General features: G+C 42.8%; 6 protein-coding genes across 10 annotated transcripts in view; 3 read left to right on the forward strand and 3 right to left on the reverse strand.

Annotated features, from left to right (window-relative positions):
- LOC308119177 (kalirin-like) overlaps window positions 1-7,838 on the forward strand; it is a 150,739-nt gene extending 142,901 nt beyond the window's left edge. For both annotated transcript variants that reach the window (XM_080479027.1, XM_080479028.1), the window contains 9 exons: window positions 231-300; window positions 569-655; window positions 1,466-1,558; window positions 2,259-2,309; window positions 2,398-2,475; window positions 2,587-2,772; window positions 4,689-4,860; window positions 5,519-5,793; window positions 6,658-7,838. In XM_080479027.1, the coding sequence (XP_080335153.1) occupies window positions 231-300; window positions 569-655; window positions 1,466-1,558; window positions 2,259-2,309; window positions 2,398-2,475; window positions 2,587-2,772; window positions 4,689-4,860; window positions 5,519-5,793; window positions 6,658-6,948 (1,303 nt within the window). In that variant the 3' untranslated portion in view covers window positions 6,949-7,838. The remainder of the gene's footprint in view (window positions 1-230; window positions 301-568; window positions 656-1,465; window positions 1,559-2,258; window positions 2,310-2,397; window positions 2,476-2,586; window positions 2,773-4,688; window positions 4,861-5,518; window positions 5,794-6,657) is intronic.
- A 21,043-nt stretch (window positions 7,839-28,881) lies between these two features.
- On the forward strand, window positions 28,882-57,170 carry mphosph8 (M-phase phosphoprotein 8). Of its 2 annotated transcripts, XM_080478664.1 has the most exons (14): window positions 28,882-29,100; window positions 31,956-32,117; window positions 32,938-33,999; window positions 34,110-34,203; window positions 36,931-37,176; window positions 37,256-37,378; window positions 38,140-38,228; window positions 49,768-49,908; window positions 50,114-50,200; window positions 52,199-52,353; window positions 52,763-52,914; window positions 53,238-53,362; window positions 54,026-54,109; window positions 54,871-57,170. In XM_080478664.1, the coding sequence occupies exons 1-14, from the start codon at window positions 28,999-29,001 to the stop codon at window positions 54,910-54,912; spliced, it is 2,664 nt and encodes an 887-aa protein (XP_080334790.1). In that variant the 5' UTR covers window positions 28,882-28,998; the 3' UTR covers window positions 54,913-57,170. The 2 variants fall into 2 exon arrangements, with proteins under 2 accessions (XP_080334790.1, XP_080334789.1); XM_080478663.1 differs by lacking the exon at window positions 54,871-57,170 and having other exon boundaries at window positions 54,026-54,253.
- Window positions 57,171-62,759: 5,589 nt separating this feature from the next.
- On the forward strand, window positions 62,760-99,327 carry zmym2 (zinc finger, MYM-type 2). 3 transcript variants are annotated; one of them, XM_080478761.1, is made up of 25 exons: window positions 62,760-62,860; window positions 74,152-74,850; window positions 75,274-75,442; window positions 77,316-77,470; window positions 78,450-78,598; window positions 78,700-78,862; window positions 82,524-82,736; window positions 82,875-83,025; window positions 84,658-84,773; window positions 85,759-85,884; window positions 86,178-86,328; window positions 86,547-86,719; window positions 86,810-86,975; window positions 87,106-87,134; window positions 87,982-88,123; window positions 88,252-88,373; window positions 89,467-89,617; window positions 89,729-89,947; window positions 91,807-91,931; window positions 92,011-92,203; window positions 92,303-92,445; window positions 94,059-94,173; window positions 95,549-95,791; window positions 96,409-96,547; window positions 96,877-99,327. In XM_080478761.1, exons 2-25 carry the CDS (start codon window positions 74,167-74,169, stop codon window positions 97,106-97,108), a joined length of 4,269 nt encoding a protein of 1,422 aa, XP_080334887.1. In that variant the 5' UTR covers window positions 62,760-62,860; window positions 74,152-74,166; the 3' UTR covers window positions 97,109-99,327. The 3 variants fall into 3 exon arrangements, with proteins under 3 accessions (XP_080334887.1, XP_080334885.1, XP_080334886.1); XM_080478759.1 differs by having other exon boundaries at window positions 82,524-83,025; XM_080478760.1 differs by lacking the exon at window positions 62,760-62,860 and adding an exon at window positions 63,797-63,881 and having other exon boundaries at window positions 82,524-83,025.
- A 21,359-nt stretch (window positions 99,328-120,686) lies between these two features.
- Window positions 120,687-122,193, reverse strand: gja3 (gap junction protein, alpha 3; the record flags this gene model as incomplete). Its single annotated transcript, XM_080478280.1, is given in 2 exon segments — window positions 120,687-122,057; window positions 122,059-122,193. Coding segments are annotated over 2 exon segments (1,416 nt in total). The 3' UTR covers window positions 120,687-120,776.
- Window positions 122,194-126,817: 4,624 nt separating this feature from the next.
- Window positions 126,818-131,461, reverse strand: gjb8 (gap junction protein beta 8). Its single transcript, XM_080478132.1, has 2 exons — window positions 131,310-131,461; window positions 126,818-128,960 (listed from the first exon to the last, which is right to left on the reverse strand). Exon 2 carries the CDS (start codon window positions 128,934-128,936, stop codon window positions 128,148-128,150), a length of 789 nt encoding a protein of 262 aa, XP_080334258.1. The 5' UTR covers window positions 128,937-128,960; window positions 131,310-131,461; the 3' UTR covers window positions 126,818-128,147.
- A 2,694-nt stretch (window positions 131,462-134,155) lies between these two features.
- cryl1 (crystallin, lambda 1) overlaps window positions 134,156-144,179 on the reverse strand; it is a 25,937-nt gene continuing 15,913 nt past the window's right edge. Inside the window, exons 7-9 of the mRNA XM_080478133.1 lie at window positions 141,770-141,878; window positions 136,609-136,715; window positions 134,156-135,501 (exon numbers count right to left, since the gene is read on the reverse strand). Of these exons, the coding sequence (XP_080334259.1) occupies window positions 135,394-135,501; window positions 136,609-136,715; window positions 141,770-141,878 (324 nt within the window). The 3' untranslated portion in view covers window positions 134,156-135,393. The remainder of the gene's footprint in view (window positions 135,502-136,608; window positions 136,716-141,769; window positions 141,879-144,179) is intronic.

A 144,179-nucleotide genomic window follows, 5' to 3' on the forward strand; every position in this document is an offset into this window, starting at 1 on the left:
CAGCTTCGGTTCGGGCGTGGTGTGACGTGGCGTGGTGTTGCGTGGCGTGACGTGGCGTGATGTGGCGTGACGTGACGTGGCGTGGTGTTGCGTGGCGTAGTGTGACGTGGCGTGGTGTGGTGTGGCGTAGTGTGACGTGGCGAGATGTGGTGTGACGTGACGTGGTGCGATGTGACGTGGCGGTCTGTCCGGGTGTTCACTGACCATGACTCTCATCTCTTCCCTCTCAGTTTCTTTGTAGGCGAACTCGGGAAGTGTCTGGACGACCACGAACTCCTTCCTGAGCTCTTCATCAAGCATGTGAGTGAGGATGATGACGATGAATGTCTCTGCTCTTTAGATGATACATGATGTCTGACGTGTGTGTGTGTGTGTGTGTGTGTGTGTGTGTGTGTGTGTGTGTGTGTGTGTGTGTGTGTGTGTGTGTGTGTGTGTGTGTGTGTGTGTGTGTGTGTGTGTGTGTGTGTGTGTGTGTGTGTGTGTGTGTGTGTGTGTGTGTGTGTGTGTGTGTGTGTGTGTGTGTGTGTGTGTGTGTGTGTGTGTGTGTGTGTGTGTGTGTGTGTGTCAGGAGAGGCGGCTGCACATGTACGTGATCTACTGTCAGAATAAACCCAAGTCTGAGTTCATCGTAGCAGAATACGACAACTACTTCGAAGTAAGTGAAGCTTTGCGTCTCCGTGTTGTGAAATCCTGCGTAGAAAAGTATTTTATCAGATAAATCAAGAAGAAAGATCATTTCAAGAGATTTTTGTGGGGTCGTTATCATGAATTCAATATTTTCATCCTGAATCGTGACTAAACTCACTTTAATATTCTGTATAGAAACTTCTTCACAGTTTCATCAGCATTCATACTTAGTTACTGTACTTTGGTAGATTTTTCAAGCTTCTCCACTTCAGTATTTTTTTCCAAATCTGTGCACTTTTTCCATCTCACACTCTGAAACTGGCTTGTTTGTTTTAATCTGTGAGGAAGATTCAGTGTTTCAATGAAAGAAAGTAATCAGGATACATTAATAATGATATCAGATTCCACTGAGACTGGAAGTTCATTGGTTTTTAATACAGAATTTATTGAATTAACTGCATTTTTATAAACAAAAGAAACTTTGTGACTCATAAATATCACACAAGTGTAATCTTGATCTGTGTCATGGCGAAATACAACGTAATACTTCACATTGAGTTTCCACAGTATGTTCAAACGACCCCACATCACCAAAAACATGTATTTAAAAGTCATCATGGAAAGTTTGAATAAATATTGAATAAATAGAATAATAATCTATTAATAAATAAAAATAATTCAAGTTAAAGCAAATGTTTACTTTTGTAAAGATGTACACATGTACAATTATGTTTGCAACATAACGAACATGTTTATTCTGTACTTGCATTACAGTAATATTGTAAATCTTTTAAAAGTTTAGCTGAGTAGAACTAAAGAGAGGCTGTTTGTTTTCCAGGCGATCCAGCAGGACATCCAGTCCAGACTGACCATCAGTGACTTTCTCATCAAACCCATTCAGAGAATCACTAAATACCAGCTTCTACTGAAGGTGACGCAGAACCGTTACTCGATCGGACCAATCAAGGGTTTGGTGGATAAGCAGAGAATTTAGGTTTGATTTAGATTCTATTTGAATCAAGGGTGTTGAAACGGAACCGGCCCACCAAAGAGTCCATCGGGGCCACGAGATTAAATCTACCAGCTGGGAGAAATTATAACATTAACTGCAATATATTTTTTTGACCACTAGAGGGAGCATTTTACTCAGTATTACTGTAAGTAGTGACTCCGTCCAGGTGGTCAGGAGTACTACACAGAAGTAGTAATGTGTTGACTTTAAAGATGAAGTTATTCTGATGATCATATGAACTAGTTAACTATATTTTTGAGTTCCAGCTACATGTGGCCAGATGTTTTTGAGTTGTAAAGCTCACGGTGGACTGAGACGTCGTTTTTTAACATGTTCAGGTTTGCCATTAAGGATATTTCATCAAATGAGAACTTGTCAATGATTTATCAATACTTTGTTGCACTAAAACAAAGACGGATAATTAGAGTTGTAGTCATTTATATATTCTAATAGTATCGTCTACCCGTCCAGCCAACTTCAGATGAAATAGTTTTGGATGTGGCCAAAATGAGTTTGATGGTTTAAATAATCGATTCAGGTAATAATCCCAAAAGGAAAGAGTGTTTTGATCAGGAGAAATGAAAAACCTCTCCAGCTGAGCTCGTTTTCTCCTCCTCAGGACTTCCTGAAGTTCAGCTCGAAGGCGGGACTGGACTGTGAGCAGATCGAGGTGAAACTCTCCTCCTCCATGCTGATGCAGCGGGACGTTTTGTCCCACACGTTGTGTTTATGTCCTTCTGTCTCGGCGTCTCTTGCAGAAAGCCGTGGACTTGATGTCCCAGGTGCCCAAACTGTGTAACGACATGATGAACCTGGGCCGGCTGCAGGGATACGAGGTGCGTGGCGTCCGTCTGGTGACCGCAGCCAGCCCGCTGGCCGCCATCCGGCCGGCCGCTCACCCAGCCGCTCGCCCGGCGTCCTGACGAGTCCGTCTGGTTTGTCCTCAGGGGAAGCTGACCAGTCAGGGCAAGCTGCTGCAGCAGGAGACCTTCTTTGTGACGGAGCAGGACACCGGCGTCCTGTCGCGCTCCAAGGAGCGCCGCGTTTTCCTCTTCGAGCAGATCGTCATCTTCAGTGAGCTGCTGAGGAAAGGCTCGTCCACGCCGGGGTACCAGTTCAAGAAGAGCATCAAGGTAGAGGGACGACGGACACGCCTACACATCCTGATGATAACCCTCCTCCAAACCCCAGAGCCTCAGAGCCCAGGAGCTGGAACACAAGAGTTAAATCAATGGATGGATGAATGGATGGATGGATGGGTGGATGAATGGATGGGTGGATGGATGGATGGATGAATGGATGAATGGATGAATGGATGAAAGGATGAATGGATGGGTGGATGAATGGATGAATGAATGGGTGGATGGATGAATGGATGGGTGGATGGATGAATGGATGGATGGATGAATGGATGGGTGGATGGATGAATGGATGGGTGGATGGATGGATGAATGAATGAATGAATGAATGGATGGGTTGATGGATGAATGAATGAATGAATGGATGGGTGGATGGATGGATGGATGAATGAATGAATGAATGAATGAATGGATGAATGAATGGATGGATGGATGGATGGATGGATGGATGAATGGATGGGTGGATGGATGAATGAATGAATGAATGAATGAATGAATGAATGAATGAATGAATGAATGAATGAATGAATGAATGAATGAATGGATGGGTGGATGGATGGATGGATGAATGGATGAATGCTTTATCCCAGCTGGTCAAACGATCAGAAGAACTTACAGATGTAATGAAATGGTGAACGACCTTCACATCATTCATCACATTCACACATTCACTCACACATTCACACACCAACGGAGGCTGCGGCCGGCCATGTCGTCACTCCAATGGGAGCAGTTTGGGGTTCAGTGTCTTGCCCAAGGACACTTTGGCATGTAGACAGGTGGAGATGGGAATCAAACCTCCAACCTTCCGATTGAGAGACGACCGCTCTACCAGCAGAGCCATGCCTCATCAAGTTCAAAGAAATAACACAATATCTATTCCTACCAGTACTCCTAGTACTACTACTAGTAGTACTACTACCAGTGCTCCTAGAACCACTACTACTGGTGATACTATTGCTACTGCTACCAGTACTCCAATTAGTAGCTACTCCTACCAGTACTCCTAGTACTACTACTATTAGTACTACTATTAGTAGTGCTATTACTACTACTACTACCTACTCCAACTACTAGTACTACTACCAGTGCTCCTACTACCACTACTACTGGTGATACTATTGCTACTGCTACCAGTACTCCTAGTAGTAGCTGCTCCTACCAGTACTCCTAGTGCTACTACTACTAGTAGTACTATTATTGCTACTACTACCTATTACTACTAGCTACTCCTACCACTACTCTTACTACCACTACTACTGGTGGTGGTACTGTTACTACTAGTACTACTATTACCAATTTGTTTCCTCTTTTTTCTTTAGGTTTTTTTTCTGCTCCAACTAATTTTTATTTTCTTGTTTCGGCTCCTTCATCTCTTCTTCCTCCTTTTTCTTCATCTCCTCTTCCTCCTTTTTCTTCTGTGTCCTCTTATTCTTCATCATCTCCTCCTTCATCTTCTCCTCTTCTTTTATCATTGCTGCTGTTATGTTTATTGTCATTGTCACTCATCCTGTTTGTTTTTCGTTCCACCTCTGATTCATTTGTTCATATTTCTCCCTGGGTATTTTCTTGTCTCTACTTTCCTCCTCTTGCTTTTTGCTTTCCTGATTGTTGTTTTAGTTTTTTCATTGCTTTGCATATTTTTCATTAAACGTTAAAGTTACTGCAGTAAAAGCTCAGTAGAGTAGAAGGTGTTTCTGACACAGCTCAGCAGAGTTGCTTTGTTTTATCACTTCACCAACGTCCACCCTGTTCAAATACTGTGAGTATTTTTCCATGAAAGTTGTTTTTCAACTTGAAGCCTTTGATGGAGCTCGCTCCCTCCGAGGTTTTGGGCCGTTTTCATTGGATTGTTCTTGTTTTTCATTCATTCACAATCAGACGTTTTTCCTTCCCCTCCGGTCCGGCAGGTCTCCTATCTGGGTCTGGAGGACAGCGTGGACAACGATCCCTGCAAGTTCTTGTTGGCGTGCCGCGGATCGTCGGACCGCTTCACGCTGCAGGCCGCCAACGTCGACATCAAGCAGGTGTGGGTCCGACACATCCAGGAAGTCCTGGACGCGCAGAGCAACTTCCTGTCAGGTGAGGAAACCGATTTTAGACGAGAAGGTGAAACGATGCATGTTGCTGTCGGTTCACAACCGGGACACAAAGTATAAAAAGACAAATGCAACAATGGGTTTGAAAAAAATGGTGTCATATTACTTCTTTTTGTTGTTGTTGTTGTTGTGATGATGCTTCTTGGCAGGCCATTCCATATTCCTAGGAAGTGTGTACAGTTTATTTTATCTTCTGAAACAAGCGCACCATGGCCGTAGTATATAAACTAAACAGCCAACAGCACCCACTGGTGGTACAACATGCTAACTACATCATTTTTGGTATTTCTGCCATTTCTGTGTAAATGGGCATCATTTTCAAAACTCTGTAATACTGTGTAAACGCCAAACTCTCAAATATGATATATCTGCATATAAAAACTGCATTTTCAGGGGCTTGAGGACGACACAGGTTAAAATAGAATAAAACCTCAGCTCACTGAACGACACTGCAGTTGTTTTAAAAATAAAGTACTAAGGATAATAAAGTTGTTTTAACCACATGATGGTCCACACCTGTCAGCAGAAGCCGTCTCTTCTTTTATCTCTGGGCCACTATTTGATTTCCTGGATGAGATTCTGTGCAGGAAAACCCCAACAAAGTAAAAGCATGTCCTTAACGTCTGCTCTGTGTGCTGCAGCGCTGCAGTCTCCCATCGAGTATCAGAAGGAGCGGGGCGGCGGTGGCGGTGGCGGTGGCGGCGGCGGCGGCGGCGGCGGCGGCGGCGGCGGCGGCGGCGGCGGCGGCTCCTCCTCGCTCACCAGAAACCGCTCGTTGTCGGGGACCCGGCCCGCCGTCTCCTCCCACAGCCGGCCGTCGTCGGCCGTTGGACTCGGTAACAAGGAGGCGGAGAGGGGGAGGAGCCAGATGAAAATGTCTACCTCCAACGGCGGCTCGTCGTGTTTCCAGTCCAGAGTGAGTCCAGGAACTGGAAAAAACATTTAAAAAGATTTATTTGATGTTTTTTTACAATTCCCCCCAAAAAACTCAATGATGTAGTTATTTTTTTCCTTCGGCCGTTTCATTTTAACCTCGATGAGCAACTTTCCAGAAACAGTTAAGAGCTTACAGACACACAGCTTTCAATATTGGAATTTGACACCAGCATCGTACCATTGCTCCTATAGTGGACCGCCGTGGAAACGGCTGGAAGGAACTTTACACCAAACTGATTAAGATTTAATTACAGTCTGAAGTTTAAAGTGTTTTGTGGGACTTTGGGGCGACACTTTCATCTAAACTATACGACACTGAAACTGTCCAATGGAATCCAACAAAAGTGAAATCCACATCTAAACCAAAAGTAGTATTTAAAAATCTATAATTAATAAAAGAAAATTTCAAACGCAACTAAATGTGAAGGATCAATAATGTTCTATCCTATATTATAATACCAGTCAGTAAATGATGGTGGACGTTCTCCCTGTATACAGATGATTAAATGTATTAATGTTATAAATGTAGATTTTATTAGAGAAACGCAGTTAAATTCAGTGGAGCAGCTCAAACACTTTGCATCCCTCCAGTGTTACTGTTGTTGATCTACTTGACGCACAAGTGTAGTACTGCACACTTTGGTTGTTTTTTGTTTGTTTCAAAACCCCGTCTCAACAAAGAAAACACAAAGTTCTTACTTTTCCTTGGGTACCGTTCCTCACTGCGTGGTGAAAACTCACTCTGTAAACTGCTGCTCCTCCTCTGATCTGTGTACTTGTGCGTTACAAGTTTAAAAAGCTCAGTACTTGTCGTCACCGGTGCACACCGTCTCTCCTCCTGCAGGATGACGGAGGCTGCAACGGCACCTCCTCCACCATGGTGGTCGCTCAGGACTACTCTGCGCTGAAGGAGCACGAGGTGTGTGTGAGCCAGGGGGAGACGGTGCAGGTCCTGGCCACCAACCAGCAGAACATGTACCTGGTGTACCGGCCGGCCAACAGCCAGTCGCCGGCCGCCGAGGGCTGGGTGCCGGGCCACGTCCTGGCCCCGCCCACCGCCACCAAGCCCCTCAAAGACTCCTCCTCCGCGTCGTCCTTCTCAGCGGCGGTGGCCGACGCAAACAACATCAAGTAAGTCCTCGTCCTCATCCTCGTCCTCGTCCCTCGTCCTCTGGCACTCGGATTGGATTTTTGTCGTTTTTTTTCTCCTCCCTCACCTCCTAACTCCTCCCCCTCTAAAACAAACCCCTCGGACTCACAGGAGCCTTTTTTTTGTTTGTTTGTTTTTTAAAAACCGGGTACTGACCTGCAGTCGTTCAGTGACTTTTTGTTTTCTGAGCCGTCATCACAAACTGGAGCACTGAGGAGTGAAACCTAGAAACTATTGTAGCTAAAACTGTGGAGCTAAAACCGGACTCTTATTTCAGTTCCTAACACCCTACTTTTTTATCTTTTATTTTTTTATTTTTTTTTATTTTGGCCTGTTTTTCTTGAAAAGGAAAAAAAAAAAAAAAAAAAGCAAAAGAAACTCTCATCCTGGTTCTCCACTCCGGAGAAGATTTATTTTGTTGTCTGTGGCAATCTACACACACGTTTGTGTTCCTCCCTTCTTATGCTGTCATTTTGTTTCTTCTAATTATTATTTTATTTCACAAAACACAGTTGGATTTTCTTTCTCCCTCCTTTGTTTTGATCCTCGTCACTGTACAAACGTTGATTTTGCTGTTTTGACTGAAGCTCGAGAACATTCCTGTTTTTAAAAAGAAATCCTTTTTGCACTATTTATGATGAAGAAAAGAATCTGAATGAAGTCAGGCTGTGCAATATGTCTCATTTAATGGCAACTGTTGGTCGTCTAATGATGATTTTTAAATGTATTTTATGTAAAATAAAGGTTTTTTGGAGTTGAGCATGAGTTAGCAGAGACAACGTGACGGTGACGGTGTTTTGTTGTGCGTTAGTTCGCAGATGATCCACAAGTTTGTAGTTTTTAATATTTGTAAATAAATTGCGACAGTGAAGCTGAGCGGTCTGTGTGCGGCCATCAGGTTTTATTTATTCATTTCTGTCTTTGAGTCCGTTTTTCCCCTGTCCTGGTTCAGTTCAGCATTTTGTTCCTGTATTGACCTTTAATTTCTCTGTGTGGATTTCAGTTTTTACTAACATGGACGGTTTGACCCTCCACAGAAGGTATGACGTCTGAACACAAAGGACAAACCAAACCTCCTGGAGGCGGGAAAGATGCTTCTGTGGCAGAATAAAGCAGCTCTGCTCCACAATTTCAGAATGAAGCGTAAATTTACTGACAAAGAAACATTTCTTTAAACAAATGATAAAATTACCAACCATATTTTTCAAAATGTAAAGTTAAGTCAAATTAAAAAGTACCTAGAGTATCTATATAATTTAATATTTTTTTAAGGTGGTTGGGAATTTTATCCTAGTTTTTTTAGTTACTTCGTTTACTTAGTTTTTCAGGCTGAATTATTTTCATTAATTTATTGCATTTAAAAAAATATTAAGACTGAAGGAGTTAACATTCAAATTATTAATGTATAATGTCAATATTTGGTTAATTAAATTTTTCAGGATTTTGAAATACTATCTTTGATTTATTTAATTATTTTCCTGAATTTTGGCCAAAGTTTTCATTTAATCTTAAATTTGGACATTTAAAAAGAATTAAAATAAAATTGTTAATTTAAGTTTTTGTGCTTTGAATCTTTTTTGGTGATTTTTTTATTTAAATTTTTTTGTCAAAATAAAGTTAATATTCAGGGGAAGCATGTAGATATGAAGACATTTAAAAATAGAATTGTAGGGGAAAAGGATAAAGTTTGAACCTAAAGTACTTTTTCTGATCAGGATCAAGTTTAGGGGAAAATATCTGGATAGAATCCATTTAGTTTTAGAAACGTTAAAATGAAGTGATGAAATTAGTCGGTTTGTTTCTGATCCTGGTTTTTCTTCTTTTGAAGCTGAAAATTCAGCTTTTTATGAGGAAAACCAACCGAAGGTTTAATAAGTTTAATTTCCAAGCAGTTCAACTTGTGAATGTGTTTGGAGGGTAAAAATAAACCCTGAAGGATTCAGATTTTTTGTTGTTGAATGTCAGATTTCATGTGTTTTATTAATTTCTCTCTCTGCATCACTTTCAGTCTAATATGTTTTGTGCCTCAGTAAAAGTCGGAGCTCAGTCTCCTCCTCTCTCCTGTCTTCGCGGACCAGAACGAAGCGGCTGCAGATTCAGGAAACAACCCCAGTTATTCAGGTTTAAACCACAAACAGACCAGAAAACCAAAACACACACGCAGCAGGACCCGGATCAGCATTATCAGAGGGAAATTAAACTGTCATAGTTCAAGTTAAAACTGATATAAATGATATTCAGGAGCAAATAGAATAAAGTTCACATTTTGGGAAAGTCAAAATTGAAACTTGAAAACTTCAGAAATCCTTCAAAGGAAAAAAAAATGCAAATATAATTCCAACATACAAAAAAAGCTGATAATGTTGAGCAACAAGCAAGTTAAAAATCTGATCAAATTTTATTTTGGGGAAAAAAACATAAAATATTGAAAGTATTTAGTAGATTTTTTTAATTTAAACAGATTTTGTGAACGAGATCAGAGTATGAATTTGAAGTTTGAAGCTGTAATTCATGGAGGATAGATTTATTAACAAAGCTGCATGTTGCTCGATGGCTGACTGACACCATTTAGTGAGACATGGAAATTATTATAATTTTTCGTCTTGGGTTTTTCTTTTTGCTTGGACACCGAGGGGGGGGTCCAAGCTCGGTCCTGGAGGGCCGGCGTCCTGCAGGGTCGAGCTCTCTCCCAGTTGCAGCACACCTGATTACAATGAAGAGCTCGTTATTGAGCTTTATCACAGCCTTGTGATGACATCATCATTAGATTCAGGTAAGCTGAAGCAGGGAGGACACCGGCCCTCCAGGACCCAGTCTGGACACCCCTGCTGTAAGATGTCATTTTGTTTGTGAAGAGCATGATTTGGTGAGAAAAGTTGCGTGTCCCTCCCCTCCGAGTTCCACTTCTGGCCACCAGGGGGCCGCAGTGAGCGGTCCCGCCATGCCACGCCACCACTGACCTGCTCTCTGATTGGCCAGTGGATGTTTCCTGTGCTGTACACAGGAAGTCCCTGTCCTGGAACACGCTGCGTGCCAGGAAGCGCGCTGAAGCCAAGGACAGCATGTTGGCGGGGGTCAGAGGTCAGGAGAACGGCCTCCTTCGCAAGCCCAAAGACACCGCCACACCCCCTCCCCCACCCCTCGCCTCGCCCGCTCCCGGGTCGAAGGCTAAAGTGAGTAACGCCGGTCGACAGTGGCGCCCCCCCCCACCCCCACCCCCACATGTTTTTATGTTGACTTCTTTAGTGTGTGTGTGTGTGTGTGTGTGTGTGTGTGTGTGTGTGTGTGTGTGTGTGTGTGTGTGTGTGTGTGTGTGTGTGTGTGTGTGTGTGTGTGTGTGTGTGTGTTTACATTCATACGTGAAACTTTGCGTTCTGGGCGTCCGATTAAACAACTACTTTATGAAAACACTCCGTCTCCATGGAAACTTCACTGCACATGCTCAGTAGATATTCTGCTGGACTTGGTAGTTTAATGCGAACGTCTCAGCATGCATGTTTGTCCATTACAAAAACGAACGGCACCCTCTAGTGGCTTGGCATGCTGACTACGTCGTTTTCACCGTTTCCCTGTAAACGGACATCAAACATTGCCGTGTCAACGCGAAGCAAAAAACACAAATGATGTTTTTATTTTGAAACGTTCGCCTAAGAGTATGTTTGTTTTTTTTTAAGTCAAAGCTAAAGCTACTTATTTATTTTATGTATATAAAAATAAAAATCTAAACGGCAGCTTAAACCATGAAACAAACTTCTTTCTATTTCCATTCATGACAAATGATTGTCAGATGTGAAAGTGTTGATACTTCTGACACCGGATGTGCGTCTTTGAGCATCGATTTTCATGTTAAAAGAGCAATCTTGAAACAATATTTACGATTATACACTTGTGAGTTTGCGTTGCGTGTTCTGCTGTGTGTGATTGGGTTTACTGGTGAACCATTTCTGTATTTTCATTTAAACTTGACACCCACAAAGCCAGGTGAGCCGGTTGAGAACCACTATGAGCAGCACCGCTTTTTATTTTCACGTTTTTCTAACCCCCGATTGCACAAATTGTGAAATAAAGTTTGAGTTCTTTTGTGTGGGGTTTTTTTTTTCTAGTGTTTATTCCTCCCTCCCTCTGCATGGATGGAAGTAGAACCGCTTACAGTAGAACCTGCTGTGTTTTCTAACCTCCAGTTCAACGTCATAATAAAGTCTGAGACGTCGTGACGTCACAGAAACATCTGAAGGAGTTTTTTTAGTAACTATTCCAAAGAAGTTGGGAAGATGTGCAAATACTCGTATTTTACTCACAATTTACCAGCATCCTAACAATTATACTGTGAAAATACTGAAATATGCAATCTTGTCCTGAATGCGGTGTTCTGTGGCGGGTTGGAGATGTTACAGTCAGAATAATAATGAAGAGCCAGAACTGAATTATATTGGCAACAACATGGGTTTGATATATCGGTGCTGCAGTTTACAGATGTCCCTGAATGCCTCATGCGGCTGTTAAATCACTCTAAACTAGAAGCTAATTAGCATTAGCATCGAAGTTACACCGTCAGGGTTAGTTTGTCAAAAATGTGAAGTTTCAAGAAATGTTTTGTTCTGTTGAATCGTCGTTGAGGATTTTTCATTGGTCGTTTATCAGTCGACGCCAGAGAATCAAACCAAACTGGTCTTTTATTCATGTAAAGTTCTTCAGTTTCTTCACTTCTCATCTCAATGGGATTCACTGGCGGCGGCGTCGAGATCGCCCAACGTCAAGACCAGATCGTCTCAAGATGAGACCCAGACTTTAGGGTGCTGAGAGTCACAACCTCATTGCAACAAGAACACAACTGCAGAGACGGTACACTATTTTTGTAGTTTTCCTGAGTAGAAAGATATAGTATATAAGATATTGGCAGGAAGCCCCGCCCTTTTTTTAAAAATCAAGCAATAAAATATTTGCGGGGGTTAAAAGGTCGCTTAGAGCAGGCAGTGCAAATAATTAAATAGATAGTACAACTACATCACCAGGTAAATAAATACCCGAAAAAGTAAAAATCTGATGATAAAACCGTGAGTCAGATATAAATACAACAAAAAGTAGGTCAGAGTTAAAATATGTATCAGCCGCTGCAGGAGGTCAGTGGAGCGTGTCGGCAGCTGCTGAAAGTAACTGAAAGGTTACTTGTAATCTAACTTAGTTACTTTTAAAAACAAATAATCAGTAGCTCAGTTATTTTTTAAAGAAGTAACTAGAACTCAGTAGTCATATTACTTTTTCAAGGTAACTCGGTATCTGACCTCGTCTCTTCATGTGGAGAACTGGCAGCTTTTAGCGGCTCCACATGGTGGCATGTTGGTAAAAGACGTACTTTGTCCACGTACTCATGTTGGAGGAGACGGAGACAAGAGGAAGGGACCAGTTTTCTTTCTCTTTAATAATCCAAACTGCTCACAGGTGAGTATTAACTGGTTTTAGTCTCCGACCGTCAACAGAAACTTCTGTCTTTATTTCCTCCTCATCCTCCTATTTGCTCCTGCTCTCCTCTCCTCTGCGTCCTGTGCTCCTTTGTCTATTTCCACCTGTTTCTAAAAGCTGCACCTCTTCCTTTCACTGGTTCTCCATCAGGACGTCCACACATCCGACGAGTCCGACTGCGACGACGACCTCGATCCGAAGACGGGCATGGAGGTAGAGCTCTTCGCTTCCTCCCTGAGAACAGGAGAGAATAAAGAAATTCAAAATGGGACGTCCTGGTGTGGACGGAAAACATCAAGATGAAAACTGAACTTGGTGTTTTATTTGTCTTCCAGCTTCTCAACCCAAACTTCATTCAGGAAGGTGAGACACACTTTCTTTAGTGTTTCATGTTTGGATAAAGTCAGTGGAAGTGTTGAGTCATTAGATTCAGCCTGATCTGGTGCAGACGACCACGAACTCTTCCAACATTTCTTCGTCTGACCACCGTCTCCAGCGAATGCCTTCAAACCTAGTTTCACCTGTCTGGATTTACTTAAAGATAGATACTTTATTTTATTTAAGTACTTTATTCATCCCCAATTGGGGAAATTCAGATGTGCAGCATCATCCAGTGTGTGCTATACAAACTAAACACCCACATCAGTACAGATTTAAAAATAAAATGAATTAGTGAGTTAAAAAGCTTCTGTCAATATCGGTATAAGATGTACATCACAGGGGTTTGTTGTCCAGCGGTATGGCCGCCGGGACAAACGACCTCCTGAACCTCTCGGTGCTGCAGCACATGGAGAGGAGTCGCTCACTGCAGCGGCTTCTCTGAGCACCCAGTGTTGTGAAGGGGGGGGGGGCTACTGTTCTTGAGAATGGCCTGCATCATGCTCATCATCCTCTTCCTCACCAGACAGTGTCGCCCCCCCATCACTGACACACTTCCTGACCAGCTTGTCCAGCCGGTTCTTCTCTCTGGTCATTGAGCAGCTGCCCCACCGCATAACATCAAAACACACTGCACTTGCCACAACAGATTGATAAAACATGTAAAGCATTCCATTGCAGACTTCAAAAGAGTTTAACTTCCTGAGGAAGAAAGGTCTGCTCTGTCCTTTCTTGTACGCTGCATTTGCATGTCCAGTTTATGGTCCAGATGAACCCCCAGATATTTTTGAGTCTGGACCACCTCAATGCCCACACCTTCAATCATCACAGGACGGTGACGTGGTCTCCGCCTCCTACAGTCCACCTCCTACAGACCACCTCCTGCAGTCCACCTCCTGCAGTCCACCTCCTACAGTCCACCTCCTGCAGCCCACCTCCTGCAGTCCACCTCCTGCAGTCCACCTCCTACAGTCCACCTCCTGCAGTCCACCTCCTGCAGCCCACCTCCTGCAGTCCACCTCCTACAGTCCACCTCCTACAGTCCACCTCCTGCAGTCCACCTCCTGCAGCCCACCTCCTGCAGTCCACCTCCTACAGTCCACCTCCTACAGTTCACCTCCTACAGTCCACCTCCTGCAGTCCACCTCCTACAGTCCACCTCCTGCAGTACACCTCCTACAGTCCACCTCCTACAGTCCACCTCCTACAGTCCACCTCCTACAGTCCACCTCCTGCAGTACACCTCCTACAGTCCACCTCCTGCAGTCCACCTCCTACAGTCCACCTCCTGCAGTACACCTCCTACAGTCCACCTCCTACAGTCCACCTCCTACAGTCCACCTCCTACAGTCCACCTCCTGCAGTACACCTCCTACAGTCCACCTCCTGCAGTCCACTATCATCTCCCTGGTTTTTGACACATTGAGTATGAGTTCATTGTCCTTGCTCCAGTTGGTAAAGTCTGAGATGACCCTCCTGTCCTCCCCCTCGTCCCCTCCCTTCACACAAGCCACCACAGAAATGTCGTCGGAATACTTCTCTATATGGCGTGACGTTGATCTGTAGCTGAAGTCTGATGTGTACCGAGTGAAGAGAAAAGGGGATAAAGAAAAATCTTTAGAATAGGCATCAGAAAACAAAGTGAGCATCAGAGAAACATCCTCGTATCACATTTTGACAGATGTGATGTATAATCTGTAAAATCCAATAATAATGATGTTGGTCAATGGATAAACGAGTTACTTCTGTCACAGGTCAATTCCAAAGATTCCCCCAATGTTTAGTGACAAAGCAGCATGAAAAGCTCGTCTGCTGACTCGAGTCTGTTCAGTGGTTTTTGTTCTGGTCTGCGTGCAGTGGCTCCAGAGTTCCTGGTCCCTCTCTCAGACGTGGTCTGCGCCTTCGGGGAGACGGTGGTCCTCTGCTGTAAAGTCTGCGGACGACCCAAACCCTCGGTCACCCTGAAGGGTCCCGACCAGAACCCGCTGACCAGCAACAGCCGCTTCACCATCGACATCAGGTGAAACCCCAACAGTGGACGGATCGCCGCTTTTAGTTTGTCTCTTATCAGATTAATCGTCTTTATCCAAGCAAGTTTCAGTTTCGTGGATTTATTGGACCAGAAATTGGAAATGTTCCTTCCCGCAGGGATACGGGCGACATCGTGCTGAAGATCTGTAACCTGATGCCTCAGGATACGGGGATCTACACCTGTGTCGCCGTGAACGACCACGGTTCCGCCTCCTCCTCTGCCTCCATCAAAGTTCAAGGTCACCCAGAATCTTCCTCTCAACGTTTTTAAACTTTTCATCAAGTTATGAGCTGATGAAGAAAAATCTATTTTGTTCAGTACCATGACTAGTCTTTTGGACAGTTGAGAGAAATTTTTTCTTTTTTTGGTTTGTTTTTGTTGATTTGTCTCGCTGGCTCCAGCACTCATTGCCATCATTTTCCTGGAAAAAAAACTGCAGTAATGGAGGTTTTTGGATGGTGCTGTATGTAGCAGCATTCTGTTGTCATATAGTGCCATCTAGTGGTAGTATCAGAATAATTTGATAAAGTTGCTTCTTAATATTAAAAAAAAAGTGACTTGTAGTTTGGAAATTGCGGTAGCGATTATTTAACTTGAACTTTTCCTGCCGAGTCAGCATTACACTTCTGTAAACTGATTCTCATTGAAAAACACAAAAAAACCTATAATTTAGATGTTCACAGTTTTTCTACAGATATCAAGTGCAGAAAATAAGGTGCTTCAAGGCTCCATTAACTCATTCAACAGTATTTTCCATACAGCCGAGATCTGACGGATTGTATCATTTGAGTCTGTTTTTGGTTTGTTGTTTTGTTGTTGTTTGCTCACAGGTATCCCAGCAGCTCCTGGGAGGCCGGTGGCTCAGGAGGCCAGCAGCGCGGCGGTGATGGTCCACTGGCCGCCTCCGGCCTCATCGGCTCACTGCGCCGTGAGCAGCTACACGGTGGAGTACAGGCAAGAAGGTCAGTGACGCTTCTGAAGCCAAGACGTGGGGAGATGCTTCTCTGAATAGACATTTGAGTGTCTTTTAAATGTTTAAAGCAAAAAAAGAAAAAAAATCCTCAAATTTGAAGTGACATTAAAGTAGACTAATCGGCTATCCAGTTTGATCTGTGTTGTAGTACCACTCTGTACCACAAGTGGTGCATTGAGTCACTTCACTGTTCTGACAGATGGTGACACACTGCTGCCACCAAGTGGACAAAGGTAGTATCATTAAAGCTTGTGCTGACTCTTGGTCCCCTTCTAAACGTGGTTGCGTCCCGTCAGACTCGCTGCTGTGGCAGCGGGCGGCCAGCAGCAGGGAGGAGTGCGTCCAGATCGACGCTCTGATCCCGGGGGGACACTATCAGTTCAGGGTCCGAGCCTCCAACCGCTGGGGCGTCGGACCGCCGTCCGAGCCCTCCAACATGGTCACACTGGCCAGCAGCAGTAAGCATCACACTTTTAAAAACACATTAACAAGATTTATAATTGTCTAAGTTGTTTTTGTTCTTCACTCTTTCAGACTCTGGATTTGATGGAACGACGATACAGTGGAAAGAAAACTTTGACTCGAGCTTCGCTGAGGTCTCTGAGATTGGAAGGTAAGTTTTGCTCTTTTTAAACCTTGTGTCCCAATGTTCCTTCTGTTCTTTGTGTTTTTTATTTACTCTGACGCCTCTTCATCTCCTCCTCCAGGGGGCGCTTCTCAGTGGTGAGAAAATGTGTCAACAAGTCCACAAAGAAAGAAGTAAGTCCTCACTGACGAGAGGATTTCAACTTGGAAATATCACTCCTCTAAATACAAACGTACACTGGACCTCAGCTTTATATTTCTATTTGAAATGATTTGTAACTTTAGCTGCTTTTATAGGATCATTTATTTTTATGATCAACTCAAATGTTTTCAGAGTTAACTTCTACTTGTTTGCACAAACTTTTATCAACATTTAACTTTGGCGAGGTCCTTGCTTTAGCGAAGCCCCAACAAATCCAACACAGTACTCTTCAGTTCGCAGTGAAATTTGTCAGTAAGAAGATGCAGAAGAAGGAGCAGGTGGCTCATGAAGCCGACATCCTGCAACACGTACAGAACCACCAGATGGTGGCGCTGCTGGACACATACGAGTCTCCCACCACCCTGATGCTCGTCCTGGAGCTGTGAGTCCGAATACAACTTCTACTCATGACTTTGACTTCTCCAGCTCACGTTCAGTGTTTTTACATGTTACTCTGATTGTCTCTGATGAACTTTGAATTTGAGTTTCAAGTTTTCTGAAGCTTCACCTCTTCCTCGGTGCGTCCTTCACACCACATGTTCAATGTCCACAGGAAAAACATCTTTGGGCTTCGATGTTTGACGGATAGTTTACGTAACCGTTCTCCTGAAGAAACCCAGCATGTGTAGAAATGTACGCTCAGGTTAAATGCTTTACAATATCAGTTAGCTGCAAAGAACCGAATCGTTTTCTGCCATTTCTTAATGTGACGTGTTCAATCACGTAACCATTTGCCAATAAAGAGAATCTAGTTCGAACAAAATTACCTTAAATTACCTGCCTTAACTCGAGAGTGATCGAGAGGCAGGGTCACATGATTGTGAGTGTTTAGAGCGCCCTCTGTTGGATCATTAGAGGAACTACATGAAATCGTAGCGAGTCTCATCCACACACCTCAGCCACGCTCTAAGAATTAACAACATATAAATGTTTATTTTGTGTTGCTAAATAAGGTCGTCAGGCTCCATCGAACATGATGCACAGTGACGGTAATAAAATACTTTCCAAAAGAATTACAACCATGACTGGGAGAGTGCTGTGTTGTATGTATCCTCAATGAATGAACATGTCGCCCACTAAACCTATTTATGATGAGCAAACTGCAGAAATCCTGCAGAAATGAAGTCTTTTTTTTTTGTATCATTACATTATTGGCTGCTGATAATACTTTCAAAAGACGTGTGACATTATTGGCCGTATTACATTTAAAATGCTCAGAATTATTACATCATCTGTTGCTCGGTCTCGTGCGGTGACTCTTTCACATGTGTTTGTGTGTCAGACTGGAGGACGGTCGCTTGCTGGATTATCTGGTTGCTCACGACGAGCTGATGGAGGAGAAGGTGGCCTTCTTCCTCCGGGAGACGCTGGAGGCTCTGCAGCACCTGCACACGTGCAGGGTGGTGCACCTGGACCTGAAGGTGGGTGTCTGCAGGATGTGCATTGGGTGTCCGTTTACACAAAACTTTCTGAGAAGGCTCTGCCTCTGTGTGGTAAGAATGCTGCTGCTGTGCCTGCGCACCACGGCCGAGGTAAATAGTTCTTCTCTACACAACATCGATGGCGGCCTCCAGACCGTCATGACTCCCAGTCATATATTCCTGTGAGCGACACACACCTGACAGCACTTCAAGCTCAAAACAAGAGTGAGCATCGACAGAGGAATACTGCAGGGCATTATGGCACATTGTTTTGAGGCGCGGCATACACACTTTGCTGCGTTGCTTATTGTACAAAAGCATGATCATTACAAGTTCTACCTCGTTGTCAAGGCGACTAATATGTAAAACTAGACCAATTAGTACTGAGTGATTAGTTGAGTCACATAATAACAATTCAACTTGGTCGTCTGTCCACTAGAATGTCCGTGTTCTCCCAGTGTAAATGTTTATAGAGTATTATTGTCTGCGCACGTGAGCAACAACAGCACCAACTCATGGTCTGACGGGGTAACTACACCATTTTCAGTGTTTCTGCTGTTTCCGTGTAAACTTGCATTGTTTTCAAAACGTTGCCGTGGAAACGTCAAACTTTTCTGAAATGAAATGCGTTTTCAGTTGAAACGTCGTGGTGTGAACGCGGTGTGATGCGCTGTGTCCCTCTCCTGCAGCCAGAGAACATCATGGTGGACCTCCACTCGCCCTCCCCCTGCATTAAGCTCATCGACATGGGGGACGCCGTGCAGCTGTCCACCCACCGCCGCTACGTCCACCTCCTGCTCGGCAACCCAGAGTTCGCCGCGCCCGAGCTCATCCGCGGGACGCCGGTGTCCGTGGCGACAGACGTGTGGAGCGTGGGGGTCCTGGCCTACGTCATGCTCAGCGGCGTCTCCCCCTTCCTGGATGAGTCGCCCGAGGAGACGTGCGTCAACATCTGCCGCCTGGACTTCTGCTTCCCGGACGAGTACTTCCGCGACGTGAGCCAGGCGGCGCGGGACTTCGTGTCGTCGGCGCTGCAGCAGGATCCCCGGAAGAGGCCGAGCGCCACGTGCTGCCTGCAGCACCCGTGGGTGGGCCGCGGGGGGGTGCACGGCGGCGAGCACTCCAAGACGCCCCTGGACACCACCCGGCTGGCCACGTTCATCGACCGGCGGCGGCAGCTGCACGACGTCCGGCCCATCACCAACATCAAGGGGCTGCTGGGCAGCAGCATGGGCAACACGCTGTGAGGACGGGGGGAGGGGTGGGGGTTGGGGGGGGGGGGGGGGGAACCACTGAACACTCAGAGGGTGAAAATGCTGTAAAAATTAATTTATTCTACTAACGTTTCATTTTCATTCGCCTAGTTTCATACATAGATCGGTTCAGTGAACATCCCATCATAACCACCAGAAGATCAGTCAGACTGTGTGCCGGGTTTCATTCACAGGAAGAGAAAGATTCCACTGCATTAAACACAAAGACACTGAACTGTGTTTACAAGCTTTCAGCTGATTAAAACTCGCCTGTGGAGCATCTGGAAGGAAATCAGACTGCGAGAGTTCAACTCTGTTGAGTCGACTCACTTTAATTCATCTATGTCTGCGGGAACCCATCCTGCAGTCGCAGCCAATGACTGAACTATTTCCCACATTTTAAATCTAATCAAGCCAATAATAAACATTTTGCCAATAATTTAAGAAGTTATTACATCACTGAAAGTACCATTAAAAACCTTTTAAACATAATAAATGCAGCCAGTATTGATATTCACACATAAATTAGACTGCATTTACTGGAAATAAGAGTTTTTCGAGCGGTTTTCTACTGACCGATGACGCATTGTTGTTGCTGTGAGGTCGTGTTGCACCAACATGAGTAAATCAAAGAAGATTCAAATGAATTTAATTAAGCGAAGCTCTCTGATAAAGTTAAAGTACAAACCCCAGCCCAGGGAGAACATGCAGACCCTGGCACCACTGTGAGAAAGACTAAAGTCCAGGATTTGATGATTTCATGAAATTCAAAGAGAAATCCATGTTGGTGCAACTTAGTTTAGTTCTTTTAAACCTCTGCTACACACCGTAGAATTTAATTCAAGGCCTCTAAATGTCGAATGGTGAAAGTCCTCTAGTAGCAGGAAAGACTAAACCTGGAATCAGCAGAGTCAGAAGACACGTCAAGGACCTGGTTTTCTGTGAGTTCTGATCTTCTGCTCATCCTTTCTTCTGCTTTCTCATGACTGATTATTTATTTTTATTTTTTTCAAAAGCTGTAAATTCTTCTTTTTGCTCAGAAATGTGAATCTGAGGAAACGTCCTGGCGGTTTGACTCGTGTGTCTCGTCCATTTGGAAGAAACTGCCTGTTTGAAAACCCGCCTGTGGACAAAGAAGACAAACTGACTGAGACGTTTCCTGTGATTTAAGTTATTGATCGTGTATTTGTGTGACCAGAAGCAGCCGAGCTGAAGTGAAGTTGTTGGACACATGAAGGTGGAGCTTCACCAAACCGTAATGAACTCCAGCGACGTGGAGAGACGTGGACGGCGACGTGGAGGGACGTAGACGGCGGCGTCTGTGGAACTGAAATCTTTGCAGGACTCGGTGTTTGTTCGTACCACTGTTTACAAGTACTTTGTCCAAATGAACTATCAAAAAAAAAGAATAAAAAACTGGGTAGGTAGTTTACAGACGAGTAGAATAATCAGGGAAAACCTGCATGTAAAGTCTGTTTCTACGCCCCCCCCCCCCCCCCACCCCCACCCCCACCCCCACCCCCACCCCTTGAGACTCCTCTGGCTGGATTCCTCCTGTAGTGATCAGACCACATCGTCACTCCTTCATCTCATAAATGAGTGAGTGTTGCTTTCTGTCCGATGAATGTACTCTTCTCATAGAATGTGTGTCCGTCCAACCAAACGCCTCTGTAAGCATTTAGAGCAGCACCGCAGCAAGCATTTATTTTTACACGAGGAGGCAGAACAATTCACAACACACACAGAAAAAAAATCTTTTTCTAAAAAGTTCAGGGTGTGAGACAAAATGTCTCCACCTCATATTGGAGCGTAAAGACCTGTACGCACTGGAGACCGGTCAGTGAAGAGAAATCTCTACAAATGTTTAAGGGGGGAAAATTCTTGTCATTTTGTGAAACAAGATCATAAACTGTGCTTAACCTTTACAGAGTTGACTAATAAATAATGGTTTGACTGCAAATCAAATACTTTATTAGTACAAAACTGTCCCAGATGTCCCGAGTATCCCAGATTCTGTTTTTAGAAATGCCAATAAATCTGATCAGGTTTCAGCTAAAGATAAACTTCTAGTCGTTGGCCTGGACGTTTTGGTCGCCTTTAATCCTTCTGCTGAAGGTTTGGTTCTTTTCAAATGAGAGTCGCGAAACTCGTCCTGCTTTCGATCCGGAGACGATCTTCTACTCAAGACGTGAAGATCGGTGTTGAGATCACATTCTGGGCTCAGTTTTCCAGTTTCCTCATGCTCACTTTAGAAAAACAAGAGAAGAACCAAAAAAGACAAATCATTCATGTCTTCATGTGTCTGCTGGTTTAGCTCTCAGGGTCTTCATGAGGTAAGAGGTGGAGCCTTAAAATCACCATGTTTCTGCAGTTCTGAGCGTTTCAGCTGCATTTTGGTTCCACCGTTCTTCTTCTTCACCTCATAGCTTCTTTAAAACTGAACATCTTAGTGCAGTTCACCATCAGTGGAGGACACGCCCACTCTCACCAATATACTAAAGCAGCAGCCGTCAGCATGGAAGGGTCAATCAAGATTTTCTGTTTTGTGCAAATCTAGTTTTGAGAGGCTCAGACCCTTTTAAAGGGTCTCAGACCTCATGTAGGGAACCATTCTTGTAGAGTTTGGAAAGTAAGAATTCAAGTCCATCCATCCTCCCGTCAGTCTCCAGCACAGGTTTGGACTGAACTCTCTGAGGGACCGAACTGAGCTGAAACTCCAAATGGGTGAAATCGTTCCTACCAATAATACTGAAACAGATAAAAGCTAAATCGTCACATGACGTCTATTTTCTCCTGGGACTTGGTCGTTTTATAGCCGAGTCACTTTTCTGAAACAAGAACACAAAAACGATGCGTTTTCACTGGAAAACATCAACGTAGCGTCGTCTGTTCAGCCTCTTCAACAGGAGGTGGACAGTAAATAGGTTTGTTTACATGTCCCTGGTGAAACCTGGTGAAACACGTCTAACAGACAATATCAGATATTGATTTGATTTTGTTGGAAACCAAAATGTTGTCGGAGCATGAAAGAATGAAGCCATGAAATCTGACGTGGTTCGTGGACCTATGTTTTGAAAATACTTCTTAGCATAGATCAATTTCCATATTTGTATAACAGTTCCATATTTGTGCATGAAATTAAAATGCAGCTTATAGATTGTAAAAAGGAATATTTCCCTCTACATTCCTATTTGCTAGTCATTTTAGCACTTTGCCATTAAGCTGGATTGTTGTAGCTACTGTTTTAAGTATTCACATTACTTGATGGTGTCCTCTGACTTACGTCATTCAAAATATCTGGTACAGACATTTGTTTTTAGAATGGATCAGTTAAATGAAAAGTGGAGTTCCTCAGGGATCAATACCGGGCCCACTTCTATTTTGATAAATTGTTGACCATTAAACGGCCCGTAGCTTAAAGAAATCCACTGGCCTTATTCACATTATTCAATATGCTGTTTCTCACATGAAAACCTAAAACAAATCTTTAACTAAAATAAAGTAACAGTTTGGCTTTAATGTCACAACTATTTAAAAAAAAAAGTTTTTTAATCAAAAACATGAAAAACACTTTCTTTTGTGACAAATCAATAACGTGCTTTCTTTGGTTCATTAATTTGCCAAGAATCATTGTTTTATGAGGGAAAGCACCTTTCTTTTGATTAAAAAAGAAACTTTGCCTCCTGTCTGCATGCCATCATAACTCTGGCCACCAGAGGTCACTAATAATCTTACTGTCGACCTCAGCTAGTGAGCTTCTGTCCTTGATATCTGAAGAAATGCTGTCAACACCTTTTTTTTTTTGTCATGTTACTGAGTTTTTAAATGACAACCAGACAGTTTATAGACGCTTAATGCTGACTCAGCAAAATAAAGATTTAAATCACATGTGACCACATTTCACGACCCGGTTTCAAACCAAATTATTACTTGAAATGAAATATTATATTGGTAACGTAATATTTTTACCAATGAATTAAAAAAAACTCTGCAGCTATTTAGCTGGGAAGAACAAAAAGGAAATTCCATCAATCCAAATTTAATATAAGTGTCATTAACAAAGAATTTATTATATTTCACTGTTGGAGATGCGCCTCAGTTCTTCTTCGGAGAGTTTAGCCACTCAAAGTCTCTGTTCTTGTTTTTCTGAGCCACGTGGCTCCACCACCTGGTGGCCCGGTGGCTCCACCACCTGGTACCTGGTGGCTCGGTGGCTCCACCACCTGGTGGCTCGGTGGCTCCACCACCTGGTGGCCCGGTGGCTCCACCACCTGGTACCTGGTGGCCCGGTGGCTCCACCACCTGGTACCTGGTGGCTCGGTGGCTCGGTGGCTCCACCACCTGGTGGCTCGGTGGCTCCACCACCTGGTGGCCCGGTGGCTCCACCACCTGGTGGCTCGGTGGCTCCACCACCTGGTGGCCCGGTGGCTCCACCACCTGGTACCTGGTGGCTCGGTGGCTCCACCACCTGGTGGCTCCTCCTGATCCCGTTCACGCTGAATATTTGTCTGTAGATGAACGTTACGCTGATGCTTGGTGTCGCTGGGTGGAGCAGCGCACGTCTGTACAGGCCGCCTCTTCTTACGCCATCCAACCTGCTGGTTTGTTACTGTTTACTAATAAACAACCTGCTTGTTTCTATTCACCTTCTTTACTGGCTGTGTGTGTGTGTGTGTGTGTGTGTGTGTGTGTGTGTGTGTGTGTGTGTGTGTGTGTGTGTGTGTGTGTGTGTGTGTGTGTGTGTGTGTGTGTGTGTGTGTGTGTGTGTGTGTGTGTGTGTGTGTGTGTGTGTGTGTGTGTGTGTGTGTGTGTGTGTGTGTGTGTGTGTGTGTGTGTGTGTGTGTGTGTGTGTGTGTGTTTACTTTTGTCTTGCGAGAACCAAAGTGAATTTTCTGGTAGTGTGTCCCAGCTGTAAACCCTGAGCCTTGTGTAGCCAGTGATGAGCTGCTGGTGCCACTGAGGGGTCACTGCACTCGTCATTTAATTAGCGTTTAGTGGTCTCTATGAAAAATATTCCAAATTTAATGAAAAATACTGTAATTTTGCTCAATAGCTGCCAGGTTACATCCCTTACTGACTCCAAATCAGTGTTGGATTGTAGCTATAACTACTTATGATTGTTGAGACGCGTGTTTATTTAGCGTTTGATGGTCTTTATGAAAAATAGTGACATTTTTATGGAAATTACTGTAATTTTGCTCAATAGCTCCTTGGTCATGTGACCCACTGACTTTAAAATCAGTGTTGGATTATAAATAACTACTCAATTGTCAAGACACATGTACATGTTTAATTAGCGTTTAATTGTCTTTATGAAAAATATTCTAAATTGAATGAAAAATACAATCATTGTGACCAATAGCTACCAGGTCATGTGACCCATTGACTCCAGATCTGTGTTGGATCCCATAAGTACATAAGCTGAGGAAAGGTACGGCTCTTTATATGAACGTTTAAAGGTCGTTTTTAATAATATCCACATATTTATGCAGTGCAGAGCAGAGTAGGAAGTAGGAGCACAGGTGAGCTGCATACTGCTTAATGAGGGTGGCAGGAGCTGCAGTCAGAGAGCACGCAGCCGACAGCACGCAGCCGACGCAGCAGACGCAGCCGACACTATCGGTCAGTATGTTTGATTTATCAAATCTATCATTTTAAACTAAGCAGACGTAACTTTACATGCATGCATTGATTTATTTCAGTTAAAAGTTGCATGTTTAATCACTTTCATTGTTTAGAAAATTAGGTTAAGCATGATTTCATATGAAGTAAAAATATTTAGATTTGGTTTAATTTCAATTGGCAATGATTAAAAATAAAAGCGGGGCCAGTGGTTAAGAAAGTTAAGTTAAAGACTTTAACGCTGAAAAACACTAATTATCAAAGCATTTCATTCAAATCAGCTGCGAACTGAACACTTATGTAAAGTATTTTCAAAGATAAATTATAATTTGATTTAATCTAAATAAAGTTATTGACTGTTTAGTTGAAGATTCTAATTAATTTAATGATTTTTTTAAAAGAAGAAATAAAAAACTCAGTTTAGGTTGAAATTTCCATATGTTTATTTGTGTAAATTAATATTGCATTTGTGTATTTTGTTCAGGTTTTCAACCTATTCTATGGCGATTCTGTGAAGAAATAAATGGAATTGATCAAGAAAAAGAATTGCGTTGTCCTGCGTCCTCTGGTGTCGCCTCCGGCCTTTTCAAGTTCGGGCAAAATCTGCAAAACACTAAAGAACTTGACAATAATATATCAAACTCATATAGCACCTCACAATTCTTGGGCCCTCAAAGACGCTTTATATAAAGAAACACAAATAAAGACATATAGAATTAAGAGTTTATGGAAAAGCCATTTTATTTTTCAACATGCTTTAGCCAACTTCACTATCTTGTCATGCTCCATAATGTTGTTATGCCACGACCGGAGGTCAGAGCTCATTGACTGCCTCAAACAGCCGGTATGCGGTCCAGAGTTTCTGCATGTCTGTGGTGTGGGCAGTGATGTTTGGGAGATTTGGGAGGATGTCTCATTATCGCTTCACCTCAGTTAGCGTGGTAAACAGTTAACAGAAAGTTTTACAAATATGAGAGAAGATAAGTGAATATACCACCTCGAAAAAGTTTACGCACCAGCGGTTCAGCAGCTAAAGGTGCACATCAACCAATGATGTAACAACGTTATTTTTGACATTTGAATGAACGTTTTCATTTTCACTGCTTGAGTACTAGTTATTGTTTCAGCTGGAATTGTAGAAGGTGTGTAACTAACCTTCTATCTTGTACTTTTTGTTCCCCCAGAGCTCCCACAGCACCATAACTGTACAGAGGACCAGCTCCTCAAACAATTCAATTCACTTCAATTCAATTTTATTTGTAAAGCGCTAAATCACATCAACAAACATCTCAAAGCCTCTTACAATGATAGAGAACAACAGAACCCAACTAAACCTTCCAAAGCAGCAGATGGAACAAGCAACAGTGGAAACCAGGAAAAAAACCCTCGCATGGAGAAAAGTTCATAAGAACTCCCTCTTCAGGAAGAAAGCGTGGGGCGGACCCTAGACTCTGGAAGGGCGGCCATCCGCTTCGACCGGTTGGGGGGAGAGAGTACATGGGATAGGACAGGGAGAGAGAGGAATAGAAGAGGGAGAGAGAGAGTGGCAGACAGGCCAGAGAAGTACAAATACTAAGAAAAGTCTATGATGAGCGTTGGTCTGATGATGAACCAATCTCAGTCTGGAGTTTAAGGGCCGTGCCGTTGTGGTGGGGTCCCGGTGCTGTGGTGGGGTCCCGGTGCTGTGGGGGGGTCCCGGTGCTGTGGGGGGGTCCCGGTGCTGTGGGGGGGTCCCGGTGCTGTGGTGGGGTCAGGTAGTAGGACCGTCGTAACTCCACTCTGGGAGTCTTGGGTCTGATCCCCTGGATCCTGCTCTCCTCCTGTCAGGGAGAAAAAAGACGACAGCGGCAGTATCTGGTGGCTGCAGTAATGTTGTTACACAGAGAGAAAGAAAGACAAGAAGCAGAACCTCCATATGTAGAGTTCCTCCCTTTAACGGGAGAGAGGAAATCCCCTCAGCAGTCTAGGCCTAGAGCAGCTCAACTTAGTGCTCCTATTTTATTCCTAATGAGAAGCTTCATCAAAGAGGAAGGTTTTTAGTCTCCTCTTAAATAAACTAATGGTGTGGGAAACAAATTGTCCCGAAGAGGGGGAACCAGAACTGCTCCAGATCAAAGAGGAACAAGAAGAACCAGGACTTCTACAGATCAAAGAGGAACAAGAAGAACCAGGACTTCTACAGATCAAAGAGGAACAGGAGGAACCAGAACCTCCACAGACTGAAGAGCAGGAGGAACTTGGTACCAGCCAGCCTACCTTTAGAGTTCTTTGTATTGAGGAGCAAACTTACCTGAGGAAACCAGAAGTGGTACTGGACACCGAGCAGTTCCTCTCTCATGACTCTGAAGTCCACGATTTGAATAAACATATTGACTCAGGATTAACCATAAATTCTAAGGTGAAACAACGTTTGTGTGCCAGAGAATCAGCCTGAATGTGAAAAGCCTCTTAGTGAGCAAACATATGGACAATTGTCGGTCAGAACTTTGGAAGCGTCACTAATAAGAAGAAAATTGTTTGTGAAATTTGGGAGAAAAGATTCAGTCACCGGAATCATTTGTTGAGCCACATGAGAATTCACACAGGTGAGAAGCCATATTCTTGTAACACAATGTGGGAAAAGTTTCAGTCAACCAAGTGATTTGTTGTGTCACGTGAAAGCTCACAACAAGATGAAGACACGAGAGACTGTATGGGAGAGCTTACTCAGAAAGTCAAGTTTAAGCCCAAAATCACGAGATATCATCCAGTTCAAATGCAAACTGGAAATGAAACTCTTTCATTCTAATACCAGGTGCTGTAAGCGTTCCCTTCCCTCACCAGAGGGCGCTCTTCTCACTTCTTTTCAGCTCATCTTTTAACCAACCCACCAGCTCAACTGGCCACAATCATCCTGCTCATAAACAACATAATTTAACCCCTCATTGGACTCTCACTCAAATGCTTCAAAATACAACATTTCAGCCTCACGGGGGGGGGGGGTTACAAGCCTTTATATACTGTCTATACACCGCTCACTATTCAACCTCAAAAACAAAAAAAACAACTCCTTTAATGCTTCACAATCAAATCCTAGGGAAACTTTCAACTTCAACAAACATACACTTTCAATATTATTTTCACATCTAAATTAACACTGATTTTCAAATGTTTCTCTGCATTTTTCAGACAAATTAGACATTTGTAAAACAATTAGAAAAACAGGGCTTTTCGCATGGAAATGGGACCAAACATTGGTCTGTACACTGCTATATGAGACACACTTGTACTATATGCAACGTTTGTAAAGAGTAACAGCACTGTTCTGTTTTTATTGTTGTCTCTGTTGTCGCCCCGCCCTGCAACACAGAGTGCTGCAATATTCCTCATGTTTTCTGAGATCTCGCTGATATTTATTTTCTTTGCTTCATTTGTGTGTGCACATGTAATTTATTTCTTCTACGTGTGTTTTCAAGTTTCAAACTTTCATTTTGTTAACTTATAAAGTTAAGTTATGATACTTTAAATAAAGGGTGTGTTAGAAGTGATGAAAGATGGTTGGTTTCTTTGAAGGGTGAATCAAGTGGAATTATATTATCCATTGGATTGGTCCGGTGTGGAAATAAAGACAGCTGATTGGTCAGACGCAGACAATTTTAAACCAATCCCTGACAGACATAGGTGTGCAACGGCCCTGCGGTGGATCCTGATGCGTTCAAGATATCGGAATTTGGGGCTCAGAGTGTAGCATCGGGATACAATACCGTAAACATTGAGCTACAGCTGGATGTTGAATGACATGTTATTTCTGCACGCAGACTCTTCTGACACGAACCTACGATCATGTTTATTAATTCTACTATTGTTAAGTACTGGTGTAGTGGCATTGTTATTACAGTACAATTGTGCAATTTCTGACGTGAACTCGATCTCGAAAAATGTCCTACAGTAACTCGCTGTCCGTGAACGCATCGCGGATGGTACTCCGTCTTCGGTTAAACCCTCCGAGCCGCAGCAGAGCAAAAGAGTAATCACCACCAACGGGCCAAGGCCGCCTTTCTCCCTCCCCACGACTCCGAAAAAAAGCAAATTTAATCATTCCTGGCGAACAACCCGCCCCGAGCTTAGCCATGGCGGCTGAAGTGAGCAAGGTGGAGCCCGCGGAGAGCGAGCAGGACGAGGAGGAGGACGTGTACGAGGTGGAGCGGATCATAGACATGAGAGTGGAGGAGGTAACGCTGCTAACGGCTACTAGCCGACCAGCTAGCTAACATGGCTGGCAATTCTTTCTCGACACTCTTATCGACGCGACGCACATCTGTGGCGGCGGACACTCGTCCATCGTCGGTGCATTTCAATGTCTCCAGTCGCCCCTCTATCACTCTTTTGCGTGTGGTTGTTCCGGCAGTGTTATGTTGTGTTTTTTTTATTGTTTTTCCTGCACAACTTCTCTCCCTCGATGCCCGCTCGCTTCTCCCCCTGCCGAGGCCAAGGACGGCCACACGGATCGCTTTGGGATCAGAAGCACAGCCAGATTAATAAATGCACCTTTTGTCAGGGGCCACATGGAGCCCAATTTGATCTGACCAGACCCCCGAGATTACACCACAACGATCAATACGCAACTGCAAAGGCAGATTATTTTATACTAGCAGACCCAAGGCGTTCCGCAAAAAATACACATTACAACCAGGCGATTAAGAAAGACATAATAAATCGGCTACAAGCTTTACTGAGATATTGAAGCAAAATAAGTAAAATCTATTCATTGGAAAGCCCGAGCAGATAATGTTTTAAGGCCTGATTGTGCCATCGGGAGTTTGTTCTACATGTGTATTAGTGTAGTAACTCAAAGCTGCTTCACCTTGTTTACGTCTCATTCAAACACTTAAAGCTTCTTCCTAAGGATCTCAGGGGGTCTGAATGTTTCATACTGTACAAATCCAAACCATGTTTTAGTGCAATGAAGTAAAATTCATTGTAAATTAGTCAAAGACCTAAAAAGTTTTATTTTACAAAGCTTAATAACTACAATTTAAACAGTGTTCCAGTTTTATAGGTGAAAAATTTGGTGACATGAAACGTGGGTGTCTTCTCTCTTTAGATTTTGTTGACACTTCCAAGTTTCAAGACAAAAAGTCCAAACTTTTCAATTGAAGTAACTCCTGGGTCTGGTTAATTTACTGAAGATGGCAGTTTATCAAGAGTAGCAGTCACTGTGAAGTACCATTGCATCGATTTGTCGCCTGCATGCTGAAGGCTGCAGGAAAAATGCGTCCTGAGAGGAATCAGGCTTTTGCCAGCATTAACTTGAACAGATGTACTGTTGCAGAGAGATGATTTGAGATTGTTTTGCAGATTCTGAGAAAAAAGACAAAGAAGAAAAATGAGACATTTGCTGAATTTACATGGCAACGTTTTCAAGTGAAAATGGAGAAACTTCCATTGCATTTTCGGTGTCCGATTACATGACAAAAGGGCTTGAAATAGCTGAAAACGCAAGTTTTCGAAACGCTCATAATCCGTATTAATGAAACTTTACTGAAACGCTACTTCTGCACATGTGCGATCGATAATAAGAACAATATGTGTGGGGGTATTATTGTAGCAAAACTATTTCTCTCTGCTTATGGAGAGTTTTCTGTCTGTACCTCAATCTGTCTGACTGCATGCTGTGAGTACATATCAATAATTTTGCACTTCTTTATAATTAGCGAGGCGATTGCTGGGCCCACATCTGGAATATGATATTTAAAGAAGGCCCAGCAATCGCCTCGCTAATTATAAAGAAGTGCAAAATTATTGATATGTACTCACAGCATGCAGTCGGGATTCCATCGTTGTCTGCACCCCGTCCCCAATGTCACATACGCTCAATGAGCCTGGGGCATAGCGCCGCCTGATCGCTGGCAGTCGTTAACTACTGAGGTGCACGGTCGAATGAAGGAGCCTATGAGCATGAGCTCAGGGCAGAAAACCCAGGATTTATAGCTTCGAATCCTTCAGACAAAATTCGCGTGTAAAAAAACAAAACAAAAAACTGCCAATTGTGAAACTGAGCGACTCCTAACTGGTGAGTTGTCTGTATTTTCAGCACTCGTATTCAAATGCGTAGACTTTTCAGATTCGGGTTCACGTTGACAAATCCTTTTACACATTGACAACTCTGGCTTCAGACAGACAGATTGAGGTACAGACAGACAGATTGAGGTACAGACAGACAACTCTCCATACGCATAGACAAATAGTTTTGCTACAATAATACCCCCATAAATGTTTGCCTCCAGAGTGGCATGACTCCCAGTCCATATTTTCCTGTGACTTGGTAGTTCTGCAGTGGAGTTGCCTGTAAGAGCAGTCCAACTTGCTCCTCTGTCCACTAGAATGTCTGTGTTCTCCCGTTGTTAATGTTTACAGCGTCTTGTTCTCTGCACACGTGTAGCTTTGTTGCAAAAACAAACAGCACCCACTAGTGGCCCAACATACTAACTATATCAATTTCAGCATTTTTTCGGTTTACGGTAAACCAACATTGTTTTCAAAATGCTGCGTAAACGTGAAACTTTTCTGAAACAAAAACAAAAAAATTATGCATTTTCACTTGAAACAATATCTAATGGGGCCTTGGAGGCTGCTTTTCTCCTGCTCAGTATTCCTTTCTGTCACAGTTGATTTTCACTGGCAATTGAGACAAACATCGAGAACCTGTGTGTGTTCCAACAACATCAGAAAGTATTTCCTCCAGAAATTGTTTGGGGAGACCATGAATGGGGCACCAAGTCTGACCTGCTGGCCACAGTACAGGAGAATGTTGCTCTTTAAACAGAAAGCTTGTATGTTGGTGCAGTGTCATGTGGAGGAGCTCATGTGGAGGCAGAGGTGAAAGGTCAGGTGAATGATGATCGTTCAGTGGCTCATGTGATGGCATAAATATGTCTTTATCTTTTCAAGTTCTGGGTCTTTAGCTTGTTTTCATCCCATTGAATACATAAATAGATAACATTTAGTTCAGCATTCTGACAGCTACTGTGTCAGGTCTATGCAGAGATAATGCCTTGGCTTGATATTCTCTCCCTCTCTCTTTCAGGGTGAAGTGCTCTACAGGGTACGCTGGAAGAATTACTGCTCTGACGACGACACCTGGGAGCCAGAGGCCCATTTGGAGGATTGTCGTGAAGTCCTTTTGGCCTTCAAGAAGGCAGTGTCTGAAGCCAAGGCCAAGAAAGAATTAGAAGCCAAGAAGACTGTGGTAAGTCTGGTTCTCTAACAGCAAACTACTGAGACTGTAAACCAGGAAGGGTGTCAGACATAAGGCCCGTGGGCCAAAACCGTTTCTGTTGTAATGGGGTTTTTTTTGGGAAAATATTTACATTTTCATCATGTAACTCTGTGCCAAAAAAGAAAAGCTTTACAGTTTAAATTGAAAGGTTATTATGGCACTATTTTACCTGTCTGGCCCAATCAAGATGACATTAGGCTGTTTGTGGTTCCTGAACTAAAATGTCTTTGACATACCTGCTTTAAACGCCAATAAAGATGCAAATGCATTGTTTGCAGTACTGTGTTGATTCAGCATTGTGGCTTGTTCTTATAAGACATTTGTATTTTGGTTTGTCTCAAAAATCAACGTGGATCTTCAGGAAAGTATATTAACTTAAGGAGTAAAATGGAAACTCTTAACTCGTCAGTGTTTAAGAAGCCAAAACAGGAAACTAAGATAGTAATTCAGTAAGTCAATGTTTTCAGGTGACAGTATGTTTTTTTGTTGGTTAATTTAAACTAGTATAATGGTTTATTTAGCTTTTACAAAATACAAACACAACTTTGCATTGATTCAGTATCTATTCATGGTTTTTCTTGATGCACATGTACTTTTTCCAACGTTGTTAAAGTGTCGTTTGTCAGTGTTTCCTAACTGGTGTATGAGACAGATCTACACTTTTGCCACCAGATTGAGTTCGTATAAATTTGTTTTTATGTAGCTAATTGAATCTACAGGCAAACACTTAGAGCTCATTAAAAAGCACATTAAGGGTAAAATGTGTTGTTTTTCTCTGTTCTGTTATCAGAAGGTGCTGCCTTCGAAAAGCGATGTTTTTGATGCTGACTCAGAGAGTGACAGTGACAAAGATCGACCGACTGATGGGCCCATCAAGAAAAAGAAAAAGAAGAAGACCCGGGAAGAAGAGGAAGAAGAAGAACCACTTCTTAAGGAGAAAAAGAAGAAAAAGAAGAAGAGAGACAAGCTAAAGGATGAGGTTAAACCTCTACCTGCTCCAGAAACTGATGAGGAGGAGGAGGAAGAGGAGGAGGAGGAGGAGGACGAAGAGAAAGTTCCAACTCCGCAATCTCCTCCGAAGGAGAGGAACACTGACCCCAAAAAGCGTGTGGTTGAGTCTGAAGAGGAGGATGAGGAGCTTGTTCCTTCCAAAAAACACAAGAAGGAAAAGGGAAAAGAGGGATTGAAGCATAAGAAAGAGAAGGGAGAGGGGAAGAAAAAGAAAGGAAAGAAGGAACGAAAGCTCGAAACTTCAGAAGACGAGGTGGCTGCTCCGTTTGAAGATGACCTGAGTGAAGGACCTTCGGAGGCCCAAATGGACGATACTCCTGCAGCTGACGGTGCAACAAAGATGGAAAAAGGAGGTCTGGAAGACAAGTCCAAACAAAGCAAAGGCAAGTGGGAAGTAAAGCTGCAAGGCATTAAGGACTTGATTCAAGACAAAAGAATTGGTAAAAAGCAAGACGTGACAACTAAAGAAAGCAACCTCCCAAAACAGAAGAGCTCTGCTTCCAAAAGCAAAGAGGATGTTGCACAATCGGACTCCAGTGACAGTTCCACCCTGCTTAAGAAAGCTAAGAGCAAAGGGCTGGAGGGCACGGCGTCGTCTCTCAAAACCGTATGTTCCTCCACATCCTCAGCTTCATCGTCATCCTCTGTCACAGCTGGGAGCGCCACCAAGGCGAAAGAGGACGAAATGACGAAAGAGGAGCCATTGGGTCCGAAAGACGCGACAAGCTCGACCAACCTGTTTGAAAAGTTTCTCTTGAATTGTGAGGCGAAGGATCGCGCCCCCCGCAGGCCAGCAGGTCATCCATCTGTCCCGGAGAAAGGCAACAGCAAACTCTCAAAGGTAGGCAGCATGGTTTACGTTTTACAGCTCTGATTATGGCTTTCTAGATTTCAATAATCCATGTTTTGTTTTTTTTTCCGGGTTTTTTTTGTCTTTTTTTGCAACATAAGTCAGGAAAGCTTGAGAAGATTCCCAAGCTGGCCAAAGAGTCTCCAACTCAGAAAGCAGAGTCCGAGAAGGCAGAGAAGACCAAACAATCAGACGGTATGCAAAACACAAACAAAAAATTCTCTTTATTTTTATTTTAAAACACCCAGAAATCAGACATTTTCCCCTTCTCAAGTGGGATTTTGAAATATTTTTTTATGTAGTTGCAGATTGAGGTATGGGACTGGAGAATCAAACCAGGCTATAGAGTAAAGCTTTACCATGTTTTGATATGTACCAAATGTTTATATGAATATCTATCCTTATCAAATATAAACGCCCACAGTTCAGTCAGACGTGTATTTTATTTCGCCCAGCCCCAGTCCAGGCTCGACATAGTCCATTAACTTCCTGAAGTTGTTACTTTCAACAAAGTTAAGTGGAAGCAGACTTTGAGACCCCATTTATGCAACAACGCTTCAAGTGAAAACGCAGTTTTTTTTTCCATAAAAGTACCAAGTCCTAGGGGAATATGGATTAGGAGTCATGACACGACGGAGGAAAACGTTGTTATTGTCCATCTATTCATACATATTCAGAAGACTTATTTAAAGAATTAAAGACATATTTATTACAGTCGTATTGCGCAGCAGCAGCGTTTTAGAAAAGTTGCATTTTCCCCCGTTTCCACACCGTCGGAGTTCTTTTGAAAACTTCCACCTTGTCAAAAAGTTGTGTTTTCAGTGGCTCTGACCCCCAAAGCACAGCGAAAGTTTCCCATTTTCATTTGAAAATGTTATTGCATAAACTAGGGCTTGATCAATATGTATTTTTGGGGGGCTGATTCTTTTATGAGAGTATAAAAAAATTCAGATAACCAATAAATCTGCAGATTGAATTATTTGGTGCTGAGGTGACATGGTGACAAAAATATGTTGATTGGTAACGGCGTGCATCGATGCTTCGCATCAAAGATTGCGACGTCCGGTCAATGTGACCGCAGCCATAAAAGCATGAGCATCAGTCAAGTGTGAATGACACATCAAGGCACGTCATGGGAAATGTAAATTGTTGTTTGTTTAACAAAATTTGCCACTGAGGTCAACCACTCGGTTCAGTAAATGCACCATCGGCAGTTCACTCTTCAGTACTTCACTCTGCTACAGGGTGATTGGAGTGTGACATGAAAGTAGTCGCAACATCCTACTGGATACATGACACACTAGACATTAAAAAAACACCACATTCCCTGCATTTTATTAGTGAAACATAAGTGTGAACATCGGCGTCGATCGGCCAACTTTTGGCCGATTATTCTCCAATGGCTATAATCAGCCGAATTAATCGGTCAGGCCCTAGTGTAAAAAGGGGTCTGGGCTATTGTCATGTTAAGATGCATTATCTTCACGTTCCTGAGCGTTCATTGCAATCATCTGAGTGAGAAAGGTCTATATATCATGGTTATACAACCAATGGTCAACTGAAAAGTTTCAAGCAAAGACAGCAGCCAAGCATTCCCCTTTGTGCTTTGTTCCAAAATCACACACTGATAATGTGGGATTGATAACTGTAGCGGTGGTGCATCTTAGAGGCCGGCACACACTACAGGATAATCGGGCTGATGTTTGTCCTGATCTCTCCTCCCGAGCTTCGGGAGCACAGGCCCGAGTGTCGGATGTCTGCAAAAACATCGTGTCTGATTTACCTGTGGTGTGGGGAGTGTTCAGAGAGATTTTGTCGGGTCCGAGCCCCTCGGAAGGAGAGATCGTAGATAATGAACACGTTCAATATTTGTGAGGAGAAATCCTGTAGTGTGTGTTCTGCTCCGAGAGGAGCCCAGCAGCACGATGTGTGATGTCATTATTATTATTAATTCTTCACAAGTGACGGCAGAGTACATGTGAGCTCCATAAATTCATGTTTCTGCAGTTATATTAGACGTGACCATTATAATTAACCTTGTTATTCCAGATCAACCCTTGTGGAGGTAAACAGACTTGGGAACAAGTCGAGAACAAAAACATCCTTCAAAGCCTCAGTGACCAGGATTTGTTTTATTATGTCAAAGATATCGCAAAACATGCCGTCTGCGCTGCGCTCCGAGTTCTCCAAGTGGGCGGGACAAATCAGGATATTCTAAAAATAAGCAGGTCATTTTGCAAGAGATCTGATGGGTCAGGAGACAACGCTTTCATTCTCTGCTCTCTAGAGCAGTTCAGACATTCAGAGTACAGGGGTGGTTTATCCCGGTGAGAAGTGAATCTGCTTCGCAGTACGGAAATCCCAGGGTTAATCCTGAAGTTACCTCGATAAAAGAAGATCCTGAGTCGTACCATAGGCCCGAGGTTGATTTGTGGCAACATGTTTGTTTACATCTAGATGCCATGATTTACACTGAAGTCACGTTTAGCTACACAAGATTTGGAATATTGAGTGTGAAGAGCATAGACATATATATATATATATATATATATATATATATATATATATATATATATATATATAGTTTTATAGAAGTCTATGGTGCAGAGCCTGATACTCTGCTGAAGAATCGGCTAGTGTGTGGTCAGCTCTACAGTCACACACTATCAGATCAGAAGAGGAAGTTCTGTCTTTTGTGATAATTAAGTGTGTGGTGTCTAAATCTCTGAAGATTTTAAAAATCCTGTAGTGTGTGCCAGGCTTAAGATGTCAAAAGTTAGGTGTCTGTTTAAGAGGTTCTACTTGTGATATTCTTTAACTGTGTGACCTGATCATCACCCACACAGAGAAGGGTTTGGGTGCCTTGTGAATGTCTTTGTGATGCATCGGCCTTGAATTATTTCGTGTTCGTTTTCTGTTTAGTCCCTAAAACTGGCCAGGGTCACGGCTTCAGCCTGGACAGTGACGAGAGGGAGGAGTCCTCGGGAAAGACGAAGCCTGGTGACGATTCCCGGGAGCGGAAGGAGAAGTCAGAGGAAGCTCAGCGTCCCAGCTGGGAACGAAGAACCTCAGCTGACGACAGGAAGAAGCGCAGGGAAGACAGTGAACCTCGACTCTTCATTGCATGTGATGACGTCCAAGATCCACCAGAGAGCGCTGATAAATCTGGTCGGTTTCTGTTTCTTTAAAGCACAAGGTGGCCCTGGCTGCTTCATGATTGACATTGTACTTATTGTGTGTTGTACAGACAAGGGACAAACCACTTTGAGTCTAGGAATGGACCTCAACCTGGACTGGATGACTCTGGATGACTTCCAGAAGCATTTGAATGGCGAGGATGAGATCTTGTCAGGTCCACCATTATCACCAAGTGAGTGTTTCATTTCGCATTACAGCAATATCTGTCATCAGTCCATCGTCTCAACTCACTCCATCCAAGCAAAGCAGCAAGCCTCCTCCTCTGAGTCTGGTTCTGCAGGTTTCTTCCTGTTAAAAGGGAGTTTTTCCATCTCCATCATCACTCGTAGAATATTTGGTTTCTCTAAATGTGTGTTGAAATGACTGTTTTATTATTTGCTATAGAAATAAAATGTAATTGAACTTGGGGTCACAGGGACCTTATACCAGCTTCCAATAGGCAAAGGGTACTTTCTGTAAAGTTTGTCAGTCATAAAGTCATCACGTACACCTCATACACTCCTCTAGGCAATTTAGGCTTACCAACTATTGCACGTCTTTTGACGTCAACCCACGAATGCACAGGAACAAATAAAAACATAGAAACACACGACGGCTCTGTTGTCCGAATCAAACTGCAGTCTTCTCGCAGTGAGGCGAGATTGCCTCACAACAACACCACTGACTGACTGTAGTCTCTTTATAGACGTTTGTGCTTTGAATTGAAACAAATGTGTATTTTGATATGTGTATTTGCCCATGCCTGCACACAGGTTGGCTCTTCAACAACAAATATTTGCGGTTTAACACTTGGATTTGTTTTATGTCTTGAGTTGTAGTTTGACAGAATTTATCTATACTATCAGTACCTTTCAAACGTTTGTTTGAATAGGATTTATGAGCGCCATGATATATATATTTTAAATTCATTGAACTCAAACTTGTCTGTCTCAGGTGAGTTAAGAGACGCTGTAAAAAGTGGGGATTACATGGCTGTAAAATTGGCACTGAATTCCAAAGAAGATTACAATCTGGACCAGGAGGTAAGTTCTATCTACTGCTGTGATTGTCTGAATCAGTTTACCCCAATTTTTTTTCTCTTCATCCCTGGGCTTGCTTTTGCTGAAGTTTGAAAAGCATTATACTGATTTAATTTAAATAGCATTCAATTCCAGCACAAAAGTGCATTTTAGAAAGCTGCTTGCACCTTGGTTTGCCCCAGTGTGTTTGAAAGAAACAAAACAAAGGGTCTTTTATTCTATATCTTTAAAAGATACACCGCACAGCTATGACATATGCATTATGACATGACATTTAAAACATTTTTTTACAATAAATTCACAAATAAGAAGTGGTCTGGTGTGGTTGGGGACAGAAAAGTTCCATCAGAATGAAAAACACGGTGTTGCTTCTTGATTTAGAAACAAAGAGATGCCTTCCAAACAATTATTCCAGTCTCTGACAGTCGGGGATTTGGCTACTATGAGAATGAGGAAAATGCCAAAGATGTAATGTGAGAGAAATTGATGGTGTGAAACCTGAAAAACTAATTGAAATATTTAGATGTGAAACTGCATTTAATTGGCAAGGAATTTTTTTTTTTAATTCTGTTTTTCAATATTCAATTTCTTCTCTTGAAAATCAGTGAGTTCAGTAGGTTTTTTTGCGCCTGGATTCTGGGTCGCCAGGGAAGAACCATTGAGTGGATATTGTGTTTTCGTCTTCCAAGCAAAAAATGGGTCTTCAGAGTTTTAGAGAATGTTTTTCAGTATTTCCGTCTAAGGCCACGATTACACAACAATGTTTTCAGTTGATAATGCAAACATTTTTGTAGCATTTTGTGGGTCTGTTTACATGGTGACAATGGTGCCTCTTAAAACCCAACCTTTTGGAAACGCTGCTCCTGCCCATGTGCACGTTAGTTTTAGAGTTGAGTCACTCGCAACGGGAATCCAGCTTTGTCTGTCCATATGAATGTCTGTGAACTCGCCTTTGTTAATGTTTGTTGCATATCGTTCTCTGCACCTGTGTGGTTTCATTACAAAAACAAACAGCACCCACTAGTGGCCCAACATGCTCGCTACATCGTTTAGAGCGTTTATGTCCTTTTCCTTCTAAATGAACATCGTTTTCAAAACGTCGCCATGTAAACGCAAAACCTTTCTGAAACTTAAAAGCCATATGTTTTCACGTCAAACATCGTCATGTAAATGGGGCTTAAATGTGTATTTGGCAGATGAGTCGACTCAACAGGAAGTGCAACATATAAATGCAGCGCCGTCTGTTGTATTTGACCATAATGTAAAAGCTGAGTGGGTCCATGTGTCCAAATGACTTATACCTGCACTGCAGATAGAGAATCCAAAATAATCAATTCAGTAAAGCTTAGATATTGAGAAAAACTCCAGGTTTGATCTGCACTTCATTTGTTTGGCAAGTGGAGGACAACTGGACTTAAATTTTAACAACTGAAATTGATTTCTATACTGTAGAGAATTTAAAGTTTCATAGGGAATTACGTATTTCAATTTCAGTGCAGGCTTGTGCGAGCCCATTTTATATTGTGATTGCATGAACTATTTGTTTCCATCCCCCTTGGAGGTTATCTCAGATGCACAGTTAACCCCTAATATTAAATCTTGACATGCTGGCCTGCTCCGACATTTTCATGTGCTCCTTAAAATACTGATTTTACATTTTGTTGCTGTAAATTGCTCTCCATTTTTAGTTTTTCTGTTGCTGCCTCAACTGTCTCCACTTTTGGTTGCTTCACTGCACCTGACTACTCTTGACTGCTAAAGATTCTCGATCTAGTTTTTCCTTCACTTTCCTAAACGTTGAATATAAACATATGTGATTTCAACCACATATGTTCATCTACGAGCAAGTAGGAACAAGGTTACGCAATGTTTTTGGTTCGTTCAGTAATATTGCTTGTCACGATTTTGCCATTTTAGGGGAGTGAAATTGAATCTCATTTAAAAAATATAAATCAAAAGTTTGCTGTTCTGATGCAGGTTTTAGAATTCAAACTGAGTTTTTACCACCCGTGGATTTTTTTCATAGAAATTACTCAAAAGTTGATTATAGATTATTGGTAGGTTTTTTCACCCGCACCTGTAAGAGATGTATGAAGGAATACATCACTAATAAAATGACCCCTCAAAAAAAGAACTTCAAGAATATTGTGTCCTTGAGACGTCTATCCACAGACGTTACTGCTCAGTGACATAATAATCCACCAGCTCAAGAAGATTTTTATTCTTCAGAGGACCTTTGCATCGGCAACAAACAAAGGTAAGAATATGATGCAAAATGTTCTTATATTGAAAAAAAAAAAAATCTATTTTCAATGTTTTTAAAGTGCAAATTCATGAGTGTGTTTTAATTTGTGGAAATACCGACTGTAAAATTGGCTCTTGTTAAGCTTTTTCATTCAAACTAAAATATGTGTTTACAAAATCAATTTTGTACTAATTAAGATACTGTTGTATATAGCATGTGATTGTGAATAGTGATTATCACTATTTGCTCCTCATATAACGATAATCATACCGTGAAATCTTGTTTCCCTCGGGGTTTGGATACAAATCTAAAATTGAGTCGATCAATTAGGACGCACCAATACCAGTTTCCTGTTCAGTCTCATACGCCGGGAAAAGATCCCTGATACCACCAGGCCGGTACTATTTGACGTCATGGGTTGGCAAAGTCACCCACAGATGCACAAGACAATGTCCACGATTTGGAGATTCTTTATTATTAATGAGAAGGACAAACGTGAGGCAGATTCTAAATCCTGATCTGCAAAAATATCTTGAGGAGAAAGAGAGTTTGTACAACACAAGCAACTTAATTACCAATGACATTTTAACCATCAGAGTTAGCTGGTGTTTCGGGAAAAATGGGTTTCCCTGTTAAATGGTGACCATTTTTTTAGCGCCCGTCATTGCTGTTATTAACAGCAGATGTTAAAATCAGACTTGAAAAAAGGTGCGACACGTCAATATTTAAGTTGTAAATGCTGTTAAACGGCGTTCTCCAGGACAGCTACAGATGACTCTGAAGTAGTTGGTCACCAGTTAACAGGGCAACCGAAACACCGGATGTTGTTCATTAATTTAACTGCTCGGCACCTAACTCCGAGCTGTGCTACGTGCTAAAGAGTTTCAGGGCTCACATACGATGCTACATATTATACATGATTAAAGTGTGACTGATCCACACATTAACAGCGAGCTGGAGCGTGTGGTGGCACACAGAGAGCTCGGTTCCTCGGTCTACGGTCTACAGTGGCGTAGATAGACGCTACGCACTATCCTATGCAGACTGAGGCTGTTGGATGTGCATGTAGCATCGACACAGAAGTGGTGCAGAAGTGGTTTAAAGCAAAGCATATCCTTCGCACATTGTGTGCGTATGGATTAGGCTTTATTGCAATTAATAAGTACTCGTATTGGTACTCTGTATCAGCAAGTAGCTCAAGGATAGTACTCATACTTTAAGAAAATGGTATTGGTGCATCCCCGTTGGCTAATTCTCTTCATACATGCATGCGAAGCTGTATACCAACAATTTTAAAGATCTTGGATAATGTTTAAATGTCCAGCTGTTGCTTTGACCTAATGACTAGTTTTATGTCACAATACTTGTCATGTGTGCACATGAGAGACTGTGATGTCATCTTTTCTTGCAGCAATCGATTCAACGGAAGACGGCACTGAACACAAGTACTTGGACAAGTCCTATCAATCAGGTACATACATACAGTATGCTTTCAGAACGTTTATCATCATCATTTTAATAGCCTGCAGAAGTAGTTTTCATGTATTCAGGCTCATTTATGTCTTATATAAGAAATATAAATCAAGTTGATTAAAAAGGTTTCTGATTGTACTGGGATAGTTGGATATTGTTCCATTTCTACCTGTGTTTTACATCTGTTTCTTTGTCTTGGACTCATTAAAATAATGTAGCACCATTTATGATTACAATACAAGTTTGTGTACCAACACTAGAATGCACAACCAACGTGCCATATGCAAGTTGCAAAAGTCAATTGTTAGCATATTCTGTTTGTTCCTTGTAGCATTTCATCTAACTCCCCATTACTACATAAAGTTGGTTAAACAATCACAATGTCAACACGTTGCTTTATCCAATAAAGCCATTAATTGTTCTTGAATGGGTCACATGTGGTTTTTGTACAAGACTTCTGAAAGGTATCAAAGGTTTGTGATACCAGGAAGTGATTGAATGGATTTTGATGGGGCTTTGCCAAGGTGCTGATGTGTTTGATCTGCAGTTTTAAATCTGAAAAAAATTAGATAAATATTATACATATTGAAACCAAATGATGAGTTAAATTGGAAACAAGGTTTAGGTTTTAAAAGCCCCTCCCACTCCCACTCACCTTTTAAAGTAATACCAAATAATACATGAGATCTGATTTGGCAATGAGTCTTACATTTACTTGTTCTCTTCCAGGAATGTACTATTGGTGTGAAGAGGTCATTTGAAGGAGAAAGGAGCTTGATTGAAGAGAGGAGTTCAAGCAGTTGTCTTAGGTTGACCTCTCACAGTGCAAGAAACGAAGAGTTTACGGCAAAAGAAAAACAAATATTTCTTCAGTTGGATGGTCTGAAAAATGACAAAATGCCTAGTTACCCTGTCAGTGCCAACACTGAGCAAGTGACAGAGAGTGAACTTGAAGGTTTTGAAAAAGTATTTAATGATATAACTGAATCTTCAACTTATGGTTCAGCTATAAAGCACAAATGTCAACTCAATGAAGTCCAGGTGGAAACGGAGGAAGGCCTAATGTCCAGTGACCAAAAGGGTGATTTTACAAGTAACCTAAATTTGAACATTGATAATTCTGACCTGACTGGACATGCTGAAGGCATTGAAGCAGAACAAACTTCACCCAAAGAAGCGAATGACTCGAGTGATGAAGCGGGGAATACAGAGGCTGGTAACTTGGATAGTACTGCTCAACTTCCTTCTGGATCGGGCACAAAAGAAGTTGTCAAAGGATTGTTACGGAATCATAAGAAATCTTTGGAGAAAAGGCATCCAACACGAGCAAGTCAAAGAACCTGCAGGAAAGTCATTGAAATACCACCAGAGGTCTCAGTGGATGACGAAAAGAAAGAGTCACACACAAAACACTTCTGTCTGTACTGCAAATTGTCTTTCGTCCAACTTACAAAACATTTGGAAAAGAAACATGCAGACGAAACAGATGTGGCACATGCAATACACTTTCCTAAAGGTTCCAAGGTCAGACAGAGTTTGCTTGAAGAAATTCGTAGTAAAGGAGATTATGAACATAAACGCCAAGTTGTCAAAGGTGTCGATGTAGACATTGTGAACAAAGCTGAGATGAAAAACCCTGCTATACCTGTCCGTGACTTCCTGCCCTGCCAACAGTGTTTTACATTCTATCGTAAAACTGATTTATGGAGACATGAGCAGTCATGTAAGACCAGAAGGGGAGATTCAAAATCCACTGAAAAGACACAGAAAAACGACAGGACTGTTTCCCAGCCGCTCCCAATGTCCGAGATCTTAACTGAATCGTGTCGGGAAATCATCCACATCATGCATCAGGATGAAATTTCGACTCTCATCAGGAATGATCCGCTTATTTGTAAATATGGAAATGCATTGTCTGCCAAGTATGACCATGACAAGTCTCAGTTTGTTTACATTGCACAAAAGATGCGGGAACTTGGTCGATTTGTGCTCATAGTGAATGAGATTGACAAGAGTGTGAAGTATTTGCATGAAATTTGTCTCCCATCCAAGTTTGCATTGGCTGTTGAAGGGGTCAAGAAACTGAGTGGATTTGACCCTAGTTCCAGCACGTTCAAAACCATTTCCCTTGTTTCAAAGATTGGATATTCACTGAAACGAGCTGCAGAAATCGCTTTTGGAGAAAGTCGTATGATGGAGGACAGTGAAACTGAAAGTCAAGTGAAAAAGTTTATACAGCTTCTTGATACAAAGTGGAATGGATGTTTTTCTCGTAAAGTACTTTCTTCACCCCCAAAGCAAGAGGTCAACAAAGATGACGTTGATAAAACAACAGTGACAGAAGATCTTTTAAAACTCTACATGTTTATCATGGGGGAACAAGATGATGCCAGGCGGGAGCTGAAGGAAAGTCCAAGTTTGTCAACATGGAAGAAGCTCAGCGAAGCCACTTTAGCAGACGTATGTCTCTTCAACAGAGGCAGGGTAGGAAACATTGGTAGACTGCTCTTAAAAACGTACGTTCACAAGAAGAGCAGTGGGGCTTTTCTGCTCTCTGCAGATCAAGTACGGAAAAGCACAAAGCTGGAGTTGGACCTTGGTTCTAGTTTCACTAAGCTGGAGTTAGAGGGTCAGTACGGACGGAACATGCTGGTTCTACTATCAAAGGGAATGGTTTCCTCCATTGATCTGCTTGTTGAAAAGCGAGAGCAAGCAGGGGTGTCTAAAACTAACCCTTACCTGTTTGCTCGAACTGAAGGTCCATCCTTTATCAGAGCACTGGATTGTTTCCGAAGAGCTGCGATGGAATGTGGAGTTAAAAACCCAGAGGCGCTTCTGTCCTCATCGCTAAGAGAGCAAATTGCCTGCTGCTGGCAGTTAATGAGCCTCAACGAAGGTGAATTGGATCAAGTGGCCAAGCTGGTTGGAAAGAGCAGCCAGGAGTGTTACATGCTTTCAAAACATCCACCCTTGCTGGAGGAAGTGAGCAAACAACTGCTGAAGATGGGTCGGACTTGGACAAGGAGTCCACTCAACAATGCAAAGGATGGTGAGTATGTTCTGCTCCTGTTGGATACTTTTCTATTATTAAGTACGTTAGACTAGGTATTGAAAGTACTGTTGTGCTTTTTGACAGCATTTCTTTTTATAACTTATTTTCAACACTCCTGTTATTGTAGGAAATGCACAGAGGCCCGCTCTAAAGAGAAGACCTTGGAGTGAGAAGGAGCAGATTGCAGTGAAGCGTGGCTTGAGTGAATTTATCACATCGATGAAGGTTCCAGGCAAAAAGGAGTGCAATGCTTGTATAGCCGCTGAGCCAGATCTTGAAGGAAGATCTTGGACAGATGTTAAAAATTTTGTACACAACACACTACAGACGATGCGCAGGAGGAACAACCACCAGAAGACGGAAAGGGACAGATATGCTTCAAATCAAAAGAGTCCAAAGGCGGGAGTCCAGACTGCAAGAACAAATTTGGAAGACACAACAATTATGTGCAACATGACTACAGTCAATCCAGATCATCTAAGGGAAAGCTCAGAATGCTGCATGACGATGCCAACACATACCGAGCTGAGAGACTCGTCACTGTTCACGCAAGAAATGACTCCGAGCTATGCATCTTTGTGTTCCACAAGTGCAAATATGATTCACACAAGTCAGCCATTGATTTCTACTTTCACACCACTGAACGCTACTGACACCCAAGTGGTTCCTACGTTTACGCCACACAATACAACGAATGCACCGATGCCTCCAGCGTACACTTTAGACGACAACAAAATGTTGCCAATGTCGTCTTTGTATAGACAGATTACTACAACTATGGCAACGCCCACTGTGTATGTAACACAGGACACAACTGTTTCACCATTGATACCTTCTTTTACCTCCCTGACTGCTCCAAGTACCTCAATTGCTCCTACATATACACATTTGAATGCCCCCAGTGCATCAATGATCCCCACATTTTCATCACTAGACGATAGCCGCAGGCCTATTGTTTCTTCCTTCGCTGCTCTTAACACTTCAGTTGCACCTGCTTACCCCACAAGCTCACCTCAGGTTCTTACAACGGCACAGGTTGTGCCAACTATCCATGGTTCCAACGTGTCTGACGGAGCATCAGTAACACAGGACAGCGCGGCCATGTCTTCATCAGGAACACAACCTACTCCAGATGCCAAACCTCAAAAGAGAATCAAGAGACTGTGGAGTGAGCAAGAACAGGCCGCAGTGAGGCGTCAACTTGGGGACTTCTGCAAACTTGTGAAAGTACCAGGAAAAAAGGATTGTGACGCATGTTTAGCTGCCGAACCAGCTCTGAACTCCAGAACATGGAGGGAAGTCAAATACTTTGTTCATAACTCCATTCAGTCTCTGAAAAGAAGAGGGCATGTCGTTGCTTCAAAACAAAGTGAACCAGAACCAGATACTCCCAGTCTAAGCTCTGAGTGGGATGGTCCTGTCTATTTGTCCTTGTAAATACTTTGAGTGAACGAGAAGTGATTGTAAACATTTCAGTAAATGAGGGCTATCACTGTAACCTCAAAGTGTACGGGCTTCACATTCAATGGATGTGAGCTGTTGTGTAAGATGTTACTGTCAGTTTACCGTGATGATATTCCACATAAGTCCTTCCATTTACAGACAATGCTGCTGTTCGAACTTTACATCTATATTCAAGAAATCCCCAAAGTGATCAGTCGAGTCGACACAACCAAACCATTTGCTTGCATGAGTATACACTACATAGGTAAAATCAAGGGTGTTTGTACCATAGGTTTGGCTCTGAAAATGTGGATATGAATGGGTAAAGAGTTTAAATTAAATATGTCGGATCAGCAGAAGGTCTTTTTGGTAGTTTGTTGTTGTTTTTCTGAAGGAACTCTCAGATATAGATAACCTTCTTGTGATGACATTTTCTGATTTTCAGCAGTCCTCCGCTGTGGCAGTGGCAAGTAGCCACAATGTTTGCCAGGTATTAGTGAAATAGTGAAACTGGTTGAATTTCTTTACATTTTTTTTTTGTGTTTTTTTGTTTTCAAACAATCTCCTCAATGCACTGGGCATTATACCTCTTTGAGAAAAAGATATCCTCAGTTACTACAAATCTTACTCTCTTTCTTACAAAACCTACTTTTACACCTGTCTCCCCGTTCTGTTTCAGTAGCATTTGTATGTATTTTGTTGATCAGAAAGTACCGACCAGCGAGTCATAGCATTGAAACCCTATACGTTGCTTTGCATCATTTCCAAATGCTTAACCGGAGTGTACTATACTGGTACTTTAGCCAGTAGCCTCTATTGAAGATAGCCTGCAGCACTTATGCCATACCTTGCTTGCCAATAGAGGAAATAGGATTTATGTGTAGAACTCTAAACATGACGGGGATTTTTTTATTTTATTTAATTTGTTTTTCATGGAGAATCATGTTAATTGTTTGTGATGATTGTTTTTTTTTTTCTCCTTCAGTATTGACAGTCTGTCTCAAGGGTTGGTTGTATTTTTGTAACACTACACTGAGTAGAACATTTTAGTATTTTATTATATTTCATATACTCCTAATATATAATTTTAAAAATACACGCCATTTGTCTCATTGTAAGACTTTGAGTCTTTACATTAGCTTCATATTTTTGGCTTTGATATCCAGTGACCAGGTTCATGCTACCTTTTCTGCAGCTCTAATCTTAACCTCAGCATTACAGTTTCCCCTTAAAGTTCTTACAGAATTCTGTACCCGTAGCATAGATTGGTGAAACGTCGACGAGACAGTAAAAAGATTGGTTTGCAGTATTTCCATAGATGAAATGGTAACCTCATTTTTATTGTTAGCTTTATTTTCCCTCCAAACTAAAAGTGGATTGGAGTATTTAGAAAGATATTCAATGTTTTGTTTTAGTGGATAATTTTGATATTTAAATTAAAAACAAAAGGTTAAAACCAATAGTGGTTCAAAATTTGTTCACTGCAGTATTTCCTTTCTCCAAATATTCAGTGAGGTCCATGTGGGACAGGCGATCTTTTGATTTGAACTATTTTGTTTACAAAGGTCATGGTTGATGAGCAGAAAAATAAACATTTTAGTTTACATTAGGTCAAAAAATAAGCAATGTGTTTTTGTTTCTTTTCTTTTTTTGTTGTTGTTAATAATCATAGATACTTTTGACTCGTCTTTCACTGCCACTGAAGAGTGAACCTGTGTAGAGAAGCCAGGCTTCACCCTTTCATACCAAATTAGTGTCAGTCACACACATCAAACCTGCCTGGAGTGTGTTGCAGAGCAGATGAGAGATTCCATCGTTAAGCCCTCTCCACCAATAGCAAACAGGCTTTTCCTGCCTGATTGCCTCTTTGTAAAAGGGGTATAACTTTGTTTCAATGTATATTTTAGTTATAGATACAGTCGTATTTAGAAGTACAAATCAGAACCGTTTGTCAGTCAGACTTGTTCAGGCACCTCCTCGCTGTTTAGTGTTGCAAAGCATTTTCTTTTCTGTGGAGGAGGTTTTATTTTGTTGCTGTTGTATAAAGCAGATATTGCATGTTTGTCTTCATCCCGTGCTTCTGTTACCTTTGATGCTTCCTATTAAGTATTGTGGAGGGACTTTATAACTGCTTGTACAATAAAATGCTTCTTGACTTTAAATTGTACTAAGTTGTGGTTGAAAACAAAATCGTTACGTTTAAATTATTTGCCTTTCTGATTCCATTACATCAAGTAGCAAAGCAAGTAGATCATTTTTCAATATATCAGATGGCAATTTGATTTTTTTACCCTCTTAAAAGGACTAAATTTTACACTTCTTGTACTTTGGTGCATTAATGGTTGAACCAACCAGCAGGGGGCAATGGTTACGGCACAGCCTGGACAATTTGATAGGCCTCCGTAGATTTAATAAATAATCCCCAGATTATACCGACCATCAATTTAAATCCACTTAACTCAACCAACAATTGTCTGGATTGGAATCCTGCGTTTCAAAACAAAACTTGTGAACAGAGAGAAGATGCAATGTACTGTCATTTCCTTGCTTTGTTGTAAAAGTGCTAAATACCAGGTCGTTATTAAAGTGCTTCTTATAGTTGTGGTATTCAGTAAGATCCAAGATTAGACTCTGCTTCAATTCCAAGAAACTTTATTGTCGTCTTGGCTGTTGGTAGACACACAACAGTGTTCATGTTTACTGACAATCAACGTTTTGAAAACGGCCTCCAGAAAGCAACCTTTTCAAACCGCTCCGTTGTCGATCTCTGTGTAAACATGGAAAAAAGGGTATCAAAGTCTTGTACTCCACATGTAGTCACAGTAAATGGTTCTGCAGTTGTGGACAATAACTTTGGTGGGATTCATAGTGTTTGTGCTGTTTGCTGTTCTGACTACAATGCCACTTCTCCAATAATGTCAACATTTACTACACTAAATCCTGGATCACGTGTGCAAACTGATTTTTTTTTTGTGTGTCTGTTTTTTTTTACTTTCACTAAAAACTGAATGGTAAAATATGACAAATACATGGTCCCCCTGTTGACACGACAGTGACTACAGCCAAATCTATGTGTTGGGATAACGGCAGGAGTCACACCATAGTGGGTGTGCTTTATTTGACTACTAGATGAGAATATAAGAATACCCCCTAAAATTCACCAATATTAGTTTTACCTTATTTTTTATTTTATTTTTTTTTGAGCGATTGCTTGGCTTCAGTTCTAATACAGTACAAATTGCATACTACAAAACCCCAGCAGATATCAAACAAGCTCTTCCACTCTTGTCTGTGATCCAATGATTCTTAATTCTCTAATTTTCCCGCAGGATGTGAGCGGAATGTCCCTGAGCATGCTGGCGGCGGCAGGAGGGCAGGACGACATCCTCAGGTTGCTGATAAAGAAGGGAGTGAGGGTGAACGGGCGCCAGAAGAACGGCACCACGGCCCTGATGCACGCGGCCGAGAAGGTGAGTCGTCCACTCACACCAGACCAGGAGGCTTCACCTCCCGTGTGGAGCTCGCAGAGAGACACTGCAGTCAATAAGGACAGTTTTAAGCAACATTCAATTAACGTATTTGGGTGGTAAATAAACAATACATGCAAACATGTTTTTGACACACTTTGGTCACTCACCACAATTTCTTTTTGTTTTGAATACATTTGTTTGTCAGAACTTCTTGACGACTGTTGCGATCCTGCTGGAAGCTGGCTCTTACGTCAACGCTCAGACGCTGGGAGGAGAGACGGCTTTAATGAAGGTATCTGTTACTATTTCAAATAGATTCCACAGTGTGGATTTCATGTCCTGTATAGGTATGATTCTGCTTCCTGTGTGTGTGAGTATGTGGCAGAAGGTTTGGTGTTTGTAACGCTACGTTTGTGTGGGAAGTAATAACATTAATGAGATGACAAGTTGCCTGGAGAATACGAATCAGGTGGTGCAACTGTTTCTGCTGACTTCCTTTGTTTCAAGTGTTTTATTTGAGATGAGACGCCTGTCCTACAGTGATAAGTTAAGTGTGAATGTGATTTTACCCTTTAATGAAATGCAATAACAAATTAAAGGGAATATTGTATCCTGGGAACTTAAACATCCTAAAACATCTTCATTTCTTTTTTGATTATCAGAAGGAAAACTATGGTCCAAAATTGTTCATTTCATTTTAATTGTAACTTTTAATATTCAGCTATCATTTAATATCAAGTAATTTATTTTTATTTTATTTTAATTTTTTTTTAAGTATATAAACTGCCGTTCAAAATTTTGGGGTCACTTAGAAAATGTCCTTATTTTTGAAAGAAAAGCAGTTTTTTTCAATGAAGATACTTTAAACTAATCAGAAATACACTCTGTACATTGTTAATGTGGTAAATGACTATTCTGGCTGCAAATGTCTGGTTGTTGGTTCAATATCTACAGAGGTGTATAGAGGCCCATTTCCAGCAACGATCCCTCCAGTGTTCTAATGGTCCATTGTGTTGCTCGTTGTGTCAGAAGACTAATGGATGATTAGAAAACCCTTGAGCAGTTTAGCTGGTTAGAGAAGCTATAAAACTGAGCTTCCTTTGAGCAGGTTGAGTATCTGGAGCATCACATGTGTGGGGTGGATTCAGGCTCCAAATGGCCAGAAAAAGAACCTTCATGTGAAACTCGACAGTCTATTCATGTTCTTAGAAATGAAGGCTATTCCACAGTGTGTCCTACTCCCTCCAGAGAACAGCACAAACAGGCTCTAACCAGAGTAGGAAGAGAAGTGGGAGGCCCCGCTGCACAACTGAGCAAGAAGAGAAGTACATTAGAGGCTCTAGTTTGAGAAATAGACGTCTGACAGGTCCTCAACTGGCAGCTTCATTAAATAGTACCTGCAAAACGCCAGAGTCAACCTCTCCAGTGAAGAGGCGATCCGGGATGCCGGCCTTCAGGGCAGAGTGGCAAAGAAAAAGCCAAATCTGATACTGGCCAGTAAAAGAAAAAGATTAATATGGACAATAGAACACAGACATTGGACAGAGGAAGATTGGAAAAAGGTGTTACGAGTCGAAGTTTGAGGAGTTTGGATCACAAAGAAGAACATTAGTGAGACGCAGAACAACTGAAAAGATGCTGGAAGAGTGTCTGACTCCGTCTGTCAAGCAAGGTGGGGTAAGGTGATGGTGTGGGGTTGCTGTGGTGCTGGTAAGGTGGGAGGTTTGTTCAGGGGAAAGGGGATTTTGAATAAGGAAGATTATCACTCCATTTTGCAACGCCATGCCATCCCCTGATTGGAGCCAATTTCATTTTCTCCAGATTACCTCATAATAGGTAGTAATACATAAGAATGGAGGATTCTTTGACGAAAGCAAAGTTTGAAGGAAAAAATTATTATTTCAAATAAATATTATTTCTAACCTTGTCAATGTCTTGACTATATTTTCTATTAATTTTACAACTGGTGTAAATAAAAGTGTGACTTTTTATGGAAAACACAAAATTGTCTGGATGACCCCAAACTTTTGAACAGTACTTTATATGATACTAACATTTATTAATTTGTACTTTACAGGAAGCCTATTCAAGTTAAAAATACGTTTGGTTTGTGAGGATTTTTTTTTTTTTTTTTAAGGAAACTTCCTGGTAATTTATCCAAACTTAACACTGATGTCATTTATCAATTTCTTTATCTGTCTTTACTAGTGTACACTATCTGCAGCCTAAAAGGACGAGCATTGATAGAATGTGTGCAGGCTGTGTCAATGAGTACTGGTTTTCTGTTCAGGCCTGCAAGAGAGGGAACGCCGACATTGTGCGCCTCCTGCTGGAGAATGGAGCTGACTGCAACATCCTGTCCAAACACAAGAACTCTGCATTGTACTTCGCTAAGCTCAGCAACAACCTGATGGTCTGCGACCTCATCAAAGACCATAACAACATGTGAGAGCCCGCCATGGTTTTGCAATCCACATTTGGATTTGACGTTATAAGACATTCAAGAAATCCTTTAATCTGGTGTGTGTGTGTGTGTGTGTGTGTGTGTGTGTGTGTGTGTGTGTGTGTGTGTGTGTGTGTGTGTGTGTGTGTGTGTGTGTGTGTGTGTGTGTGTGTGTGTGTGTGTGTGTGTGTGTGTGTGTGTGTGTGTGTGTGTGTGTGTGTGTGTGTGTGTGTGTGTGTGTGTGTGTGTGTGTGTGTGTGTGTGTGTGTGTGTGTGTGTGTGTGTGTGTGTGTGTGTGTGTGTGTGTGTGTGTGTGTGTGTGTGTGTGTGTGTGTGTGTGTGTGTGTGTGTGTGTGTGTGTGTGTGTGTGTGTGTGTGTGTGTCAATATATTTCCTCGTACCTCCATTCAGACTGTCCAGTGTCGCCGAAGACACCATCCGGGCTTACTTTGAATCCCGTCTCATGCTGCTGGATCCCATCTTCCCTATGGCCTGCCACAGGCTGTGTGAGGGACCCGACTTCTCCTTAGAGTTTGGCTTCAAGCCACAGCAACAGCTGGAAGGTAAAGACGGACTTTACTGTTGGGTGAACAGCAGCTGTAAGGTCCGACCATACGCCCTCTACATCTTCCAGGGGTTGTTGGTTGATATACCCTCAATATCATTAAAGCACACCTTACATGTGTATCACCTGGTCTGTGTTGATCAATACCTGTTAACGTCACATTGATCCTTTTATCCCTCGTTATCAACGTTGGTTATTATAAAAACACTTGCTGTGACAGGAGCTGACACACCGTCCCACCGCCAACTTTTATGTTACTTTTGTCCAACGTTTGTTTGTTTCCGTCCTCCGTAATGCGTCTGTCTTTCCTCATGTCACTAGGTGTGGGTATCCTCCTCTTCATCTTCCACGCCAACTTTCTGAATGAGATCTCGGCCCGGCTCTGCGGCTCGTGCAGCGTTCACGCCGTGGTGCTCAACGACAAGTTCCAGCTGCCTATTTTCTTGGTTAGTGCTTCCAGACCAGACAGTGGGAACTCACTAATCAATTAGTTATGTTCCATAGTGTCGTTTTTATAGGATAATGAGACACTTTTTTCTGCTGTCACTCATCAATGTGTGAACCTGTAATAACTTGTCGAAGTTGAATCCTTGAACATTCCTAACTTTTTTCACCTGAAGCATTTAACACATAGTGACTGAGTCTCCTCCTGAGTCTCCTCCTGATTGTCCTCCTGAGTCTCCTCCTGAGTCTCCTCCTGAGTCTCCTCCTGAGTGTCCTCCTGAGTGTCCTCCTGAGTCTCCTCCTGAGTCTCCTCCTGATTGTCCTCCTGAGTCTCCTCCTGAGTCTCCTCCTGAGTGTCCTCCTGAGTCTCCTCCTGAGTGTCCTCCTGAGTCTCCTCCTGAGTGTCCTCCTGAGTCTCCTCCTGAGTCTCCTCCTGAGTCTCCTCCTGAGTGTCCTCCTGAGTGTCCTCCTGAGTGTCCTCCTGATTGTCCTCCTGAGTCTCCTCCTGAGTGTCCTCCTGAGTCTCCTCCTGAGTCTCCTCCTGAGTGTCCTCCTGAGTCTCCTCCTGAGTCTCCTCCTGAGTGTCCTCCTGAGTGTCCTCCTGAGTGTCTTCCTAACTTCTTTTTTTTTGTCTCTATCTGTTGCTTTTGTCTTTAACCGTTCAGGATAGTCACTTCATCTACTCCTTCAGCCCGAATCCAGGAATCAACAGACTGTTTATTCGTCTAGCGGAGGCTCCAGCAGCCAAGGTGACAGCAACACATATATTACTGTTACTTTCTCCACGTCACTGGGCTCCATAATATCAGTTCGTCCCGAAAAAAAACATTTCACCAATAATTCACAAATATGCATGTACCTCACAAAATTCGATTCTAAAAGCAGCTTCAGTGCAACAGGGGATCAAACATCAAGCCCACGAGCCGAAACCACAAGAGGCTCCGATCCGGCCAAACCACCAAGCAAATGTGAAAATAAAAAAAATTAAAACTTTAGTTTAAAACTTCTAAAGAGAGGCTGACACAACCCTGAGACCCGAGACGAGATGCTGTCATGAAAGCTGGTCTACCTCATAGCGATGAAGGTAGCATCAGGCTCAAAGCCACGCTGTCTGGGTGACTTTTAAAATAACATGTGTAATGCCACAGCGATAGGAGATGGTTTCTGGAACATTTCACTGGATCTCATCATTAAATGTGTCTTTAGGTTGAGACGAGCCATTTATGGTTGCGATTGTGTTATTTTAAATATAGACATTTTCATCACGTTATACAACAAAGATAAACTTTAAAGTTCAGATTTAAAGGATATTGTGGCACAATTTAGCCATTCTGGCCGACTGAAGATGAGCTCGTGTCCCCTGAACTGAGATGTGTTTGACACGTGTGAATGTGTTAAAGAGACAAACCCTAACCCTGAGCATGTCGCACCCAATAGGTCCCAATATAAAACCCGACTCTGTTTGAGTTTCAACATGTTTTTTTTCTTCCCCTCTGTTGGTTTCCTTCAGGTCAAGCTTCTCATCTGTGCTTACCGAGTCCAGCTGCAGTGATGTCAAAGGTCACATCGGGCCTGGCCGCCTCGCCATCACCACATCAATACAGTCGCACACACACACACACACACACACACACACACACACACACACACAGAGCAGCTGAAGCTGTCTGACAGTTCCTCCTCCGAGGGGAGGAGCCGCTGCGTCTCCACAGCACAAGTTCAGTAATATGTGTTTACAGACGCCAAGTCCGAGGGTCTCCAGGGGGCCCGTGTGGACCTGAGCAGTCCGTCTGTCCTCAGCGGGGCAGTTTCACGGGTGGAAGGGGGCGTTTGGAGAATCCCTGCTCTCACTGGACGGAAAGCCTCCGGCGTCGTGCCTTTCTTCTCCTTTCAACCGTCTGACGGGCGTTTCAGCACCGTGGTCGTCGGTCTCACCGACTGCGCTCATGAAGGCAGATGGACTTTTTGGTTTTGATAAAGACAACACTTGATCCTCTGTCGGGTTTTTAAAATATATTAGATCATATATTTTTAAACGTTTTACACGGACCAAGATGTGTTTTAGTGCATTTAAAAAGAAAAACGTCAAAACAAACCATAAGAGAACAATTCTATTGAAGTTGGATTTGATTTGTTGTCAAATCTTCTGCCGAACACGCAGGAAGTCACCGTCGGCTGGCTTCAAGTGAAAATGATTGACGTGTTGGACACATGGGAATCCTTTCATCGGGTAAATCCTACTGAACTGCCCAGTCTGGTTCGCTACCTGTTATTACATCATTGTGTGTGTTTTTTTTTAAGATGTTGAGCCTTTAGATGAGTAAAGCAAAGGTCCTTTTTCCTTCCATGTTTACGTTTTCAGGTCTGTACATAAAGGCGTCCTCTATATAAATATATCTTACAGCTCCGTCATGTGATGACCGCTGATGCTTCGACTCTGTTTTGCCGTGTTACTGGGTTAAGTTACTCCGTTTTGTGAGTTTTTTGAATCACGAATCTCGGTGTCGACCATCAGATGGTTGCATAATTCAAGCGTTTTGAGAGCGTGCGCCGAGCCCATCGCAGCTCTGTTTACCCTCCACTTCTTTGTCCCCGGACAATCTTTTCGTCAACAGTGATATTTTGGTCGCGGCTCTGCAGCAGGACCAGCCCTCCTCTTTGCTCGTGCGATATTGAACATGGAGCCATTTCAGGGCGGCGGCGTGCCGGAGGAATACCAGCGAGCAAGGCTCCGCCACACGGGCTCATTGTTCAGATTTCAAATCGCTTTGTTGGGTCTTTTTCTTTCTTTCTTTCTTCTCCGTCGGAGCCGACTGGGTGAACGTGAAGTAAAAACAAGTAGATCCATGTTAACCAGCAGACGCATCAGTAACTCTGCGCTCCACAGGTAACCAGTAACCTGGTGATTCAGCCTCGTTCCAGGCGGATTGTTCAGCCTGTCAGAGCAGCAGTGGTTGTTGGCGTCCAACAAGAAGTGTGTCTCGGTTCAGGACAGAGCGACTGGTTCTCTGGTTTGTTGCGTCTACTTGTGTATTAAAGTTAAGTTCAGAGATTCCTCCCGCTCAGTTTACTAACTAACCTCTTCATTTAAGGACAATGTGTTTGTCAACTCAAAGCTGCTCAGTGTTTCCTGGTCATTCATTTACCTTTTTACTTGATTTTGTGCATGTGAACAGTTTAAAGACACGGGACGATTTGTAATAAATGCAGGCAAAAAAAACTTTTTTTATTATTTTTTTTTAAACCTTGTGTGTCTTATTATAAACATTTACAATTTCAGAAAGGTTTTCTTTATTAAACCATTTAAATAACTAAAAAATGAAACATTGATTGGTTATATTTACTTTATTGACATCTTAACTAAATTTAGCAGATTTAATCATTTCTACTGAGTTTTTGTAAATAAACCACCTTTGTACACGTTTATTAAAGACGCTGTGAAAACGCGGGAGACGCCTCTACAATGTAAAGCAGCTCAGAATACAACCCCAGAATTGAACACGTCATCACCTTTTGCATGGATTGTGTGTAAAGTCGCACAGACGTCATTTCAGATCCCATGAAATCGACACGCTGGATAGCTTGGCCAACTTTTCTTTTTTTTCTTTTTTTTTTTGCTTGAATTGCCAAAAACGTCCCGTCACCGTCGCTCCTGGCTAAAACTTCTTCTTCTCGGCTCAAAGTTTCCTGCCGATGGCTGTGTGTTTGAGAAAATGTTGTCAGCTTTACAGATTTTGCAGAATCACTGCTCACCCTGACGACATGAGAGTTTATGTAAATAGAATAAAAACATGTACATTTGCAAAGTGGTTGCCTTCGTTTTTCTGTTTTTCTGTCTTTACATTCATTGGCTGCAGGGAAAAACTACATTTTGTTGAAAATCTAAACTTTGGAAACAAACTACTTTTGTTTGCCTTCATAGAAAATGACCAAATAGTGAAATGTTAAATAAAAACTATCACATTTAATATGAAAAATGGTTTTACTGACTTTGTAGTGGGATGTTTTGTTCTCCCAGCCGTGTGGGGAGGGTGGAGATTGTGAAGAGGAAAACAGGGAGGATGGGAAATCTTTTTTTAAAATGTTTTCAGGATGTATAAGGAACCGCCGGACCGACGTTCCTACGAAGCTGCACCTCACAATGTTGGAAGACAAAAGCTTTCAGGTGGACACGTGAACTTTTCCATTGTGTTCCGACACTCCAGGCTCCATTAAAGCAAACTGATCCTCCAGCTGATGAAACTCAATGAAGGAGCTCAAGTGTTTGTTTGGTTGTAAGTTAAATTTCTCTCCAGTTATGGGAATGTGACACTAGTGCATCAAATACAAACGTCGATCACGACGGGTCGCTGATGTGGAGGATTTGGGTTTCGGGGTTCCTTGAAGCAGTCGCCACTGTGAGGAGGGTCAAACTGTTGAGCGACATGCCGACTCACTCCACAGACTGAAAATAAACTAAAGTCCTCTTTTCCAGTTATGGCAAATTGCTGTCTTTTACTGAATGTTTGATTGTACAGCTTCGATGTCTGTTGTCAGAGTGACCACATTAAAGCCCCGTTTCCACAGTGCCCCTTGGTACCGGTGCCGGTCAGGTGGGGGTTACTATCCGTAACCAGACCCGTATCAGTGCCGCGTTTCCATTACACGGGGAACGGTTTGAAATGTAGGCGGGGTTATGAACGGTTGCGTAATCATGCAGGATGTGACGCCATTATACGTGGACATTTTTAAAAAAGTTTCCTGATTGCTGCAGAAGAACTGATTGGAAATGGCTGCTTGCTGGGAGAACAGGTCGTCACGGACCAATGAGCAGACGGCAGTGTTGAAGCTCCTCCCCCTCATATCCGGCACATTGTGCCTGGTACCCCAAGTGGAGGGGTACCGAGAAATGGTTACCAATGGTACCGGTTGGTCACGGTTCTGAGTCAGTGGAAACGCACAACAACCGGTTCCAACCTGACCCGTACCGGCACCAAGGGGGACCGTGGAAACGGGACTAAAGATGCTCCTGAAAACAGTGCAGAGGACAGAGACCATGTCCCAAGCCTTTCTGAAGCTCGGTTCACCTGATTTCACCTTTAATCTCCCCGTCAGTGTTACGGGGGGGGGGGGGGGGGTGTCACTACAGGTGTGCTGGTGAAGAAATGTGGATCACATTTCCAACCTGCTGCTTATTTATCTTCCAGACTCGGTTGTGTCCCTGGTGAGGATGTGAAATTGTTGCTGCTTGCAGCTGATTGGATCCCAAAGAGCAGCTTCGACACAAGACAATGGATCCGTCAGGTACATTCAATTCAACACCACAGAGCAAACCCACATTCAAATTCATTCATTCCTGTGAATGGACAGACGTACGTTAACTTCAATTCTCTCTTTTTATTTTAAATGCTCAGGGAGAACTTTCAGACGTCACAGAGAAAGGCTTGTTGACGGAGACCTTCTCATCACGAGGCATCATTTATGTCTGTTCCAAATATTAATTACGACTCTGTTACAGTTTTAACATGAGATGGAATATATTTTAAGTTATGTCTTTACCTGCCAAGAAAAGTGTTTCCAGGATATAATGTGCAGAGGAGCTCGAATTTACTTCTTTTTTTTTTTTAAATTAGAATATAATACTTTTTATATGTATATGTGCGACATGTTTTTCTCATCGACTCCTGGTGGAACAGTCGATGCACTCAGAATGAGGTTGATTTGGTGAGACGTTTTCCACCAGGGAAGGGAGGCGACTGTGAGACACATTAACATAATCAGCGCAAAAATGCACCAGTGTGGCAGAAAAGGCAGCCGGCTGGCTTTGACAGGAGTAGATCTTTCTTATGCAAAAGAAACGAATAAAAAAACAAACAAACACATAATTTCGTTCTTAAAGGAAAAGCTTTCCTATTTCATTCTGGATCCGTGAGCCCAACTGGAACGATTTCAGCTTGATTTTGCGCGTCTGCGGGACAACCTCCGACATTATGCGCTGCGACTGCAGATCTGGCAACCCGTCTGATGATCGCTGCAAAACACCGATTTCGGACTTTAAAAAAAACAAAAAACCAACAACAACAGCAAAACACCTATTCTTGGTCTCGATGATGTGGATTTTGGGGTGGAGAGTGTGTGGAAGTGGTTAGAGTCTGTTCTTCTGCAAAGCGGCGCCTGGACGCAGATCCACTGCGCACGTTTCAGAGTGACATTTGAACGCACCTGATCCGCCATATTAACAACGTGATCATCTGTTCATCCTACTTCCCCCCTCCTGGACACACACACACACACACACACACACACACACACACACACACACCATATTAAATCTCATTAATACCATCATCAACATCATCAGTTCCATGCAATCAGCATTGACATGTTATTGATCTGTTCTGCTGCTGTTCACACACATATCATCATTTACAAACATTCAATTGTGATAATTATTTCCTCCAGTAGTGTGTGTGTGTGTGTGTGTGTGTGTGTGTGTGTGTGTGTGTGTGTGTGTGTGTGTGTGTGTGTGTGTGTGTGTGTGTGTGTATTTGAATGAAATTACGCGTTTGGCATGAACACGGCTGGAAACGTGAACTCTCGTCAACCCGGATACTTGCTCCTGATTGGACCCGAGCTGTGCGCCAGTTGCGCAGCTTGCGTGCGTTTCAGCCACGAAAAACACCGTCAAAAACACTTTGCAGTTTGCGGTTGTGTCCGGTGACATTGCTTCCAGTCGACGCGGGGGGACGTGACACGCACAAACGCGGATGCAATCAGCTTAATGGAGCACTTTAATTGCCAGCCATGCAGCCCGCGATTGCGCTCCGATGCGCCTGCGCACCGAAAAAAATGTGTTAAATACGAATGGACAGCGCCGCCGCTGCCTATGGATCCCAACAGAGAGGGGAAGAAACGACAGAGGTCTCACTCTCACTGCTTTTTTGTTTCTAGAAACCAGCACACACACAATGGGAAGCAGAACCAGTGGCGATTCTAGAGTGTGCCGGGGTAAAGATCCCCAGGAGGCCCCTCCGACAAGCCCTAAACATATTTATTATCCCTAAGCCAACGAAAAAGGACAGAAAATGAAACAATTAATAAGTAACTTGAAAATTGCACTTTTATGAAAAACAGTTTAAACTGGTTCACATTACTAGAATGTAATTAAATTAGAAAAATACAATCATGTAAACAAAACAAAATTGTAGTAAATATCTAAAAATCTCATTTAAAAAAGTAGAAAGATTGTATGGAATTTATAATTATAATTATTATCTAGCATATTGGTGTACAGTGACAATGATGTCCTCACATCAACAGACAAAACGTAGTTCTACCTAAAGAGAGTATACATCAGCAGAATACTCAAATATATACACAGAACAGCAAAATGTTTTAAACTCCTTTAAACAAAAACAATACAAACATTCAAAATACCGAATAGAAAAGCTTTCGCAAACACCCATGAGTGCATGGTCAAGAAACATCCCACATATAATCCATCCATCCTCTTCTTTACTGCGTCACCCTGGGCCCTGGGCCCTGTGGTCGCAGGGCGCTGGAGCCAATCCCATCCAACCATGGGCAATGTTGTACAACTGTAAGTCAAGTTCTATTGACAAATCTGAAGAAAATGCGGTTGGTAGGTTATATATTCAATTTGTTGACAATGAAGATGTCAAAGAGAACGATACCGTGGAGAGGACATGTCCAACATAATCTTATTGTTGACTGAGGAAGTTAAGAGGTCTTATGCGCCCCACTTGATAAACTATTAACATGCCAAGACTGGAAGCTTGTGTGCCGATAATACCCAGACAAACACATTTGTAAACTTTTAAAGCGATGTCCATCAGGTCAAGGCATTTTTTCATTGTGATCTGGTTTCCTTCCAAAAAGTTCTTGAGAATTCTTCCTGTTAAGGAAACTCATCGTTGCTCGTGTTCCCTGATTGATATATGACGAGATGAAGACTATACAAGGCAATGCTCTACCTTACTTACCAATGTAGACCTCCTTGTTTATAGTTGTCACTTTGAGTTGGTGTGGTCTGCCACACAGCTTCATACCGGAGACATTCGTCCATGTTTTGTTTGGGTTTAGGAAATGGGATGAAATAAACCCTGTACAGGTACATCGTTTCACCATTCTAGCATCTTAAATGACTTAAATAATCCAGATCAAAACATGAACGTGTCGCCGGCTCTCTGAGTTTTATATTGAGAACGTTTGTCAGAGTCCAGGCAGCTGGGAGTTGAATGCTATTGGTCAATTTGCATTGGGGGGCGGGGCTTAGCTAAAGATCAATAACCAAAGGTCACATGCTGAATGTGGTTCCCCAATAATGTTGAGAACTTCCATACAACACTGTAAGAAAGATCCCATGTCAGGAATCCTCCTGATGTCCCCCTACGAGTCTCTGTATCGTAACCTGAAGGTTTCCTCCCAAAGACGGCCGACGTTGGGTTCATATCATCGATATCAACAACACGACTCCAAAGCCCTTTACACTCCTGCGACGCACTGGGAGTGTCACTGATCACAGCCGGCTGCTGGGAATCGCACAGGAAGATAGAAGCTCTGCTCTCCATCACTGCACTCAAAAAGAAAGAAAGTCAATAAGTGAGAGAATATCCTGCTTTAAAAAGAAGTCATAAAAAACCCACGACAGTGCAACAAACATCTGGAAAATTTATACCATTTCTTCAAATAATTTGTCCTGATATAATAGTTGTAACATCCTGAAAAAAAAAATATATTATCTATATCTATCTATCTCTCTCTCTCTCTCTCTATATATATATATATATATACTGTGTGTGTGTGTGTGTGTGTGTGTGTGGAGAAGGGATGGGATTTTAAAAAGTTGTACTTCTTCTCGCTCCTATTCAGACATTCAACCTGATCATATTGTTCTGCTGTGCACTGTTTGATAATTGACTTTGAGCATGTCAGAAATTTAAAAAAATGGGAAAAAGAACAATAATAAAAAATAATAATTGGACATCACTTTCAGAAATCTGGCGGAGGGGAGCTGCGATGTGTGATTTGTAGATGAAAAACACAATCTGTGACTTGTGTGGAAGAACTTCACATTGATACAGGTGCACAAATATGTTCAACAGATTTACTGCAAAACTTGGAGGAAAACGTTTTTTTAATCTGTGACTTGTCAAACAGGATTTGTGCTCCTGTAATTAAGAAATTGTGACTTTGTAAGTGTGGTGTTGTATTTGTGGAGCGAAAAGGATTCTACAGGTACACAAAACAATTCTACAGGTACAAAACTCACGGTACACAACTACAAATTCACATTTACAAGTACACAAACCCTGCGCCTCCCACCCAAAAAATGTATGCGCACGGCCCTTGGGCGACGTTCTGATCCTCTCAGGCGTGAGTCATCTGCTCAATACACGATCTTTGCAGGCAAAGTGGAAAGTCGTGCGCTGTGCGCATGCGCTCCCGGGATTAATGTCAAGGCACAAAAGTGGCGCTACACCGCTTCGAGCTCTACTCCGGTAAGCGAATTTCACAGACCTTCTCCCTATTTCCTCACTTTTACGCACAATTGCGCAAAGTTTTGGGAACTTGTGCGGGCCCCGCCGGCCGGACTTCCAGGGAGTCTCGCGGGAGTCCCTTTCTGGGGGGAGCAGGGAGACTCATTCGGGGCTCATTAAACAGTTAAATTGCGATGATTCTTCCTCTTCCCCCTCGCTGCTGCGGCTGCTGCCGCCTCTGGGCTCCAGTATTGTTCAGTTGGCTCCCTAATGGCGGACGGAGAGGCAACGCTGCTTTCCGCTGGGGGAGGAGGGAGGTGTGTGAGGAGGAGGAGGAGGAGGGAGGAAGGGGGGGGGGGGGTGTTTCTTATGATAAAGGCTTCACACCTGGCTTTAAGGTAACGGTAACTCCACACACCCTCCTCCTGGACGCGGTGCGGCTTTTCTGCGAGTCGCTGTTTACCAAGCGCCTGACACAAATAAAAGACTGTTCATGTGACACACACACGCGGGCAGGGCGCCCCTAGCGGTGGCCGGCCGCATCTGCCACTGATTGCGCCAGGGTGGACTCCGTGCGGGGGTAACTTTCCAATTAAACCCCCCCACCCCCCACCCCCCCGGCGTCACAGGTATCCTGAAAATCGGGCTTTTTTTTGCGGGCTGGCGCGTGAGCTTTGGGTGCACGGCGCGTGCGCGTCTGGGCGAGATTATCCAGAAAAGGGAAAGACGCAATTTATTTTTTTTGCAGTAGTTTAAAAACACGCACGCGCATGTTTATTTGTGAGGGTCTTTCTCTGCGTTTGATTCGTTAAGTTCTGCACGTTTTAATTTATTTTTGTAATATTTTTGGGGCTGGTATTTCAACAATGGCGCAGTCTGTGTCTGCTCTCCTCCCCTCGATCCGCCGCTAATCCAATGGCTGTTTGCGCCAGGAAGGGCAGGGGTGGGAACGGAACACCCTGAACCACGTTTCTCCTGGACCCCAACTTGGAAGCCCTCCTCTCCGCTCCTCGGTTATTTATGGAAGAGTTGCGCAGCTCAGGTAGTGCCGGTTCTCTTTGTGCATTCGATTTAAAGTTTCTGGACCTGCTAAGTTTTTATAAATGTTTATTTCCTCCAGTATGATCCGGAGTGCGGTAGTTTGTGCGGTAACCGTGCGCCTCAACCGGATCTGGTTGCGCCGCCGTGGTCCTCCTTTCCTAACGGTGTTACTAATCAAGGGCACGGCCAGAGAGAGGAGGGGGACTCCGGGACCCGGCGGCCCCTGGAAGCGCCGTGCCGGCTGTCCTTCCATCATCCCCCCCCCCCCCCCCCTCCTCAGCTGGGGTCAGTCTGCATGCATCAGCCGGCTTTTTTGGGGGGGATGTTGTGGTGGCTGCGCATTACGCATCACTTCCCAGTGACATAAGACTTATATAATGATCTCAGGCGTGTAAATGAAATATGTAATTAGTTGTTTACTGGCGGAAACAGCTGCATGTTTCCTTCTTGTGACCCACTTGGGGGGGGGGGGGGGGTCGTCAGCTGGGCTTCATGCGCACCGGAGAGAAGGTGGATGAGCACCTCTGGTGGTCCGGGAGGGGGAGGGGGGGGGGGGGGGGGGGGGTGTTGGTGTGGCGCAGCCGCTGATTCAACCTACTCTGTCGGCTGAGGCACTCTCTCTCCCCTCCTCTCCTCCTCCTCTTCCTCCTCCTCCTCCTCCTCCTCATGTCCACCTGGTGTTGGGAGCAAGGTTGCATGTCGGAGCTCATTAACGCTGGATCCTCGTTTTCTTTCTCATGCACTTGAATGCAGGAAGCCTCTGCTCTGCATTGCAGTGTGAACTGAGTCTAGACCAGGCTCCTCTCCCCCCCCAGAGCACCGCAGACCGGCTTTGCACATAGATTCCTCTGCTGGTGGGAACATCAGCCCGGGCCTGAAAGCGCCGGAGCATTGGTCCTGGTGCGGCTTGGCCCGAGGCTGGAGAAAACTGCCTTTTGGGGTTTCCTCCAAAGATTCTGACCCCATATTTGCACTCGTGCGACATTAAATGAAGACATGTTTTCTGTAAACATGAACTTAAAGTCTGGAGGCTGTAAAGTGTTTTGGAACATTCAGGAGCAGCATCTTCAATGTCATTCTTGCTTCTTGTACTTCCTGTCACATGATCGCAGTGAGCCACTCTTCCTCAAGCAGCCTCGGTGTTCGACAGTTGACCAGATGTTTGTAGCCGTTCATCACGTGGGGCTTTTAAACAACACACAGTTTGTTTGTACTTTAAATTTTAAAGGTCATATGCTCACACTTGTATGTATTTGGTCAGCAAGTAAAAAAAGTACCTCACTACCACAAACCCTTTTTTTTCCAAGTACTCACAAAAATCAAACATTGAGGCCTGCGGGCGCAAACCGGCTTGCAATAGGCAGCAATCTGGAGTCTCGGGTAAATTGTAAAGATTTCCTCACAGCTTAGATTCTTTTAAACAAATTTTTCTAGAGTAGGAGACACAACACAACACTGAGCCCCGAGCCGGGACATCGTGATGCTGCCATGAAAAGATGGCTGCCTTATTGCCAGCAAACGAGCATTCACCTCCAAGCCATGCTGTCGGGGTCCGTTCGTAAAAACATCGATAACGCAACAGCAATTCTCTGTAATCGTCATTAAAATAGTCTATGTTGAGACTGTAGTAATTCTTGGTAGTAATTCTTTGGTTTTGTCAAACTATCAACATTTTCTTCACGTCTCCATTAAATCACATCAAAGTAAAACTTAAGTTTAAATTAAAGGTCATAGCACTATTTTACCTCAACCACTAGGGATCCTCCGATCCACTTCTTTCCAGTTCTGATCTGGCTTAAGGAAATGTGTGCCAATGCTGATTCTAAGATATATATATATATATATATATATATATATACTATTCAAACTTTCATAAAACATCTAAACTAGCTGTAGTGGAAACAAAATGAGGGAGAATTAAGCAACTGAGCAGCTTATTTCTCGCCTCAAAACGTTTTCAGAAATACTCTTTGCAGAAGTGTTTTAGTAATAAAAGAGAGAGTTTGTGGTCGAGCCGCCATGTTGGTCCAGTTTGAGCTCCGGGACCGTCTCCAGACACATTTGTCCAATCAGGAGCAGCGGGTAACTCTGAGCCATGCTACATGCTAAAGAGGTTTGGGGCTTACACACTGGCGACGCTACCTGCTGCACGTGATTAGAATATAGCTGAACGCTCATTGACGGCGAGCTGGAGCAGCACATGGCGGTGAGCGGCGACACACGGTCCTGTGTAGAGGTGTCGCAGGAGAAGGAAAACCTCTTTCCATCTAGAAACCGTCGAGAGGTCTGCAAGTGACACGCCTGACAAGCGTGCGATTTTCAGGTACGGTGTGTTTCCATGAAGGGAAATCCTCCGCTGTGGACACGTCCTCTTAGTTGTGACATTTATTATTCACCATAACTTCCATATCTCGCAATGATGATGCGTGATTGACTAAATGTGATGCAGTCGTTGACCGTAGCAGTGGTATTTTCACGGAGAGCTGAATAGCAGCGTAGGAAATTAATAAAATACACACATTTTTCTGGGGTTTCTGCTCATTAATGACATTTAGCTGCCAGGATGTGACGTGTTGAACTGTCTTGTTTGGTCAGATCGATGATGCTTCAAATTCAAATGAAATGGTCTGGATTGGTGTGTGCAATAACCACCATATCGCTGCCTACTGGAGCTACTGGACCTCCTGGACCTCCTCTCAGGTCACTTATGCTAAACGCAGACATTCGCACTTCCACCAACACAGAAAAACAAAAGCTGTTGAAGTAAAGGAAATCGGCAGTTTTTTGCATTTCTAGAAAGTTTTTCTTTTTTCTTTTCTTGGACATATACTAGGCTCATTGGACAACCTCAGTACAGTCAAGGCCTTGGGACCGCTCTGATTTTCAGTGACCCTAAGAGGGTCATGGACTTGGTGTTGGGAATCATAGACCAATAACAGGCGTGAGGCCCTGTCCACACGAGAACGCTGTTTCATGTAACCACGTGGAATTTTTGCCGATCCCCCGCGTTTTAGAAACCCACAAACTTTTGTTTTCCGGCTTCCAGAGTGGGGAAATATTAAAACGCTGTCTCAGCTTTGAGGTGTGGGTGAGTATTCTGCGTCTATGTATTTTTGTGTATTTGTGTGCCTCACCACCTGAAGGTCTGGGAGATCATTTTGAGCCGTGTTCATAGCGACATGTGGACTGAAATTTGTTTTCAGAACGACGGGGAGAAATAAGATCGTTTCGTTTGTGACTCATTATGAGACTTTCTGCAGAGTTTGGTTCTGATGGTCGTTATGTGTTTTAGAGCAGAATAATGCGTCAAACCTACACGACAGTGTGGAGGAAGAGGCGGATCCAGGGAGGTGTGTTCAGGTGGTAGCTGTGTTCAGAGACATCCGACATTCTGCACCTTTAAGGCTAAATCTCCTCTCACTCCGATGAGATTGTCCTCTGGACTCTTTGGAACAAGATCTCCTATTTCTTGCCTTCCTTTTAAAGTTATTCATCTTTACATCAAATATATTTCTAGAGAAAATAAATAATGCAAATCCTGTTTTTGTGAAGTCCTTGAAAGCTGCCGGATTTTACGTCTTGAGATGGTGTGCGAGAGGAAGCATCACCGGTTATAGAAAGACATGTCCTAGTTTGCAGCCATGTGATGTTTCTTAGGGACGGTAGGGTTGCCTGCCGGACAGCGCCGCTCCTCACTGACTGTTTGGAAGTCAGACGTTGGGCTAAGATCTGCAAAGCTAGGCCACATGGTGGATCATCCTAAAGGACATGTCACAAATTTATATTGATTTGAATACTGTGCTGAAATATTGCAAAGTGGAGTTGGACTTGGAGTGTTAAAATTGTGAAATATGAATGAATCCTTTTCTCGTTTTTTTTTTTTTTTTTAATTTTCTTCCCTGTGAAGTTTCTGTTGCTGCTCTGTGATGTTAATTGGATGCAGCCCATAGCACTGGGACCAAAATGGCCACCGCAGTGATGTCAAGACGGTGACCTGGCTTCCTCCGTGGTGCAGACTCTTCTCTGTTGTTGCTCCTCTAAAGGTCTGTGCTCAGGTGCATTTAGGCTCTTCCTGTCCTGAGTGACTGTCAAGGTGCCTAGAGAGATCTGTGTGTGACGCTGCAGCTGTCAGCAGAGATGTGATATGTGGCTCTCAGCCTCTCGCTGCTGTGCACCATGAAAAGGAGGTTTTGACAGAAACTGATCGATGTCGAGCACATGCATCCCTCAAAGTGCTTGGAATAGAATTTGATCCTGTATGTGGTTTCAAATCAAACTGAAGCTCCTCTGATTTCTGTGTTTCTTCCTCTTTTTCTTTGGTGGAGAATTCCTCATTCAGCACCGCTGGTTAAGTGGTGAATATATTTGTTCGTGAAAAGCCACGCGGATCCTTATGGAGTCTGCGTTGCATAGTTTGATATCGTCAAATCTTGGCAAACTCAACAGCACCTAGATGAAAGCAAAGAGACCAGATCTGTGGTGGTGGTGGTCCTTTTCTGTTGCCTTGGCAACCAGGGTGTAGCTTCACTAGTTGCCAGGGGCAACAAGAGAGTCACTGCGAAGCAGACACGGGCAACTGGCAGCTCGCGGGCCACGCGCGGCCCCGTCTTCGTTCCTCTCCCATCTTTGTGCGAACGCATTTTAAAAATCCAATAAACTATTGCTTTACTGACTACGAGAGAGAGAGAGTTATTCTCACATTTGGACCCGATATGAATTACTATATTATTTTAGTATTGTAACCTTGCATGCAACTGGTTCATTTAATCTCCATGACAGTCATCATTTGTCCTGGTTGATGGTCTCAGTCAGAATCTGGCCCGGTGGTAGTGAAGACAGGGCTGTGGCCCTCGCCATGATCCAACCCCGGTGCAGTGACGGGCAAAGAAAGTGGGAGAGATGTGAGGAGTAGCAAGTTAAAGGAAGGGCTGATACGAGGCGGTTGAGAAAGGAGGTGCAGAGGAGGAGGAGGAGGTAGATGAAGGGAAGAGACGTGAGGAAGAGGTGGAGGAGGGGCCAAGCTGCTCCCGTTGCTGGGCAGGCACGTAGCAGCTCTTCAATGCCTGTGTTCCACCATGGAGGCGTCACTTCTGCTGTCGCTGCAGATCAGTGTTACCTGGCTTCCTCCTCGTGGTACCAGGACCCAAAAGGCACCCGACGGTGGGACCCAGTCCCCCAACGAGCTGCACCACCGTCTGTACGCCACAGTTTTGGAATCGTTTAAAGAAAACCATGATAACTACACCACAGGCTTTTCGACATTGTGGCTTTACAAGCTTTGGAAATGTTTTTCATTTATGGGAGTAAACTTTTCCTATTGATGACCAAACAAGCACCAGGTTGTTCAGTTGCTTTTGTGTTGCGTCAACTGGCGATATATTTATAGCTGTACATCCTTCCATCATGTATTCCCACGTCATCCAAGTTAGGATGGAGGGGAGCTGGAGCCAAGCTCCACTGACTTTCAGTGACAGTCCACATACTTCCTGTACGGATCGCCACACAGACACTGCAGATACTGGTCACGCAAACTCACAAAGTGCTTTGGGACAAACACACTGAATACCTCTTTACCACATTTTGACATTAACCTCTCAGCAGAGCAGGTAACCAGTGTAAAGAAAAAAAGAAAAAAAAAGAAGAAGAGCAATGTCAGGTGTGGAGATTCTCCCAAATAAAGTGATGAAAGTAAAGCTGATTCCAAAGTTTTTATGTTCTGGTTGCTAATTATTCTTGACTAAATGAACATTTTGTATATATTAACAGCCTCATGAAACCTCTATTCACGTTCTGCACCATATTGGATTTTAGGCTCTACTGAAGTTTTGAGGTAATTTCCATTACATTGTGACATTGCATTTCTATGGAGGTCATTTTTGTTGTTTTCAAGGATTAAGGTTGGGGTTAGGATTAGGTTTAGGGTTAGGGTTAACTCCCTGAAGCCTTTATATTCATTTATGTGGAACTGGAGATTAAACATGTGAGATGAGCCTGGGTGCTGAGCATTCTTATATCGGTATCGTCAAGTTCCCAAATGTGCAATGGCCTCACAAAAATATTCCTATCCCCTGAACTTTTCCAAGTAGAAGGGAAATGATACATGGTTTTCAATAATCTTTTACAAAAAACAAGATGTAAAAGTGTTCACGCGCCCTGAGTCAACACTTTGTAGAGCAACCTTCAGCTGCCAGTCGGCCTGTCACGATAACAAATTTTGCTGGACGATAAATTGTCCCACAAATTATTGGGATAAACGATAATTTTTGCCGTTTTGATACCATTTTTACACTCGTATATTAATAATGATATAATAATGCAAGTATACCCTTTTAAAGATAAATAAACTTTTATTTCGTAAGAATATTTAAAATTGAAATTGTATTATGAAATAAGATCGTAAATATCCAAAATAAATAATCAAAACAACCTCTCTCTCTCTCTCTACGCTCATCTCCTCCTCTCCTCCTCACGGGGTCTCATGCTGCTCTCAGGTGTGCCAGCCCCCCCCCCCCCCCCCCCCCCCCCCCCCCCCCCCCCCCCCCCCCACACACACACACACACACACACACACACAAGAGTGATTGACAGGCAGCGTTGGGAAAGTTCAGTTTGTACATGAACCAATTCAAAGTTCAGTTCACAAATTTTAATATGAACTACTTCAGTTCATAGTTCTAAATCCATACTTCCAAAAATTTACTTGTTCATAATTCTTTTTTTTTTCCAATATGTTGATGTGAGCTTTGGAGTTACGTGATGCACCTGAACGCATCACCCAGTATCAGCAGTATGAAGCTTGTTAACCCTTAAAAAGCCGAGTCGTCCTCAAAGCATGTAAAGAAAAAGAAAAAAAAGTAGCGGCTTGTCGTCAGGAAAGTACGGTAAGCATACGAAGATGAAGTATTAATGGTGGAGACAGAGTCTGAGGTAGAGCTGCTGTATATTTGTTTTTGTCGTGATGCTTCGCATTTTGATGACGTATGCAGCGGTGCGACTCTGATGGCTGCTGTCGCCAGATTGGCTGTTTTCCCCCCGACATGTTAAGGCCCGTTTACAGTGACTCTTACCCAGGTTTACACTGGGAGGCTCAGAAATCTGGCAACTCTCTAAAACAACATTAAACTGTGAGAGCGCCGCTCACAGTGACGTCTTTGGTAAATGAAAAATTATCGAGCCTGGCAAACTCATCGAGTTAACCCTTAATTATCGTGCAATTAATTGATTTATTGATCATTGCGACAGGCCGAGCTGCAAGTGTTTTGGGATTTGTCTCTGCCAGCTCTGTACATCTGCAGACTAACATTTCTGGCTATTATTCTTTGCAAAATCACTCAAACTCAGTCAGATTGGATGGAGAGTGTCTGAGCAGCAATATTAAAGTCATGACCGAGATTTTCAATTGGATGAAGATCTGGACTTTGACCACCATTGTAACAAATGAAGATGCTTTGATCTGAACGTTTCCATTGTCGCTCTGACTGGACGCTTCGAGTCGTCGTCCTGCTGGAAGATGAAGCTTCACCACAGTCTCAAGTCTTTTGCAGACTCGAACAGGTTTTCCTCCCAGGTTGACTTGTATTTGTCTCCATCCATCTTCCCATCAACTCTGAGCAGCCTCCCCATCACTCCAGAAGAGAAGCATCCTCGCAGCATGATGCTGCCACCACCATACTTCTCAGTGGGGATGGTGTGTTCAGGGCGATGTGCAGTATTAGTTCTGCATTTGGTCCAAAAAGTTCCGTGTGGGTCTCCTGTGACCAGAGCTCCTTCCTCCACATGTTTGCTGTGTCTTCAACACGGCTGGAGCCAAACTGCAGACAGGACTTCTGGCTTTGTTCCAATAGCTTTCTTCTCATGACTGATAGTTGTCCTGTGGACAGATAGTCTCCCGCCTGAGCAGTGGATCTCTCCAGAGTTACCGTGAGCCTCTGGGCTGCTTCTCTGATCAATGCTCTCCTTTGTCCAGCCGGTCAGTGGAGGTGGACGGCCATGTCTTGGTAGGTGTGCAGTTTTTGCCACTCTTTTCCATTTTGGGATGATGGATAGCACGACTGTCTGGTTCAAAGTTTGGTGTGTGTGTGTGTGTGTGTGTGTGTGTGTGTGTGTGTGTGTGTATATATATATATATATATATAGAACTAAATAACAACCCTGTTTTAAACGTCTCCACACCTTCTCCCTGACCTGTCTGACGTGTTCCCCTTAATGATGCTGAGACTTTCACAGAGCTGCTGGATTTATGCTGATATTAGATTTGCTCATTGGTGGAAGTTATTTACTAACTAGGCGACTTCAGAAGGCACTTGCTTGACCTTGATTTTATCTTAAATACTTTTGCATGCCACACCTTTCACTTTATTTGTTTAGAAAAATTTTAAAAATGATTTTCCTTCCACTTCATAATTATGCTGCATGTCGTGTCGGTCAATCATATTAACGCTCAATTCAAAGTATTTCCATTTGAAGTTGCAATGTGACAATTTCTGGAAATGTTCAAGTTCTAAGAACAATTTTGGATGTGCTTGGTCTTAAAATAAATAAATAAAAAAGCAGTGATATTGCATCCTTGTGCGACGCCACTTCACCCAATACGCATGTCTTCATGTTCATGTCATGTAAAAGGCGTCGCGGTGCGTTTTGAGCTGCAGCCCGTCGTCCCGGAGATGCCCGCAGCTAATTTGCCTAAAGTTGCCCACCAAGCACACAATTTTTAGTTGCGGTGCATTTCCATGTGGGGTGAAAATCACCCCTGTGGACACATAAAGACAAGCAAAGTAAAGACAAAGGACAAGCAGGAAGTATAATGGAGGGGTTATTCTCGCTGTACCAATACCCAACGTAATATGAAACGTCAATGGTGTTTTCTCTCTGCTGCTGATATTTTGTGTTATGAACCTGATAAAAGAATATTTCGTATCCCAGTGGAAGGGAAGTGCAGATAAAAGCAAGAAAGCCGGGAATGACCTCCCTGACTTCGTCTTTCAGTCTGTTGGGACTCGTATTGAAAGGTAGATGTCCTCTAAACACTCAAAAACTGTTGAATATATCAGCATTTACTATTTCCTAAAGTTATCATATACAGACAAAAGGAAGTGTGGCAGCGGTGCACAGAGATCTTTTGTTCCCGGTGTGTTATTGCGCTGTCAAATGTGCCAAAAAATGAGGCTTCAAACTACTATAAATGAGGTTTTAATGGAAGATTTGCAAAGTAGAAACAAGAAGTGTAGTGATAGGTAAGCATGGCTGACAACAAAATATTAAAATTGGTCACGGTGAAGGTTTATTGTTGTTATTGTCAGATTTGATTGCCAATAGAGGGCAGCAGCACCATGATCATCTCTGCCAATAGCGTTAGGAACGGTCTGAAACTTTATAAGGGAAGGGGTTACCTGTAGGTTTTAAAGAGGATCTAGCTTTAATTGTCATCTCGTTCCCTCTGCTAAATTTTAATTGGTTATTAAGTGCGTGTGCTTACATGTGAGATTGATGTTTAGTATGATCAGCTGAGTCTTTGCAGCAAAGTTGGTTCAAAGTAGGGCTGGGTGATTTGGCCGAGAAAAAAAAATCTATGATTTTGTAAAGAAAAATTTGAATTTCGTTTCGATTTTCGATTATTTTTTTTCTCAGTGCATTTAAAAATGACTGCAGATCTATTGTCAATAGTGCAATTAATTGCTGTGATTGTCCTCAGAGTTAAACTGCAATTTTCAAATACTGTGTGTTTCACTGATCTCAAAACTGGATTGTGGTGTCATTAATGTCCTTTATCGTAGGCAGCTTTTGTCTTGTTTTGTGGATAACATGACAGTGGGGGGCAGACAGGGTCAGAAAAGCCAGAGGGACGTTCATGAGGTATATGTACTCAAAGCAGCCAAAGTCTCAGTTGATAAATGAATGCAGTGTTTTCCTGTAAAATCAGTCTCCTGAAATTAAAGCACTTGCATCTGGATGTTTGAAACCAGGGAAATGAACCCTGTGTGGACTGCTGGTTTTAACCTGCTGGGAGGTTTTGCTTGAAATCTGAGCTCAACAGAGACGACCCTGAGCAGGTGACGGCTAAACTATGATGTGCATGGCTGTGATGGGCTGTTAACAACTACTGTGATGCAGAGCAGGTGGTCGTTTAAAGTCTCCATGAGGTGGGTGGGACTTGCCTGTCCTCTGGGGATACCTGAGCCACCTGTACGGTTATCGGCTACCATAAAACCGTACAGTAGTGTGACGTGCCCTCCATCCGCTATGTGCTAACAGCCTGTTGTTTGGCTCGCCAGGTGGTTGCCTCAGTGATGGACGGGGAGTCGGAACCAAACCCTGTCGTGGCAGAGGAGGCAGGGGAGCGGGTGGAGCCCATGGATGCCACTCCCTCCCCCCAGCAGCAGGCCACGCCTCCCGCTGAGGAGCCCGGGGAAACCGTTTCCATGGTAACGGAAAATGAAGCCACAAAGGAGAGTGGCGTGGAGGATAATGACGACGATGTGGTTCTCGTAGGGGAGGAGGCTCCCCAACCTTCTGCCACGAGTTTCTCCGAGGAGGACACGCCCAGCACAGACTGCACAGAGCTGGCAGCGGCGGCAGTAGACATGTCCGCTTCACCGTCGCCTTCCAAGAGCCCCGCTTCTCCTGTGTCTTCCAACGTGGCTGCAGCACCTCCACAGCCTCCCAGCACAGCAGCAGAGCCCATCGTCATTGACGATGAGGAGGACTCTGAGCAGAAAGACACTTCCTGCCCCTCACCAGTGCCCCCTGGAGGCTCATCTGCGTCACACTCACCAGGTACACTCAGCAGCACAGAGCCAGATTCAGAGATCAGGATCGCCAGTGTCACCACGCTGGGCCCCAGCAGTCAGAAAGGAAGCGGCACGGGTTCTGCAGTGGGCTCTCCGCCACACCAAGTGGACGTCCAGGCAGACATGAACCTGATGATAACCTCTGTGACGTCGCTGCAGGGAGAAGCGGCGGCTCAGTCACCGGTAAGTATCGGTGGAAAATACCCCAATTTACATTCAGGTGATCTTCAGTTTTAATTTTGCTCCGGCTTATGAAGGACTTACAAACACAACTACTGTTTTTGTCACCTTGAATCAAGAAGTGCTGCTTCACGTCCACTTGTAAACACTGTGGCAGGCAGGTGTTCTCTTTAGCGTAGCAGGTTCATTCTTGGCAAAGTGGATAATGAAATCTTACTACTGACGCTGCTTGGAACTGAGATTTTATGTCAATTTTTACTCATCAAAGATCGAGTGGCAGCGACTTCATTTAGATAAAGTTGGAGTCGGCGTGCTTCACGCGCTGCACAGCGTATGGCACCCATGCCTTTGGAGTTTTGCTGTTTTAACGGTTGTCACTGTGGAGAAAGCGTCACTTCAGCCTCCCGTGTGTATGTGTGCACGCAGGTGGGTGAAGGCCAGGTGGAAGAAAACGGTCTGCAGATCAGCAGCACGTTCAGCCTGAATCCAGACACCCCATCTGGTCATCCAACCGCCTCCTTCAACCCTGGGCGGGGCTCAGGCCCCATGGGCCAGCTGGTGCAGAACGGAGACACAGGGACACACAGCAGAACAGGTAAATATGCTTTTTACACAAGAAATTTAATCTGACACTTTAACATTTTTGCAGTTTTAACATAAAGACAAACATAACTGGACTTTTCGGTAAACGTCTCATCGATCAAATTCTTCACAGTGGGGAACACCATCTCTGCAACTGTGTGCAAAGACGCATTTATCTGTTTTGCTTTTATCAGCAGTATGTATGATGAACCTGCAGGGAAAGGCTCGTTTCCTTCTGGACTTCTAATGCTTGATGCCCTTTATCGCTGCAATAAATGAAATGTACATTTATTCAGTGATATTGCTCATTATTGTTCCTTTTGTTCTTAATTTATTACCTCATTTCAAATTTAGAACTTACTGATGCATAGGAACGCTACAGCTTTATGGTCATTACTCAACTTTTGGCCTTGAGTATTTATTGGTTCTGCATTAAGCTGGCACTCGACATCACTATTGATCGTTTGCACTGACGTCACGAATCTCCCATGATCCTCTCTGATTCACTAGTGTCCGCCATCTTTTATGACAGCTTTTATTTACAACACGGCGGTAACTTGAGGAAGGTGTAAAATGGGAGTTATGTGCGCAGTCGTTGGGTGTCCTAACAATTCTGCTCACTACAATGTTTGGTTTCATATTGTGTTTGGGTTTTTTTTAAGGGGATTTTCAACACAGAATGATCCAATACATAGACATACAGTAGTAGAACTATACTAGATTGTGTATGTCCACAAAGTAGATTGTTTTACTATATGGTGTAGACTGGAGGCTCTTTGCACATATAGTGAACAATCTACTAGCATATGTCTACGCTGTCGGCTCGTTGGAGCAGGGACAGATTGATGGCTGAGTTAATTTATTAAAAGTCCCTCATTAGTCCTCCGACAGGACATTTCTTCACCAAATGGACGTCTTCAGCAGCCACACAGTGCAGCGCTCTAGGAGGTGATGGAGGCCGGGGGTGTAGCTCAGAGAGTCACGGTGCAGGTTGTATTGACTATCGGAGTGTACCGGAGGAGAACCAGCACACACGGAGAGAGAGAGAGAACATGAAAACTGCACACAGAAAGGCTCCTGCCGGGATTTGCACTAGGACCCTTTTTGTTGTATTTAAAAAAAATTTAACTGGGACCTTCTGGCTGTGAGGCGAAAGGCTGTGGACTAATTTACATGGACGTCGTCCCTACATTTGAGGACGATGTCATCCTCAGATTTTAACAAATTGCTGTAGGGGTCAACCCCACCGCACACCTCTATCCTACCGCGATACCGAGCTTTATCTGGAATATTCAGTCCTCGATAAATTTTGGGAAAATCACATGAATCCGATACGAAGTTCTTATCCAGCTGTGTACATAAAAGATGGCGGACCCAAGTGGATCGGAGAGGATCATGGGAAATCCAATGTCACTTGCAAACGATCTATTGGGGATTTTGTTCAGTAAAGTTGCTCGACACAGTGATCGAGAATTCTAGGTGCACTTGTGTTTTATTTCAGCTTGTTGACTTCCTTTACGTCACAATATCAGATGAATTCATTTGTGCTCTGGACATACGACTCCTCTACAGCGCCACTTGAAACTCCATACAGACTCTAGATGGTGCCGTTCACTTGTGCTACGCCTTTAACTCATCCATCTAATAAAGGTGGAGAACTACAAATGTGAAGTGCTGATGTAGCTGAATCAACAAATGGCAGTTACAAAAACAAAAAAAGACCTAAAAGTACTTCCCTACACAGAATTAGCTTTTTCAGCCACACTGGTACTTTTAATCGACTGTAATCCTGAGACATTATACTCACCTGAAAGTTTAAAGACCTGAACCCACACCAGCGTTCTCAAGTCTCTGAAACACGTGCCTTGACTTTTTTTTTTTTCCAGATTCGTGGATCTCTCAGTCCGCTTCAGTTCCTCGCAACCAAAAACAGACGGGTGTGGACGCGCTGTCCCCAGCCACCTTGCTCCCCAAACCTGCAGGCCAGTCTTCCTCAGCCACTTCCTCCTCAGGCTCCCAGCCACAGCCCCGGACCGTCAAGGTGAACTGCCCTCGTCTCAGGCGTCCTGTATTTAACATGTATGAAATGCAATGGCTGCAGCTAAAACTGTGGTATCCATACATTTTGTACATGAAGCAATGCACTCATGAACTATTGTATATCTTTCCAAAGTTCATTGTCGACTCGTGGTCTGCAAGTCTTCCCTCACTGCTCCGCAGTTTGTTTTTGAGTCTGCTCACCCTCTTTGTTTTGTGATTGGCCTGGACCTCACAGTGAATCCAAACACAAGCAGATGTCTTTGATATAAAACAATAAGCAGTTTCTCACATCTGCTTTATGTCACAGAAAGCATACAAAACCATCTCAACATGGCTTCGTTTAACCTGTGCTAATCCAATTTTGACAACCTAAGAGAAGAAAGAGTCCATCATAGCTCCAATTGCCCCACTGAGTTAGTGACCCAAATTCCAGATTTAGTCCTTAAGATGAATTCACAGTCCATCATTGGCTCCGAGGATGGCTGTCATGTAAATGGGACTTGGTTTACTTAACAAATGGATCAAAACAGATGGTTATCTGATGTATTTCTCTGATTGACAGTGGTGGTTACCAGCCTGCATTCTGGCTCGCCCTTTGAGGGCGTCAAAATCACCAGCAAGGGCTCAAGTCTTAGCAAACTTTGATATTTGTCAAAATTATTCATGCGCCTGTCAACGCAAACCACAACATAACACTTTGTACAGTTTAGGGCAGATATATGAAACTACACATGGTTTCATCTTCAACGTTTCTGCTTTTATATGTTGGTGAGTGCCGGTACGCCGCCTTTCTGGAGGAAGTAACGCAGAAAACCTTAATTTATTCTTCTTTCCTGTGGACTAAGAATCAAAGACATTGCACATGCCTAACTGTATTTCTAGGCTCAGGATCATCAGCCATGTGTTACAGTAATGTTGTGTTTGTAGGTGTTGCACTGAAGTTTGGTCTTCGATAACTCGATGCTGGTGTGTATTTCCAGGTGACCTGTGCTAATTGTAAAAAGCCTTTAAAGAAAGGCCAGACAGCCTACCAGCGTAAAGGCTCGACGCACCTGTTCTGCTCCACCACCTGTCTCTCTGCCTTCTCACACAAACCCGCCCCCAAGAAGAGCTGCACCATGTGCAAAAAGTGAGTCTGGTTTTAGTTTAACTCTGTGTTGTTCGGAACACGTTGAGAAGAGGTTTGTTTATCCCCGCCCGTTGACCTTTGCTCCGCGTTGTGTCTTTCAGAGACATCACCAACATGAAGGGCACCATCGTGGCCCAGGTCGACTCCAGCGAGTCTTTTCAGGAGTTCTGCAGCACTGGCTGCCTGGGTGCATACGAGAACAAGCAAAACCCTCCGAAATCAGGCGTCAAAACAAAATGTACCGTCTGCGGCAAGCTCACAGAGGTGAGTCTGACTGATGCACCTCACAGGACACACTGATCCAGAACCCTCTGTCTCAACCAACACAACACACACAGCAGTTTTTCTGGACTTTTCCACTTTGCTTTTTCCTCACTGAAATATAAATATTTAACTGTATAAATACATATATAATCACTGGCCAATGTACTGGGATTTATTAGTGTTTACTACAAACTTTACAATGTTCAGTTTCAGTGGAGAAAACCAGAGAGGTTTTAAATTGACTTCAATATTTATATAACTTTGCCAAAAAAAAATTCTCTTTTGCACGCCGAGTGAGTTGACTAAAGTATTAAAAGCTCACAATTAAATGCAACTACAGCCCCAAACAAGTTTATCTAATGGATGAATTAAAATGTCTGAAATGATCCAGAAACATTATGACCTATTAAAGCCAGTGTTTATGACGGAGCTGTTGTACCTGATCACACTACACTGTACAGTTGTACCTAATGAGGTGGAAACAAGGTCTAATTCTTTTATTTCTTAAAAGTAGAGTAAATAGTTAACTTTGAATCAAGAGGAAAAGATAAAAGGATTGTTATATATGTGTGTGTGTATATATATATATATATATATATATATATATATATACACACACAGTAGAACCTGTGAGGAGCGGACACGTCACTGTGCACAGATACATATTTAACTGTTACCTGGACGTCACCGTTCCTTCAGTATTGTTTGTTTTAATTAAATTAATAATTTCTGCTCAAATCTGGTCACTTTTAATCTGTTTTCCACATTCCGATGTTTGATTTTTATCCTGAATCAAACACCAGTTCATTGCACACACTCTCTCTCTCTCTCTCTCTCTCTCTCTCTCTCTCTCTCTCTCTCTCTCTCTCTCTCTCTCTCTCTCTCTCTCTCTCTCTCTCTCTCTCTCTGTCTTTCAGATTATTTACTTGCCAGTGTGTCTGTCACCTTGTAACTTCAGCTGTCTGCATGTTTGATGAATTTAAATATTTCGATTATTTTCTATCCTTAATTTACTTTACTTTCAAGCCAAAATGTTGCACATTTTAAAGTATTATTTTCCTTTTATTCTTATAAGTGGTTAATATTTTTTGACTGTCACCTTTGTCATTTTTCAGAGAAAATAGGTTATTACCCCGGTTTAGAGCAGGCGTGTCCAACATAAGGTCCACGGGCTGAAAGCCGCCACCGCATAGTCATTTAGGAGTCACCATTTCTACTGTTGAACTACCAATTAGATTTTCATGCTCCTGCCTGGCCACAGCTGTTTGTCACAGGCGTCCTGTTATGTGTGCAGGCGGCTTTCTGTCCCACGTTCGCTCCCACAATATCTCCCAACCGTCTGGAGGGAGTTTGTTCAGGGTTGGCTCAGACGTTCACTCTCACTCATCCGTCCATCTTCTATATCTTATCCTGTTCAGGGTCGCGGCCCGCTGGAGCCGTACCCAGCTGACATGGGTGAGGACAGGTTACACCCTGGACAGGTCGCCAGTCCATAGCAGGGCAAACACAGAGACAGACAACCACACTCACATTCACACATCGGGGGAGTTCAGGCGCTCCACCGTGTGGCCTTCAGTCTCACCCAAATATATCAAATCGTCCTTTTGTGTCAAATACCAAGAGTCACTGTAATCATACATTGTGCTTTTGCAAATATAACAATGTCTTATGAACTATCGGTCAACCAACCCACCTATGAACTTTTACCCAATCAACCAATTAATCAATTAAGTACACTTTGCATAACAAACAGACTGATCATGTTTTACCAATTTCACCAATTTTCAACAAGCGAACCAACAAACTTTCAATATATTAACCACCAGGGCCCGGTTGTTCAAAACTCAGTTATTTTAAACACTGGTCAAGCCCTAACCGCCGGTTGAATCCTTAACTCGCCGTTGGCTAACCGACCATTAGATATGCGTTGTTCAGAACATGTTCGTCGTGCCGTTAGCTGACGTCGCCGTTAAAAGTTAACAGTGAGGTTAACGCCACTGGTTAGTTTCCCTGATGCCGCTCCGCCCAAAGTAACTAACTTCACTTCCACGTCTTGTTTCACGTTTTGACCACAAGCTGAGGTCTGCATGAGGCTGTGTTGCTCCACCATGAGACGCTCCACAGAACTTCTTTATAATAAAACAATACCTTTGGTTCATCAGTAACTACTAAACAAACTACAAACTACTGTAAATGAAAGCTTGGATGTTTTTAGCCATAAAATGAGCCTTTTATTGGCTCCTGAGAGGCGTAACTCTTCATTAAAGTATTAACTTATATCAAAGTTAAGTCCACGCTCCACCCTATCCTTCCTTTGTTGAACTGGTATCATGAACGCAGCGCTGCCAGTGAACGCCATGGTGAGAGTTAACCACTGTTAAACAGTTGGTGGAGGTCCGGAGGTGCGTTAACTTTAACGTCTAGATAACACCCGGTTAAAGTTAACCGAGTTTTGAACAACAAGATAACAGTGCTGTTAAAGTTAACGGTCGGTTAAATGTATTTAACGGCTGGTTAAACGATAACCCAGTTTAGAACAACCGGGCCCAGGGTGATTCATATTAACCAGCCCTCCAACTGAGCACCACATGTCAACCAGAAACACCTCAAACCAAGCAGCCATCATTCAGCCAATCATTAAACCTTCACCTAATTAACCTGTCAATAATTTCATCATGGAGTCTCTCAACCAATCAGAGCAAAACCACACAGCAGCCAGGGACAATAATCTGTAATCTCTATAATAAAATAACCACAAGAGATTTAAATCCAAGCTTGTTGCTGTATAGAGACGGTGCAAAATACGTCTTGATACCACAATAAGCACATTTTGTCCAGTTAGTATGAATTATATTATTGTGTTTGCAGTATTTTTGCCTCTTTATTAACTCACATACATGGAAGAGGAGACCTTTCAGAAACACGGTCAAATTCAGTCGAGCTCAACACCGCCGCCTCAAAACATGCTCAGATTCAAAAACTGCTGTTTCTCAAGTTAAACTGAACTTCATTATTTGTTGATGCGATATCACTTGAACGCTTTGGACGTGTTTTTAAATTAGATATACTTACCCCCTGTGATCAGGCGACGTGATTTAGAAGCCATGTTTACACGGACCCGGGTATTGAAAATACAGTGATAGTTCTCTGCGTTTGGGCTGCGCATTTATACATAAAACGGCTACGACTCACCACAAACGGTGATTCCTGAAAACTCCGACCACAGTGGAGATCTGGATAAACTCCCTGTCTCCAGTTGCATCTATGGGCGGAGGCGGATATTTACATCACAATTTGTGACGTGGTGTTTTTTTTTTTGTTTTTTTTTCAAGGATTCTGATGGGCTATTATGGCTTCATGCTTCTCGTTACACTGCCCCCTACAGGTGTGGCTGCTCATAGTAGCTCTGAACCAGGTGTTTATGCAGGTCCGTGTCAATGAAGATTTTTTTTGTAAACGTAGAGGGAAATATTTGTTTTTGTTAAAACCTGGGTGTGTGTAAATGTGGCATGAGAGTGAGTGCTTATGGTCTTGTACCTTCCATTTTTATGGATGCAACATTTTGGAAAAGCTGTGTTGTATTCAATAATCTATACATTTCTATAATTGCCGTTTCTCCTTAACTGTCTGTCCTCCTCTGCTTATTTCTGTTTGTCTCCAGATCCGACACGAGGTCAGCTTTAAGAATGTGACTCATAAAATCTGCAGCGACACGTGTTTCAACGTTTACCGCAGGGCTAACGGGCTGATCATGAACTGCTGCGAGCAATGCGGCGACTACCTGCCCAGTCGGGCGTCGGCCAACCACTTTGTGTTGGTGGACGGGCAACAGAAGCGCTTCTGCTGTCAGAACTGCATCAAAGAGTTTAAGCAGGTGATGTGGGGTCGTGGGTGTGCTCAACTGTTTGGTGTCTTTCGTTTAAGCGAGAAAATTCAAGCGTTTTCAATAATATTTCTAGTTTCTTCTAGTTTTGACATGTTGGGGTTTGTTTTTTTTCCCATTTTGTCACAGGCCAACAGCAAACTTGCAAGCTGCCTGACCTGCAAAACATTTATCAAGACCGGGGAGGTGCTCCACAGCCTGGGCGCAAGTGGAACCATGGGCTCCTACTGCTCAGTCAACTGTATGAACAAGGGCAAGCTGGTGTCCACATCCTTCTTCAGTGAGTAACGTGAACTCTCCAGCTTCAACACAAACAATGACTCTGCACTTTCTCCAGGGAAAACTTATCAAAGATGTTTTTATTTTCTTTACCTTAAGGGCTCCACTTTCAATTCTTTTGAGTTTACATCACGGTCCTCAGCAGGTAGAGTTCTGCACACTTCCACTGGTCATTTGGAGCTTCCGGGCTTTTAACAACACAGCATAGATCTGGGAATACACTGCGCAGTTACTCATATTGTCACAGTATGAAGGTGGAGTGCACAATCTTTGCACAATTTCATGTTGATATTTAGGAAAACATGTTACGTATGGCTAGTTAGTTTAGTGGGGAAAAATGGGAGGAAGCATTTTCTTTTTTTCTTTTAGGATTGTGTGTTGTTCTAATACTGAGTCACTGCTTTGTGCAGATGCAGCAAGAAAACAGGTGATAAATTTAAAGAAATTGTCTCATGGCTCTGCGTCGACTGTGAGAGACTTTGAACTGAAGTTCCAGCATCTATAAATCAGTTTTTTCCTCTTGTCTCGCAGTTTCTTTCTCCTCTCTTCTTTTGATAGCTCGGGAAACGATGTCAAGCAGAACCGAAATTCGTCAGGATTGAAGTCAGTCTATCACAGAAATGGGCTCAAATTGCCCAGCGTGTGCTTGACATGTTTGAGGCTCCTTGTGGGCAGCAGCAGAATCGTAATGAGCGTTGAGCCAGTAACTGGTGGCGCTCGTCCCCACTTTTTTAATGGAATTTCTAAATGATTGGGTTCTTGGATGAACTTGGTACGACAACAGTCATTTCAATCACATTTGAACAAGGTATCAGTTAAAATTACACCAGATTATTTCATCACTGATTTAAACACGTATGTGTATTTTTCTACTTGAAATAAACATCTAATTAGACCTTCTCATTGATTTAGCCACCGGATTTCCCATGAGTCTTTGCTGTGCTCATAATTGGCCCTCTGGTAGTGAGACTGATCCAAGTTGCCCGTCCGTGATGCGAGGTTGCCTTTGACCTTTAGTTCCAGGTACTCTTCTTCTGAAAAGGTTCCAGTGACCTTTGTTGCTCGCGCTTCCTCTGCCTCGGCCTCAAGTCCCTCGAGTGTTATGCAAATCATGTTCATCATGTGGAGAAAAGTAATGAATATGGATGCATTACTCCGCCATTCCTGGGAGGCGTAAAAAAAAAATACTGTGACAAGTATATAGAGAGGAAGTTAAATTTTTCTGTTTTTGATCGTGTTTTATTGCATTGTAAATGGATTTATTGGACAACAGTGGAAAGTAAACAAGCCCAGGTAGCAATGTGGGTCCAAATGCTCAGAAATCAAGGGTCTTTTGAATATGTAGGGTAAGTACTCATCCAATTAGTCACTTTCAGCGTCGCCAGGAGTTGTTAGCATTGGAAGCTGTCGAGGTAAAGAGGAGATGAACTGCATCCCGATAACCAACTGAAATTTTCAACATGTTGGAAATTACACTCTAAATTCAGTTTTAACTTCCAGAGCCACGAGGCAAGTTCCTAAAACCACTTGCTTGTTTTCCTACAGCGTCTAAAAAACAGATGCTGAAGAATAGAAAAGTTGTTTTCAATCCAAATGCATTTTGTATGTTTGAAAGTTTGATGACTGTGTGCAGATACGGAACCCACGTGCCACTTCTGTAAGAGGAATTCATTACCGCAGTACCAGGCCACGCTGCCAGAGGGGAATATTCTCAACTTTTGCAGCTCACAGTGCGTTACCAAGTTTCAGGTAGGGACTCGTTTGGTATTTCAAACAAGAGGGGAAAAATGATTTCTTACATCCTGTCCTCTGGATGTTTGGTCGGTTGCAGCTGTTTGTCACATTGAAGGAAAACAGCATGCAGCTAAAAACTACTTTACATCCATGATAATGTTATTCACTCAACAGTTAAAGTGACCTGGTCAAACACAACATACTTGTAAACAATACTTCAGTTATCCTCTATTTTAGCTTTTTGGGATTTTTCTACTTTTTTACAAGTATAAATGAGTAAAGGATCATTATTAAACACAGACTTAACACAATATTTTCAAGTGAAAACTGAAATCTTTCGTGGTGTTTTGGTTGTCTGTTTACACGACAACGTTTTGAAAATGCTCCAAAGCTGTCTCTGTGGAAACGGGGAGGAAACGCAGCATTTCTGAAACGCTGTCATTGTGCATGCACATCACGGCCGAAGTAAATAGTTCTTCTGCACATGGACAATAACAAACATGGCGGCCTCCAGAGCGTCATGACGCCCAGTCCAGATCCTCCTGGGACTTGGTAGTTTTAAAGTTAACAGTCACTGTAATAACAATCCAACTTGTTTGCCTGTCCATACGAACGTCCATGTACTCATCATTGTTAATGTTTAAAACGTATTGTTCCATGCACTGGTCTGGTTTCATTACAGAAATAAACAGCAGCACCCTCTAGTGGCCTCACATACTAACTACATTTCTTTCAGCGTTTTGATGCATTTTCACTTGAAATCTTGTCGTGTGAATGGGACCTGAATTAACTTTGTGACGTGATTCTTATAAAAGCCCATTTTGCATATTTATATCTTATTGGAAAAACACCTTGTGCCAGCTACATGCACTGTGGAATATTTTTAAGCCGATAATGTAATTAGCTGCAGTGTTGTTGGCGCGTTTTGATATACATAGGAGTTGATGTTTAACAACTTGATTTATACTGTGTGAAACTGTGCGGATTTCCATTTCTACAGAATGCTACTCTTCAACCAGCCACCAATGGACAGACACCTCTATCCACTACAAACAACACTGTCCAGCTGAAATGTAACTACTGTCGAGGAGCGTTCAGCCTGAAGCCCGAAACTTTGGAGTGGGAGGTAGGATGACCCTTGAAAAATGACACAATGAGAGCAGACAGTCTTAATTATTCACAAATGACTCGACGCTTGAGGTACTTGATTCGTTATGAACGCCCGTGGGAGATTGCTTTACAACCTTCTTAAGTTCTATGGACAAAATGATTAACTAATACAGTAATTGCAATACAGTGATCAATTCATATTATAATAGAGTTGAGTTGTACATTTTTCAATCCAAGATGTGCGTTTCCACTCCTCCCTCTAGAAGCAATGCAGTACATGAATCTCATGCGTCTTGTCTGTATCTTCAGGACAAAGTCTACCAGTTCTGTAGTAAGACGTGCTGTGAGGACTACAAGAAGCTGCACTGCATTGTGACATTTTGCGAGTACTGCCAGGAGGAAAAGACGCTACACGAGATGGTCAACTTCTCTGGGGTCAAGAGACCATTCTGCAGTGAAGGTACTTATTGCATCTCTTCTTCACGATACTTAACACAGCTCTGTAATTTTCATTATGCAGTTTGTGAACAATGCTTTTTTTCAGTTCCAGGGAGTCATATATTGACCCGTTTTGTCTCCTTTTTAACGTATATTCGACTTGGAGTCTTGTTTTCTCATAAATCTATCATCTGTCCAGGTATTTCATCGATATTTCTTTGTTTCCCCCTATATTTCCAGGCTGTAAGCTGTTATTTAAGCAGGATTTCATCAAGCGGCTGGGCTTGAAGTGTGTGAGCTGTAACCACTGCAGCCAGTTGTGTAAAAGAGGTCTGACACGGCAGCTCGGCGGCTTGACCCGGGACTTCTGCAGCGAGACGTGCGCAAAGAAGTTCCACGACTGGTACTACAAGGTCCGCTCATGCGCAACAAGAAACCAGAACAGATCCGTGCAGCGACACTCTGCTATGAATGCTCTGACATGGCGTGTCTGTGGCCACTAGGCGGCGAGGTGCGACTGCTGTAAGGTGCAGGGCAGCCTGACGGAGTCGGTGATGTGGAGAATGGAGATGAAGCAATTCTGTGACCAGGAGTGTCTACTGAAGTTCTACTGCCAGCAGAACGAGCCCATCATGGTCACACAGAAAGGCCCAGAGAACAGCAGCCTGGGTGAGAACTCTGCATGCGTGCGTGTGTCTTTTTCCGTTAAACTATCAAGGAGGAAATGTTTTGTGAGTGGATGAAACTGCATGCCTCTTCTCCTGACGTAAAGATGTGATGCATTTCATTTCCTCCTCAGGACTTGAGGGTCAAGCAGCCAAAATTGGGGTAAGTGACCATTTGTAAAAAGGATTATAGAATCAAACCATTCAATTAGAATTTTTTCTGAAGCATTTTTTACTGCAAACTCTACAGTTTTACATGTAAGGATGTCATCAAAGTGGGTGCATTAGGGATGGATGGATGGATAGATGGCCACTTTACACACATTTATGCAGTGTCGATCTCATCACAGTCTTTACAAGGCCGTGATCATTCTGTGTTAAAAACTACACTATCAATTCCACTCGAGGAAGCTTTGGCAGATGAAATAAAATCTCCATCCTACTACTGGAAGAAACCTTCTGCAGACTCAGAAATGGGGCCGGGGCCGCAGCCCTGCATGTTTCCCACGTCTCCCTGGTTCAACACGGCTGATTGCAAGAGCGGCTTGTTATCTGGCTCTGTGCTGAATGTGGTGATGAACCATCAGGACAGTCAGATGTGTTAAAGAAGGGAGACATGGAAAACATGCAGGGCTGCGGCCCTCCAGGATCTGAGTTTGACACCCCTGATTTACAGCATGAAGGAAATGACTAACAAACACAAGAAATATTTTTAATAGGAAATAAAATACAAGTTTTCGTTAATTTATATGTCTCAATCAGTTGGGGTTTGGAGATTGTAAAGTGAGAAAAGAACAGGACAGAAAACAGTGAAACAAATTACTGTATGATGATTGATTATTTAATATGTTTGTTTTATATCTGAATTATTTCTTTGTTGATAATCCTCAATGCCTATTATTTCCCTGTTTATTACTATATTTATTACAACTTTGTATGCTTTGAGTATTTGTTGCACAACCGTATAACTCATTTATACTAGTGTACTTTTTTTAACTTCCCCATTGCAGATGGTGAGCCAGAGTACTGCCGCGTACACTGGTGGAGGTTTGGTGAGAGATGTCAAGAACAAGGCTGTGCTCTGCAAGCCTCTCACCCTGACCAAGGCCACCTACTGCAAACCCCACATGCAGAGTAAACTTTTACAGACAGGTACAAGCTGCAGCTCACTCTAAAAACTGCTACCAAGTGCAAAAAAATGCTTTTATCATGGCCTATTATTTTCTATAACCATTTGAAGTTTTTTTTATTATATTAATTATGTATATTTGTGTCCATAGATGTAGATGATGGCGTGAAGAGGGAGTTTATTCCTGTACCCATCCCTGTGCCAGTCTTCATCCCCATGCCTATGAATATGTATTCCCAGGTTACTCCTGCTCCAGTTTCCATTCCTGTACCGGTAAGACATGATTTCATGATGGATAGGTATAGATGTATGGAGATATATCATTTATTGATCCCAGTAAAAGTTTTAATCAGCTGATCTTCTAAACACAAAGACACAGGGACTTACTGAGAAAATAGAATTCGAGTACACAACTAATAACTTGTACAAATGTTTTTATTGCATACAGAACAGATATTAACTAAACTCAGGCCACGTTTTCACGACAATGTTTTAAGTAAAAACTTGTTTTTGTGCTTTCACTTCGAAAAAGTTTTGAGTTTACACGGCAACGTTTTGAAACCGATCTCAATCTACTCAGAAATGCTGAAAACATACTTTTCATTTAGGGCCACTAGGGGGTGCTCTTGGTTGTTTTTGTGATGAAACCACACACAAACGCACAGAGAACAATTTGCTATAAACATGAACATTTATATGGAGTTGAATTGTTATTACCGTGACCTTCAATTATATAACTATCAGGAGAATATAGACTGGGAGTCACGACACTGGAGCAGACATTGTTATTGTCCATCTACTGAGCATGTGCAGAACAACTGTTTACTTCGGTCGTGGTGCGCATGAGCTGTAGCAGCGTGTCTGCCATCTTCCCGGAGAGCGAAGCCCCCGAGCGTTTTCCCCCCGTTTACATGGAGATGGATTTAGAGCGTTTTCCATTAGTTGCATTTTCAGTGGGTCTGAGCACAGTTGTTGTGAAAACGGAAACCCAAAACTGTACGGAAGTTTTCCGTTTTCATTTGAAAATGTTGTTTCGTAAATGGTGCCTAAAAGTAACCCTAACATCCATCCATCGTTGGGTCACAGGATGGTAGACGAGCTGCCTGAGTGAAGGCAGGTGACACCCTGTGTCAGTCAAACGCACTCAATCACACCTATGAGTCACTGATTGTCCCCTAAAGTCACATCTGGACCATGGGAGGAAACTGCAGAGGACATAAAGAGGACAGGAAGCAGCAGAAAAAACAGATATATGAAATAAAGTGTGCTGGGGGTGATTGTTGTCTGACGTAGTCGATGCTGGATTTGATTGCAGCAATCTGAGAAAATATCACCCAGGCTAAATGTTTCCTCGTGTGCCTTGCAGATTCCTGTGCCTGTGTTCCTGCCCACCACCCTGCAGGGGGCAGAACAGATCATCCAGACTATCTGTGAGCTGAAAAACAAGGTGCCCTCTAATCGCGTGGAGGCCAACCAGGCCTCCATGGTGGAGACGATGGAAGAGGATCAGAAGCCAGGTGAATGAGAACACATCAGAAATATGATGAGTACAGAGCTGATGGAAGTTCCTGATGTCTCTCACGTTTCAAGTAAAGGAGCTTTAAAAAAAGAATGTGATTTCCATAAAGCTGCAGAAAATCTTGAAGGTGGCGACGTGCCTGACTGTTCTGGAGACGTGAAGCCGGTGATGGTGAAGGAGGAGCATGAGCTACAAAAATCCCCCGTCAGCAGCTGCAGCCCTGAGGAGGAGGAGGAGGAGGAGGAGGAGGAAGAGGAGGAGGACGAGGAGAAAGAGGATGATGAAAAGTATGAGCCTGACCTGGACCTGGAGGCTGACTTCCCTCAAGGTGAAAACGATTGTGACCTTGCATGTGCATAGTGATTATGTGTGATGACCATGATTGCCCCAATGACTTACGTAAACACTAAATGCTCTTTTTTGAAAATGTAGACATCAAACGAGCGATATTTGACTTTTTAATGTGTTGAAGCGTCAGCATTTAGACCTAATGAAGCTTCATTTCTTTTCTTTTCTTTTTTGTCCCGTCATATTGACATGTTGCATTTCTCACATTTCATTTTGAAGCAGCTGAAGTGCCAATATACTTGTATTTTGTTTAATTAACCTATTTTGAAATGTTTCATTTTATTTTTCTGTTCTTTTTCTACTGGAAGATTTTGTCAAGGTTTGACTAACAAGTTCACATAATGAAATAATATCGGATTGTGTTGAGTTTCTGACTCTGTCTGCATGTCTTTACTCTGTTTAGTGAAGCAGCTCTTATGCAATGTCTGTCTGCAGGAGAATAGAATAGAATGCCTTTTATTGTCACATGTACAGGTACAGTGAGATTAAAAAGGGTTTCAAAGGATCAGGACAGTAATTAAGATAAAGTTCTTCCCTATGTTATTTCTGGAAGTGTTATCAATCCTTTCTTTGCAGAAATTTTATGGTTTGACATAATACCCAAAGAGGAGTGTAAAGCCATAGATATATATATATATTGTTTCTCTGTGGCCTATTGAGCTAATCCAACTCATGTTATCATATAAGGTTAAAATTAAAGCTCACATATTTAATTGTCTACTGTTGTTGACTTCTTTTGGTGAATCAACCTGTGATCATCATTATAAAGAAAGTGAACAAGTACTTTTATCTGCAGACGCGTTCTCGCTATCAGTTTCGTTTTGAAGAATGACACAGCACAGTGCACATTACATTAGAGGACATTGTAGTTCAGGGTAGTATAATGGACGATCAACGGTCCTGCTAAATGTCTGTCGTAGCTTCTTTGTCCCGATGCTCAGGCCAAGTGACGTTACAGATTTGCTTATATCCATCCAGACATTCGTACCGCTTCCCTCAAAAGGGAGCCACCATTTTTTTTGTCTTCTTTGTTCCTTTATCTGAATGCATGAGCTACTCTGCACAGCACTGCCCCCACAGGCCACCCGTGGTACTACTGTTTGTTCAGAAGCTCCCTATTGTAAACGGCCAAATTACGCTTGCAGATGGACTGATGGCTCCCGTCGTATCTGTCTGCAGGTTTAGCTTTGAGCATATTTGGGCCTTAACAGTCAGCTATAGATTAACAAGCCAAGGAGCTTCTCTGTGGGACAAATAGTTTATTTTTTTATTTTTCAAGGATCATGTACAGAAAACGTTAACCTTTAAAGAAAAGCTGCTTTGGTTAGTTTCCATCTGCAGTCCTCAGGCAGGCACACAACATCATAATACATTACAAATATAACCTACATTAAGGATTAGTAATATTATCATTAACATCAGTAATAACCATTCAAATTCATCACATGAATTCCTAAAATTCCTACAGAATTCTCAAATACGCTAAAGAACAACGCAATGGACAATTTAAATAGAGTAATGCTGACACAGCTGGTTTTCCATAATGTGCTTTTCCAGGTTTGGAGAATAGTAGAACAGGAAACCAGAGCCACCCTGTTGAACTATTTTGACGGTGGGTTCATGTTGGGATATGTTGAGGATGGAGGTAAAATAAGGTTTGATTGAGTTGATCAGCGGAGTGGAGCAGTACGGCTGTGCTGCTGGCCTGAGGGAGGTACAAAGGTATATTATGATGTGAAGGTGAACGTGCAGACCGAGTGGCGTTTGGAAGGACTGAGAGCTGTTGAGGATGATACAGTAAAAGGCGTGAACATGTTTTTGTCTTTTCCTCGATCTCAGCCTCAGAACCTGTTCCAGCTCTGGAGGGGATGGATGACGACCTGGGCTTCTCGTTACCTCCAGTCCTGACGGAAGAGAAGGAAGAACTGCAGGAGTCGGCTCCTCAACCAAAACCCAGGAAGCAAGTATGTACAAACCAGCGTAACGGCTGATCCCTGGAGTACCTACCCAGGTCAACTGTTAACGTGTGTGTGTGTTTCTCAGGGAAACAAGAGACGGGCAGTAGAAGAGAGTGCAGATTCAGGATCGTCCCCCTTTCCTCCCCCAACAAGCAAACCCCCAGATGGACGATCACTGCCCCTCAAAGCTCGCTATGGCATCAATGCCTGGAAGCGCTGGGCGCTGTCTTCCTCTGACCAATCACAGGGCGCCAAAGTGAAGGACGGCTGCAAACCAGGTCAGCTGACACTCAGTAATATTAAGTGTGAACACGTAAAGTCGAGGAGACGTCATATCTGTTGGCCAACTGCAGGTTGTCTGCTCTCGCCTCTTACAGCCCGGCCTAAAAGTTACCTGTTGTCATTGAGTCCTGAGGAGCTGAATCTGGCGCTGTCCAGGTTTGTCCAGGAGGTCTGCAGGCCCAGTGGGGAGCGCTATTCTCCTGACAGCATCCTCTACCTTTGTCTGGGGATCCAACAGGTTGGTACCAATGCTGAGAAACATTTTTTAGAAGGTAAAGAGGAATTATGTGGTTATATACAGATTACTACTTTAGGGTCAGCTCTTAAAATGTGCAAAAAAAACAAGTGAAAAAAATGTCCAATTACACATCAGTGCAGATGTATTATTTCTTACCAACATATATTTCAAAATGTTCTCTATTAACAATAAATTTAAGCATTTGTGGAAAAAAGTATGCACCAAATGTATTAATTCATGTAAAATCTACTCATGTCAAGGTTTGGGAGTAAGTGATGGACGGTGCCTGTCATTGGTTGTTCCTGTTTCCTTAATATTCTCACTGGAAGAGAATAACTTTTCTTGAGTTGATTCAAGTATTTGTGCCTCTGAGCACTGCGATGTGTTTGGTGTGCACAAAGAGTTATTGTGAGAAGGAATTTAAAATGTTTAATAACGGCAATAAATTATTTTTCACATTTACCTACTATAGGTAAAGTTTTGCGCGCCTGTATGTAATGCCAGTTCATAATAACCTTTAAAGTTAAAAAGTTTTTCTTGTTGTGGTGCAGAGTATACATTTAGTAAAATGGTATAATTTTGCAAAGCTGAATATTTAGTAGTGATTAGTACTAAAATCTAAACATAAAGCCAATTTTTAATGACACTTCCTGGTGCAAAATAGAATGAATTATCCAATAAATGTCTTCTCTTTTTTTTGCAATCTTTTCATGTATGTTTTGACAGACTCCCCCCGATGGCCCGGCTTTGGGGCTATTACTAGTTTGCACGCTTCCATGGCCCCAGCACTGATATGTCAGCCTGAATCTCAGTGTTGTGTTGTCTCTGCTGCCCTTTAAGGAATTTGTGAAAAACTTTATTGTTCCTTCAAAATATCCTTGTTGGTTTCATCAGGCGGATTGAAAAACTAAACAAAGGTAGCTGGATAAGTCTTTTAGCTGTATGTTATTCAAAATAATCCCCCAGCTGTGTTGTATAAAACTGAATTAAAATAAAGGAGTGTGTCATTAGTGATATAAAGTGCTTTGAGAGCTGCTCAAGCAATAGAAGAAAAGGGATATCCAAGTGAAATCCATTTACCATGACTCTCCTTTGTGTCTTTGTCTTTCCGTCTGTAGTCAGCTGGGCGGTAGGAACTAAAGTTAGTGTGAGTGTTTGCAGTAGGACAGATATAAGTGGTGCAGCAGGGTTTCCTTCCTCCACTCACATGTGAGCAGCAGCAGCAGCAGCAGCATGGCTGCAGTGAAGGGCACAGGATTGTTCTCAGTCCTCTCCAGGGACACTTTTCTCTCAAAACAATGTAAGAGTGACTTTGTTAGTTTGGGGATTTATTCTGTTTGTGTGAAGTTGATAGTTTTAAAATGTTTTAAGCTTCTTTTTTCTTTTTCTTTTTGGAGTGGGGGTTGGGCCGCGTGCGTTCTCTTTCCATTGGCTGCTTCATGAGGTCTCTTGTATTTCTGTGTCCAGTGATTAGAACCATTTGCTGTTCACATCCTGAAAAGCAGTGATGATCATTTCAATATGAGGACACTAAAAGTTTTGCAGCCTCCCAGCAGCATGCAGACCTGACGCTTTTGATATCATTCTTGTAATAGTTTTTTATATGTTTGCAGCATCTACATGCAAAAGGCCGGAAGGATGACTTATTCAGTGACCCGTGCTACCAGCAGTTTGGAGAGGAGCTTAACAAGGTTCTAAAAAACTGGCAGCCCAGTGTGCTTCCTGATGGTAAGTGTATGAAATGGAAAATACATTTGTTTTGTGACGTTGGGCTAAATGTTAATTTATCTCGATCTGTGCCCCAAGAAACATTGATGGGACGTCTATGTTAAACTTTTCCTTTGTCTGCCTGTAAAATGGTGTCACATGTCTGCAGACTCATCCTGCACTCACTTCCTGCTTCTGCATCCAATAGGAATGTTTGAATTTAAGACCCTCCCCCACTGTGATGCACCAGCAGCTCAGGATGCCTGCTCAAACAAGCCGGGCTGCATAATGCACGACATTCAAAGCATCATGTCTGCATGCCTTGTAGATTTAAAAATGAAAAAGTCATGTGAGTTTGCACCGTTTGCTCCCTGCAGGCATTTTGTCATTCTTCACTCTAATGTTCAAAAGCATGTGATCAAAGTCTCCTTGATCTTCAAAGGGTTTATTATGTTTCTATAATTTACAGGCAAATTCCGAGAGTTTTATACATTTACAGAAAACTTTATTTCCAGCAGCATATTTTCCACTGAAAATTTCTGTTGAGACAAAACGTGCCCGATACAGTCAAACGTTATTTCCACCACAGGAGGCACTTAAATAAACAGAAGCTCATCTTTGTGTCAGGAATGGACCGATAAGCACCTTGGTCTAACCAAAAATGTATCCTGTATCATTCATGCCTTTATAGGTGTAGAGGTCTTATTGTGGAGAAATGTCCTCCTGTGTTGGGTCACTGGGGGAAGCGTAAGCAGCATGTGCAGAAAAAGGAGGAAAATATACTTTATCAACCTCATTTTCTCTGCATTGAACCCTTCTGATTCATGGTCCACCTTAACTCTACATAGCAGGAGCAGTGGACTGCAGTGCAGCAGCACTCGCTGTGAGATCTGAATTTCAAGAAGTCATTTCTCCTGTTTACAAGGACACAAAGTGACATTCTGGAAAATATCTTGAAACGGGGGCTGTTATGTTTTTCATTCAAATGCTGAGTAAAGGAGGTCTCTTTGTATCACGCATGGAGAACATGCAAACTGCACACTGATGAAGCCACAGCGCTCATGGCCTCACCGCCACCTTGCTTCATAAATACCATTTTGATAGAGTGACGGTGCGTTAAAGTGAAAACACTTTGTTTGCTTGTCAGCTGGTGTTTCCGTTCCTGTACGAAATCAGCGTCCAATGATTAGAACTTCTCTGCTGTTCACATCCTGACACTTTGTGATTGCACCATGATGTCGTATGAGGACGCTGACTCAGCACTGCTTGAATTTTGTTGCAACTGGGTAGAAAGTGAGAATCCTGTAGTTGTAACTACAGGAAACAAAACGGGGTATTTTTTCCAGAATCCTAATAACTGCAGCGTTTCCTGACGAGGTTTTGCTGCTTCCCTCAGGCTCGCTGTGGGGTCGGGTGGAGGAGCAGAGCCTGTGGAGCAGCAGGCAGCTCGGGGAGCAGAGTCCCACCGCTCTGCTGCGCTCTCTGGTTTACCTGAACACCAAATACTTCGGCCTGCGCACCGTGGAGCAGCACCTCCGCCTCTCCTTCGCCAACGTCTTCGGCCCCGACATCGTTCATCCTGTTACCAAGGAGACCACAGTCTGCATCCGCGTGCCTTCCATCTCTCAGGACCACCACGGTAGGCCAGACACGTCTTCACGTTCTCCTGCTCTGATGGAGGATGGTTCACTGGAAAACTCATGAAATCTAAGATTTTATAATCTTTATATCCGTATTTACAGAAAGAATTCTTCACGACTTATAGATATGAAATGAGACGCAGGATAACTTTTGAGTAACTCTAATGCATTTAATATGATTTTCATTTTGCACATTAGTGCCTCAGTACTGCCCCCTACTGTCAGAGGGTTTTTTTTTACTCACGACTTGGGCATTGTACTATTTTGCAAAAAATTATTTAATGTAGATTTGACATCTTTAGAAGTCTGGACATGGTCCTGAGTGGCAATGTGCTCATGTTTGAACACGTCTAACCCCTCATGTACGCACCCCTTGAAGTTTGAACCCATAAAATCGTACAACCACGGCCATATTTTTAAAATGTTGACACCAACACCACCACCCCATCACCACCTGCTTGACGTACATGAATTATATTTACCTTATAACAACCAGATAATTTATCTGTATCTTTAATGACATTATTACACAATAAAATACAGAAATTGAGCTCAATGTCGTATTTTTCACATCTTCCGGTAACTCACCTTGTGAATATTTGTTGTCGACCTTCAGTGCAAACGGAGTCTGGAAAAAGGAAACGTAGCTTGAAGGACGTCGGTCAAGATGCTGATGGAGACTCGGGAAGCTCCGCCAGCTCCTGTCCGGTTCGAAAGCACGAGTGTCGCCTCTACGAGCTCTACAGATCCAAGTGGTGGGTTCAGTATCCGCTAACAAGACTGTTTCTGTTCTGAGCAATTCGTGGTATCTCCTGTGTTTTTAAAGTCCTGTGATTAAAACTCTTTGCTGTTCACATCCTGAAACGCAGTGTTGACTTTTAAAAGATGAGGACTTAAAACTAATCTGTGACCTCAAGTCTTTTTTTTTCCTCAAGAGGAAATTCACACAACCATTGTGTTCTCTCCCCTCCCCTCTTTCTTTCTGCTTCAATCTTTCTATCCCTTCACTCTCCCGTATTCATTTTTCCTTCCTTACCTCTTCTCTCGCTCCCTCTGCTTTTCTTTCCCCGTTCGCTCCTTGCAGCCCGCCGTCGTTGCGAGAACACCTCGACGTCTTCTACGTTCAGCCGGATCCGAGCTGCAGCCTCGACGACCCGCTGTGGTTCAGCGCCACGCCGCTGGAGCAACGTATCCTGGAGAGCCTCCTCACCAGAGTCCTCCTGGTCAGGGACATTCACACGGAGAAACCACACCTGGAGGAGGAGGAAGAGGAGGAGGAGGAGGAGGACACAGGCCCAGCCATTGGGGGCGAGTAGCAGCTGCTGGGACGTCTGAACAGTTAAAAGATGAAGGGCAGGTTATCGTCTCATGCTGTCCGGTCGTCTCGTCCTCTCTAACTTGTCTTGCCCGTGTCCTCCTGGTGAGGGACAAAGAGGCACAGGACGAAACGGCTGGTGAAGATCAACCCGAGTGTGAACTTCTGCCTCAAAAACAAATCATCCTGGACACAAACACGGGAGGAGGACAGTGGAGGCGTTATCAAGGACTCAGAACGGGGAGAGGAATGAGGGACACAAGAGGTGAAGCTGTAGTTTGTTCTTACAGTCAAAACAAAATCAGGTAGAAGACGGTCGGTCATCGCAGCACCGACTATTAATCCTGAGATGCATTGACTTTATAGTACGCAAAGATATTCAAGATGTACCACAGAATCAAAAGGGCGAGGAGCCACAGAGAACACAGACAAGCCGAGTGACTGGATGTTGGAGGGGACGGATTCCCTGTTGGAAGTTTTGCTTGTGAGCGAGTAACTTTAACGGAGATGTGAGGCAGTGTGGGAAACCAGAACCACCACAGCAGGAGGGAAGGATGAGGAGCTGCTGCTGCTGCTGCTGCTGGTTGTAACCAACATACGCAGCCGCTTGGTAAAAATGACATTTTAAATGAAGTTACAGTTCTTGTCAGAAACTAAAGATAAATGAGCTTGATGGTTTGAAGGGTGGTCACATCAAATATTGTCTGTCTCCGGTTCAATTTGCACATTTTGACAAAACAACCTCCCTCTAATCACTTCTATTTTTGACACCTATTACTGTTTTTCCCCACATGATTAAAATGTTTGTGCTGTACTGTATCTGACAGTCGGGGCTTTCTGAAGGTCAAGGACTACCTCATTGTAAAACTCTTCCATTAAAATAAAGGTTATGATTTTAAAGGCTCGTTGAACGTACAAATCCAAACTATAAATTTAGGTCTGAACTCCATTTCGGTTTGGGAAATGTTCTTGTTTGCAAGAACGACCAATTAGATAAACAGCATTTTAACAGCAGGAAGTTTCAGCTCTTGTTTTGCTGTTTACACCAAATAAACGGTAAGTTTCAGCCGGTTTTCAGTTTCTGATGATCTGATCATGGTTTAATCTCCACCCAGCAGGCGGAGCTCAAGCTCTTGTTTCATGTTTCTGGACTCTTCAGCAGGCCCTGCTGAATTTTCAGAGATTCTTTGTTCGGGTAGCTAGAACGCCTTCAAAGCATTTTGATTCGAACGTTAATTCAGGACCGCCGTATCCCCCCCACCATAGCTGAATGTACCTGGGAGGGTTCTGAGGACTGTCTGACCTGAACGCGAGGCTCCGGCAGAAGTTTCACCACTCGGGCCGTCTGTGCCGACCTTCCGACCGGCCGTTGTGTTCCTGGAGTTTTGACGAGTGGCTTCTTCCTCCCGCACGGCGCGACCTGCTGCAGCGCTCCTCCTGAAACTGGGCTACTTTCATTCTCTCTCGCTCGCCGCTCTTCCTCTCGGTGTTGCTCTCAGGCGAAGCCGTTGCGCCACAGAGGAACTGGACAGGAGGCTGTGGCGCAGGGGAGAGGCTCCCCACCTACATGCTGCATTTCTTTATAGGACTTTAGGGGAACCGTCACTCATGCGATGTAGCACCACACGCGTACTAAAGCCCTGATCGCGTTGCTTTTGATGTGTAAATATCTTGAACTTGGGTCAGCACAGAGGGACACTGTAGAAAACTTCAGCTTGAAGATGCACCTCCTGAGAAGCCTTTTTTTAAAAAAAAAAAAAGAAAATTTAAAAAAAATCACGACAAAGTATTTATTTTTAATGAATTGGACTTGACTTGCCTCATGTTAGGGTTTTTAAGGGTGTCCATTCCTTCCCATCTGACATTCACTTAAAAACCTGCAGGAGTCGTGTGCCTGCGTCTCGTTTTGTTAATCTGTGAAGAAACCTGCAAAATACATGAAGGATGTGGATTGTTTCCACAGTTCACCTGCTTCTGTTCCCATCTCTGTGTTTTTAAGTTTCATTTCAACCCCATTTAGTTTACAAACTGAACACGTCTTGATGAGCGTCTTCTACCGTTTCTGAGTGTTTCTGGGTTTCTGCAAAAATGAACTTTTTTAAATGAATTAAGCTATTTTGTTTTACACCATTGGTTTTCTTTTTTTATTTGGAGCCCCATCCCTTTGTTTACTTTGAGTTTTATTTGAATTTGTTCTTGTGATTAAAGTTTTGTCCAATTAAAATCAAGTGAGGATTTGTTTTCTACTTCATCCTTAGACTGAATATTGAACTTTCCAAGTGTATTTTTCCACGACCAGTCCTCTTAACTGTTTGAAATGCTGCTGCCCTTCACATGTTAACTTTTGACTCTTACGAACACAACAAATGTCTCAAATCTTCTCAGTTTAACTCGCTCCCTCAGTGCACAAGCCACGTCACTACTCCTCACTGAGGTGTATTGAACTGGTGAACCAGGTCAGGGAATACACGTCCAGAGTTTTATTTTATCTAAAGAGGTTTTTCTCTTATTTTGTACACCCGATTGCATTTAGCCGCCTGAAACTGCAGCGCGAGGTTTCAGGTACAAGCCGTAGTGGATCTAGTTGGAGAACATTGGTCGGGATGTCTCGAGTTGAAACACGATTTTCCTGCTGGACTCCCGAGTCAGCAACCAAACCTGCCGCAGGCTTTTGACCGTACGGTCGGTGCTGTGGTTGGCTTCAACGCCTAATGTGAATGTGCCTATCTGTATATACTGAAAGTGAGTGATTGTGTCTTGAGTCTGATGCCATATGTGTGGGCTGATGTGCTGATACAGTCATGTTAAATAAACACTTTCATTTTCTAATCGGTCTCCTTCATGATGCACATTTGTTTGTGATTTTGTGGAAAACGAGACACTGAGGTGATGCTTCATGTCACTAAAAATAGTTCTGCTCTGCATATTCTAATGTCATACTGCTTAGACCAGAGGTCTGCAACTTCCTGAAGTGGCCACATGAAAGCTTCACTCAATATTATAACTATATTACTATATAACAATTTGGGCATTTTTCAATGTAAAAGCCCAGAGTGTGTAATTGCCAATAGTGTAATATACTTGATTATTATAGCATTTTGCCAATAATGTGATAGGTTATTACATGATCGAGGTCGTATAAAAAAGATCTTTAAAAATAAGTTCTGTCAATACGAAGATAAATCTATTTTTCACACAATAATTGTTTATGCCAATTTTGTGCTGTTTGTGTAAAATGGGTTCAATGGATGGGATAGTTGTTGTATTCATCCACCGAGGATACTCTGTAATCAATTATGGTTGTGAAAGTATTTTACTGTTTTATCACATATTGTCTGTATTACAATTGGAATCGCCAAAATTATCATTTTATTCAAAATACTTTTTGTTCCTGGTTAATGTCTTAAAATAGCAAAAAATGGCAAAAATATCATTGTGTTATCGTCATTTTAATGGTTAGACATGGTTTAGGGCTCTAAACAGATTTGATTTGGTGAAAAGTGGCAAAAACGGCTGTTTGGTTCATAAAGGCTTCAGAACCCTGGCTCACAGGACCGTGTTGGGAAAGTAATAGAGGAAACCCAGGGAGCAGACAGGGACCAAACAAACTCCAGCTGGGGATTTCTATGAGTTTCTATAAGTTCCAAACCTCCTTTTGTTGATAATGTACCTTGTTTAAGAGGAATGGTATGTCATTTTTAAATCATGTTTTAGGCCAATCAAAATGAAATGACAAATTTCCAGTGTCCAGTTGTTATTACTGACCCGGTGCAGTATGACGTGACCCAACACAGACCCAAGAAACTGAATTTCCAATCAGTCTTCTTGTAGTTGAGTTGATGTTTTTTTTTTTTTAAAGCAAATAATGAAAATGACTGGGTCGTACATTTGTCCTGTAATTTGTTCCTGCTTGTGTCCTCCTCTTCCTGTGACCTAAACCCTCTGATGCACTACAGCCTGTACACAACTACTCCACCAAGTGTCCAAATCATGCAACAAAAATAAATATGTAAACTAAATAACCTGCCAACAATCTCCTACACAAGAATTAGCCCGGGGCTGATGTGAGGACGCCTCTGTGCACTGAGCAAAGCTCTTCCTGATGTCTGCAGCTTGGGAAGAGGATGTTTCATGTTTGTGTTCTTCACTGATGTTTTACACACTGATCCAAATACTTTACAACTGTTATTAGATTAACCAGCCTGAGCAGCTCTATCTAGAAAGTAAGATGTATTCTTAGATTAAACCAGCCTGAGCAGCTCTATCTAGACAGTAAGATGATTTCTTAGATTAACCAGCCTGAGCAGCTCTATCTAGACAGTCAGATGATTTCTTAGATTAACCAGCCTGAGCAGCTCTATCTAGACAGTAAGATGATTTCTTAGATTAACCAGCCTGAGCAGCTCTATCTAGACAGTCAGATGATTTCTTAGATTAACCAGCCTGAGCAGCTCTATCTAGACAGTAAGATGATTTCCTAGATTAACCAGCCTGAGCAAATCTATCTAGACAGTAACATGAAGCAGGAACATGAATTAACAAAGAGGCAACAACCAAAGAAGAGCATGACTTTGAGAGTTTGAGCAAATGATGACAGAGCAACTTCAGAAGCACCTTTTGTGAGGAGTGGAAGTGTGTGTGTGTGTGTGTGTGTGTGTGTGTGTGTGTGTGTGTGTGTGTGTGTGTGTGTGTGTGTGTGTGTGTGTGTGTGTGTGTGGTTTGTCCACTGGGTGTGGCCGGAACTGTTGTGGGGGGGCCCGTAGCAACACCCCGGGGCCCGAGGCCATCGGGCCTGGACATCGCCACCCCGGGCCCGGGGAGGCCCCAGCGAACCACCCCAGAGAGCCACGCCCCCGCCCAGAAAGCACCAGATGGAGAACGCAGAGAGGAGTCCCCCCCCAGGCAAGAGGAGCCCACAAGAGAAGGATAAAGGGCGCAGGGCGCAGGGCGCAGGGCGCAGGGCGCAGGGCCCCAGGCCCCGACCCAAGCCGCCAAGCCGAGAAAAGGCCAGAGCAGGGCCCCCGGGCCGAGCGGGCCGAGAGCCCCCCCAACCCCAGGAGCCGGCCTACCCACCGCCCCCCCAACCCAGCAAGGCAGAGATGGATGCATGTAGGGGTGTGTCTTTGTGTTTTGAGGAAGTGGGTGCAATGTGTGTGTCTATGGTGCGGTTTAAAATTGGGGGGTAGCGGGGAACGGGCGTTCTACCGCGGCAGAACCCCGAAAGCGGCTTACCCCCTCAAGACCCTGCGTGACTAAGTGTGGTTAAAATTGTGGGTGGTGCAAAGTCGGGAGAGGACCCAGACCACAGTTAAGTAGCCTGGACCCCCCACCCAAGGCACCGCCCTACTGTTCCCTATTGTGGAGTGACGTAATCAAACCAAAGTGTTTTACGTGAAAACCTGTGAGGGGAAGTTTGCCGGAAAGGAAAAAGGAAGTAGATGCAGAAGCCTGGTGTTTAGAGTCCTGCATACTTCCACTGTGGGTTCATTTCCGTTATGGCTTTTGCTGTTGCGTTGACTCCTCTGGGCCACCGTACTGTCCTCCACACACACTACAGTTAACAAAAAAGGCATTTCTTTACTGGTACATTCGGTCTCTTCAGTAAAGAGTGTGAGCACTTGAAGAATTAGCAGAGTGGGAGAAGAGTTGATGCACAGACTTCTCTGTGCACAGACATCATCCACGTGTTGCATTTTCACGCCGCCTGAAAATGCCACCGGAGTAATTCTGGTGTGTCCTGACTCCGACAGGATAACACCAGGACCTCCTCACAGTGTTCTGACCTTTTTCACTATCACGTCCCATTTTTACAAGGTGCCAGGCCGACATGACACTGAGGCAGAAAGCGCTATCTGGAGGGAGACAGGCAGCAGGACAGGAGGAGGTGTGACCTGTCATCGCCCAGGGTCAGAGCAGCAGCCTGGCAGACAAGGCTCAGGGTCACCCCTGCTCTTCTCTTCTCCCAGCAGTGACTCAAGGTGTGATCGTTTGTTATCCCTGTGAAAGCTTTGTCAACACAGCTCCTCCTCTACCTTCAGTCACTCCCTCTTTGCCTCCGTCATGTTGAGATTGGGGCTCTGCAGAGGTCATGTTATCTGCTCCAGGGGTCCTTGAATGTCTTGTGGCCAAAAATAGATCCCATGGGAGTATCGGCACTCATTGTCTTGCTGTAGAAAGTATCTGGACATAATTATGCATGATCGATGAGATCCGCAAAATCCAAAAGTTCCCATGGTTGCACGGCCAAACACATCTAATGCCCGGTTCACACGGCAGGATAATGAGGCCAATTTTGGCCCCGATTCTCCCTTCCGACAATCTTAAGGACGCTCAGATCGTCATAAGATAATCTCATCAGATAATCCTACAGTGTGTGGTGTGTTAAAACTGCTCTCGTCTGCTCGGAAGGATGTCGGGACCGCTCCGATCCCAAATCGGTGATATTTAACATGTTGGATTGTTTTGGCCGAGTTCTCATCATGTGTGGTGTCCCCCCCGGGGGGAGAACGAGCACGAGCCTGTTGGCTGTGACGCGTAGCCAATCAGAAAGCGAGGTGACGTAGCGGCGAGGAAATGTTGGACCGGACTGACAACCGTGCTCCCGTTGTCTGCACTCCTTTCTTCTTCTTTGATTTCTTAACAGCGGATGGCTCCTCCACTCCTCCACTCCTTTGACCAACTCCTATTTTTAAAAGGAGTTTTTTCTGATAAAAACACACCACGAACGATCGCCAATGCATCCAATTTGTCCGCCATGTTTGTTAACGTACCAGGCAACACCACTGCTGGGATGATCAATTTTAATAAGCATATTTATGTTAAATCATGAAAAACCATCTTATCTTATGGTTAGCGTTTTGTGTGTGTGTGCGTGTGTGTGTGTGTGTGTGTGTGTGTGTGTGTGTGTGTGTGTGTGTGTGTGTTAATGCTGATAAAAAATAATGCGTTAATTTAGTTAATTGATTTGAAACGTTTAACTCCTTAAAAACAAATTTTTTTAACGTAATTAACGAAGTTTTGTTTACTTCCGGTTTTGTTTAGTTTTTTTTTAATCTGGTACAGGAGGAGCTGCATGTGCAGCGTCTCTGTACGCAGCACCGTGACTCCAGAGCAGCACAAAACCAAGTGGAATAATATTAAGGCAGAAAGTTTCACTTTAAAGTTTCCTGAAGGCTAATTGAGAAAGTGAAAATCATTAGATTTACTTTAAAAAGCTGAATTTAACAACCACATAAGTTATTCTGCAGCAAAGCAGCAGGTTGCCATGTTGGCTGACCAGGAGCCACCAAACTGCTAAAACTGGAGGAAATACTGGTAAAATATTAATTTCTCCTCTTTCTCTCTTTCCCTGGCTCTTCTCTATACTGTGTGTGTGTGTGTGTGTGTGTGTGTGTGTGTGTGTGTGTGTGTGTGTGTGTGTGTGTGTGTGTGTGTGTGTGCGTGCGTTGGCAAGTGTGTGCTCTCTCTCTCTCTCTGTGTGTGTGTGTGGATATTACACTATATTATTATATTATTGCCACTTTGTTCATGTAATAAGTTCACAACTTTGTTTCTAGCAATATTCAAATTCTCAAGTAGTGGACCTGCACTCTAACAAAACCAGACTTCTATTAAATGTTTATTATTTAAATTTTTTATGTTTTTATTATTTTGTTGATCTTGGAGAGAAACAGATTCACCAAAAGCTAAAAGGACGTTATAAAGATAGTCTTTGAATTTAAATAGAGTCTCTGTGTGTTGAGTCAAGTTTCAGTCTTCATTAGAAAAACAATGCGATTAATCGCAATTAATTACAGACAATTGTGCAATTGATCAGTTAATTTGTTTAATCGATTGACAGTACTTATTTATTTATTTTTTAATTGACTGAAATGTTTTTTACTCAACTGCTATGCTAATATCAATGGTCCAAACCATTTATTGACATTCAGGGGATTATTCTTTACATTATAGGAAATATATCAACACTATGAAAGCAACAAAAAAACTTACATGTAGAATTATCATCTTTAGGTATAGATAAATCATGGGACTTTAAATAATTTTTGTACATACTTGTTAACTTCTTCTTCTGATGGAAAAAATTTAATGACAAATTTCCCTCGTCCATATCAGACTCATGGGAGACCACAAATCTAGAAAGTTTAAAATATAGTAGTGGAAATCCTTCAGATGAACGTAAACCGTGGTAACTATTGCTTGTAGATGGATTAATACAAAGTTTTAAGTTTGTGGCAGCACGGCAGTGTGAACGAACTCCACACTGCTTATGAGTTATCAAAGGTTTTAACTCAAAGGCACTGAGGGACAAAAGAGATGAGGCCGAGGGAAAAGAGCAGTGTTCTCTCTCTCCCAATGGGGGGCGCTACACCCTTGCTGTGGACCCCACCCGGGGGCCATGACTGAGTATTTCTGAGCTCCCTGGTTTATCAGTGCCTCCATAATCGCCACCAAACGTGTGCTTCACCCGCACAGCACCCAGGACAAGCTGATGCTCTGCAGAGCTCCCGTGTCACCACACGAGCCTGAAGAGAAGTCGGCTTGCAGCAGCTGACGTAAAGTGGCCTCCCCTCTCTGCCCCCCCCCCCCCCCCCCCCCCCCCCCCCTCCTCCATTCCCTGAAAAGTCAGGTCTTTTGGCGGCGTTGAGGACAAAAAAAAACCAAAAAACCAAAAGCATCCCCTCATTTCACCTCACATATCTTTTGGGGAGCTGGACATGTGGAGGTACAAAACACGGTGACAAAACCCAATTTTTTGAAGAGGCAAGCTTTTTTCTTTCTGTCCGATCTGTCAGAGTTGGCCAGACTCCAGTAACTTGTCCCATTGATCTAAAGCTAAAACGGCCCCGTGCGCCCACACAGCCGGGCCTGCGAGGGCGCGGGGCGGGTGTAAAAACATTTTTTCACTCTAGTGGGGTTTTTTTTTGTTTGGGCTCAATCCCCAGCCCTTTCAGGGGGCATAAAGAAAGTGCTGCGCTCGGCAGGGTCATGTGGGCGAGGCCCGGGGGGCAGACTATAGGTGGTGATTAGGGCCTCTGATGTGCAATGAATCCTCCACGAATCACATGATATGAACTAATGTCGCCATTTAATGATAAAACAACAGCAGCCGGGAGGGACGAGCTGCCGTGTGTGTGTGTGTGTGTGTGTGTGTGTGTGTGTGTGTGTGTGTGTGTGTGTGTGTGTGTGTGTGTGTGTGTGTGTGTGTGTGTGTGTGTGTGTGTGTGTGTGTGTGTGTGTGTGTGTGTGTGTGTGTGCGTGTACAGTGTTCAACCGCAGCGCAGAGAGCACAAGAGGGCAGGAATGGATGACAACTGCATTTCACAGGTTGTGTGCCTCAACATGCAGAGCAGGAAGGGCTGGAGGGATGTGTAAGAGTTTAGCTGATGGGATGTGGGTTAAAGTGCAACACAAATCCTCTCAGATGCTTTAATTTTCACTTGTGTGTCACATGGTGCTGCGACGATGTCCGCCAAACCTCCCTGGAAAAGTTGCAGCTTCTTCCAAATGAAGCATGACAGCGTTCGGATGACACGTGACGGACAACAACTGCATCGGCACTCTGAAGATCCTCTAACCTTGGCACAGAACCCTGGCGGAGGGAGGGAGTGGGGGCCTTGGATTAGGTTAAATTTAGGAAGCTCTGACCCTATTTGGTAAGCTATAGTGAGGCAGTGAGTGCAGGAATCCCCTCGGCAGGATCACGAAACTCCTCTTTTTCTCAAACGCACCCCGGCCGGCACATCAGCGGACACACACAACTCGTTCTTGTGTCTTTGTGAAGGCGCCCGTTGACATGATGCATCTAGGATCCCCCTCACTTTTATAAGCACGATTTCAAACTGAAGCCAAAAAACACCGGTTAGTTCCAAAACAGCGTTCTGGAGGCCGGTCAGGAAGCGGGGGCCAGCCCGTGTGTCCTGTTTCCATCACTTCAAACAATACACTAACCCACATTCGCTTTGTGAGCAGAACATTAACTTCTAACTCCAACATTACCACGACATCAAGCTGAGCCGGCTCCTTGAGATGATTCACGTTAAGGGGACTTGCTTTTTCTCCCCTAAAGGGAGGTTGAGTCCCCACAGGATGGATGTGTGAGCAGATTTATGTCCTCATAACATGAGTAATACAAGTACACCATCCTCCTTTGAAGCCAGGATCACACGCTCCATATCCCATACCTCCAACAACAGCCACTCCACTTGTCCAAGTCCCAGCTGATGCTGAACAGAATCGTCAAAGACATGAACTCAAGTTTCAGTTCAATTCTATTCAGTTTTATTTATGTAGCACCAACGATAACACAGATATCTCATAGTTCTTTTGCAGAGAAAAGCGCAATAATTCCGCGGGAGCATGCATACTGTTGTTGACGGTGGACAGGAAGAACTGCTTTGACGAACCACACTCAGAGGTCTTGGCTTTCTCGTGGATTAGTTTGGGTTTGGGTTTGGGCAGGGATCCACATGGAATAAATATTGGCTCTGGAGCCGCGTACTGCTCTAACTCCTGCTGTGGCTCCCTGCATTACATTACATTATTAATTAAGCATTTTGAGGTGAGAAATGCGACAAATAAATCAAAGCGTGGTTCAATTAATCAATTTAAACATGCGTCATACTTTAACTTGTCATCTGCTTTTCACTTCAAGTGATACATGTGTTGAGTTTTCAAACCATACCTCTCTGGGAGATAACTTTGATAAATCAAATGTCTCGGAGGACAATAGAGTTTCATACATCACCAACAGTCGTACACTTTTACTGCCAATGATGTTTATTTATATGTGGCTAGAAATAAGCAAAAGAACGTCAAAAGGCTAAAACTGTAATAAACAAACAAATAAATAATGTATGATTAAATAAAAAAATATATAAATTAATAAAAAAACTGTTTTAAACAGCATTAACAATAATGGCTAGAAATGGCCAAAACTACTCTAAAATGGCAAAAGAAAGAAAAAAAAAACTAAACTAAACAACCTTGTTATAACCTGTTATAACATTACATCTCCCCAAAAAATGAAAACAGTTTAAAACAATGTAGAAGACAGTGTGAAACAATAAAAAAGGGAATAATGACTAAAACCACCAAATCAGATAAAATAAAACAAAATAAAACAAAATAAAATAAAATAAAACCAGTAGAACAACTTAGCAACAACCCCACAAATGTCAATAATAAACAGCTTATAAAGTTGAAAACAACTACAAATGGATAAATCAGCTAAAAATTGCAACAAAAACCTGGTAAAAATGACTAAAACAGCTCAAATAGGTTGTAAATAGGTTCTGTAGGAGAACAAATGGATATCAGACAGGAAGCCAATCCTTCATCGTGAACTGTGACCTTTAAAGGAGACATATCATGCTTTTAAATCCTTCCTTTTTACATATAAATCATACAGTTGTGGTCTATACAACGCGAAACTGCAATGCTTGGGTCTGAATTCCTCATTATTATAGCTCCACAGGCCCCTTTTCAACCCCTTTTCTGATGTGCTTCTGAGAGCAACTCGTTTTGGGGCGGTCTCTTCAAATGCAAATGAGACACTTCATACCCCCCCTCCTCTCCAGGTTGCAGAGGTCACACTCGGTTCAACGTCACCCTGTTCGGCCATCTTTGTAGTTTGATAGAACAGATACAATTATCTAGCGGCGCAGAAACTTTATATTCACACATTATTTACAAAATGTCAACAACGGAAGATTTGTCCATCCAGCCATACATGTTGGAGCCAGAGTCGGACCCGGCGGAGCCAGATGAAAATGACGATGATGCACCTTCAGAACAACGTCTTCATATGGATGTAACGCAATGGTGTGTTACTATATTTACACTAACTTCTCCATCCATGCCCACTACTACAATACTGCCTGTATTACAACGACTATTTAACACAGAAGTGACATTATAATCTAAAACGAGCACACAGCGCTAACATATGAAGACGGTGCAACTGCTAATGCTAACAAAACAATGACAGGGACGTCTTATCATCACACTTTTTAGCGTTATATACAGCTTACCGAAGTGCTCTGTTCGTCGTCTCCATAGATAGAAGGAACTGACCGCTCAATCAGACGAAGTCTTTCGGCAAATCCTTCTTTATACTGGCGGAGGTTGCTGAAGCAGTCGTCCTTAAAGTGATTCGCGCACACAAAAATGACCTTACCCACAGATAGGGGTACATTTCTGTAAAAAATAAAACTCAACCAGGCACTTCGAAAAGGTTCTGATGCTGGGAGACGGTGTAACGAAGCTTGTGGGTTACTACATCCAACAACCGAACATTTCGACTTATCCTCTCGTAACTTCGGTTGGACTACAAAATCGCAGCGAGAAACAAAAATGGCGGATTGCTCGAAACGTCGATGTCCTAATTTGGCAGTTCCGCTGAGAATACTGTGACGTCATTGTTCAAAAAACGTAATAGAGAATAGAAAAATCGAAACCGATCGCAAAATATGACCAAAACAGAATATAAAGATATCAACGGAGCACCTGAAGAGACTACTTTGAACTTTTCTGTACTTCTAAACACTCTAAATATACAACAAAATGCATTTAAGGGCTAAAAAAGTGGATTTAGCATGATATGTCCCCTTTAAGAGGTCAGCATCAAATCTACTATCATTACAAATGTAGGTGAATATGCTCTACCTGCTGGAAGCACACGAAGAAGAAAGAGTTAAATACTGTATGATGCTAAAGACGATGTGGACAAACTCAAAACTGTCTCAGAAATGTGACACTTTTAAACAAACAAGGCTGAACTATAGAGGCAGTAAATCCACGCAGCCGTCGATGACCTTCAGGGAAAGCTTTGCAGACACCAGAGCATCAACAAACCGTCATGGCGTCAGGCACACGAAGCCCGCTGCAGACTTTAATCTGCTTCCAGCGACCAGCAGGTCAAATGAGGCTGTTGTGATTTGTGGAGGCGACGGCGCTCTCACTCTGTCACTTCTTTCATTTTTCTTATTTAAATAGCTTTTCGGAGAAAACAGTAGAATAAATCTCCTCTCAGTGTATTTCTCATAAATAAGAAGCTCATACTTGTTGATATGTTTGTAATGTTTCTCGCTGTCGGAGGGTCAAACATACGGCACGTGGTGGTTTGGATCCAATGACAAAGTCTCGACATTACAAAAATGACATTTACTGTAATTTTCTACTGCGGTGAGGTGAATTTGGACTGTGTGTGCCTGTGTTTTGTCACAAGAAGAGAATATGTGTGCGATAGGAGCAGAGTTATGCAGATAACCACAGAGCTGCTGCTGTTTCTTTTACACCCTGGGAGAAAGAAGTTTTTATTTTGCTTTGTATTTGTGAGAAAAAGACCAGAGCAGTACAGTTATTGTCTTGTGTCTGAGATATGATGTGTTATTTGCTGAAATGAACACATTCAAAAGTTTCTTTCATATATTCTGAAAGGGAAATAGTGATATATTGTCATAATAATACAAAATCAGTAGTTTTTCGGAAGATTTTTCTTAACTCCTTTCTTAAACCCTGTTGTTAAGTCTCTAATATACGTTCTTAGAACAACCAAATGAACACAATGCAGCTATGCATGGGGACCTGATGAAAATATAAATTATGGTGCATTGACAACAAGATAGATTAAAAACAATACATACTAAAGTCAAATGTACATATAAAGTAAGACTATATGAAGAATTATAAACATATGCAATAAGATGCAAGATATATATGTAGAGAGTACAGTTTGGGGGGTAATCAAATAAAAGATAATAGAAAATAATGAATACGGGCAGGAGCTTGTATGAAAGCAGCATTGAAACCATTAAAATTGACTCTTTTCTCTTACAAAACAAAGTATAAAATAATGCATATGCAATATAGTCTAAACACATGGGGGTATAGCACATTATGAACAATGCAATATAGAGTTAAATTACACATGAAGGGACTTGACGTATGCAACATCTTATAAAGACGGGCAGTTTATACTGATTCATATGATATATACTAAAAAGAGCATAAATACACAAAATAAGATAAAATTGAGATCATGAGCACACAAGATGTCGTGTGTGTGTGTGTGTGTGTGTGTGTGTGTGTGTGTGTGTGTGTGTGTGTGTGTGTGTGTGTGTGTGTGTGTGTGTGTGTGTGTGTGTGTGTGGTTAGCGGGAAGCTCCTGTGGTATTTCTTCCTCACACACTTGTTTTGGGATAATAAATGAATTATAAACTTGCTGAACGCAGCCTGGAATGTTCTTTTCCAGGCACCTCCTATAATCCTGGATTGAGATTCCCTGCATCATGGGACATTCACCCGTCCAGGTGAAATCAGCCAGGTGCATTGTGGGTACTGCGTCCATACCCACGCCTGACCTGTAGGTGTCCCCGCAGAGCTGACCTCTGCTCCCCGCACAGCCCCCCTGCCTTGTGTGGACATGCAGTCAAAACAAGCTGACCCACATGACCGCTCACTGTACAGATGCTGCAACATTACATCACTTACACTGTGTGTCTCCGTCCACCGTTCTACTGAAATGGTCAGGATGTCATAGACACACACAGGAATCAACTATTTGCAGCTCTCACAAACACGTAAGACGATGAAACAAAAACATTTGTTCGGTTGGAGGTTGATGAACTTATAACAAGCTCCAGAAACATTTGTAATCAACCATTATATCATAAATGGTTTGTGTAACATGGAGGGGTGTTTAAAGGCACAACTGGACTTGTCAAAAGTAAAGACTTTAAAAGGTTCATCCAATCCATGGATCAAAACACAGTGGAAAATAGATTTCTTATGACCATTTTAAACACATGAAGACTTTAAGGACTCTTATAAGATTTTAATTTTAAGTGTTTAATCTGTTTCTTTTTCACTGCGTGCTTGTGGGGCTTTGACATTTCTTTAAATGAATTTGCTTTATAATTAAACTGTATGATTATTGTCCCTGGATGTTTGGTTCTCATATCAACTAAATGGGTCAGATTGTCCAGTTAAGCCGAATTTTAGTAAATACAAAAGATAAACAACAACATTTTAATCTTGAGTTCATGGACAAAGACACAATCGAAGTGTATATGAAATATTCAGATTACAAGGCCACACAGGAGCAGGATTCTTATCTGACGCCATGAAGCTCCTAAGATTTAATAGCCTGATGGAAGAACGAAGGACTGAACAGGAAGTTTGTCCTCATTTGTGGGGCTAAAAAAAAAACCAAAAAATACAAATCAGCAGAAAGGACGAGGTCTCATTGGGAAACATTCCCACTAGCACAGTTTTTATTGTCATTTTGTCAACGGAAAATGATTTGAATACAATAAATAAAAGCTTTTTGGATCACCTGCCTTTCACACAGAGAACATGAGGCTTCATCCAGTTAAGATTCAAAGTCAAACGTTTTCTAAGCTCGGGAAATTCCCACTTGTTCAGGGTTTGAGAGATTTAGAACCAATTCCCAGGCAGCAGGAGTTATTCATAACACTTTTTAGAATATGATGTAGAAACACATTACAGTATTAAAATGTAAAACTAAGAGGTTCTATTAAAAATACATTTGATAATAAAAAGTATTTGTTAAAAAGTTAGAAAGTTAGAAAGTTAGAAGTTAATTTATGGACGACGCCTGCCACATGCCACGGCTCCCTGATAGAAACAAGTCTGGTAAGCATCTTTAATGTTGATGAAGGAAACATTACTTCAGAACTGTTTGTGTTTTTATTGACTGGTGGTTTTATCATTTCACTCTTTGTTCCCTCAGTGTGTGAAACCGTGTCAGTGGGTGCAAGTGAAAAAAGAGAAAAACCTATTTATAGAGTTAAAAATGCCGATGATTTGTCCTCACAGTTGAATTAATTATCTTTTTTTTTATTTGCTTTTCCTTTAAATAATTTTGACTCAGGTGATATACTTGTTGATAAATGTTAAACGGTCCAACAAAGCCCAACGTTGTTCCATGTGCCAGCGGTCAGGCCTCCCAGAGACAAATTCATCACACTCCTGAAATACATAAAGAGGGCCTGAGGTATTTGTGCTGTGGGCTGAGTGTGAATTTGTTAGGTGATTAAAGGCTAAATATAGCCTCCTGTCATCTCCCAACTGGTGACTCAGTAGCAGACCTTCACTTTCTCTAGAAGTCCCTTTTCCACCACAGGGAGCCTCACAGGGACCATGGGACTGAAAAACATAAAAAAAAAAACACCATTGAACACACTGACGGGACCTCTCAGCTTGAAAGCTTTTATTGATTATTGATCGATTATTAATAGTTGTTATTTTTTTACACAGACTGGAAACAGATTGATGCGACTCAACTTCAGCTAAACTTAGCGAGTTCGGCGCTCCATCCATATATATATATAGTCTGATGAATATTTGTTCAAATAGGAAGAAAGAAAGTAGACATCAGTCAGCACTATTGTGTGACTCCTGAACCTTCTTGGTTGATCTCTCAGACTCTGAATATTTATGAATGAAGCCTAAACACAGATGATTTGACAAGTTGATCATAATGTCGGCTGTAATAACTCCGCAAAACATGGACGTATGAAATGTAGTTGAAACGGTTGTAACTGAAGTCTTTTGTTCTACTTCCTGGACGTCTGCTTCTCAAAGGATTAGAACGAGAAAAGAAAATGAGGCAGTAGTGGTGTAGAAAGGGAAAACTGTTCCTCTGACTGAGTGACAGACTGAAGTCTGCCAACAGATCAACTATCTGCCATCACTCTTCAGCCACTGGACCCAAGAGCCCAGCACTCATGTACCGTACCCTGCTGCCAAAACTCTGCTGGGAGGAATCCTCTTCTCATGTCCTGACCGGGGGTTGGGGGGTCTGGGGGGGGGGGGGGGGGGGGGGGGGGGTTCTTCACAAATCAATCAGTCCAGGCAATTCAATCTGATCCCATTCATTCATTTGTACAACAATGTCAACCACTTGAGAGTATATAAAAAGATAAATCTAACATTATTAAGTGATGGGAATAAAAAAAAACTTTTTAAGTGGAACAAGAGTCAAAGCGAAGGTTATTGTGATCTGTATTGATCTCAAGAGGAAACAAGAACCTGATTGATAACAACACTGATCAGGAGCTTGTAGCTCCCTGCCAACACCACTCACCTGGATATTTGGAATATCTGGATAAAAGTTCATGGATCAACCAGCTGTCGTGAATGGCGCCCTTAAGCTCCTTGTTAGAAAACAGTAAATTGTGCTTAATGTACTTAAAAATTCAACAGTTGGACGTGTGCATTCTTGAGTTTAGATAAAGTCACGTTAACGTCACCTGTAACGGTTCGAGTGCATGTTTAGGTTCATCCTTAAATTTAATCAGAAATCTGAAATATCCCAAACTTTTTGTGACGAGTGCTCCTGCAGGAAGGCAGAGAGAAAGAAAGCTGGAGCGTTAACTCTGAAGACATGCAGTGGAATATTTGTAAAGAGTGTCAAAGTTGATTACATTATTTTACTGGTAAATTTCATGTCATATTGAGACTTTTCTATTGAGGTAACCAGGAGGAGGAGGAGGAGGAGGAGGAAGAGGAGGAGGAAGAGGAGGAGGAGGAGGAGGAAGAGGAGGAGGAGGAGGAGGAGGAGGAGGAGGAGGAGGAGGCGCCTCTTTCACAGGTCGGCGTTAAATGTTGAATTTAGTCAGTAACTTAGTGTCACTGGAACAAAAGAGACTCACTGATAAAGCTCTTAGTCTGATGTGAAAGTAATAAATAAGGAGTTTGTTTAGCGGCTCACACATCCAGATGTTTTCTCTCCACACCTGTAAGTTTCACTCATCTCGATCATGAATTGCATCGCGCGGTCGATTCCCAGCCTTTGTAGGCGCGTGGAGAGCCTCCGTGATAAATGATTGACTCTCAGGTGCAAGGCTGACACAGTCGTCTGATTTTAATTATTCCTGGACGTGGTTGCGAGGTGGGAGGGACTGGGCGCCACATTTTAATCTGTGCAAGGAGGGGAGTGAACCACTCCGGGGTCGGAGGTCGAGGAAGAGCAAACAGGAAGCCAGCAATGCTGGAAATGAAGAAAAAACACAAATAAAGCTGTGGTCTATGATCCTCTGCAAACTCATTGAAAGCCGCCAAAAATATAATAATATCGTCTTTTAAATGTAAAAACGACAAATTGAAAAAATCTGAGAAGGTAATTAGGAGGACTGGTCAAATTAAACAAGTAAAACACACACACACACACATATATGTGTATATATATATATATATATATATAGTGTGTGTGTATATATATACACACACACTACAGTTAAAATGTTTTGGGTCACCCAGACAATTTTGTGTTTTCCATGAAAAGTCCCACTTTTATTTACCACACCACTTCTCTTCCTACTCTGGTTAGAGCCTGTTTGTGCTGTTCTCTGGAGGGAGTAGGACACACCGTGGAATAGGCTTCATTTCTAAGAACATGAATAGACTGTCGAGTTTCACATGAAGGTTCTTTTTCTGGCCATTTGGAGCCTGAATCCACCCCACACATGTGATGCTCCAGATACTCAACCTGCTCAAAGGAAGGTCAGTTTTATAGCTTCTCTAACCAGCTAAACTGCTCAAGGGTTTTCTAATCATCCATTAGTCTTCTGACACAACGAGCAACACAATGGACCATTAGAACACTGGAGGGATCGTTGCTGGAAATGGGCCTCTATACACCTCTGTAGATATTGCACCAACAACCAGACATTTGCAGCCAGAATAGTCATTTACCACATTAACAATGTACAGCGTGTATTTATGATTAGTTTAAAGTATCTTCATTGAAAAAAACTGCTTTTCTTTCAAAAATAAAGACATTTTCTAAGTGACCCCAAACTTTTGAACGGTACACACCGACACACAACTATCAAAACCCCCTCATCTCATCTCATCTCATCTCATCTCATCTCATCTCATCTCATCTCATCTCATCTCATCTCATCTCATCTCATCTCATCTCATCTCATCTCATCTCATCTCATCTCATCTCATCTCATCTCCTCTTGTAGCACAAATGTCTGAGATTGAAGTCCAGGTTGGGCCTCTGTCTGTGGAGTTTGCATGTTCTCCTTGTACACATGTGGTTTTTCTCCGGCTCCCTCCCACGTTGTCCGCTGGGTGTTTAAAGATTTTTCCACTTGGATGAGTTTTTGTGAAAACTGCATCAGCTTTCATTTTGGCTTGTTATAGTTTAATACTTTCAAGGTTTAAGCATCAATCACTGGCACAGCAGCATTAACTGGGATTAATATCCAGGACAAGAGACTAAACAGTTTTATGTGTTTAAGGAATGTTAAGTTGAGAGGTCTCACACATTCTAAGTCTGATATCGTCTACATAAATCAAGGGTGTCAAACACATTTTAGTTCAGGAGCCACATACAGTCCAGTTTCACCTGGAGTGAAGCAGACGGGTAAAATACTGCCTCAATAACGTTTAAACTTAGAAGTTCTTCTCTGTTATGGTGCAGAACACACATAATGAAAATGTCTATCCTTTTTTTGCAAGACCAAACAATTATTACGGAAAATTACTACAATTTCAACATAAAGCCAATTTTAATGAAACGTTCTGATGCAAAACTCTGTCAAATGTCCAGAAAACGTCTCTTATTATGTTTTGCTTGTTTCTACAAACTGACAGCGTGGCTTTGAGGCTATTTGCTGACTTTCATTGCAGCGGCATGTTTGAGTTGAAAATCATCATATCAGCTGATTTCGGGTTGTCTTAATGTGAAACCCTTCTCATTCAATAATTTAATTCGAGGTGGAACTTCTCTCTGAAATCTATCTTAAAAAAAGACCTGCTTATCTTATTAGATTTATTGAGATGAAACCTGCAGAACACTGGAGTCTGCAGCTTCGTGCATCGACGCAGAGTTTACCAGTAATATATCCGATGGGGTAAAAACACAAGTGAAAACCAGAAGAAGAGGTATGGTACAAAAAATTTATTTAGTAACAGTTTTGTAAACATTTGAGGTAAATGAACATTTACATCAACTTGTTCTTACAAAAGAATCATTCATACACAAGGCACTTCTCTTGTTTAAGACAGCACTAAACACATGTTGCTGTTGTGAGCATCGCGAGATGGTTCCTGCTCCCTGACGAGCCAGAGAAATCCTGCTCTGCATGACGCGTGAGAGGAGAGAGGAGAGAGGAGAGAGGAGAGAGGAGAGAGGAGAGAGGAGAGAGGAGAGAGGAGAGAGGAGAGAGGAGAGAGGGCAGAGGAGAGAGGGCGGAGGAGAGAGGAGAGAGGAGAGAGGAGAGAGGAGAGAGGGCAGAGGAGAGAGGGCGGAGGAGAGAGGAGAGAGGAGAGAGGAAAGAGGAGAGAGGAGAGAGGGCGGAGGGCAGAGGAGAGAGGAGAGAGGAGAGAGGGCGGAGGGCAGAGGAGAGAGGAGAGAGGAGAGAGAGAGAGGAGAGAGGAGAGAGGAGAGAGGAGAGAGGAGAGAGGGCAGAGGGCAGAGGAGAGAGGAGAGAGGAGAGAGGAGAGAGGAGAGAGGAGAGAGGGCGGAGGGCAGAGGAGAGAGGAGAGAGGAGAGAAGAGAGAGGAGAGAGGAGAGAGGGCAGAGGAGAGAGGAGAGAGGAGAGAAGAGAGAGAGAGAGGAGAGAGGAGAGAGGCAGAGGAGAGAGGAGAGAGGGCAGAGGGCAGAGGAGAGAGGAGAGAGGGCGGAGGAGAGAGGAGAGAGGAGAGAGGGCAGAGGAGAGAGGAGAGAGGAGAGAGGGCAGAGGAGAGAGGAGAGAGGGCAGAGGAGAGAGGAGAGAGGGCGGAGGAGAGAGGAGAGAGGAGAGAGGGCGGAGGAGAGAGGGCAGAGGAGAGAGGAGAGAGGAGAGAGGAGAGAGGGCAGAGGAGAGAGGAGAGAGGAGAGAGGAGAGAGGGCAGAGGAGAGAGGAGAGAGGAGAGAGGGCAGAGGGCAGAGGAGAGAGGAGAGAGGGCAGAGGGCAGAGGAGAGAGGAGAGAGGGCGCGGAGGAGAGAGGAGAGAGGAGAGAGGGCAGAGGAGAGAGGAGAGAGGAGAGAGGGCAGAGGAGAGAGGAGAGAGGAGAGAGGAGAGAGGGCAGAGGAGAGAGGAGAGAGGAGAGAGGGCAGAGGAGAGAGGAGAGAGGGCAGAGGGCAGAGGAGAGAGGAGAGAGGGCGGAGGGGGTCACGGCGACGGGACGACGGGCTTTGAACACACATCCTGTCACGGCTTCGTATGCAGGGTTAGGGAAGGGCCAGCTACCCAGCTAACGGGGGATTTGTCTGACATGAGGTCCAACCAGAGTCCCGACGGGGCCTGTGAGAACAAACTGAGTGAACAAACAGAAAAATGGTTCTTTTCCATCTCATCACTTCCTTTTTTCAAACTGAGATTGAGATAACTACGTTTCTGTGGTTTTCATTTTTGAATTTTTTTCATGTCGCCTTCTTCTGTGGAGAGTCACTGTGGTTTGGTTTTAAGACTTTTTCTTTTCCTTTGAGGATCATAGAGGTTGGCATCACACTCTCTCCCTCTCTCCCTCTCTCCCTCTCTGTCCATTATTTTTACTAACTACTACTACTGCCAGCATGAGCATCGTAGAACATCAGTGTCCTTTACTAGATGTGCAAAATCTTTAATCAACTACCAAAATGTAAACTTTAGGAATCAAGAACAAAATGCAGAAAACATCTTTTGTCAGTTTGAAAAAAAAAGGAATAAAAAAAAGGAATAAAAAAAAAAAACAACAACAAAGATTTTGGGAAAGACTCTGTTTACCTTTCTGTGGAAATATAATCTCTTCTCTGCGTCTGGGTTCACTCTGAATGTCATTTCAGACGTATTCTACATGGGTACAGTTACACTATACCACCAAGGTGGAAGGAAACATCACTTACTCTGCTCCGTGAATTAATCTGCACATGAACGGCTGGAAAAGTATTATTCCTGCAAAAAAACCAAAAGAAAAAAAAAACCTGTGCACAAACATATCGGTGTTCCATCATGTTGTGTTTTAGTGCAGTGGAAAAGCATCTTAAAGTGAGTGCCTGTGTTGTGAAAGAACCAAACAGCACAGTGACGCAACAGAGACACAAGACTGTGGCTGCTGATGAATTCATTTACAGCTTTTCTAAAGGCCTCCAAGAATCAAACTGAACACAACAAAGTGGAGGCAGTCGAGGCCGACTGCACTGCGGCGCCGTGTCACGCACAATGCCAGTCATGTCATTTTTTTTTTCTTTTATCAGCTGTTTTGCAATCACAAACTGACTCCTACAAGTAATTTATGAGTAAAATTCAATTTGTTTTTAAAAAAATAGCGATTTTCAGCATATAACCAACAGTGGAGATAATTTCACTTCCAAAGTTTGCTCCTAATCTTTAGACGTGGCGACTAAAAAGGGGGGGGGGGGGCCGCAAAAATATCTGCCAACAGTCTTCCTAAAAAAATAATAATTTTCACGTCTTACCAAAAGACTCACGTTTTTGCCTTAAAAGAGAAGGAGGAAGTTGCTATTGATTGATTCAGATAGTTGCTGCTAAAACAATAACATCTCGTCGTTTGTTCAGGTAGAGGAGAGCAGTTTTCTTTCCAGATGTTTTGACTGAAGGCAACGCGAAGAGAAGCACACATACGTTACTCCTGTTTTCCTCAGATTGACTTCATAGGTAGTGAGAACCTCGCGTTTGGAGAGCCTCAAGCAGAGACAACTTCTACCTGCATTTTCGAACCACAACCCTTTTACGAAGCACTTATGCCTGCTTGTTTTGGGAACATAGAAAAGAGCACATCAGCCTGCTCCTCTTCATTCCACTTCAACAGTGGTTTTCTTTTTCTTGTAATAGTTGGAAGTGCTTCTCTCCGTCACGGCTCAAACCAAACTGGCCAATTCGACAGTTAATCGGTGAGTTGCATGCTGGCATGCACAACTACCCAAAGGCACAATGCGTGTGAGGTTTGTTGATGAAATGGCATCCTGGATCAATTTTGATCAACCAAGCAGGCCTTTGCTCAGTAAACTCGAGGATTCACAGCCGGAGCTCTTTCAGGACGTAGTGCAACAACACACGGTAGTTTTGGCACCAGTTTGAGTTGAAGAAATGAAAAAAATTTCATAAAATAAAAATAACAATGAGTTGTTTGTTTAGCAACACACTGAATAACTGTTCTGTGCAATGATACTGAGCGCTTCCCGCAAATTTAAAAATATATAAATCAGTCACAGTTTAGAGAAGGGATCGCTTCCGTTTGGGGGGGAAAAAAAGTCCTTTGGGCGAAACAAGAGAAGAGAAAGAAATAGAGACGCTGAAATCTTCCCCTCAAATCAAACATCCTGGTGAGTTCTGTCCATTCAGATGTAAAGTGACACTATTACAACGTCCTTCGCTCCTTCCACTAGCAGAGGCTTGGTAGGACTGACCGATCACACTTCAGGTGTGGGAGAAAAAAAAAAGACCATCCAAGAAAAATAAACTGTTCTGCAACTCACCGATTGCACTAAATCATCAACTGCTGCTGAAGAAGTCGTTCCATTGTTGCCTTCATGTCTTTAGTTGTTCTGCTCTCCTTTCTCCTGTCACTCTACCTTTTTGGGTGTTGTTCTTTTTTTTTTTTTTTTTTTTGCGTTTTATCCAAGAATCCCTGTGTTTGGGAGTGGGGAGGTGGAAGCAGGGTGTTGGTCAGAGGAAGGTTGAGGGTCCTGAGCGGGCTGAGGGGATTCAGACAGCCAGGTCGCTCGGCCTGGCCCTGATGCTGCTGCTCTTGCTGGCCCGACTGAGCCGCCGGGGGTCTGTGACGACCGTTACCGGGGGCTCGTGCATCTCCACTGTGGTCGTGGTGACGCGGCTTTCGTCTGGCTCGCTTTTCCCGCCGCCCGCATTCGACACCGCGCCCGGGCTGTTGGCGCCGGAGGCGGGGTCCTCGTCGCTTGTGTTGGTGACGTTGACGTTACTGTTGTTGTTGCTGGTGGGAAGGAGCAGCGCAGCATCGACAGGCTGCTGCTGCTGCTGGGTATCGTTGCTGGTGGATGAAGAGGAGGAGGGTGAGGGAGAGGTGGACTTCATCTCCCGAGTCTGCTGCTCGGTGGCCAGGTTGGCCCAGTTCTGCTGCGTGGCCAGCCTGTGGTTGTTGTTGTTGCTGATGTAGTAGTGGGAAGACGGGGCGGGCTGGTGAAGAGACTCCTCCTGCTGGAGGTCGTTCATCTTGAACTCTGCAGTCGAGGGCACAGCTGGCGGGCCCATGGAGGACAGGAACGCCCCGCTGCCCGTCGTCACGTCCGTGTAGTTCGGAGGGTAGCTGAGGCTCGATGGGGCAGTTCTGGAGGCCGAGGCTAAACACTCCGGCTCCGCAATGTCGACGCGACGCAGCGACTCGTGGTCGGGGGCAAACTCATTGGTCATGCCCTGTTTAACTTTCTTCCATCCGAGGTGATAGATCTCTAACAAATTCAGCAAAAGAGACACGCAAGCCACCACAAGCATAAATATAATAAAAATAGTCTTTTCAGTGGGCCTCGATATGAAGCAGTCAACGGTGTTAGGGCAAGGCCACCGTGCACACTTGTACAGGGGCCTCAGCTGGAAGCCATAGAGGAAATACTGGCCCAAAATGAATCCCACTTCAAACAGAGTCTTGAAAATAATGTTGAACACATAGGTGCGTAGCAGTGCACCTCTAATACGGATTTTGCCATGTTCGTCCCTGATTGGCGGCTTCTCCTTCTTGCCACCTCCCCCTCCGGCATCGCCACCATTTCTATAAAGGAGTTCCTTCTCCTGAAACCTGTTGGCTTTGCGCGTCTCCTCCTCTTTCTCTTTCCGCTTCTCCTCCATGCGGACGATGTGCAGCACGTGGCCCAGGTAGATAAGAGTCGGTGTGGACACGAAGATGATCTGCAGCACCCAGAAGCGGATGTGCGAGATGGGAAAGGCCTCATCGTAGCAGACGTTCTCACAACCGGGCTGTTGGGTGTTGCAGGTGAAGTCAGACTGCTCGTCGCCCCCACACCTCTTCGGCCGCCGCCCCCAGCACCAGGATCCTGAAGATGAAGAGGACAGTCAGCCACACTTTGCCGATGACCGTTGAGTGCTCCTGAGCGTTCTCCAGCAGCCGCCCCAGAAAGCTCCAGTCGCCCATGCTTCAAGATTTCTAGCCTATGGAGAAAGTACAGGCTGGAGTGGACAAAGAAAAGGATGGCAAAACAAAGAGAGAAGAGATGTTTAATCACTCAGTCGAAGGCAACTCGGTGTTCGTCCCGATGCCTGCCAGAGCAAACGTTCATTCAGGTGTCCTGAGGTCAAACACTCTACACATACAAACACACAAGAAGACACGAGGGTGTGTGCAAGCGAGTCTGACATTATTGTCTTTTTCGTAAAACTTTTTGTACATCGCAGGTATTGGAGAAATGTGCCGAGTGGACGTTGAATATCAAGAACAATCGAAAAGCATTCGGGTGACAAACAGAAGCTTTTTAGCAGCTGCTGTACTGTAAAGGCCACCTGTGTGATTCAACCATGGTTCAATCCCTTTCTCTGTCAAGCCTCTCTCCCTCCCTCCCACCCTCCCTCCCTCTCTCTCTCTCCCTCCCTCTCTCTCTCTCTCTCTCTCCTCCCTCCCTCTCTCTCTCTCTCTCTCTCTCTCCCTCCCCCCCTCCCTCTCTCTCTCTCCCTCCCTCCCTCTCTCTCTCTCTCTCTGTGTCTCTCTCTCTCTCTCTCTCTCTCACTCCCTCCCTCTCTCTCTCTCTCTCTCTCTCTCTCTCTCTCTCTCTCTCTGTGTCTCTCTCTCTCTCTCTCACTCCCTCCCTCTCTCTCTCTCTCTCTCTCACCTGCCGCTTCGCTGACCAGCAGGCATGTGCTGAGATCAACATTATAACGTTCGAAAACAGCATTTAGCAGAAATGGGGCTCTGCTGTGGCACACATACACACACACACATACACACACACACACACACACACACACACACACACACACACACACACACACACACACACACACACACACACACACACACACACACACACACACACACACACACACTGTCAACTGTAATACTAGAGCCAGATATCAAACAGCTGTAAATATGAAAGATAATATAAAACGGGTGTTTTTGGAACATACTGTATATCTACACTTCCCTCTCTTCAAACTAAAGTCTTCGAATACATCACTTTTCTGTTACAAATAAGTGATCAATTAGGAAAATATTTTTTAAGAACATATCCAGTGACGGAGTGGAGCTCTGTCCAGGGACTGTGTCCAGCACCCCTGTACCCTGAACAGGATAACGTGCGATAGAAAATGGATAGATGGATGAACGGTAACAGTTCTAAAAAAACTCACATGTATATCTTCAATTTTTAACGTTGAAACTAAGCAGTTTTGGGCGATTAATGATTTTAGGAATTGTTGAAAGTGTTGTTGAATTGTGTTATATTGGATATTTGGGGTTTATTGTCACACTGTAACAGAGTCCAGGAATTGACATACGCACTTCTTAAACTATATTTCTTATGTTATGGTGAGATGATTTTAGTTAAAGAGCGGTGATGATCGTGAGAGAAGCCCTTTCACTTTTTAAGCATTTTGTATCGACCGAAGAAAAACAAAGAACACACAAACACAAATATGTTATAAAATAAACTTACTAAAATATTCTTGTTTTAAGGGTAATAAATCCATCGACCAGGGTTCACTATATGTATGACACCTGAAAGAGAAACACATCAGTCATAATTAGTCATTTTCATTTTTGACACTTTAGGAGAATTTGACATTTTCAGGATTTTTTTTTTCTTCTTAAAAAACGTTTAAAAATACAACAAATACAACACAAAGCAGTCGAACATTTTCCAAACGTGGATTTATTTTTCCTGGTGATATAGGCATATTTTAGAGGAGTACTGGAGAGGCAGCAGCAGTTACACACAAGGGGCCACAGTACTGCGTTTCCGTTGGACTTTGTGACGACTAATCTGTGGCAAATGGATTAAAGTAAATACATTTCTCTTAGTTTGAGAGGTATTTCAGGCATTCCTGTTTGGAGGCAATGAATGTAACAGACACAGCCAGGTTCAAATACAAAGCCATACCTGCCAAGCTGACAATACAGAGTGTGCCAGAGACCCCAGACTCCTTTTAAGCGCCACAAGCTTTGTCAAGCTTTTGTCTCACTCTTGTTCACCCAAACTGAAATAGTTCACTTAAATTACCTGATAACATTCTGCTCTTCATTTACTTTACTCCTTGCTAGTGCAGGGAAATATTCACAGCAGTGTTCATTCCATTATACCTTTCAAAGTGGAGATGTCATACTTAAACATGACAAGCAAATCCATCGGCCATCCTTGGTGCCATCGCTGGAGCGCGTCGAACCGCCCTGATCCCAAACCAGCAACCTGTCACCGCTCTCACAGCTCAATAACAGCTTGTCGATGTGAGGAAGAAAAAATCAAAAAACTTCTCCACAAACTCATTCATGCACCCACTTCTCCGGGCCTGCGGTCGCGCTTGTCTCTGCGTCCTGGGCCGCGCGGTGACTTTACGCACGGGAAACTTTTTCCTTTGTTGTTGTTAGTTTTTGGAGGCTGCTTGGAGTCGGAGATGGGGCTCGGGTGAACGGAGCTGCCTCCCGTTTCCAGCCATGTCTGGACTGTCACATTGTGTGACCATGCATGAGTGAATCCACAGAGTCATCAGCCTGCCCCGAGCCACACCACGCCCCTGCCAACTTAACCCGTCCGTCCGAAATGTGCGCAAAAGTTGGAGCGAATGCGCACCGGACCTCTTCACGGTACCTCGGTAAAACCATTTCCGAAGGTTTCGTCCTCACGCACTTTTCCAGAAGTGTGCTTACATATATGTTGACATTTATTGGTGCCTAAAAATGTCTTGTCGTTGCTCTCATACCAAGCTTTTGAGCACTAGACCGAAAGATATAGAAAATAATCCCTTTTATACATTTACAGGCGTCATCAGGTTCACACATCCAATCCAATGTGATCCACAACAACCAGGACTCTGTTTACTCTTACGAGATGCAGTGATGCTGAGCAATGTTCTTGGATCGTATCTTTGATGTTTAGCACTTTTGTAAATGTCAATGAAAATATTAGTAGAGTAGAGGGTTAAGGAAGTGTATTGTTTATATCATTTTATTAAGCCAGAGGTTCCACTTGGCAAGTTACCTTAAGATAACTTAAACACACAGGAAACTAAACCCAAAATGAATACATTTAACTCTACAGAAAGGTAATAAAAACATAAATGGAAATGTGTGCCTCAGAATGTAAAAATAGTTTGTAATGTAATAGTATATTAACACATCTTATTCAAGGGCATACATCATTGTTCTGTAAAGCTTATCTTAAAAAAAAGAATGAAGGCTTCCGTTTGTGTTTATGATTGCTAAATCAGTTTTCCAGGGGAGTGGTGATACACACACCCCTGTCTGCGCCCCCTCTCCACCACTGTGATGGTTTCAGATTAAATCCTGTGCTGTTTCTTTTGTTTTGACGTTCCCATGAACAGATGTAATATTATAATTCCACTGCAAAATCCATAATTGGAAATAAAGGTATAGTGTCAAACTGAACATTCTAACCTCTGTAAAGTCCGACTGTAGTATTTGATCACGACAGTGAGTGTACTTAACTAGTCTAGAAATGTGAAAAATGCAGAAAATAAAACAATGAACACCACCCGGGTTTGTCTGCACCGATTTATGAATTTTTTTTATTATCAAAAGAACAGCACAAGTGAAATGATCAAAGTGCGAGTATGAAAAACATCAGGTACAAAACAGAGTCACAAACATCTCATCCATCCTTTTCTTTTTGCTTTGAAATGCGTTTGCTGCTATGCCATCCAGTGGTGGAAGAAATGTGGTTGTAAAGTCATTTAAAAAAAACAAACCTTGAGAGTTTAATGACCGGGGTCATGCTTCAGAAACAGTGCGGCTACCACAGATGTAGTATTTAAATGTACTGAAAAGCCAGAAATCAAAAGCCAATGACAATCGTACTCATGTTGAAGTGAGCAGTGAGTTAGTTATCCTGCAAAACTTTTAATAGAACTTCATCAACTGCCTCGGTTATGTAACGCCGACACACCCCTGATCCCAAGTTTCTATTTCTAATGTCATGACTGACAGATGTAATCGATTGTCCAGCTTGTCTCAGACACACACGCTCTGAAACCTTTTCTAATCACCAAATCAAAACTCTCTGGTCACACAAGGTGATTCTCTTCTTCAGTGGCACAGACCACATAGATGGGACTAATCCACCAGAGCTATTCCTGGATGGAGGGAGGAGGAGGAGGAGGAGGAGGAGGAGGAGGGAGAGGGGGAGGAGGAGGAGGAGGAGGAGGAGGAGGAGGAGGAGGAGGAGGAGGAGGAGGAGGAGGAGGAGGGAGAGGGGGAGGAGGAGGAGAAGGAGGAGGAGGAGGGGGAGGGGGAGGAGGAGGAGAAGGGGGAGGAGGAGGAGAAGGAGGAGGAGGAGGGGGAGGAGGAGGAGAAGGGGGAGGAGGACAAAGACGTGTTCAGGTTAGGACCAGCCCTGGTCTCACACATTAAGAGAGGAGCGAGCAGTGATTAGTGCGAAGGCTAAAATAAGGCACAGAGCGAAAGCTGATACAGTTAACAGGGGTCAGCTTCCTGCAGTACAACAACACAACTCCAATCAGCACGAGGGTCAGGAAGCCTTCCAGTTGCTTTAGTTTCTGGAAATAAAATATGAATAATTCACAAGAGGCTTTTTCCCCAATAATTTTTTAAACTGGAAGCCAATATGATCACAAATTAAATACAAACATGCTTTAGACTTTTTAGTGTACATGTTATGAGTGTAGAAATACAAAACACATCCAGGAGAGCCTCAGAGCTGATCTGCTGCTCTTTTACATCAAAAACAGTAGAGGTGGTCTGATTAGGACGCTTCACATCAGCTTACCAGGGATTAGTAAACTGATCTGGGCCCAGGAGAAGACCGGGGGTCCCACCAGGACATAAACTGGGAGAAATTGCAAAGATGGAGACATATGAGCCTCTTAGGTCATCACTCATTATTTTACATTGTTTTATTAAATTAAGATTGCTCTCTTTTGTAAAGACTGGTTCCACTGTGCCGTTTCTTTTCAAAGAGTAATTCACGTGCCGTACAATCTGTCTATAAAGCACATAAGAATGATTAAAAAAAATAACATATTTCATTTAACAAACATTTAATAATAATAAAAAATCTTCAAAATGTTCAACATTTGTGGGGAAATACAATTCATCGTATTCTTATCAAACACATTAAAATACTTTCACTCCAGGTTAAAACACTCCAGGATACAATCGTAAAATCTAATAAAGTGTTGTGATTTGGCAGGAAAGATTTTCTTAATGTTATACACATATTTCATGAACATATTTCTAACTGTGCCGCACACTTTGTAATCAGTTCTAAACACACAAAAGTTGAAAACTAAAAACTCACTTGAAAAGTCATTGGATTCGACGTGACACAGATCATAAAAGTCTTCTTCTTTTCATCAGTTTTAAGTAAAACATGGATTGAAAAGGAATCAAAGTTAATCTATTGTAAACTACACACCAACATCTTCTTCTCCTTCACTTTTCACGACTTCATTTGTTCCCCGTGACTTCAAAAAAAAACAAAAAACCCTCTTCAGGTTGTGAGGAAGGCGCTCGTGTTGGCACAGTTCAGACGGTCACCACTAGGTGTCAGTGTAGGCCGATTATTCTCTGCTCCAAACCCATTGATCCTCACATTCAAGCAACTTCCAACTAAAACCGTCCTCAGTGATGTGGAGAGACAAGATTACAGTGTCTGCTATCAAAGTAACACTTACTGGTGGAAAGTCAACCAGACGAGGAAATACATAGTTGTGAAGAACACTGGAACACAAACACCCTCTTTCCGCCAAGTCTGCTCATCCATGGGTGACCACAGGCAGACATGAGGATATCTAGATAAGATAACCTGTGTTTTTGATGTTTCTACAGTCTACATATCAGGTGCTGAAGCTTTCATATCGTCCTTTGAGACGGTTGTGCTGCACGCTGAAGTTGGATTTAGTCCCTCAGCAGACGGTCTTGTTGCAGGATGAATCTGTGTTGGACGACAGCAGCATCTCGTTCTTCTTATTGTCACGTGTCACACTTTCCGTGAAAGCACGTTTTCCCTTGTTTGCCCTGGTGGAGCACCTCAAGAGGGCCTTGACGATGAGGTAACACAGCTCGGCCACGTTCAGGATCATGCATATGGCCGACGAGGACACCATGAAGATGGTGAAGACAGTCTTCTCTGTTGGCCTGGAGATGAAGCAGTCCACCTTGTTGGGGCAAGGCCACTGCTCGCACTTCACTAACCGGGGCATCTGGAAGCCGTCGTAGACAAAGTACAGCGCGTACATGAAGCCGCCCTCGAAAATAAGGCGGAAGAACAGGCTGCAGGTGTAGGTCCACCACAGCGGACCTGTGATGGGCAGACGCCTCCTCTTCAGCGTCTCCAGGTCGGTGTCATTCATCTTGTCACTTCTATTGGAGGCCAGCATGGTCCTCTTGTCCCCACGCTTCCTGTAGGCCACGTGCATGGCCACCAGCAGGGCCGGCGTGGACACAAAGATGAGCTGGAGGCACCACAGGCGGATGTGCGACACGGGGAAGAAGTGGTCGTAGCAGACGTTCTTGCAGCCCGGCTGCTGCGTGTTGCAGGTGAAGTCCGACTGCTCGTCCCCCCACACGCTCTCGGCGGCCAGGACCAGGATCGTGATGCGGAAGATGAAAAGGACAGAAAGCCAAATCTTCCCCAGGCTGGTGGAGTGTTTGTTGACGCCGCCCAGCTGGGCGTAGAGAGCGCCCCAGGTCATTGTGCCGAGAGGACTGACGACGACCTGCAGGGGTCACAAGCAGGTTTCAATTCAGATCCGGCGTCACAAAAACATTCTGATGTGACATCGTGTTGTTATCATCAGACAAAACACAAGGAAAAGTACATCCCGTGTGGAAAAGTCTTCATATCTTCTTTTTTAAGCGTTAACTTGTATTAGCTGAAGATTTTGTTGCTGCTGTTTAACAAACCTGTGCTTTACTGTTGAATTTTCACAAGTTCTAAAAAGCACTTGCAGTTTTTTTCAAATGTTTTCAAACGGCCTCATTTGTAAAAAAAAATACCATTTTGAATGAAAGTGGCTGCTCAAGTCTTTTACAGTTGTGTTTTTGTGTGAATTGTTGGGTAGTTTACACCAGAGGCCAGACAGATGATCACAGCTTAACTCCTCCACTCATATTAATATTAAAAGCTGTTGGAATCTATAGCTAATTAAACTCTTTTCATGCTGAGATACTTTCATTTACAAATATTTGGTAGGTCTTTGCATAAAGTCTGCAAAGGTCCCAAAAGTATGTTCCAGTAAAACAAAGAATTTGATGATTATTTCTACTTGAAAAGTATAAGTATTTCCTGCTGATGTGTAGTTTTAGAGCATTAAATCTTCTTTTCCACAGCGACACTGTAAAGAGGGGCCATAATAATAAGAAGACGGGTTTTGAACCCTTCTGTTTCAAGTTAAAAATAAGTGAAAAATCTAAATATCAAATTAATAATGTTTCATTCATTTGTACATTTTAGCTTCATTCTGTATTTGTTCATTGAAATGAGCCTCATGTCGTCATTGTTGTGCCTCAGGTGACCTACATGTTGCACCTGAACGCCTCCTATGTGTCACTGGATTGGAAAGCCTGTTTCTGTCAGTATTGTCACAGAAATGGACATGTGATTAGAAAAGTATTTTGATGTGATGAGAAACTGCAAGAGTGTAATAATGGAAGAGCTTGATGTTTAATGAGGAGCCCACAGCTCGAAGTCTCAGAAACAGTTTAGCCACGCTCAGAGCCAGCAGGGAACAACTTATCTATTAGTTATGAATCTTAATTGATTTGTTCCTTTGTGTATTTGGCGGCACACGGACAGAATTACTTCTAGGTTACCTTCTGTTGGCCTAGTTTTCTTTCTAACACCCCCCCCCAAAAGAAAACCTGTTTGAATGTTTTTGAACTATGTCAATCAAGATTCTAACTGGTGCAGACGATCATGAAAAGATTCAAACTGGAGATGAACAATCTGAATACAGAGGACACAGTATTGTGTCCCATGTGCAGTAATCGTCACACATCATTGATTAAGGCTGAATGGAAAAGAGGCTATTGGTTGCTTGTAAACACATTTTTCACACTTACGTCAGAATGTGAAGGGCCGACCCGACCAACCCAACGAAAGCAGCTAAATGCAAATACCTACATTATTCTAGGTAGTATTTGGAGTATGTGGTTTTACTGATGCTTACTAGTTACAGCATGTCATCCTAGATTACTACCAAGAAGGAACAGAATTGGAATCTGAAACATTTTGATCATAATTTCTGAAAAGGTTCATCCTTTATATCTACAAACATTTATTATTGGACTGGGAAATGGGTTTTGAATGTAAATAATTTATCAAGGTAAACTGAATTGAAAGCTGTCTATTGACAATGTAATCAAACACGGTTAGTATTCCTTCAACAAAGGTACTTGAACTTGAGTTACTTGAGTACACAGTTTCAATCAACAACTCTTCACAACTTTGTATATCAGTGCCAGAAGTAGTATCTCGATACTAGTACTCGTGTACCCTAAATCAGAGGTGTAGATTTCCTAATCCCACAACTAGTTCACTTTTTTATCAGATTTGTAATTCACTTTAAACAGATATGTTCTAATAACATGGTCATATTTGCATTACTAGTCAACATAAAAACCTTCTTTAAAGCTAAATATAAAGCATATTAGTCTTGTGAATGAATGAGGAGTACCTTTGCTGTATCGCACTTAATGTTGTTTGTATTGTGATACCAACTAGTGTCCAGATTGGGGTGGGCCTTTAATGGCCCGCAGGCCATGTGTTGGACACCCGTGTTAAATCTTTTTCAATGTACACAAACAAGAAATAAATGAACATGACGTCTTATATTTGAGGTAAAGTTGGGATTCTTTTTTTTTTCTTTTCTCCAATTTCAAGTGTAAATACAAATAAATGATTTGGAAGTCAATTGATTGAATAAATATTGGATATTTGGTCTTTTATTCCCTGAATATCATCATTTGTTTTCCCTTTAAATTTTTTTAAATCTTTCTTTATTTTAAAACACAAGTTCATTGTGAGAGATTGTCAATATAATCCCCATTAAACACACAACACTCACCTGTCTATGTGGAACTTATCCTCACAATATTAATAACTTCCCATGGAGAATAATCCTTTTGCGTGACGAGAAGACGACGTGTGGATGAAATGTAGTTTGTCTGGTTGGGAGTGAGGTCTGACTCGTCTCCAGGCGGTGTGAGAGGCGCACCTGAGTCGTCCTCCAGGTTAGTACAGCCTCACATGGAGGGAGGGGCTGCGCTTCAGGGTGGAGCCAGCAGGACACACCCACATACCAAACCCCGGAGGAGTGGAAGTCAAGAATCACAGCCGGAGTCCTTCTTTCACAATGGGTTGGTGGTTTTTAAAATGAAAAGTCTATTGAAAGTTTAAGGAATTCTCCTCATCTCTAATCTAATGATTTGCACATGTGCAGCTCCACCAGAGTAACGATAATTCTCAATTCCTATGTTGAAATAGCAATATTTTTCACCAAAGTTAAAAGGTATTTTGACATCTCAATCCTATTTCCCACTGCTTGGAATGTCTGCGTCCTCCTGGCTTGTGTGTGGCTCCCTGGAAGGAGCAGACGTCCGAGCAGCAATCCTCCAATCGGCCCACAAAATCATTATTCATTGTTTTCATCATTACTCTAAAAGCAGTGACAGATATTTAGTTAAAGCCGCATTTAGAGTATTAGTTCAGATTGTGTCCAGTAAGAATGGAAAAGAACAGAAATCTGCCAACCTACTGCCATACTGCACCATTCTTTGTTTAATCGCACTATTTCTGTTGGTTACATTTGTTCATTTGCACTCTGAGAGGAGCAGCTCTCCACTTTATTTGTACATTGAAGTGAGTTCTAAAGATGTCAGGCACTGTCCGGGATCTTCCACTGTGGTATTAACTTGTTCAAATTTGGTTTCCATTGCGCTGAAAGAGGCTTTGAAAACTTGTCAGTGTGGCTCCAGCAGCGTGGTGAGAGTCTTCCATGGTCAGGTTGGTGGCCAATCATCCTTTTTCCTAGTTTTGTTACCTTTTGAGGACATTTTGATTCTCTATTCTGAAAAAAGGATTAATAAACACTCAATATTGAGTGCTTGTTTGTGAGGTGAAGGAGTGAAAAATAAAAATTAAAAATTAGCTGGAGCTCTGGCTAGTTATGTATGTGTACAGCTGCCAACCTGGAAGTCTCATTGTACATTGAAAGTACTGAGAAGAGCGTCATCATTTCATTGTTGTTTTTCAGTTTTCCAAACAGAAGGTGCAGTTGTTTACATGATTATATGAGATCGTATGTTTGTACCGTTGATTATCAAAGCGAGATTATTAAAGCATGTCGAGACACAGAGGAGGTTTACTGACTTCACTTGTTTAAGCATCTCAAGCCCGGGCTGAAAGTCCTCTTTTGTAGAAATAAAATTGCGATCACCTGACATATAATTAAGTAATTTTAGATTAATGAATGTTTATATGCAAATTTACTTACTTAAGTACATTTAACTGCAAGTAAATACGGCCACATGGAAAACGACCACTATAATTCTAGGTTTTACGCAGTATGAAAATACCTTCTATTATAAAGTTCCTGCTCTGCAACTGCATGTTTTGTATTTCTTTGCGATTTGTAAGATAGTGGTGATTAAAATTTGAAAGATTCAAACATTCTAATACAGCAAACATAAAATGACACCCACGAGGATAACGCGATAAAGAGAAGGAAGCCATGCAGTTAGACTACATGCATCAGGCGCATTTATTTATATGGGATTTGATTTGTGATTGCGTCGCCGTACTTCAGATGGGGAAGATCTACAAGCCACTTGTTGCTCCTACAACACTTAAGTCTGATTTACACCAAGCAGCTTGAATTCAATCCTTCTGATCCGTTTTTCTGTGATAAGTTTTTTTTATTTTTTTAAAGAGAAGATTTAGGTTCATAGTGATACTTTTTTTACAAAACAAATCACCAAATCATCATGGAATTTCTACTGACAATGTGCTCAATCTCACCAGTTTCTGCTGATTTATGTTGTTTTTAGAACAGTACTTCTGTTTATAAGTACAATTTGAGCAGCTAAATCTGCATTTATAAATTACAGTCTTTAAATTAGGCACTCGGGGCAGTGGGGGGCAATTTGCAGATAAATCATTGGTCTATATTTCCCTCCAATTGTTGATTAAAAAAAAAAGTCTCTCAACCAGAGAAAAAATTTGAAACCAAATCTATTTAAGTTAATAATCTAGTTTTGTTTCTTAAAAAAAAAAAAAAAAAGAAAAAGGTGCTGCAGCTTACGAAGTGTCTATTGCTGAGTGATCGGTCTGAAATGGATTTGCCCTCTTCACAGCTCAGGTAGCTGCAGCGCAGACACATTGACAATGCCGCAGTGCACCGTCGAAAAGCCAAAATGTCACAAGAGGCAAATGTTAAACTCAGCGAGGTTACTGTTGTGTCACCAGGTGATTGAATCATGCACAATCTGTTTGGCTCACAAAAAGCTCCTTCAGCTGGTCTCTTTAGTATCATTTACTTCACTGGCATCTTTGATTCCCATTGTCATCACACTCAAAATAAATCAGTTCAGATATGCTGGATTTGAGGTTATAATCTGTCCACAGTCTAAGCATCTTCTCTGAGCACATTTGATCAAACATGCATTCAGGATGCAGTCCGTCTTTTTTCCCCATTTTGCGTTGGTGATGATTGAATCACATGATGGTCGCCGGGGTCAGATACGCATCTCTGTGAAATGAAATCTCCCACACGAGTTGTTCTCATGACAAGTTTCCACTCATTGTTTCCACCACTGGGCGATCTTCTAATCCGACCCACCTCATCGGTTTGTCTCGGTGGTGTAAAACAGAAATCCGTTCAATACCGCAGCAGACAGTCCAGCGACAAGCAAAAACGATGCAGAACTTTTTTATTCTCAGTGGCTTCTGAGTGAATTTCCCCACGAGGACCAGTAAAGTATCTATTCATCTGTACAGTGTGAGGTGAACGGGACAATAATTACACAAATGACAAATTCCAAAATCAAAACGTTGATTCATTGTACATTTTTCATGATATTTGTTCACGCTTAATTAAAGATGCCAACATTTCACCAACATGTTGAGTTAAGTCCAGAACAGAGAGGTCAAAAGTATTCTAATTTTTGTGAAAGTATTCTACAGCGCATCCTGGTGAAAATACAGTAAAATGCCCAGAAACACACATGACCTTCAGTGGACTTTGTTTTTCTTCTTTAAATTTGTCAAATCTACAAGAAACGTGTATTTCATTTGGCAAATCTACTGAAATATCAGAAATCCTAGCCTCCACACCGACTCTCTTCAGGAGGATGTTTGTTAATAAATGCTTCTGAAAGGTTCAATGTGCATGTTTTCATAAATCCACATTAACAGTAGCTCTGATGCTTCACGAGGAAAAAGGTTGATAGCATATTGTTATGTACCTTACTAAAACCTTGCAATCCTCAGAGAATAAATTGAATAAAAAGTTGTGTTTCCTTTGTATTTCTTACGCTTCCTATTGGATCTTCAGGCTGGCTGACTTCGGCCTCAGGCTTTAACACCCCTGATCTAAAATACTCTCAAGATTTAACGAGCCACTGTGATGAAAACTAATTCCAGTTTTTATGTCGTGTCTATCTGTATTTATTGATCTCTTGCTCTGTGCCCACACAAATGCAAAAAGAGTATTTTTAAAATCAGATTTCCACCTTTTCACTTCCTGTAAAAGATGTCTCATGACCTATTGGTATTGTTCATCAATTCTGCACCCAATACTAAATGCCAGTGTGTTTTCTGCACCAGCTGCAGCTCAAACTGGAGGGATGTGTTCAGGACCATCACTGAGAAGAATGTAAATATACTGACGTCAAGCCTTAAAAAAGCCCTATATGTCTGTAGTTTCCTGACAGTATTGACAGAAAACTGTATTGAGGGCACTTGAAAACACAATATCTGAAAACAGAATTTTCTTTTTAAATCATATGAAATCTATTCCAAATTCCACAGATTATAAAAGTAGTAACGATCAACAAGGGATTAAGACATTTTCAGGAGCCTCTCGTGGCTCAGCTCAGATCACATGGGACAAAAATGTGAAGTGTCCTTGATTTGGGCCTCACATGCTGGCGTTACTGGTGGTCCTTCTTGAGCTCCGCCAGACGCATGAGGAGCTGGTCCCTCCTCTCCATCCTGGCCGACAGATGCGACTCGTCGCCGGGAATCAGCTCGTACATCTCCTGTGGAGCAGAGAAGTCAACATGGACTTTCCAATGGATGACAAGACGGCAGATTTCACTTCTAAAAATATATCATCCTTCTCACTGGATGAGGTGTTTCACAATAGCACAACTGCTGCTGATGCCTTGGCATTGGTTCTGTTTTGTTGTTATTTCAGAGTAATATGTTTAAGACATTATGGTCTCTTATGTCCCTCATCCACACAACAGTGCTGTCAGGTCAATGTGAGTTCAGCTACTTCCTTTTGTTTGTTTGTTTGTTCTTCTTCTTTGGTATTTTTTGTGGACTGAATCTCATACAGGCACATTTCAAACTCACTTGTCAAAATACAAAGTAGCCCCCATTTAGAGTCACGCCTATTTAATAACTGTTGTGCATGTTTTCCACAATCATCTGGTGACGTCGTAACTTCGTGTCAATTATGACTTAGTTTTAAAATGTACATCAGCTCTGTGAAGCAGCACGAGACACATTCACTTCTTAGGTTTTCTTATAATCAGCCTCAACATTTAATTGGTATGAGATCAAACTGAGCAGGTAAAAACGCGTGTGGGAATTTAGTTTCACACTTTACAAGGCGTCGCAAGTGAAAAAGTTCACGACATTGTTATACAAACAAATCTATGAGTCATAAGAGATTTTATTGAATCTACGAAAGAAAAGAAACCTTCAGAGTGAATCTGCAGTGTTTAAATATCAGTCAATGTATGAATGTGACCAGCGTCAGACACTTACAAAGGAATAAAAAAAATAATACATTTTTATCACTGAAAAGCAGTAAAGAAACAAAGATCAAACACTCACGGATGTTTTCCTTTTGTTCACCTTAAACTATTTATTGCCCCACAGAGTCCTCCAGTGACGACCTTCTGCAGCTCACATTTAACAGCCGCTGATAGCATGTGACTGAGTAACGCTCGTTTAGGAGCTTGGACACGGTCGAGAGGTGAGGGGGAACTCATGACTTTCAGTCATGCAGAAATAAAAACACTGTTTATAAAAATACTGCAAGTTATTAATAAACAAATGTCTGCACATTACGAGTTGCTTTAAATGAGTGTGAATGCTTGATGTGATGCTGCAGCTGGTTTTTCTTCTAGACTTACATTCATGACGCTCTTGGCTCCTTCGCCACGGAACTCCGGTACGGGTCCGAAGGAGTTGAGGAGCCTTGTGATGCCGTCACCGTATCGCCGCATGTAGTCTTCCAAACCTGGACAGAAGAAGCAGGTCAGATGGAGGAGGTGCGTGGATTTAACGGCTGATCACACAAATGAATTTGTCCTGTTTCAGGAAGACACAGCCACACAGATAAAGGCAGAAAATCAAAGTCTGTAACGGCTGCCAGCAACTGCTGATGCTCAACAGGAATATGTGGGAAATGGGTCATATAGAATAGAGGTGTGACACAAATAGCACTTGTGGTACTGAAATTAAGACCCATGTTTGTTAGCGCTGTATTAAAGTGAAGAGGCACATCTGTACTGCACGGAGCTTTAAAACTTAAATATAATGTCTAACAGTTCACAGGAGAACTGCATTAGTGAAGCTTGATATGAGTGCAGCTGCTGGAAAAAAAAAAGATCTTTAAATATGTACAAAGGAATGATTGTATTAATAGAATTAAAAGGCAAAAGCAGACCAATTATGGAAAGAAGAATTTAAAATGTGAATAAAGCTGCATTTTGATGGAACAGGAACTTAATGTCCCAGAAGTATTAAACCAATCAGACTGACGATGCTGGAAAAAGCAGAGGAAACGCTTTCATTCGGGGTTCGCAATAAGACGACTAAAGCCAAACCAATGGAAAGGCTGACCTCCTCATTTGACGTACTGGAGGTTCAACTCGCCATGTCTTTAACCGTTTTACTGAATTTACGTAACATCAGTGGAAGTGAGACGATACCTGGAGACACTGTGGATCCAACATCCCTGAAATGTTGGTCTTCACCATTTGATCAAAGCAAAATGAAGAAAAAGTGTTGACACACAGCTGCAGCATTTTTTTAAAAATCTAGCGGGTGAAACATATACGGCCTGTTTTCATTCATACGTCCAGCCCAGTTTTCTGAAACACTGAAGATCTGAGACTGAGCACAGGCTTTTATGGTAAATGGTAATAATTTCTGCAACGTATGATTGAACTAAACCAAGTCAAACTGGTAACTGAGTAAAATCATAAAATTCAAGGAGTAATAAAAAAGCAGATCGACAGTTAAAGCTATAGATGTTTATCCCTCTGGTGTCTCTAACCACCACCTCCAAATCTGGTTCTGCTAAATATATAAAACTGAACAGAGTTTATTTATAATTGAGTTTATTTATAATTTTATTTCATCTTGGTGTGACTGTCAGTGGGATTTATTGATTCTATTCAACAGTTTTGCTCATTAATGAATCTTTAATGATTCATTTGTAATGTATGCAGGACGTTTTTATGTTTTTGCCTGATGAATAATTTGAGAGCTAAATGGGTGGTGGTGGTGGTGGTGGTGGTTCAGTCTCCACAACTTCTACTACGTTACTACTAAGTCATCTAAATATCTATGCAAGAATCATACAAACTACTTAAGAAGTTCCCATATTAGCGACAATAATTGAACAAAGAGTATCATAAAGAGGGGTAGCATTATGGTGTGTTTACTCTGCTGCGATAAGAAACGGAGGAGGCGAGGACGAGATGTTTGAAGCAGAGTAAAGTCAGTGTGAGGTATTCAGAAAAAGATGTTCTCAACGGCTTCACACCAGCTCTTTAATTAAAGAAGGTTCTATTTAAAACTGTTCTGTCACACTGATTTGAGTCCAACGCTTCCTCAAATCACAAGATTTTCCCTTTTTCTACAAATGTGCCACAATAGTGCCTGAAAAGTGTTATTGAATACTTTGAATGTTGGCACGGACGTCCAAGAAACCTATATTGAGTCGACACACTTCACACTGCAGTGTGACAACTACCATCCACCTTCAATTCTACCAGAGAATCATTATTAGTGTGATTTTAAACCACTTGCTATTTCCTTCTTCTTAGTCTTGGATTTGTTGGGTTTCTCTCTGCTAAAAGCACCGAGAAATGACTGTGTTTGGTGCTATAGAAATAAAGTGGAATTGAATTGAATAGTCCGTATTACAGACTTTGTTTTTGTTAGTTTTTTTTATCGTTTGTCTTCCACACATCAAAATCAATAACATTCAGTGATATCAAACATGGTCATGCTGTAATGAAATTTAAGGAAATAGTCACATCAATATTTACTTCAGTGCCACCTTGAGTTGGATTGAAGTCAATTTATAGCTTTACAGTAAAAGATGGAAGGTGTTCCATGATGGGATTCTCGCAACAAGTCCAGCACAGGTCAAGTGAAGAAGAATCCAAACAGGGTGACAATGAGTGGAAAGCTACAAGTTTGAGTTTTATAACCTGCACTGGCCTTCAGCCTCTTTAAATGACCATTCATGTGGTGTTACACAAAACTTAGCAGATAAATGATTTGTTCTTTAAAGCAGAGTGTGACAACACATAGTCTGAAGTCAAACTCAGAGTAGAAACACACACCATGCTTCTGTTTGTTGGAGTGAAAGATCTGCTGTCTCTGATGCTGTGTGGTGAATGTTGGTGTATCAGAAAACAGTCAATAATGGATATGTTTACATCCATCTTCTATCCTGCTTTATCCAACTCAGGGACGTGGGGTGCTGTAGCTGACTAATGGTGAAGGTGAGACGCACTCTGGGAGGTACATCACAGGACAAACACACATCACATTCAATTTAGAGTCACAAATAAATATCAAACACGTGTTCTGAGGGTGGGACCCAGAAAGAACATCAAAACTACAGACGGAAAGGTCCCCAAATTCAGACTTCAGCTGGGGATACTTTAACAGTGAACTTTCAAAACGTTTTATAATTGTTACACATATAAAAAGAAATATCTCAAAGAAAAATAAAACATAAAGTGTCCTGGTAAATTTCCTTCTTTGTAGGTGGGGACAATAATTATCTGAATCCAAGTTTAAAAATTATTTTAAAGGTCCCCATATTATACAGTTTTTCAACAATTTCACATCGTTGTCAGAGGTCCAACAACACTGAATTTAAAGTGTATTTCTCCAAATCAGCCTTGGTTCCTGAATTTCAGCCAGTCTAAAAGTCCCTCTAGTGTCTCTACTGAGAACAGGCTGTTTCTGTGTCTGTACCTTTAAATGCTAATGAGCTGCGTCTCTTTTGCAGTAGCGTTTTCAAGGAGAAAAAATGGCCCGCTCAAAATTTTAGAGGGTCAAAGTGAGTATCCATTACCAGAGGGAGCGGTTGTTTCCCCACATGATGTCATGAAGGGAAAAACTCTGATTCGCCTATCTGAGCACACATTCTCTAAAAGGTAGAGCAAGCAAGTGAGGAAGATGACAGACTTTCTTGACTTCTGGGGCCTCTAACACTGACTATGGCGACACATGTTACTGTTAAAAAACCAATACAAAGTGAATTCTGAATATTATTGCAGCTGTTAACTGTAACTGTGTGTCATGCTTGATGGCTGGTTTCAATGTTATTGAGGTTATTCAACATTTCGATTTATGGTAGCCAATCCCAAGTGGACAATGTGAGTACAGAGGCTCCTTCGAGGGGTTTGGTACATTTTATTCTTTTAACGGATAGTGTTCTCTAGTACAGACATGTTTACAAAGCCAAGTTACGAAAGAGAGTCTCTGAGGCCTCTGGTATCTGATCGGAATGATTTAAGGACTTGGAGTAACAACAGGAGGTAGTCTTAGCAATCTTTTGAGAGCACGATCATACTACTACTTCCTGAGCAGAAAAAAAAAATGCGCAAAGAGGTTTGGTTCTCTAACTACAGGTAGAGTTGGCACCTGCTTTGAAAGCCGCGGTGTGGGCTCTGTGAGTTTTGGATTACTGGTGTGAGGGAGGGCATTCATCACTTCCCATCAAAAGGCTGCTTTGTTCAGCCACAGCGTACTTTTTTCTGTGCGTGCGTGTGCGTGTGCGTGTGTGTGTGTGTGTGTGTGTGTGTACACATCGGGTTACTCTCTGGGTTTCACACTCCCCTTTGATATTCTCCATCTCCGTGAGGTTTCAGTCTCCCCGGGACGCATGCAGGCATGCAGGACTTTGGTACAGTACATGGATGGTGTGCTGAGACACGAGAGCAGCGTTGCTGTTGTTTATCTCACAGATTTCACTGTTGAATGCAACCTGTTGGTTTTCAGAGCTCATCCCTTACAGTGTTTAGACAGTGCAGTTTCACACTCATAAGTCACTGAAGAATTATAATTGGTTACAGTTATGAGTGTTTTTTGGGGGTGGAAAAATCAGGACGTTACATTATGAGTTACTTCCAGTAGGTCTTAATTACATAGCTGTGTTCCTGTGAGATATTAGCCAAGTTGCCAGTGCTGTGTGAGTCAGTTTATGTCAGTAAATAGGAAGGAGATGCTCTTTAGTCTGGTTCAGGAAAGAAACTGATTTGTTGACAAGTGAAAAATTAAATCAACAGCAAAATGGCGGAGATCAACTATAAGCATGTCGACAGCAGAGGAGAAGGCTCGCAAAAAGAGGCTAATGTTTATCTAATGCTGCTAATGCATTGCAAGCATTGTGAATGTGATGTGATGATATCGTGATGAGATTTCACCAAGTTGCAAGGAAAAGGAGTGGCACGACAGTCATGTGTTTAGTTACTGTATAAGCCATGAACTTTTTGTCGTTGTGGTGCAGAGTGTACATGATGAAAATGTCTGTATTTTTGCAAAAATCAAACAATTACCACCAAAAAAGACCACAATCTCAACATAGAGCCAATTTTGACAAAACCTTCTGCTGCAACATACAGTGAAACGTTCAAAAAAACATCTCCTATAGCTGTTGCATTATGGATGTTTTCACAAACTCACCTCGACAGCATAGCACTATCGATATCTCAGGTGGGGTCTCAGCATTTTTTTTGTTTTTAAATCTAGGTTTTCTTTGAAACTTTTCCCATTTCCCTGGTGCTTTAGCCGGATTGGAGCCTCTTGCAAGCTGGTTTATGGCCCATGGGCTTTCTGTTTAACTGTCCTGCTCAACGCTTTTTCTCAAGGCAACCATTTTACTGAGCCAAGCATTTAGTCTTTTATTTGTGAACAAAATACTAACCTCCACCTACAAATAAACTGCACCGAGATGCATTTCAGTGGATTATCCTGGTCTGATGGAATCCAGAGGTTAACTGCTGGATGTGAACCTTGTCGGCGCCAAACAGGGACCGTTACCTTCAGGGGCATTGAGATGCATCGTTTCCATGGGTCCAATGAAGGCGTAGCGCATTCCCAGTCCCTCCGACATTACCAGGTCGATGTCCTTCACAGAGATCACGCCATCCTGACGGAATCGACAGGAGAAAAAAATGGCAGACAATCAGACTATTGTTTCACTCATCAGACAGGAAATGTATCGATGGACGTATCCAGCACAAGAATTGTGCCAAGTCAAACAGTCGGATCACATGATCCACCGTGCCAGCCTGAAGGCAAGCAGCTGAAATACAAATGTATCAGCTGAACTCCATCTTGTAGAGTCCAGGGACAAATGTATTGATTTATTCTTCTTGAAGAGATTACAGGAATATTCTAGCAATTGATTCTCTTTAATTTCTCATGGCCTTGAGTGTTTTGGACAATTCCCTTTGATCCATTCAGACGACGCCACCATATAAAGTTTCCCAAACTGGCCTGTTGTGAGTTCTCTGGATCTTGAGTGAAGAAAGAGAGTGCCCGAGGAGGATGGAGTAATGCACAGAAGGCGTGGTTTGGGTGTCTTTGGTTTTAGAGATACCTGTTGGCTGACCATGGAAGAAATCAAAGCCCGGGCACAGATACAGAAAGTAGGGTGAGCAAGAGGAGAGGGACAGGGTCGTCTTTGTTTGGGTCCTGCGTCCAACAACGAGCCTGTTATCTGAGCAAAGCAGGGAGGTGGGTGGGGTCTTTTCTCTGCTGTAATCACGGAGGGCAGCAAGCTGCTTTCTCAGCCGCTCTGCTTTCCAACGCTGGCCTCGACTCAAGGACCATAGTCTGTGTGTGTCTGGAGGGTCGGGGTTATGTAAGAGGGATCACAAGGCCACCATCTGACAACAGACCTTGATGCTCAATGCATGGGCATACCTGCTGCTCTGATCTTTTACAATGCTAAGGAGTATAACATAGGTACATGTAGTCTATCTAAGAAAAATATGGTAAAGAGTGAATAGACAATGTTACAGCAGCTACCATAGGGGAGAAGGGGAAGGAGTTTTCTTTTTTCGTTGAATTATAAATGAAAATGACTTTTGGAAAAGTCATCAGATGATTCAAAATGCTGCAGTTCTGAGACCAGATGATATTTACCATATCGACATGCAGAAGAGAATTTGAAATTCTAATAACATATGTTTTAACTTGCTACTATGACTATAGTACCCTGGCAGAGCATGTTGCTCTCAAAGTCTTACTGCTCTTCAATTATATATCACTTTTCAACTGTGTGAATAGCCCCAAAGCGCTTTAGATCATTAATCACATTCACACACCAAAGGAGGCTGCGGCCATGCAAGGCACTGTCACTCCAATCAGTGCATTTTGGGGCTCAGTGTCTTGCTTAAAGACACTTCGGCATGTGGAAAGGTGAAGATGGGAATCAAACCTGCAACCTTCTGATTGGGAGATGACGGATCTACCAACCGAGCCAAAAACATGGCAAAAGTGGAGGCAGAGCATTCAGTTATCATGGTTTTATCTTGTGGAACCAAATCCCAGCTTGAGTTCAGGAAGATAACACAGTCCCTATTGTCTGCATGTTTGAGGTTTTTCTCAGTTGCAACACACCTGAATGCAGTAAGGGGCTCGTTACTTGGCTTTTTTACAAGCTTGACGATGACATCAACATCAGATTTGAGGTGTGCTGCAGCTGGGAGATCGCTAAAACTTGCAGGACACCGGCTGTTGAGGCCTGGAATTTAGGAGCCCTGCTCTATGTTGTCTCCTAACCTCAAACCATGGCCCATTAAGGCAGACGGCCACAAATTCAAGAGATGGGAAAACTGAAGCTGAGTTCAATTAAAATTGAACGCTTCCACATATAGCTTTAAAAGAAAGTCACTTGCGCTGTTTTATCGTTTGAGTGACTTTAAACACCCCCCCAAGAAAGTGGAAAAATCTGACACTAAATTGTGTCCATTCTTGGTCCTGGAGGGCCGCTGTCGTTTTAGATGACATGTGCATTAGATTCAGATGCCCTGAATGTTGAAGGTTAAATGTCATGGCTCAGCGAAAAGGTGCATGAAGCAAGTCCAGGGAGGTCATGTAAAGCTTACACATCTGTAACCACAGCCATCTGAAGTAACTGTGGAAGATTTCAAGTAGATGATTAAGAAACTCATGTTTTTCCAGTTGTAATTTCCTCATCAAATTGTTGAGTAATTTTGGTTTATTGCAAAATCCAATTTTGTCAAAATCATAAAGATTTCAGTGTTTTCTTCTGCTGGTGTAAACAATTTGTTTTAGCATAGAGAAAGCGAGACCTTTGGTTTTCAGGAAACAGTCTGAATACGTATTTCAAAGCAAACTGAATCCCTTCAACCGGACTTGATCAGAAGTTTTTGCTGTTCACTGGACGAGGCTGGCTAGTCTGAATAAGAAATCGCTGATA

This window comes from Lipophrys pholis (assembly GCF_963383615.2).
Source record: "Lipophrys pholis genome assembly, chromosome: 13".
NCBI classification, from domain to species: domain Eukaryota; kingdom Metazoa; phylum Chordata; class Actinopteri; order Blenniiformes; family Blenniidae; genus Lipophrys; species Lipophrys pholis.

Coding starts and splice junctions, on each gene's coding strand:
- mphosph8 (XM_080478663.1), top strand. CDS start 28,999: ATGGCGGCTGAAGTGAGCAAGGTGGAGCCCGCGGAGAGCGAGCAGGAC. Junction 34,000..34,109: donor GCAACAGCAAACTCTCAAAG/GTAGGCAGCATG, acceptor TTGCAACATAAG/TCAGGAAAGCTTGAGAAGAT. Junction 53,363..54,025: donor TCCAGCTGCCTATTTTCTTG/GTTAGTGCTTCC, acceptor TTAACCGTTCAG/GATAGTCACTTCATCTACTC.
- zmym2 (XM_080478759.1), top strand. CDS start 74,167: ATGGACGGGGAGTCGGAACCAAACCCTGTCGTGGCAGAGGAGGCAGGG. Junction 86,976..87,105: donor CCCAGAGAACAGCAGCCTGG/GTGAGAACTCTG, acceptor TTTCCTCCTCAG/GACTTGAGGGTCAAGCAGCC. Junction 94,174..95,548: donor GCCCAGTGTGCTTCCTGATG/GTAAGTGTATGA, acceptor TGCTTCCCTCAG/GCTCGCTGTGGGGTCGGGTG.
- gjb8 (XM_080478132.1), bottom strand. CDS start 128,936: ATGACCTGGGGCGCTCTCTACGCCCAGCTGGGCGGCGTCAACAAACAC.